At 45.0% G+C, this 144,179-nt stretch overlaps 1 long non-coding RNA gene and 1 pseudogene across 7 annotated transcripts; one reads left to right on the top strand and one right to left on the bottom strand.

Annotated features, from left to right (window-relative positions):
* Nucleotides 1–64,139: 64,139 nt before the first annotated feature.
* On the top strand, nt 64,140–74,738 carry LOC144372751 (ankyrin repeat domain-containing protein 33B-like; annotated as a pseudogene). Its single transcript, XR_013432645.1, has 2 exons — nt 64,140–65,216; nt 73,904–74,738. The product of XR_013432645.1 is annotated as an ankyrin repeat domain-containing protein 33B-like (transcript).
* On the bottom strand, nt 73,687–138,036 carry LOC144372752 (uncharacterized). Of its 6 annotated transcripts, none has more exons than XR_013432650.1 (5): nt 137,881–138,036; nt 124,872–124,968; nt 78,949–79,116; nt 78,416–78,514; nt 73,687–75,005 (listed from the first exon to the last, which is right to left on the bottom strand). It is a non-coding gene; the product is annotated as an uncharacterized LOC144372752 (long non-coding RNA). The 6 variants fall into 6 exon arrangements; XR_013432649.1 differs by lacking the exon at nt 73,687–75,005 and adding an exon at nt 75,491–76,379; XR_013432647.1 differs by lacking the exons at nt 73,687–75,005; nt 78,416–78,514; nt 78,949–79,116 and adding exons at nt 101,496–102,583; nt 104,935–105,053; nt 105,883–106,006.
* Between the last annotated feature and the right edge of the window lie 6,143 nt (nt 138,037–144,179).

Here is a 144,179-nt window from a genome sequence, read left to right as displayed (position 1 = left end):
GAATACTTCTTTCTCAAGAACCAAGGCCATTTGCGTAGGGTCAGAGCCTGGCCGGCTCCTCTGGGCCATGATCACACTGACAAATCTGACTGTCCCACTCCTTTCTGTATCAGTCAACAGAGCCCCGTTACCTTCTGTCTGACAAGTTACATCAGCATCAATTGGGCCTGGCTTTACAGAATCAGTCACAGACTCCAGCCAGCAAGAGTAAGTACCCAAGCTAAAAAGAGCAGGCTCGATGAAGGGACCTGGGTCTTGTGTCACCTGCCAGACCCAAGACCCGTGGGTGCCACATCCTCCCTGGGCTTCTCTGTCCTCATCTTGTGGGGTGGGTCACTGAGAATCTCCTGAATAGCTGTTGGGGGGATCAACCTCCTCAACCACTGGGGAGCTCTGCCAATCACTGGCACACAGTAGGCACTCACCTCTTTCAATTCCCCCCTACCCCGACACCAGGACTAGGACAAGCAAGAGGCACTTGTTTCAGGTGGAAAACTGGAAGTGTTCCCAACATGTCAGAAACCAAGATAAATTTTAATGCGGCAACTCTGATAAAAAAAAAAAGAATCAAAACTGATGTCAAAAAAAGAAAATCCGTGATGATCAAAAGATCCAGATTTTAAATAAAGACAGCATCTGTCTTAGTGACATTCCTTTGCTTCAGGTTCCAATATGGCTTGGCCCTGTGCACAGCACCCATGACAAACTTAAAGAGGCTAGGGACTCTGTGGTTATAAACGCTTCTTCTTCTTTTTTATTTTTTTCTTTTTAGTTATACATGAAAATAGAATATTTTTTTAATAATTCAGAGAGGTTGGGGTGAGGGAAGCATGCAGCAGTACTGGGAGGCTGAGCAGAGGGAGGGACTCTCTCTGACCTCTCCTGCCCCTGCCTACTCCCCCACAGAGAGTGGCACCCGAGGAGCGGGGTGGTTGGAGGATAACATAGCATGGAGATTATTGCCGAGGTCGGGATGCATTAATACCAGGAGAGCTATAGGGAAGTCTTTGGAAAAGAAATCCCTGACTGGGGCTTTGCCCTACCTAAGACCTGCCTGTGGGAATCCCAGGCTCAAATAGCTGCCGTCCAACAGGGGGTCCCTGCAGGGTCACCCCTGCTCCATCTTCCCCTGTGAGGCTCAGCCCAGACTTCTGCCTCTGGCTTTGCAGGCAGCCTCTCTCTGCCCCTGCTTCCTGTGCTTACAGTCTGCCAGTCCCCTGCAGCCTGGATTCCAGATCCCGTGCCTGGTTCTCACTGCCCACCTGCCAACTCCTTTGAGGTCCTGAGTGTCTTTTCCCCACAATCGTGACTGCTCTGCCCTGCTCCCGTTGCTCCTAGAGAGTCCACACTGCCTACGTGGCATGCACGGCTTATCACAATCTGCCCACATCCCGTGATGGCCCGTGTCTCTCCCCAACCCTGCTGCGTTTCTCTGCCCCACACGCTGGTGACAGTCACAGGTCCCAAGACGCGGGGTCTCCTGTGCCTCTGTACCTTGGCTCAGCCTTCTTCCTCTGTGCTCTTCCTGTTTTCTTCCAAGCAAATTGCTAATCATCCCCGAATGATGACATCATTCAAATGTCACCTCTAATCAAAGGAGAGTCTGTGACTTAGACTCCCTCCCTTCTGTGAATCTATTATTTCTGAGTACAACTTGTGTGTCTGGGTTGGGAGCAGGAAAGCTTAACTTGAGGCTGAGTCTTTCTGTCTCAGTCCTAAATCCTAAATGCCAGGTTAAGTGTTGAATCGGTGATTCTGACATTGGGCATCCCCACATTTGTGCCTATAGTTATACCATCTCAGCTGTCAGACCTCTTTCCTTGGACATGCTTCTGCTACTCCCTTGGTGACCCAGATGGCAGTCCTTGGGACATACCATTTTTTTTCATTGGAACCTCTCAGAAGCATAGGTTCGCCTGTAGGTCAACCACACTTACGGATATGTAGACCACAGCCTGAGGTTCTAGAACATGTCTTGCTAAGTTGCTGAGGCTAGCCTCAATCTTCCAACCCATTATTCCAATCTTCCTCAATCTTCCAGGCCATTATTGAGTGACATGAGATTGCTTGAAAAGAAGCAATGTGATACCACAATGGTCAGTCTGATAACTAGGACAGCTATGCCTAATAGGCAGGTCATGTATACAGTGTGGATACACTGGACAAAGGGGATTGATTCATGTCCTGGGCAGGATGAAGTGAGTGGCATGAGATTTCTACACACTACTCAGAATAACACACAATTAAAAACTTAAGTCTTTTTTTATTTATGGAATTTTCTTTTTAGTATTTCCATGACATAGTTGACCATGTGTAACTGAAACTGTGGCAGATAAGGGAGGGAATGCTATTGTATCTTTCCAGGAAACAGAATCCAACCATGACACCTCTATCAATATCTCAACCTGGAATGGGGGGTCTCTTCTAATGAACTGCCTGAGCATTCTGTACTTCTGTACAGCATAAATTACACTGATGATAAGTATCCGATTTCTTGCCATATCTTCTCCTGCAAGGAGTCTGTCTCACTCATTCTGGCATCCCCTGCCTGCATTGTACAGAGTGCACAGTATTTGGACAATTTGTTCTGTTGTGGTGAACCAAATACGTGAGTGATAGGTTCATTTATTGGTTTTTTCATGGACTTAAAGTACATATAAGATAACCACTGTATGTTTATGACTATCAAAAGTCTTTAATTTTGTGATGTATGAAGTGCTGTGCTGGGCATTCAGGCTGAGATAGGAAGCCATTCCAACCCTCAAGTTTTGGGAAATGCACCAAATGCTTGTAGAATCAGTGGAAGAAGATATTTCTAGTCTAGAGATTCAGTAGAAGCTTCACCAAAATGAGACTTGGGTGGGACCTGGAAGAAATGAAAAGATGATTGGAAAGGAAGGAAAAGGGTGCTCTGAAAGGAACCATATTGTTAGAAGTATAGTGGAGAGGTTGCAGGTGATGTCTGGGGAGATGATGGGTTGGCTTTTTTAGTTGGTGGAAACTGTTGAAGAGCATTGGGAGGTGAGTTTAAAAGAGATTGACGGGGGAACAGTAAAGATTCTTGACTTGTTGTATAGACAATGAGAAAACAGGGAAGTACGTGAGAGATTGGGCAATGAGTGGTGTGCTATAATCTTGAGTTAAAAAGTTTAAACCAGGCCCTGAGGTGCATGCCTATAATCCCAAAGACTTGGGAGGCTCAGGCAATTGGGTTGGAAGATTGAGGCTAGCCTCACCCACTTAGCAAGACCCTGTTTCAAAATAAAATTCCAAAGAAAAATAAAAGGACTAGGGATATAGCTTGGAGGTAGAATGCTCTGGGTTCAAAGTTAACGTTTATCATGATGGATCAGGTTCATCCCTAATGGGATCTGTACTGGAGCAGTGTTGGGATAGGAAAGAAAAGAGCAAGGTGAAAGAAATTATGGAGAAAGAATTGTCAAGACTCAGCAGTGGATAAGGCAAAGGAAACAGCTCAAAGTCCTTGTGGGACTCTCACAGAGATAATAGGAACCCCTTGGGGAACAGTGGGTCAGCAATTCTGTTACCTTCACAATGTTTTATCTCTGTGACAAACAAGACGCTCTGCAAACATGCAACCGTTGGGTCTTTTCCATAGACAGTGTCTTTGCTCGTGTGGGAGGTTTTATTTTCTAGGAGCATCCCAATCTTTTCTCTTTGCCTCACCTATAAATCTGCATGTAGACACATCCTACACACACACACACACACACACACACACACACACACACACACAAACACACCCCTCCACCTATCCAAATCTGTTTCATGAAACTCAAATCTCCAGCTGAAATGTCACCTCCTCCATGAAGCTCTTCGGATCTCTCCGGTCAGAGCGTTCTTGTCTTGCTCAGAGAGCGCATGGCACTGTCTTTGACCTTCCTTTATGAGATTCATGACTTACAGCCATTCCTAAATGTGTTTCACCTCCAACTAGACTGCATGTGAAAGCTGTGTGTTCATTCTCTCTGTTTCCTAACAGTGCCCAGCATAACAGCTGACCCAAAGGTTTCCTCCAAATATATTTGTTGATGTAATTATTCTCCCAAGCCAATATGCATCAGGTGAAAAGAAATGATAGAAGAGATGAGGGAATTTTTTTTTGAGTGACCCCTATACATTGGCCTTGAACACAGCTCTGAAGATATAGAATGAAAAAGCACAGGTCGGTCCTCATGAAGCTCAAGGACATATGCAGTTGTCCTTCTATATCCATGGATTCCTCATCCACAGACTTCATCAACCAGCTGTGGATTGAAAATATTTAGGGAAAAAAAAACTGCATTATACTGAGCACAGACAGACTTCTTTCTTGTCATTATTCTCCAAACAACATACAATAGCAACGGTTTGCATGGCATTTTTAATGGCCTTAGGCATTGCAAACACTTTAGAAATATTTTAAAGCCTACAGGAGGATGTGTGAGGTCACATGCAAACACTATACCACGTTCTGTAAGGAACTTGAGCATCTGTGGGCTTTGGTATATCTTGGGGTCCTGGAACCAATTTCACAGGCACTTAGGGATAACAGTATAGGGGTACTGACAATGCAAGTGTGACAGATGAAGAACAACAGAGGGGCTGCTGACCCATCCTGGGGTCGGAAGACCCCCCGGCCAGAGAGCATTGTTGGGGAGGGGTGACCTTTATGTCCACTCTCCAAGCTCACAGGAGCCCTTGATTGCCATGAGAGGAAAGAAGCTTGCCCAATACATCGACCAAGCTTGGGGACCACGGCACTCCAGGGGAAGCAGCCTCCTGGATGGAGGCAGAGGTAGAAGAAATTCCAGACAGCATCCAAATTTATTGGGGCCTTGTTTAATTGCTTTAATTAGCCAGCCTGTAACCATTAAGGCAAGTGGCATGGAAGGCAATAACACGAGAGTGGTACCCAAGATTAGGCCCCCTTGATGGCAATGCTGCTTTCCTGGTGACTGGAACCTGTTCTGTGAGGCTGGACCAGGAGCCAGGAAAGAGGAATGTGCAGGGAGGGTGTGATCAAAGGTGGACCAGCGCTGATTAGCGCCCAGTGTCGCACCCTGTCAGCACCAATTCCTGGGGTGAATGAAGAGCCTACAAAATGAATGTGCGTCGGGAGAATCTCCAAAGTGGATTTTATTCTTGCCCGAATGTTACCCAGTATTTTAATTAACCTGGGCTTATTGTTCTAATTACTCGAGTTTGGTACCGTGCATCGCCGTTCGGGAGCAGCGACGATCAGTAAATACAATTACCGTGTAGAATATTCCCTGCAAAGCTTTGTCCTTAAAATTTTATTTAAAAAATAGTAATTAGTAGCATAAATCTTTAATTTCTGGTTCACCGGGGCCAGGAGACAGAGAGTAGGATGTTGCAAAAGCTTTCTTCAAACGCAAAGATGTGGTCTCACCCATCACCTGTCATCTAATACTTTAATGAGTCGTCTGCGCTTTGAGAAATACCCAGCGATAAAGCTAAAGATGGAAATGGATGCCATGATATGTTACTGAGTGAGAAAAAAATGAGGCAGAACAGAACGTAGGTGACAGTAACATTTTTAAAAAATAATTTTTAGAAAGCTACCATGAAAGTGTTTGTGTGCTCAAAACACGTGGGAGGGTGTGTACCAAACTGTTCACACTGATTAGCTGCCACTGGAGAGCAGGTCTAGGATCAGCAGAGTGGTGAAAAGGGATTCTTTGCTTCCATTTTAAATATTACAGTATGGAAGCTTGAATTTTAATACAGAAGTATTACATTTGCAAGTAAAGCTTTTAAAAAAATCTGAAAATGAATACTCTTTGAAACAACAAAGGTAATTGCAGCACCAAAGCTCTGCCTGGGGAGTCTTGCACGCAGGGCTGCAGAGCATCCATGGTCTCAGGGCACCTTTTATTATTCTTCCAGAGACATCTGGTGGAACCTGGACCTCTCTGCTTGCTTCCCTGGATTTTGCCCTGGGAAACTGCCCCTAGAACTTGCAACTCTTTCTTAACTTCTCCACTTTCCTTGGGATCCCTCCTGGGTCCCTACATTGACCCCAGACCAGCTCTTTCTTAATCTTTGGATTCTATCATGGTGCCCACCTTTACTCTTCCACCTTGAACCTCTTCTGATCTCGGTACCCAGCCTCTCTTCATGCCATCACACCTGCCCGCCTAAGGCTCCTCCCTCTGAGCTCCCAGACCCTGTTTAATGATACCTATATATTTTTGTAAGGTGACAAACAGAAACCATTGGACAAACATTTTAACTTTTTCAAAACTATAAAGTTACACTGAAGATGGAAGCTTAGATCATGGGTAAAACATTCAGAAGTTATGTGTGGGCAGTAGTTTTACTGTGATTATAAGGGATCTTGAGAGGTTCCCAATTATTTTTTGAAGTTGTTTTAATTAGTTATTCATAACAGTAGAATGCATTTTGACATATCATACCTAAATGGAGTATAACTTTTCATTCTTCTGGTTGTACATGATGTAGAATGACACTGGTCGTGTAAAAAAAAAACATAGAGTAATAATGTCCAATTTATTCCACTGTCTTTACCACCGCCATACACCCTACCCTCCCTTCATTCCCCCCTGTCTAACCCAAAGTACCCCTATTCCTCCCTACCCCAGCCACTATGAATTATCGTCCACATATCAGAGAGAACATTCTGACTTTGGTTATTTGGGATTGGGTTATTTCGCTTAGCATGATTCAATACCAACCATAAACTAAACCAATTACTTATTTCTAGGGTCTGCTAAATAAAAAATCAAACTTCCTAGTGCAGAAGAGAAATAAAATAGGTTCTTCTTGTTGATAAATAGCCTTCTCGATTGCGTGTCTTCCTAAGAAATTGTCAGCATGGTTTTTATTTGCTCAAATTTTTACCTTATACCCCATTATTAGAACCTAACCCCACCTAAGATGTAATTCCAGAGAATTCCATGGAATGAGATGCAACTATGATGGAAATAGATAAAAATTTCAAGCACAATCTCAGTCTCTACTCTTAGGTGATAGGTAGGTGGGATTGGGTTCAGAGGTTTCCACTTATTTATTCACTCATCATGCATCAATTGATTCTTTAATAAGATTCTATTTACCCACGATGGATGGGCAGGTTGGTTAGCGCTGGGGATGCCAAAGTGAAATAGGCCCTGTCCCTGCTTCTCTGCTCTCAAGGAACCACAGTGCAGCAGGAAATGTTACCATAGGAGCAGTTCGGGGTTCAGAGGGCAGAGGAGGTTAAAAGCGGAAGCATTTTCTAAGGTAAGGCGGCAGCACCAACTAGCACTAGGCACCAACTAGCACCAAATTAAGCATCAAAGCAAAGGCAGACATGACCGTGAGCCCACTCAGGCCTCAAAGATCCCATTGTCAAGCCAGAGAAAGACAGCCTATTGCAAGAGAATGTAAGGGTCTCCAGGCATCTCTAGGAAGAGGGACAACACCTCTGGGTAGCCAGGGATGCCCTAACAGAAAAGGTGCCATTTATATATTCTTGAAAAATGAATGAGCTCATGTGCCTAGCTGACATGGAAGGTGAGGGAAGGGAAGTTCTAGGCAGAGGGGAAAGACTGTGCAACGCTATTATGTATCCAGGGAGAGATAAATGATTTAAAGACTTGGAAGTACCTGTTGGACAGCAGTGGCTCAATATAGCAGAAGTTCCAGGGTGAGGAGCTCAGAATGCCCAGCCAAGGAATGCCACTTTAGTTTGAAGACAGTTGAGATCCACTGGGGACTGTTAAGTGGGGGATGGACACGTCCTTGTCTATATTCTAGAACTCCCTTTGGTGCCCTTGGAGGAGAAGAGAGAATGAAACTAAATGCAGGAAGGCTTGAAAATGAATCATCTCATTAGCTGAGACACTCCCAGGAAATTCCACATGAAATTACCTGCTCATCATGGAAGGAGGAAAGAAGTTGGTCCAACTTATTAATGTGCTACTTGGTACCAGTATCCAAGATGGATGGTTCTGCCTTTCCACTCACTCGTTGCTCAGGATGATACTGCAGGATGGGGTAGGGGAATTATTAGCTCCATCTTGCAGAGGAGAGAGGAAAGGGGCTCAGTGAAGGTGAGTCGACTCATAAGGTCACACAGTTTGCCCAACCAGAATTCAAGTGCAAGTCTAATTGGTGTCAAAGTCCTTGGTTTCCTTCATCATGGGCCAAAACACTAACGGGCAAGTGGAAGACATGTATGCAGTTGTGAACGGGTCATTAGATGTAATGTCATAAATTCCTTAGTGGTTTGTGATAAATTCCTTTGGAAATGGAATGCTCAGGAAACATTTCTTTTCCTTAAACAGTAGAATTATGTGCTCTCAGTTGAGCAGAATTATTTTGCATATTTCCCGCTCTTGGCTTGTTTACCAGGAAGCTCCAAATTCTGTCTTTAAACTCAGTAACCACCTTCATCCAAGTAATTACAATAAATATATGCTCTCCTAACCCTTTACAGATTTTTTAAGTCTCTCATTTTGTTGTATCCATATAGATAGAGGTATAGATAACTCAAAGCTTTTTGATATATAAATAGAGGATGTTTAAGAATAACAATACAAAATGTACTTTCTCCTTACCTAGTTCTTTTTTCCATCATTTTTTCTGAGCAAATCTCAGAATAATTACCACAGTGGGCAGGCACGAGGCTTCTCACTCCTGGGTGGGTTCTAATTGAGAGGCGCTCTTAGACAGCAACATTGTTCTACCTTGGTACATTTTCCACGTGTCCCAGGTATTCTTTCAATCATGCATTTGTACCTTTGAGGTACCTGATGCTTGGTTTTGATGTTATGTGCCTGATCACACTGAATTGCCCTACCATGCTAGGTACTTATGTTACCCATCCCATTGTACAGATGAGAAAACCAAAGCTCAGAGACCTTAAATGACTTGTCCAGAGTCACACAGGTGGTAAGGAGTGGAGATGAGATTTGAATTGAGATTCCTCTGGTCCCAAAGTTAGCTTGCTTTCCCTCGACTGCAGGAGCTCCAATTTTCTTACTTGTTTTGTGATGGGGTGGGTTTATGTCTCATGCAACCTCCTATCTCTCTACCCTGTCAACTCCCCAATTAAATTTTTAAAAGGGGGGAAAGAAAATGAAGAGATTGGTCCACGCTTTATTGGCAAGACTAAACATCTTTACTGGCTATTTTTTTCTGATGGAAAGCAAGTGCTTTCAAAGCATAAAATAGAATCTTTCTTTTCCATTTATCTTTGTTCTTAAGAACCACAGAGTGAAGAATGTGTCAGACCCCCTGACTTGTCTATGGTTGTAAAAAAAAAAATTCAACCTTTTCCACATAGCTCTTCTGCTTTTTTTTAATGAAGACTGGTAATGAAAACTCAATGTGCAAATCATAACATCAAATCCATGTTGCATAATAAACCCCTGCCTTTCCAGCTCTCTCCAGAACAGATTTCAGTGAGAATGTTTCAGAACTGAAGTGCTAGAAATGCTTCTGCACAGTGTTGGCAATCTCACTTCCTCCCTGTTCACCTGGGGGCAGAATGGTGTTTTTTTGTGCTGAAATCCACCTCTCAGAATGTCCACCTTCCTGAAAACACAATACTCAGCCTAGAAGAAATTGTGTCCCTAGGAAATCTCAGCAAATTTAGCTAATGGTATTCAGAGAGTCCCCTCCTCATGGGCTGGGATGAAAGGGAAGAAAAAAGAAGGAGAGAGACAGAGATTGACATTACTGTGTCCAGAACAGTGCTGAGAGCTCCCTAGGCCAGCTCTCTCTAATCGAATCCTCCTGGCAGCCTTTCCTCAGAGTTCCAATGAGAAAACTCAGGGTCTGACTGGTAAGAACCTGACAGCTCTCAAAGGGTGAAGCCACAGAGGCAACCCATCTCTCTATAGCTTCAGACCCTATGGCCACCCCCACATAACCCAGATAAAACAACATCTCGAGATCCACAAAGAACAGCACGCCATCTGTGAGAGAACTCTAGAAGGAAGGTGTCACCCATGACAACTATCCCCGTCTTCTCTTTGCCTGAACTACCCCCTGTTTAACTAGCCTAAGTGCACCATCAATCCCTCAGTGGAGACTTCTGGGCAGCAGCCCTGTCTGTCCCTACCCCTGTGGCTTCTCAGGATGGCCTTTTCTTGCTCTGCTTATTCTTAGTCCTAGATGCAGCCAGGAAACAATTGGAATACTTCAAACAGCATATATAATGGGCAAGCACAAGACAGAAGAGATGAGAACTGACAGTCAATCAGCTTCACAGAGAAGGGATTTCTTAACAAATGTCGCATAGCATCTCTCCCAGCACCAGATATCTGTGTGCCATAGTAACTCGAAGGGTTTTTATCTCTGCATTTGGTAAAGAAAATACAGAAATGGGTAGAAAATGACAAAGTCCACACTCTTGTAAATGAAAAAGATACACCTTCATTGGCATAATTGTTGACAATAAACCATACAATGGCTTAGGATACTGGTTGATAGAATAAGTGATAACTGCCAAGAATAGCTCTTAGCCACCATGGTTAAGGGACATTTTGAATGATATCAGGATGCTTCGTTGAGTATGAGGGCTGCTCCTAACCCACACTGCTCGTGTTGAGAGATTCACTTTCTACCCTAGGTCTTTGTCTACCAATGATAGAAATCCTGAGTTTTTGCCTCCACATATCCATTTTTCACTGAGTCTTTCTCAGTGATCACTATGGATCTATTTACTTCTCTCCAAAATCTTAAGTATGTGCTGCCCTTGCTATCTGCTGCTCTTCTATTCATAGGATGGCTGGGTGAGGTCTGCCATATTGGTTCCATAAGAGGGTTCCATGATGCTTCTCTACAATGCACTGGGAAAAGCACAATATACTCTACTTAGCAAAAAAAAGAAAAATCACTTCCTAAATTGAGGTCCATTATACAATAGAATTCTCATTAAGTAGAAGGTTGTACATTACAACACTTCTTGTGTCACACCAAGTGATGTCTCAATAACTATTGGGTTCTGCCATTTAAGAATGAGTAACAGGTGTTTATCACACACCCGGTACTAGTTTTTAATAACTTTTGCCACTTTTGTTTGATTCAATGTTCACAAAAGAAGTTTAAATCTCAGCACCATTAACTCCACATAAGGAGACAGAGTTGGGGACATTGCATGGCTCGTTCATGTGGAATAGGTTGTAGCGTTGATATTCAAATTAGGTCCTTGTGTGCTTGACAGTGATCCCAAAGGTGAGGGGAGCCCTACAGGATCTGAACAAGGAGGAGCCAAGTGATTCAATTTGGAAGCAGCATGGAGAATGGGCAAATAGGAATGGAGATGGAGACGATGGCAATATTCCAGATAACGATGGTCTTGACAGAATCAGTGCATGGAGACAAGGAGAGAAAGGAGAATGGATTTGGGAGATGCAGAGTTGGGAGCAACAATATCTGGGGGTAGGCAGAGGAAGAAGGCCAGATGACACCTGGATTTCTTTGGTGGGCAGATTAATGAATGATGGAACAGACTGGTAAGGTGATACACTTAAAGGAGGGTACTGGGGAGAAAAAGATGAGGGGGCCTGTGCTGCCATGCTGAGGTTCAGATTCCTGTCAAGCATTCAGTGGAGCATACGGAAAGAGTCACATAGGCAGGCCTACACTCAGAAGGGAGATTTGGCAGAAATTGTAGGTTTGGGAGTCATTACTTTACTCATGAAAGTTAAAACCAGGGAGACAGAAGATGCTCCAAAGAAAATATATAGAATAAGAAGTGAGATGAAGAGAGAGACTCAGAGATGTGGCTAATGATAGGAAAGCATGTTCTTTCTGGGTTCAAAAGAAAATCTTCAGCTTTCTTCCTGCACCCAGGGCTACCTGCCACCCTACACTCCTCAGGATGTTAATAGGGTTGAATTCTGCAAGCATGAGTGAGAAGAAATTCTGTCTCCATCTCCCAAATTCCTTGATGTTCTGCCCCTAGTAGGGCAAACAAGGACATGAGAAATTAGAAGTTTCCTGCCTGTGAGATAAATGTATGTTCAGGGGAGACTGAGCAGCCCTGCATTTCCCCATCCTATTACCACTGCCACACACACACACACACACACACACACACACACTTGCTAGGAGCATCCAGAATGTGTGTGTGGTAAGATATTGCCCCATGTGCCCTTAACAGAAAGAGCACTGTCTTGCTAGTCCTCTGCGGCACACACCTCTAATCCCAGTGGCTCTGGAGGCTGGGGCAGGAGGATGGTAAGTTTAAAGCCAGTCTCAGCAACATAGCAAGGCCCTAAGCAACTCAGGGAGACCCTGTCTCTAAATAAAATATAAAATAGGGCTGGGGATGTGGCTCAGTGGTTAAGCATCCCTGGGTTCAAACCCTGGTACTAAAAAAAAAAAAATCACTGTCTTTAAGTCAGACAGACCTGGGTTCAAATCCCAGGTTTAACCTGGAACATCCAGCAACTTAATTCAACTTTCTATATTTCCTCTAATTATGCAATGGGCTAATCATACCTGGAGACCTAGAAGCATGACTGGAAAGATCAGGAGAGATGCAAAGCAGCCTGTTACCTTGTATGTAAGAGTTATTTGACAAAGGGAGCTCTGCCTTCCTCCTCTTCCTCTCCCCAGACTGGGATGGAGCCAGAGATGTGCAGAGAGTCCAGTCTTTGTGACACTCCTCACAAATTGTTGGAGCCCAGAGGGAGTTCCGACAGGTCTGTGTTTTCCTAAGTCTGCCTCTCTAACTGGAGGCTGCAGAATCAGGCTCCGTGATTCCCTAAGAAAGCTCCAGCCCTTGAACCAGATTAGTGATGCTAGAACAAAAGTGCCCCACCTTCCTTTCTCATATCTAAAGGGGAAAGGGAATTTTTTTCTTCCCAGCCCCCAAGCAATCTCACGTACAACAAACATCACTGAAATCAGCAGGTGTATGTTCCCAGAGAAGATACTATCCCTGGACTCTATTTAAGTAATTTTTCTCTTCTAGAAAAACATGAAAAGAGAGAACAGCAGAGGATACAAGGTAAGGATCAAACCCACGCACAGCCAGTATCCAACTTCTTCAGAGGCATTTTTTACATAGGTTCTGAGCCTGAGAATCAAAGTCCAGGCTGTTCCCTCAGATAGGCACCACAGTACCTAACCCCCGTGCCTGCAATGTGGTCAGAATTTACCTGCCCCCAAAAAATAAAAAGGCTGGGGATGCAGCTCAGTGATAGAATGTCCCTAGGTTCATTCCCAGGTGTTTTTTGTTTTGTTTTTTTTTGTTTTTTAGAGAAGGAAGATCGAGGAACACAAAGCAGGAAGTCCTGGAGGTAGGATAAAGCAACCCCCCTGCACAGAACCTGGGCCTCAAACCTTGGGGAAGGTCAGCTTCCTCTCCAGGACAGGAGAAGAGGTAGACATTGTGGCTAAAAGTAACCCTGCCTGGTTTGAGTCAATTATCTCAATGGTAAAACATATACATTTAGAGATTTCTTAAATAATAATCTGGAGGCCAGTGAGTCACTCTCCTTAATTAGCTTTATGCTCTCTCCCAGGCAAGAAATCCCCCTTATTCAAGTTGAAACTTGTTTGCTTAAATGAGGCTCCTTGTCTTTTTGGCCTCCTTAGCATCTTAAGGGGTGTGTGCATCCATCTGGTTTGCCTGCCTGAGTTTCACCCCACCCCCTGATTCACCTTTCCTACCACCTCACTAAGCAGCTTCCCCATGGCTCTCACATATCCCCCCCTTCCTTTCCAGGCCCACAGTTGCCACCATGCTCAGGCCTTCATCAATTCAAGCTGAGGAAACTGTATTGTCTCCTGCCTCCTCTTTTTCTCACCTTCTCCAATCCATTCGGCTACCTATTGAGAACTAATGTTCTAAAAGCTTCCTCATCCTTATATTCCCCCAGCCAGACTTCCTACAGATGAAACAAAATAAAGAAACCCTCTCAATTTTCTAAATAATAAAGCGCGAGTACTTGTGCTCATGCATGCACAAACATATACACACGTGAACACTCATGTGCACACGCTCACACATTTGCATGCACATGCACAAACATGCATCAACCTGGCCTTGAACCACCTTCATACATGTCTATGTTCATTCGCCTTCATGTGCACAGGCCTGGACTGCCAAACACGCATGAATGGAGCTCTCCATAGATCACATGCAGCTGATATTTCTCGGGTGTTGTCATTTCCTCTGCTGGAAGGCCTTTTGCTCCTCTGTGGTACAGATTCTGTAGTTTATCAGGAGGGAGGAATGCTAAATAAGGAGTTCTGGAGCTGGATGAATGCCCCTGGACAAGATACTGAGTGTCTCTGGGCTTCAATTTCCTTGTCTATATGAGATGGGACAAGTTGATCTCTAAGATGACCCTACCTCTCATCTAAAATGAAATTCACCCAAGAGTCTCCCTCACCTGCCTATCCCAAGATGAATTCTCCTTCTTTGACATGATGGTCACACCCTGGTATAGAGATGGAGGGTAACTGGACTCAGTTTTCAAAATATCCCAAACTGTGTACTAGAAACAAAAGATGGAGAAATGACTCAGACACCTATATCAGAAGATCATAATACAAATTGGAATGCCTGCCTTGGTTAACCCTGTCTATCAAATAACAGGGGTAGTATTCTCTGTGGGCCTCACACTGTTACATCAGGGAACACGAGTCCACAAGCAGGGTTGTGTATTGGCAGCTCATCCCATGCATCTGCCTTGAGACCAAAAGCTTAAATGAAGGGGCAATGCATGGGTTCACAAGGTATTTGTAAAATGCACATATTTTTTTTATATATCACATACATTATATTGGACCCTCACAAGAGCCAAATGAGGAAAGCAAATATCAGCAAATAAGAAGGTCCACTAAATTCCAGGCACCGTTCAAGGTGTTTAGTATACACAAGTGGACATCTCCTTCGTGGATTTAGTATACTCAAGGGCTTCTCCTTTGTGGATCTGGAAGCCCAGCAGAGCAGAACCTGTTGTGCTGAGATAAGTGGGAAAATCTTCAACAAAAGAGGAGTTCACAACCATTGCACAGTTACAGGAGAAGTGCACTGGCAAAAGTTTGATAGTTAATAACGACCACCATTTATTATTCAACAAATATTTACTGAGTGCTTACCGTATGTCAAGCTCCATGCTTAATGTGCTACATATGTTGTTTTATTTAATCTTTATGCTAACCCTGCAAGGCAGGTATTATTATGTCCATTTTTCAAGTGAGGAAATTAAGACTCAGAGAGTTTCAATAACCTTCTCCAGTTCCTCCGGCTGGCTTGTGTTGGAGCCAAGTAAAGGAAATGATTAATCCTGTTTGTGGAAACAAAGGTGAGATTTCAAGAGGGGCACGTTGAGCGGGGTCTCAAAAAAAATGAATGGAAGTTCACTGAGCTAAAAAGAAAGAGGATCCCATCTGGGCCTCAAGTTCAAAGTCAAGAAGTTGAAAAACATGTGATGTGTATTTAAGCTGGGAAAACAAGAGGCTTCCATAGCTGGAGGAAGGGTTTGTGGGGTTGGAAGTTGCCCAAGAGGTCAGTGGGGAAGATGAGACAAGAGCTGGCAGGGCCTTCCTTATAAGATAGACTTTTGTAAACTTTTGTAGACTTTTGTAGAACCTTCTGGAATTTTTTCAAGTAAATGTATATATATATATATATATACACACACACACACACACACACACACACACACACACACACACAGCACATTGGGGCAAATGGCAAGGTGCAGATCTTTACAGTCCCTGCAGCTCCTGCTGTCCCAAGCCTACCTTGCCATCCCCAAAGCTGTGAGTATTGACATCTTTACTCCCTGTCTCCCTTTGTGTGACACAATGTGCAGACCATAGTGATATGTAGCAAGCAGTGAAGAGCCATCAAAGGGTCTCAAGCAAATCAATGGCATCAACATCCGTGGAATGCCAGAGGGAGATTGGGGCCAAGAGAGGGGAAATCTAAGGCAAGGAACCTGAACCCGTGCAAGACTGTAATAGCAGGGTAAGAGATAAGCTGTAGACCAAAGGACCCAGGAGGCAGCCATGAGAACTCATCTCAGGCCTGTGCCAGAGAGTGATTTAGGAGGTAGCATTGACCCGAATGGTGGCCGGTGAGGGCTTAGATGAGGCTAATTCCAAGGCTTCTAGATAAAAAAAGGAACTTAGAATTCATGAGCAAAATACCTCCTCCCATACGTAAAATTCCAGTTCCAAATGTAAAAGACTATTTTTGTCAATACTTCCCAAAGCAGTGCAGACATTTCACTCTATCAATCAACATGTGGGTATGCAAAAGGAAAAAAAAAACTCTGTAAGGGAAGTCTGCGTCCAGGAGGTCACAGATAAGCTGTTTACTGAGACCTTCTGATATCTGACAACCTCCATAAGTCAGAAGCCCGCTATCACTTGCTGCAACAAGACTTCCAAGTCCTACAGAATAAAACCCCCAAATGTCTCTGATACAGTTAGGAAAGGTAGAACTGATTTTTCAAATAGAATTCCATTTCTCTTTTATTGTTTCTTCCAGCAGGGGGAAAAATGTGGCAAAACTGGTCTTTCATTGTTTTGAGTTTAAGAAACAGAAAAGATATAGAAGCATTTAAATGTCACAAAACTCCCTATTTTACAGCGACTGTGTTCAAAGCATAACCCAACTGACAACGATGTGAGCATTCTGGATTTTTAAGCCATGAATTGAATAACTGCTTAGCCATCAAAAATAATGACTGTAGATAGAGGAAGGGGGCCGAGGGGGAGGGGGAGGGATGAGAAAGAGAGGAACCGTGGAATGAAAGTGATCAAATTATGCTACGTGCATGTATGACTGTACCACAATGAATTCCACTTACAAGTATAACTACAATGCACCAATTTTTAAAAATTAATAGAAAGAAGACAGAGTCGAGGCAGGGGGTTGAGGGAGGGAGGAGGAGGAGGAAGGTAGTACTGGGGACTGGAATGGAGCAAATTATGTTATATGCATTCATGAATATGTCGAAATGAACCCCACAATTATCTGAAAATAGACTACACTAATAAAAACATTAAAAAATATGACCATAGGGAAACTTAAATCCACCCTGATGGCTGAAACAATGGAACAATGAGACAGAGAAACCTTTGTTATTTAGACCTTCCCCCTTGGAAAAAATGTCACTTTTCGGGGGAGCCAAGGTTTCCAAGTGTTAAGGATTTATGTCTTCCTTTAAGCACGACTTTTTTTTTCTTTTTATTGGAACCCTCCAGTGAAAACTCCTTCTGAAATACATCCCATCCTCTTCTACCTCCATGTGTGGATTAGAGAGAATGAAGTATAATCTTAATGGCTCAAGGTCGTCCTCCTGAGTTCCAGCTATTGTTCTGGGCTAAAAGACTCAGAATTATTTGAAAGGTGTAGAGTTTGCCATAATGTTTAATGGCATCCATTTTTTTAGTCCTTTTATCTGTTTCTGTAGTGGTTTTTCCTCTCCTTTGTACTCAGGCTTTGGCGGTCCCTGCACACTATCAGTCCTCTTGATTCTTAAGCCTACTTTTTCCTTTTCGTAATTCATATTATTCCTAGTCTACTGAGTTACCGAAAAGCAAATAACCAAGCATGTTATCAGGGTTGTACATAAAGCAAGAGTAAGTAGGCTCCAGGAATAGACAAGGGTCTGCAACAATGTGGTAGCTTCAGTGTCATGTGATGCAAGGGTTGGGGGGAGGATTTGACATCAGGAAAACCTGAGTTTGACCTTAATAAATCACTTTCTATCTCTCCAGCTCAGACTCATCCTGGATGGAAACAGAAATAATAACAGCAGCTTCATTAGTGTTACTGTGGGGCTTGAGATAATTTGTGCAAAGTTCTTAGTACCAGTCCTGCCACAACGCTGTCCTCTGTGAATCAAAGCTATTATTAATTATTATGGATTTTGTGATGTACATCTCGACTGCTCTAGAGCTTCTTTTTGACATCTCCTTGCACCGCCTCGAAGTAGGAAAGAAGAATATTATGCAAATTAAGGCCACAGAGAAATTCAAACCAGAGTTCAAGATGGAAGGGTAGTTGTCGTCGGGGAAAAGGCTCAGGCCCTCCCTGTTGGTTGAGGTCCAGCCACGGTCAAGGGCACAAAATCAGGTCACCCAACCAAGATTCATTCACAAGTCACTAAGGTCTCCAGTCAGAGACTGGGAACAGAGGACAGAGACACAGTAAGCAGAAAGTTCAAGAAAACCAGGACCTCAGAACTCACTCTCACCCAAATACCTCTCCCTTGTTGGGAAGAGTTCTGAGTTGGTCTTGGTTGTGGGTCACTCTGTGGTTACAGGGACTCCCTGGGATTTGAGTAGATTGAGGCAGGTGGCAGTCCTGGTGCAGCCTGATAATAAAGGGACACCTAGAAGATAGAAGCCAGAAGGGAAATGCTGGAACACTCATGGGTCAGGTTGACCAGCTTGCTTCCTCTGGTTGGTGGGCAGTGCAGGACTAGGAAGATGGTCAGAGGTGCTGATGCCCCAAAGTTCCATGGTGTCCCTTTACAGAGACAGGGACCCCTTTCTGGCTCCAGTTCACCTTCCCAAGCTTGCCTGGGTTTTGTTTATTTGCATGAAATTCAGATAATTTTACTGTCTTTCTGACCATTGTTCATGTTTGAAGCAATGTTTCTCTGCAGCAGCAGTGGTCATGGGTTGTGTACTTTTTGGACTCAGATCTTTCTTACTCAGTACTTTTCTATCCAAAGCAAAACACTGGCATCCTCATCATTTCTTTTTAAGCTCTAGATGGACACAATACCTTTATTTTATTTATTTATTTTTATGTGGTGCTGAGGATTGAACCCAGAGCCTCACATGTGCTAGGCGAGCACTCCCTGGGATTTGAGTAGATTGAGGCAGGTGGCAGTCCTGGTGCAGCCTGATAATAAAGGGACACCTAGAAGATAGAAGCAAGAAGGGAAATGCTGGAACACTCATGGGTCAGGTTGACCAGCTTGCTTCCTCTGGTTGGTGGGCAGTACAGGACTAGGAAGATGGTCAGAGGTGCTGATGCCCCAAAGTTCCATGGTGTCCCTTTACAGAGACAGGGACCCCTTTCTGGCTCCAGTTCACCTTCCCAAGCTTGCCTGGGTTTTGTTTATTTGCATGAAATTCAGATAATTTTACTGTCTTTCTGACCATTGTTCATGTTTGAAGCAGTGTTTCTCTGCAGCAGCAGTGGTCATGGGTTGTGTACTTTTTGGACTCAGATCTTTCTTACTCAATACTTTTCTATCCAAAGCAAAACACTGGCATCCTCATCATTTCTTTTTAAGCTCTAGATGGACACAATACCTTTATTTTATTTATTTATTTTTATGTGGTGCTGAGGATTGAACCCAGAGCCTCACACGTGCTAGGCGAGCACTCTACCGCTGAGCCACAACCCCAGCCCCCCCTCATAGTGTTGTTTTGCAACAGTGGCACAGTGTTTTCATGACAGAGCACCACCATCTCATTTGTCTGACTCTCTCCCTGTGGTTGTGCACGTGAAATACAACAAAACGCCCCACTGTGAACACCCTGGGCAGTTTCTCTTTACTTTTGGGTTATTTCCACAGGGAATCTTGCAGGGTGTGTAGAATTGCCAGTTTGAAGGGCACGAGCTGCTTCGTGGCTCTTGTGACTCACCAAGTTTATGAACTTGCCTTCAAAACTCCAAGAAATTTCAGAAAACTGTTTTGAATCTAATGTTATGTGTTAGTGCTGTAGGCTGCGGAGAAATATTGAGTGGGGAAACTTAAGCACTGTCGGGCTAAGGAAATATTGATTAGAAAGGAGAGCAAGGCTGAGCCAGGGAGAGAGGGGAGGAGGAAGGGGAGGAGGGAGGAAGAGAGGAAAGGAGGGAGGGAGAGCAGGAAACAAAGGAAGCTGGCTTGGAACCCCTTGGTTTACAAAGATGAGTCCCTACCCAGGGGCCACATGGTGGCTCTTGGTCAGCAATGTCACTTTCATGTCAAGAGACAGAATATCTTATCTGGCCTTTTCTAGCTTACTGACATCAGCCTGGAACCTTGGGGGCCTCCCTGAACCCCTCCCAACATGGATTTATCTACACCAACAGCCTCACACCAACACTGGGAAGAGTGTAGCTCTTCATCCATCGCAGAACCCCAGAGCCCAAGATCTGGCCCCAGCAAATCTGCTTCCAGTTCCTCCAACTGCCCCTCCTCTAAGGATTTCTATGAAACTAAGAATTATCTTGCCACTCACTTCATCTTTTCTCTTTTCTTAAGTCCTGGGTTTGTGCTTTTCCAACACTCTGTGTGGCCCTGGCAAAGTGACTTCACCTCTCTGGGCCTTCTTTCCTTCCCCTGGAAAAGGAGGCTTAACTCTGTGCCTGACTCTGGTTAAGCACTCAGTAAATGGTTGAGTTACGTGATCACGCTGTCATGGTTTCAGCATCGAGTGACAGAGAAGAAAATAAATAAGACAAACTTCCTACAGCATCATCCATAAAATGGGGGATGGGGGCTGTCCACCACCTGAGGGGCTGCTGTGCAGAATCCTTCCATGATGCACAGAATAGGGGGTGCTCTGGTGAATACTCCGTTATTTTCCTGCCCTCCCCGTCTCATCTTTTCTTCTGTTTGGATAATCGCATGGTCCACACCAACTGAATCCCTCCATTTCTGCTCTTCCTGGGTGCACAGGGAGATCAACTAGGAGCAAAGATCCCTGGGGAAATGGCTTGGCCAGGTCTTCTCTGAGCGAGAAGAGGAAACGCACTCTGATGCCTGAGACAGGGGCAAGCTGTGGCGAGGAGGAAAGGTAGCTTGAGTAGAACTTTTGACAAATTGACTGGCCTTAAATCTCCGAGCCAAGGCAGAGGGCCTGTCGGCAAGACAGATTCGGGATCAGTGAGTTAGTGCTCCCCTAGGTGGAGGTGAGGGCCAGGGCAAGATTGTCATGATGGAAAAGAGCGAGGGGACAGTCAAGCCATGGGGAATAAAATGCCTAATTGTACCTGGGGTTTTATATTTCATTAAATTCTATTTTCACTGCCTGCCTTTTCATAATACGAGTGGGTGGTTACTGCTGGAGAGGGTTATTATGCTTAACTATTTTAACGAGAGCTTTCTTATGTGTATAGAGGAACAAATTGGGTAGAAAAGTGTGCGAGGCTCCATTTCTCTGCTAACTTTATGGCCACGGCCAAGGTAACAATCAAGTCTCAGGTATTTAAGTTCAAATGCAGAATAAAGTCCTGCTAGGCATGGGGTGCTGGGGGGAGGAGACCTAGTAATTGTCAGAGTGACCTGAACTTAGAAGCTAAAAGTCACAGGTTGAAAAGACGTCACTGGGAACTCAAAAGCCCATGTTAGGAGGAGGAGGAGCAGGACTTTGTAAATGTGGATGTTGTGGACAAAGAGAATCCGCCATACTCAACGTGGGGAATGTTCGGTGGCACTGGTGTGTCGCCTCTGTCCTGAATCAAAGGGAGACCACTGGGACAGAGATCAATGCTCAAAGAGTTTGGGTAAGAAAATGACAACAAATGGAAAAATCCAGTGGAAAACAGAGAAATTATATGGCAAAGTTTCTCAAACCAATCAAGGGAGGTCCCTTCATAGGGACCCTCTCATTAAGTTCATGGCTGGTAGAGCATTCATTAATTTTTATAAGAACTACCTGTAAATATTTCATTAGAATTTAATATTAGAATTTACTGTTCTCTTCCCTCACTAGACTGAAACCTACGGCAGGGACATCTGAGCAGATGCTTTATTCTCAGTGCCAAAGACAAGGCCCACATCCTTTGGGTGCTCGATAAATGTTCACTACAGACATTACCTTCAGCTAATTACAACCAAGTTATTTAGGACCTTGCACTGTACAGCCAAACTACTTGGGTTTTTATCCCAGCCACTGACTGGATAATTTTTATACAGTTTCCTCCTGTTTAAAAAAAGAAAAAAAAAGAACTATAATGGTGATACATACCTCAGAGGTTTCTGTGAGGATTAACTGAGTTAATTCTTATCCATTGAGCACAGTACCTGACACCTGGTCTGACAATGTCAGCTACCTAATATCCTTATCATCATCATTACTCTTAGATCAACTTCTCAGAAACCAGGTGACACCCACTAACCTCTGGGCCTCCGTTGCCTCTTCTCAGTCCAACTGCATGATCGTGAAGGTCATGTTGGGCCCTGGTGACTTCTGGTTCTCTCCATGGTATGTTTCAGCCACTCTGCATATTAATTTCAGAAACATCTAAATCCCAAGCTAGCTTTCTCCACCAATCCATGTTTGGACACCTTCCTTGACCAATAAGAGCTGTGTGCTCAGGGCACTTAGTTGTGTGTGTGTGTGTGTGTGTGTGTGTGTGTGTGTGTGTGTATGTGTGTGTGTGTGTAAATGCATTCATGTGTCTGTCATGATTAGCCAAAGGAAAACATGAGTAGAAAATTAGGTTCATGTAAATACATCATATTGTACAACTCAGAAGCAAACATATATCTTTGCATTACCTGCTGTTGGAGATTATCCACATGAGAGCTTTTATCCATTAGCGTATCTAGCACAGGGTTAAAGAAAAAATCTAATAATAAAATGGCAAGCTCTGTGTACCACCTTGTCAAAGAACCTACTGTCCTTTTTGGGTGGGAGAGCAGGATAATGTGAAATGAGAAGTTGAGGAGGATAACAGAAGTTGGAATGAGGTGCCAGAAGAAGGAAACCATAAAATCACAGGGAAAAAAAAAGATTGGAGAACAGAAACTGTAATTATTCTAGTCAATGGTAGTCACAGAATGCAACATTGTATGTAAAAAATGGGGGTCATGTGAAGATTATATATACATATGAATATTCATAAACGTTCTCTAAAAGATCACACAGGAAATGGATGACTTCATTCGCCTTCAGGAAGGAAAAAAAATGGGTGGCTGGGGATGTGTATGTGGACTTTTTACTGGAAATTACTTTGTGTTTTTGAACCAAGTGAATGCTTTACAAATTTCTAGATAATTTTAAAAAATAATAATTTCATAAGGTGCGCAGAGAATGAAGTAGGACCTGAGTGCTGGTCCTGCCTTGATCAGGATCAATCAGTGTGATGGATAGCAAACTTCTTTTCTCTCTGGCCCTGGACTTCCTAGCCTGAAATGGAGGAATTAAATTAAGTTTTATATTCAGCTTCTGCTTTGCAGGCTTCTCCTTCAACAGAGACCAGGTGTTTCAGCCAAGCTACTTCCAGCCCTATGTCCATAAGCCTGCCCACCGGTCTTTTCCAGACCTGGTCCTTTCACCCTGGAATCCCCCTTCTGCTGGCCATAGTTTGACCTCTGAAGCCTGCAACTTGCTGGTGAGAAAAGGGTGGTGTCTCCAAGCTTGAAATCAAGTAAAATAAGGATGACTGAAAGGGCAACTATATATGAATATATCCTATGAGTGTAAGAAAAAGCCCAGAAGAACCTCATGCAGGGGTGCACACCTGTAATCCCAGCCATTCAAGGGGCTAAGGCAGGAGAATCACGAGTTCAAAGCCAGTCTCAGCAACTTAGTGATACCTGCCTCAAAAATAAATGATAAAAAGGCTGGGGATGTGGCTCAGTGGTTAAACACCTCTGGGTTCACTCCCTGGTACCAAAAAGAAGAAGAAGAAGAAAAAAAAGCGCAGAAGAAGAGAGAACCAGAAGAAGCCAAGTGTGAAGAAAACCATGGAGGGGAGAAGAAAGGAAAGTTTAGCAGCAACTGTAGTGAGTGAGGAGTCCTCCCTGCTCTCCTTCCACCAGCATGAGAACCTCCATCGTGACTACTGGAGGTCCTGAGGCCCAATCCACCTCTAGGGAACCGAGGCCACCTGCAGAATGAGCCAAGAAGGTGTCAAGAGGGCTCCTAAGCTTCCAGCACAGGTGGGGAGAGGAGAAAGGGTAGGGAAAGAAGAGAAAGGGAAAAGAGAAAGGGAGGCAGAGTCCCAGAGAGCCATGGACAATATAGAAACAAAAATGAATGCGAGAGAAGAAAAAGACAGAGATTCAAGTTCACAAGTAGAGCCACAAAAGCCCCAGTGCCTCATATTATTAAAAAACTCTAATACTGAAAGTAGTGCTAACTGAGTGCTGGGGATGTGGCTCCATGGTTTAGTGCTTGCCTGGCATGCATGAGGATCAGGGTTCAATCCTCAGCAGCACCACACACACACACACACACACACACACACACACACACACAAAGGTAGGTGTCATCACTATTAGCAACATGATCCCAAAGGACAGTGCACACAACCTTCTAAGCAGGGAAGGTTAGAACCTGTCCTACTGACCCATCTTGCCACCCAAAGCCTCCACAAAATCCCAAAGGCAAGAATTAAGAGCCTATGAGCAGTAGAATAAAAGACCAGTAGACTAGAAGGGTCAGAGCAGAATGCTGGGTCCATAGACTCACACTCTGCCAGCATGAAGGACCACGGTCTAAGGATGTTGGCATGTGTGATCCCATCCCAAGAGTGGAACTTACAGGGGAAACAACTGTTAGGAACTGGTGACATTTAACCTGGAGAAGAAAAGACTGGCTTGCAGACCTTGCTGGGTAGACAGACTTTGGAAGCTCCATCAGCACAGAAGGACTTGGAGTCTACAAAGTATCTGAAGAGTTCCTGTAACAAAAGAGACACCAAGCTTATTTTGTGTGGCTCCCCAGAAATAAAGTAGGAGAAAGGGGAGAAATGCATAAGGAGAGAGGTTTCAACTGGGTGGAAGGAAGAAGCATTAAACAAGGCAAGATGCTGGTTGCTGCAAGGAGGTGTTGAAGGGCTTTCTGAAGCAGGCAGAGAGCAGGGTTAAGTGACCTCTCAATACTGTCCAGTTCTCACTGGGGATAAACAGGAACATTGAGGGCTTCAGTAAAACCTCATCAAGCCAACAAAGGTGCCAGTTCCTAAAATTGCATTATTAAAACAGAAAACCACATTAACTTGATCTGATCTTCTCCTCCCTGCAAACCCCCATTTTATGGGAGAAAAGAGCTAATCAGCTGTGGCAGCGGTCACAGCCCAGAATATGCCCTGTCTGCCTGGAATATCTTTCTGCCACTGCACACCCACATCACACAGAATACCTGGTGCCAGGTGCAGGGCAGCACATACTGTAGAAATAAACAAGCAAAGGAAATGTTTCTTAAAAGCTCATTGTTCAGAAATCACAATGCTAAATTCCAGTTTCTTGGAAGAGAGGTTACATAGGTCAGCTTCTGTGCTGCCTTGTGAATTCATTTTTTTCTGGCCAGGGACATGGGCCAGGATGTGAAAGCTAATTCACATGAGCTATTGTTTGAGTGCAGAGGGAGGGAGCCCCCAGCTGCCTGGATTCAAATCCTGCTCTCCTGCTGAGAAGCTATGTGGCTTCCAGGAGTTACTTTACCTCTCTGTGGCAAGAATTTCTCTTCTTTAGAGAAAACATTAGTATTTATCTATTACGATATTTTTGAGGAATAAGCAGTTTGAACATTTATGACATTTGGTTTTTTTTTAATATAAAATGCTTAGAACGAACCCTAGCACTTAGGAAGGCCTACATTTGTTATAATATTAGTAGTAGTAGTAGTAGTATTTCTTAAAGTACTGTTGGAAGAGGCATGATGGAAAGGGGAAATCTTGGGCTTTGAAATGATTTACAACTGGATTCATATCCTGCACCCTAAGTACTTTGTTCAACAATAGCTAGAAAAACGGTCAGAATCCTTCCTCTGCAGGGTTGGAATGAGAAATGAAATATGCACTCATTTCTATGCCTGGCATAGAGTACCTGTTCAAGAAACTTTCTATTTCCCTCTTCCCTTGGCCAGTGTTTCTTGTCAGTGCCCAAACACTGCTAGAAGACAAGGACCCACATGAGAATGAGATGTAGTCCCTATTCTCAAAGGGCTCCTGGTCCTTAAGAAAGACCTGGATGCACACGATGACAAAGTGCTGTGACAAGGACTCTCATGGAAGTACCAATACAAAGGGTTCCAGGATCATAGGGGAAAAGATCCAAACAAAGTTGATCTGGGAGACTCGAGGAAATCATTGCCTGGGAGGCAGCACTTGGGCTGAGGTTTGAGAAAGACCAGGATGCTGCGCTGGTCCAAGTATTGGTGGGAGAGGAGCTGGGACATTTCAGGCAGCACAGAGGATGGGCTGTGAAGAGAGCCACAGGCTTTGTTGGGATCACTAGCCACCCTGCATCTCTGGTTTCTGTGCCAAACCCCTTGGGATCTAAACAGTACATCCTCCCCACCCTGAACAAGCTGCTCATGTGGAGAATACACAGGAAAACCCCTGGCATAGAAGACACTCAAATCCAAAGTAGCATGCATACACCTCAAGGGGGACATTGCCAGGAAAGTTAAAGTGAACCCCAGATGGACAAGTCAGAAACGTGGTGTGTTTTAAATGCTTTTAATAAAATGGAGCTTCATGCCACTCCAGAGTCACCCCACCTTGGCCAGAGCATGGGTCACTGGCATACCTGGGCTGGAACTCTGAGTCCCAGCTAGGGGCCCTGGAGTATGAGCTTCCGTCAGAAGCCCTCACACTGTTGGCAGCCTCAGACCCTTCTTGCCACAGCCAGCACAGATGTCCTCAAGGATTCAAATCCAAAACTGCACTAGTAACTTCTTCCTCAGGAGAATGAGCAAGGCCCCCAGGTGTGTGTGATCATATGTAGTGTGTGTGTGTGTGTGTGTGTGTGTGTGTACAGTGCATGTGTGTTTGTATGAGTGTATGTGAATTGTGTGTACATGTGGGCTTGTGTATGCATGTGTTATATGTAATGCATGGTTGTATAAATGTAAATGTGTTTATATGTAGTGGCATAGATAGTGAAATATGCACATATGTTTGTGGGCATGTCATGCATTGTGTATTGTGTGTGCATTTTGTGTAGTATATGTAGCAGGCATATATGCATGTGTGTGGAGTGTGGTTTGTGTATACATGCACTGTGTGTACATGTCTATTCATGTATATGACTGTGGATGTATGTGAGTGAGAGATAAGGGGCTTTGAAGTCCTCTTCTGCAGAGTCAGGATTCAGAGTTGCCACCGGGAGGGAGGCTCTGAAGCCCACCTTAGTACTTCAGCCCTCCTGCTTGGAAAACTGCTGCTATTTGACAGATCTGGCTGAACTACTCCTAATTCGTCATCATAAAGTGAGTGAAAATCTTCTCTGTGTCCAAATATTTCATTCCTCAAGTCTCTTGCACCAAAGGACAAAACTTTGGCCCTTCTTCCACTAGAGTGCTCTCCCACTCAGAATCCCTCCTAGGTGTCTCACTTGTCAAATTGAATCTCTGGGAAATGTCTGGGAAACTCCCAGGGAGCAGTGGGGCTCAACAAGTTACCTGTCTCTAGAAGCCTCAGTGAGTCCTTAACAGGAAATGTAGGTAAGATCCTACCAGGCACTCTCCACAGCCAGCCAGCCACAGGAGTAAGATCCCAGCCCTGCCCTCAAGGTCCTGGCCCAGAGAATGAAAGCTATAGGGTTCTTTGGGACACTAGAAAGTGCCAGGAAACCTGGGTGCTGAATCCAGTGACCGTGGGCAGGTACTTGGCCTCCCTGATCTCACCTGTGAAATGAAGCCAGCATTAAACTACACACCTCATTCAGAGTCACAAACAAGTTAAAGTAGAATATTAAAAAGACCAAATTAAAGATCCAAAAAGTGTCCAGGGGTGAGTGGAATCCCCTAAGCCCCACCATCAGTGTGAGATGAGCTGGAGAGAGAGTGGCTGTGCAGCTAGGGCTGTGGTATCAGCCACTGGGATGAGATGGAGTCTCCCCCTGCCCTTGCTCCTGGGAGATTTGTGCCTTACTGACTAGGTTAGGACAAGAGGCGGAGCAAGGATGCCCAGGCAGAGTTCCTGGGAATTTCTCAAAGGGGCAGATTAACCCAGCAAGGTCAACCTGCCCAATAACTAATTACTCCCTGCACCGCAGCATACATACTCTTTTACATGTCTCTCAACACATGGGCATACACAGAACACACCAACTAGGCATTACATCCAGAAGTGAAACTCACACCCACCACATAGTGTATGCACACATACACAACACACACAGTACATGCATCCCATCGTAGACTATCCTACACACACACACACACACACTCTCTCTCTAGCAGCCACACTACATGGCCTGCAAACACGATTTTCACATTCAATGGTTTCACAGAAATAGGCATTTCACTCATACACAACGCACATCCTACGCACACACACTGCATGATACCACAGCCCTAGCTGCACAGCCACTCTCTCTCCAGCTCATCTCACACTTATTTGCACAAGGCTGCGCATAAACACGCGTTGACGCTACTCTATATCTCTTCTATAAGCCCTCACACTCAGGGCCCATCTGTGCAGTGCATCCCCCACGAGGCCAACTCCTGCAAGAGGGCATCCCACTCAGTGTGCAGCGGCCACAGTGGCCAGGAATTAAAATGCAGTGAGGAGGAGCCTGGCGCCTCAGCATCGCGTCTCCAGGAGTGCACCGCGCTCGCCACCGCTGCACCCCTCCCGCGTGAGCCGCGGGGCCAGCGAGCGGAGAAGCAGGTGCTTGGAGCCCAGCCGCACAAGCGTAGCGCGGCCGCTGCTCAAGTTCGCCCAGGGCCCAAGCAGGGCCGGGCAACCGGGAGAGGAGCTCAGCCACCGCCACCGCGAGCTTGGAGTCTCGAGAGGAGGAGAAGGGCTCACGGACCAAGGAGTCCGGGTCACTCCAGGGAGGTGTTGCCGGGGCTCCGCAGTTCCTGGCTCCCGGCGCCGCTGGGGCAGGGAAGAGAAGAGACAGGGAACAGCGACGCTGGGCTTTTCTGGAGACACGAGGCACCTCTGAGAGTGGCGCCAAGGGGAGAAGCAACACTTTCCCCTGGCCGGCAGCCTTGAAGGGACTCAGCAGCAAGCAGCTTCCCGCAGAAGCCTCTTCCTTGAGAAGAAGCCCCCAGCCCCAGGCAAGGGCGGGCACATCGCAGAGCTTGGGCGCAGGACTTGGGGAAGCCTTCGCGGGTTCCGACCGAACGCAGCCCGGCAGCAGTAAGAAGGAAGGGTCCTGGAGAAAAGGGAGTGAGGAAACAGCGGCTGGACGACCACTCACCCCAGTACACACCCACCCCACCCGCCCAGCCAGAGAGCTGCGGTGCGCCTCTGGGGGCGCTGGTTCCTTGGCGCCTTCTCTCGCAAGTCCCAGCACCGCTGGGCTATGGGCCAGGCTAGTGGGGTCCTTGGGGATGTCCAAATCAGGCATGGTTGCCCAGTGGCCCCTCTCCCAGGACCAGCGTAAAAGCTGGGGTTAAGTGGGGCAGGGGGGACACAGCGAAGGGTCCCCCGAGGTCCAGAACGAGTGGAGGCAGAAGCAGCGCCCAGGGACAGGAGAGGCGGCTCCCAGTGGGGCCCCTCCAGAGGTAGTGCCCGGTGTCTGACATCCTTCAGGAAGACAAGGGGCCAGGAAAGCCTGGGAGGCGCTCGGGAGAGGCCAGTGCCAGGGGCGGCGGGCCGAGGCGGCGCTCAGTCCCCGGCGGGCGCCCGCGGAGGCGGCGGCGGCGGCGGCGCGGGACGGGCATGCCGCGCCACCGGAGCTCCTTTCGGGCGCACGCTTTCCTGGCGCGGGCTGCGCGCGGCTGCTCCTGCTTCTACTGCTGCTGCGGACTCCCATGGCGGCTCCGCCCTGCCGGGCCGCCGCTGCCGCCAGCCGCGGGCTAAATGAATGAGCCCGAGCGGCGGAGCCGGGCTGCCCACGGCCGCGCTCCCAGCCCGGGACGCTTCCGCATGGCCCGCGAGCAGCTGGCGACCGCGGCGGTGGCGGCTGCCGGGCAGCCCAGGGGTGGTAGGGGCAGCGAGCGGGCGCTGCAGGGGCCAGGGGTCGCCCGCAGGGGGCGGCTGTCTCTGAGCCGCGCTAAACTGCACAGGCTGCGGCACATGTGCGCCAGGCGCACAGCTGCAGGGGGCTTTTTCCAGCGGCGGGCGCTCTGGGTGCTGGCCTTTTGTACCTCCCTCGGCTTGCTGCTGTCCTGGTCCTCGAAGAGCCTTCTCTACTGGCTCAGCTTTCCGTCACACATGCGGGTGCACCCCGAGTGGAGTCGCCAGCTGCCCTTCCCCCTAGTACTTAACATTCATTAACAGTTATTTATTTCAAATGAATAACATTTTTATTAATTCACTTCATAACTGAATTATATCCAGCCTTTTAAGTCAAGGACCAGTAACTCTTAATAGTGATATAAGTACTTTGTAATATTTTTATTGGTGCATTATGATTATACATGAAAGCAGAATTCTCTGTTACATATTTGTACGTGTAATTCAATAAGTTTAAGCATGATTATTTCTCCTTTTTACAGTAAGTCCAACAATGAAATTACTAATATAAATAAATAGTTTAAGTCACATGTGTAGACAATGGCTGGATATGTGCTGAAAGCTAGAGTTTCAATTTTGTTGGTTTTTTTAAACAAATAAATATTTTAAATAAAGCCCATTTCAAATTGTCTCATAGCAAAAGAATAAAATCTTATTAAGTATTAGTGTTATTATAGTGAAATGAAAGTGTTGTTACACTTAATACTGTTTTGCTAAATATTAGAGGTTAACCCTAATGTAATGTAAATTAAAATAAAAGCTTCCATCTAAAGTGTGATATTGAGAGTGCAGTGTATCAGTTCTGGCCTAGCAATGGCTATGTCTCAGCCACAGAAAATCTCTGGTCATCCCTGAATGTAAATGTGTGGTGTGAGACTGTGCAGTCAGGAACTGAGTGACCCAACATGAGAAGCAGATGCAAAGGGACTCTTGCCCACCCACAAGCCTATACCCATGTTTAGTCTCTGACTGGATGAGCAGATCTTGACTAGCAGAGTTACTGCTAATGAGTCTTTCTCCAAATGTAACCAGTCAGTAAGCACCCAAAGCACCTTGCACTTCACTAGAATACTTCATAATCAGTTGAAACTACAGCATCCTGGCCTGCGGGAGCCATCCTGTCCTGCTACCCAGAACCAGATGGGTGTGCATGGTGCTGTGTTCTTCAGAGCCTGCCTTCATAGCCTGCCATGTGTTGAAGGGGATAGAGGAATGTACAAACCCAAGAAGAACAGTGTTGGGATGGACTTATGTTAAATAAGTGTATCTTTCTGATTTTTTAAGCAAAATTCTCAATTTTCAGCTTATTTTCTAATTTTTTATTCCATGGTAATACAAAAAAATTTGAAAGTGTTTAACATTAAAACTCCTAATTGCTAACTAGCACTGAGGAAATGGGAGCTATCAGTTAAAATAATAATAAAGACAAAACATTTTTCTTGAGCATACATATATGACAGGGTATTAAAAAGGCAGCACCATCTGCTAACTCCAAGGGAGTTAGCTTGTTCACACCACTGTGGCCTTTCTTCATTCAGGGTAGTGTGTGTGTGTGTGTGCAGCCACCCTCCATGGTGTTGTCTGATGCTAGTCTCCTATCCTGGTAACTGCTGGCCTTTCCTAAAGGTTGTGAGGGAAATGATCTCCTGTTCAGCCTCCTCTCTAAGGATGGTCTTGTGGATCCTGAGCAGGGCTGGCCATCCTTTCCAAAGCACAGATGATTTGCAAGTAACAATTCAGGTGAAACTGAAACAATGGAGTCTAATGAGGCTATTGCTGAACAGTACCAGGGCTGAATTTATATGAGGTATGTAGTCCACTCTTGCAGTACTCTAAAAAACCATTTACTGTGCTGTTGGCGGCCAAAGGGCCTGGACAAAACCCTTCTCACATAGAGGAAAGAATGGTGGCCACGTGTATTACTTCTCCCATGTGCAGAGATAAGGCATTGGTGCTGAGAATGAAACCTTTGCAGCTTCAATTGGACATGCTTTCTTTTTAGGAATATTATTCCATTTTTAGCCATTCTTTTGTCATTTCTACAAAATTGCATGTAACTGTATAAGTATTTTTAAAAGAGAGTTTTGTAAATATTTAATATACTGCTAATTTGATTTTCAATTATAAAGGTCAAGTATTCTGTCTTTGGGGTCTTTATGTTTTATAGTACTTTGCTAAAAATGAAAAAAAAATGTACCTTTACAGAATGTTTTAATGTGGATTTAATTTAGTGAAAATAAAAGTTTTTTAAATGTCAAAAAATTGCAATTTAAAAAAATTCAAAAAGAATATTTTCCATGGCAACTGCCATATATGATTTGGTTAGTGACTGTTGGAATTCTTGTCTTACTAATCTCTTCCTCAAACTTGCCCTTATCTTTCTGGCCACATTGCACTCCATTTTGCTCCTTAAACATTGCATGTGTTTTTTTTGTTGTTGTTGTTGGTTTTGTTTGTTTTTCTCTCAGGAAGCTGCAAACACAGTGCAGTTTGTAGATATCTCAGTTCCAGAGCCCATCGAGGAAGTGAACCCAGACTGTACTTGCCAGAGCCCCTGAGGAGGAGACCCCAGCCTACACCCACCAGATCCCATGGCAGACACACCCCAGGCCTGCCTCCATCTGATTATGTGCCCCAGCCCTGCACCCTCCTGAAACCACCAAGGAGGCGCCCCAGGCCTGTGCCCAGCTGAGCCTACTGAGGAGGCTTCCCCAGGCCTGCCTCCAACCAAGCCCACCAAGGAGGCGCCCCCAGGCCTGCACCCTCCTAAAGCCACCAAGGAGGCACCCCAGGTCTGTGACCTCCTGAAGCCACCAAGGAGTTGCCCCAGTCCTGCCTCTGCCCAAGCCCACCAAGGAGGCACCCAAAGCCTGCTTCTACCTGAGCCCACTGTGGAGGTGCTCCAGGTCTGTGCCCTCCTGAAGGCACCAAGGATGTGCCCCAGGACTGCACCCTCCTGAAGTCATCAAGGAGTTGCCCCAGGCCTGCACCCCCCCCCTGAAGCCACCGATGAGGTGCCCCAGGCCTGTGTCCTGCTGAAGCCACCGAGGAGGTGCCCCAGGCCTGTGTCCTGCTGAAGCTGCCAAGGAGGTACCCCAGGCCTGTGCCCTCCTGAAGCCACCGATGAGGTGCCCCTGGTCTGTGCCCTGATAAAGCCACTGAGGAGGTACCCCAGGTCTGTGTCCTGCTGAAGCTGCCAAGGAGATGCCCCAGGCCTGAGCCCAATGAGTCAGCGCCCCAGGCCTGTGACCTCATGAAGCCACCAAGGAGATGCCCCAGTCCTGTGCCCTCCTGAAGCCACGGAGGAAGTGCCCCATACCTGCGCCCACCTAAAAGATAACCCCAGCCTGTGCCCGCCCAAGCCCACCGAGGAGGTGCACCAGGCTTGCCCCCACCCTAGCCTACTGAGAAGCCACTCTAGGCCTGTGCCCACCCAAACCCACCAAGGAGGCACCCCAGGCCTTTGCCTACCCCAGCCTGCCTGGCCTGGGCTCATGGAAAGGCTCAGGTGCCTGTGGCAGTGCGCTTCTCCGGGCCCACCTACCTTGCTCTAGTGCTGGGAACAGGTGCAGCTGGAGCACCCAGCATTCCTGGCAACTGGGACTAAACTTTGCAGCCCACTGCCTCTTGCTGTGCTTTTGACTGATGTCTTAGGTGCCACAGGGTTTCAGGTGCCACATGGGGACCATGGAGATGGGGTCTGGATAGTTTTCCCGCTGCCACTCCAGACAGCCAGTTCAGGGGGCTGAAAAGTTGTTAAGGACAAATGCTCAGCCACTGCCCTAACCACTCACAGCCACCCACACCCTATGTTGAAAAGAATGAGCATCAAACCACTCGCCTGCTTAGGCATGGGCCTCTGCAGCTCGCCACTCACTGCCAAATGGCTGAGAGAGGGGGAATCTGCACTCAGACCGCCCCCTCTGCTGACCAATTTTCAAACTCACCGGGCTGCCTTCCTGCAATTTTGAGCCAGTTCCTGCAGCTTCCACGCCATTATGCCCTCTTTGGAGGACACTGCCTTGGATGCTATTTTGGCATGCCCTCCAGTGGCGGGCTGCTGGGCCCAATGTTTTCGATCTCTGGTACCAAAAAATCTACTATAGAAATGAGATAATATGCACACCACTCGGTTTGAAGGGGAGAGGAAGAGGCAGCCTATCAATCGGCTGATCGCAAACACTAGAGCATCTGCAAAGTCCAATTTCAAGTCTACAAGAAATAAAATGTGTGTGTGTTTTAAAACATAGTCTTCATTATTATTTAGGAATGTCAGGGCCAACAGCTTAGAGGAAGCTGCCACTGAAGAGGTAGCTTGTTATGTTCTGTTTCTAGTTAAAGGGTGCACCATGACGTGAGTGCCACACAGGGGCTAGGAGCACTGGCATCAGTCAAAAGCACAGAAGAAAAAAAACACAGAAGAGAGAAGAAATGTGGGCAAGAGCTCTTGGTGTGGTTTCTATGATTAGGAAGAAGTAGGGTGGGGTAGTGAGGTTTAGGATTGTCTGGCTTAATTAATTCAGTGGGACTTGAGGCAAAGGGCTGTTCCTTATTATCTGCTATCTGTTCCTGAGGGCATTAGCACAGGTGGATGATGACCCAGGGAGTGAGATCTCTGTAAAGCAGACTGTTGGGGCATGAGCTGGCTCATGTTTCAAAAGCCTACTCAGGCCCACATTGCCATCTCTAGGAATTAGCAAAGTTTGGAAGTGGAAGAAAGTCCCCAGGGTTTCAGGAAGACCCCAAATGTCAAAGCATCAACTGCAGGTGTTTCCAATTTAGCCCTTTCAATCCATGTTTGTTATGTAATAAAGAGTCATAGTTTTATGGAGGTAGGAATGTTTATGTGAAATTGTTTTTAAACTATACCTCTTCCCTATTCATTTAAAAAACAGAAACAAAGGTCAATGTTTTTTTCTTTTCATCCATGCTCTTTGATGGGAGGGTTCTTCTCTGTCAGATATATTATGAGGGCTTATCTGATGCAGAATCAGAAGGCAAGCTGGGCATATAGAAAGACCAGTGGTTCTTAAGTCTGCAGGGCACTTGAAAGAACTTCTAAATGAATCTGGGAAAGTTGTAAAGAAAAAGGAGTAGTTTTTACTAAAAAATACGTTTTTGAATATGTTCTAGTGATGATGTTCAAGATATAATTATGAAAATCTCTGATTGTTGTGAAATTATGGGGGTGGGAACCTGGAATATTTTCTTTCAAATATGATATTACTCTGAAACTCAGTCATGCCTACCATAGATTCCATTTGTTACATGATTACTAAATGTCTTTGGATAAATATTTTATTTCCTATAGATATTTTTTTTCTAGAACATAGAGCCTTTAATTTTATATGCATGTAAGTGAACTTTAAAATTTAAAAGAAAAGTAATTCACATATAAAACTATAATTCTAACAAAATTATAATTCTGCAGAATTTTTTTTGTAATAGCACATTTAAAAAAATTCCATTAACAAAAGTGTGTATTCTCCACTTACATGTTAACTTTACATTCATTTAAAAAATACATAGTATTTCATTAAATATATTTATTATCACTAAACAATAATAATTTAATTATTATATACTTAAAGCTTGCTTTCAATATTTAGACAATAAAATGCTGGGCATCTGTGGTGTATATATAGTCGCTTAATTTTCAGTCTTTAAGGTTGTTTTACTTGCAGAGCTAAGATAGAATGGAGAATAAGTATGGGTAGCAGGGTCAGGGGGTGATATTTCTATCACTGCTAGCTAATCATGTGTGAAAATGAATTTAGAGAATTGCATGTCTCCATGAACTACATCATGTACTCATTAGAGAAAAAAATGACCTTGACATTGATGAGATTGACTTATCTATAAATTTGACAAGCATTCAAGATGGTTGAATGAAGTGATATTTCCTGTGTGGTGGCTGCTCTCATAACTGCATTAATCAAGGTTTAAACAGTAACTTCTATAGCTCATTTGAATGATTAGGTATGTGTGATGTGAAGATGAAAATATCATAGCAGATATGGAATTAAGTAGGCAGCTTTTCAGGAATCAAGTCACAAGTAACAACAAAATATGTAGAGAGGGGTATTTTATAATGTAAAAGACTTTTAAAACTGTTTAATTGTACTTGCTAGTAAATCTCTTCATTACTAGTGCCACCCCATGTTAAAATATAACAATAAATTCTTTGGAGAGCTTTAAAAATTCCAAACTTATGGTCAAATTTTATCTACTCTCTTCTTCCCACCCTTTATCTCTCTTAGCCCATTTATCAATTACTTAAAAAATCACATCTCTCTCTCTCTCTCTCTCTCTCTCTCTATATATATATATATATATATATATATATATATATATATAATTTTCTATATATATACATATATGTGATTTATATATAATTATATAATTTTCATGTAATTATATGTGTGTGTATATATATATAATTTTCTATATATATACATATATGTGATTTATATATAATTATATAATTTTCATGTAATTATATGTGTGTATATATATATAATTTTCTATATATATACATATATGTGATTTATATATAATTATATAATTTTCATGTAATTATATGTATATATATATATATATATAAAACAAATTACACACACATGTTCATCTTCATGATTATCACTATCTCAATTCTATCATCTGTTGTATTTGTATGAATTTTATGTTCCCGTAAAGATTAATGGGCTGAAATTTTGGCCCCTAGTATGGCAATATTAAATATCTTTAAGAAGTGGGACCATGGAAGGTAACTAAATCATAGGGAATGAATCCTCATGAATGGATTAATGCTATTTCTGGAAGTGGGACAAATCTCATAGAATTGAATTAGTTCCCATGAGAGCTGATAGTTATATAGAAAGAAAGCCTAGGTCCTACCACCTTCCACTGGTTATCTTGCCATGTGATTTCTCTGTTCCACACCATTGTGATGACATCCACAATGGGGCCATTACCAGAATAGAATAGATGCTGACAATATGATCCTCTACCTCCAGAGCTGAGATATATAATCCTCTTTTTCTATGAAGTATCTACTATTGGGTATGTTGTTATAGCAACACAAAAATAGACTAAGTCAGTTACTCATCTTCATTTGTACTACTCACAAGTTTCTTGAAAGAAGTTTGCATTCTGATAATTGTGTAGCTGGGAACTTACTACTTCACTTTACAGTTAATTTGTTAGCGCTTTCTAATTGAGATTTTGACCCACACATACCATCTGAGACTGTTTTGTTATATTCCACAAAGACTTACTTTTTTGGTAAATCCAATAAAAAATATTATTTTTATTTTACTTCTATTACATCTAAAATTATTTAAGTTACTGCCTCTCTAAGCCATTGTGACAGTGTCTTTTCCTTATTCTTCATCTGTTCATTTTATTTTACTTCATAGTTACTTCATTTTTACTTTTTACTATACCCATATGCTCAGGGTTCTTAAATCTTTTTTGGTTTTCTACTATATCAACATGCTGGTAATTCTCAAATATCCATTTGATGACCAAACCTCCCTTTCTTCCAATGTTATACCCGTGTAGTCAATGCCTATTAAATTTCTTCAGCTGGATTTTTTTCTCATTTAAAAATTATTAACTGATACATAGCTCGGCTGAATTCCATAAGTGTCATTAAAATAAAATGCATAGATTTCTCATCCTAAAGTTCTACCTGAAATTTGTAACTCTGAACAGCAGTGAGGAGTACTTCCAGTTCCTTAGTAAACCCGCCAGAAATAAAATAATCCTTCATTCTTTCCTCCCTAGTTTTCCTCTCCATACTCTATTTATCTTCTGGGTAGCTTTCAAATTCAAATTCATTAGTTGAAATTCTAATTCTTTATTATGTGGATTGTTAAAATAGCCTTTGATCTGTCTCTACTCTCTATTCCATTGGGCTGTTCTTAGTACTGTATCAGGACTAAGGTGCATGTATTTAAATCCCAGCATACTTTCTAATGGATTAGAGTTTACAATTAATGTACCATAGCTTTCCAAATAACACTGAATTTATTACTACAGAATAATTGACTTTTGTGACTCCATTATTTTTTTTCTCTTTGCACGCATCTCTACATCCCTGTATCAAAATACTACTTAAACCCAAAACTCATGTCTCTGGGAATCTTCATTCTGCCCTTCTCTGGAAATCACTTCCCTTTCTTTCACCATGTATACATTTCTTCTGAACTTTGGGATTATAGTTAGTTACTTCTTTCTCAAGAAGTCTTTCTCTGACTCTGCAGCCTTTGTGTATGTATTTGTTCTCTATCCCTGTGACCCAAATCACTATGAACTTGATGACTTAATAAAGAAAAAATCTTTTAAAAAAATCATTCTCACAAGTCTGAAGTTAACACCCAAGAACCCCTTGGAACTTTTCTCACTACTGTAAAATTCACTTCTTTGGGGTTGCATATTTTTGGTTCCCATGCTCTTGCTGGCTGTCAACTGGAGACCTGTTTCATGGATTGAAGTCCTCCTCCTTTCCTTCTTGCTTGGCTTCTTCAATCCTCAGAGTGCCCTCAGTGATCAGTTCCTATGCTTCAAGTATCTCTTATTTATGTCCCAGCCAGAGAAGGGACTCTGCTTTGAAGGGCTTATGTGACTGGTTAGGCCTTCTAGATCACTTTCCTACTTAAGGGTGATCTGTACCATAAAACATAAGATAAGCTTCAGAATGATATCTTCATATATTGACAGACTCTGGAGATGGGCAGGACAATACTGAGGGCCTCTTTAGACAGGCTGTGTACAACAATCTAGTAAGATTTTTCTCCTTACATGTTCTTGAAAGCTTCTTATTGGGGAAATAATATGCCGCAAACCCAATTTTATGAGGAAAACTATACCTTAGAAAAGTAATGTAAATCAATGTTGAGGTGTACTAGCTAGGGAAATGCTGACAGAGATTATAAGAAAGTTGTTAAAACACTGAAAAAATGTGGTTATTAATATCTTCTTAGTATACATATCATCATCATAAATAAGGCACTTAAATTAACATAATTGCTTTATATAATATATTAATAATAATATCCTGATGGATATCTGCGGGAAACCCTTACCATGTACAAACCATTTTACCACATCATATAATCTATTTTGAAATTAAAACAGAAAAAGAAAAAAGGGGGAGGATGTAAATATGCTAAAGTGAGGAAATATGCTAAGTTGAAAAAATTATAAATATATTTAAAATATAGATGTAACATACTGAGATTAAAGTTTATTTTTAGATAAAGGATATTTATAAATGATTAATCAAACAGTTAATTACAGTTTCAAGTCTTCTAGAAAATAATTCTATTTTATGTTGTTGATACTGCCTGTTCCCAGTGACAAGTTCTGCTCCCTCACATGCTGAAGTAGAACATTAGAAAATTCACACTAAGGCAAGCATATAAAGCAGGTTTTATTTAACAAGGGATAGCATAGGCTTCTCTGAGGAGGGAGAAGGGGGCCATAGATGGTATTTCTAGAAGTGAGGCCATTCTGCCTTTTTTTATTGGACTTAGGCTTCCTTTGTTCTCCTGCTCTCTTCCCCTTATCTCTCTCTTTCCTGCTTATGTGACTAGGCCCAGGAGCTGCTCACTGTGATGGCCAAAATGTGAGCAGTAGATGGGATGGAGGGGCCAAGTTGGAGCCATCAGGGCCGGAAGGCAATTAACAAGTCTCTATAGGAAGGGATAATCTCTGGGACAGGTTATTTTAGCAACAGGTTGGAACAGGTGCAGGGTTATTCTTGATATGGGTGGAGAAAGAAAGGCTCTCAAGGCATTAACATTTCAATCCCACCATTCTCTTGATCTAACCCTTGCCTATCTTCCTCTTTGATTCTTGCTTCATTGTTTATTTAAAATTTTATTTTCAGAACAAAATACTACCATTATATAATTCTGGTGTTATGTATTATACACATATATATTCTTTGAAGGTTTTTTTACAAAATTTTAAAATATTGGTGAATAGAAATACATTCTTAAAAAAAAGTCACTTTGATAAAGACAGGTCATGGATTTAAACACATCAGCTGCATGCTATAAATTCTCCCTAACACCAAAATATTTCTCAGAGAAAGGACCTCCTTAATGCATGCTAATATATTCAAAATACTTTTTTTACTCTCAAGTGGCATGATTAATCAGAAGAAAAAATAAGTACAATGGCTAAACATGGCATTTATTTTCATCAGTGATTTCTTTTGAATCCATGCTAAGAGGAAGTATTTCATTTCTCTGTAGTTAAAAAAAGTATAAAGATTAACCATATGTTCACTCTCCTTTTTCAAGGCATTTTTCTTTTACTGATCAACAATTTTGATTTTTGTTCTAAAATCTCACTTTTCAACTTATATCATTATGATAAACCATTGAACAGTATAATTCCTACCTGAAAAGGTAATATCAACAGAATTTGTAAGGAGAGTAGTCCACAAGGTCACATCAACTTCTTTCTTGCCCAATGGCACTCTCTCTATCTGCTCCTTCATTACATTCCATATAACATGTTTTATTAATGAACATCACTTAGCAAGCTGAAAGAAAAAATTCCCCTTTCTATTTTCTCTTAAATACACTGGATAGATTTAAATACAATTATTTAAAACATATTTTATTATTGACATCATAAACTCTGAAGATGAGAGATCCACAAGGCAGATGGTTCTTTATAATTAGACTTACTCTTAGAAAGCAGGATTGGCCTACTATTACATCTGTACTGATGGCAGAATGTTGATTATAAATTATTTATTTCACGTGTTTTTTTTTCCTCTTTTATTTTTTTCTCTCCTCGCCCCCACTAGCCACCCTCTTCTTGGATCATTGCTTTTTCACTTAGATTGGATCAGGACCATTTATAAAAATCACCTGTAAACTCACATAAAGCTGTGAAACATCCAAAGCAAGATTCTTTTGCTTGCTTGTGAGAACATAAGACTTTTGTTCAAGCTTTCCCTTGATTTGATTTGTATCTATAAGGCATATGTTTTTAGTCCTTTTCAGCATTTCCAAGTCTTCTATTTCTTGCAGAAAACACATTGTTGGATTTTATTTTCCTTTGTGAAATTTATGGATCCTTGTATTTTATTTGGTTACTTTAATCCATCTTCATTTGTTTTAATTTCTAACTAGGTTTTTATTCTGCCATATTATTTAATGTTCTTTTTATTTCTTGTACTTCCTGTGCTCTTTTAATTAACTTCTATAATATTTTCTTCTGGTGTTTAAAGTTTTATACAATAATTTTATTTCTGTTTCTCTTTAGAGACACAAACAATACTTGTTTCCCTAATATATCAGTGGCTGTATCTTCCCTCTTAGAAAAGAAGAGCATTAGTAAACCTCATGTCTTTACCATCTCTATGATGCCCAGAATATTACTTACTTCTGGTGACATGAGTAATCTTTCTCTTTTCTTACATTTATATATTCATGAATCATAGTTTATTATATTTATTTAAAATTATTCCACTACCTTTATTGGTTCTTTGGGTTTGGAGAAGAACCAAAGGCCAGAACATAGTGTTTATCTCTGTAAGAAAGCTGAAGAATCTTGTGTGTGGGACAGGGCATGGACATGGACTTTTTGACAGAAAGTCCCATGCAGTGCATCATAAGACAGCTATCATTTGATTTTGAAATAGCCCAGCAGAAAATAACTATGGTCAAGATGGCACCCCAAGTTCTTTTTTATGTTGGAATGTAGATAGAAGACAGTTTTGCCAGGTTGCAATCTACAAACACTGGGAGTTAGATTAGAGAAGTAAAGGACTGAATGCCCAAAGCATGTCAGCCTCCACCTACTTTAACTTTACCCAGAAGAACTCTTGCCCAAGAATATCCCCACAGCAATGATGTGAGGGCAAAAGGATAGGCAATAACAGTCCAAATGCAAAGAGGTGGGAAATGGGTTGGGGAGAGCTAAAGAATAATTGGAACTGATCTTCCTGTGTTGCCTCTAGCTCTTCTCTGCCCTAAGCTGGCCACTCACTCCTTCAACAGAGTAGTTTAAAATATACTTGTTAGTGTTTTTGTTGTTGTTTTAGATCTTGCAGTCCATTTTTCTAATCCTGTGGATTCTTGGCATCATTTTTTGAGGCAGTAACCTATACAAGTTGGACATCTTGTTGAACACCTGCTATCTTGGGGGAATATATACAGATGTGTGTGCATGTTGAACTTGTATCTATATTCAGTATATATTAATTATATAAGGGATTTCTCTCTCTCTCTCTCTCTCTCTCTCTCTCTCTATATATATATATATATATATATATATATATATATATTTGTAAAGGTTGATACCTTTACTATACTTCATGTTCTTCATTTAAATCATTTGTTTTTTTTCATTTTCTGTATTCAGTGATAGTATATATGGTTTTTATAGCTAGATAATATTGTACAGTTTAAAATCTGCTTATTTTACAATGAAAAACGTTTCCATGTACAATGAAAATATATGTTCTGAAAGATGACCTTATAAATTCCTTTGAAAGGACACTTCATATAGTGTGAAAATACCAAACAAAAAATTTTTAAATGCAATTTTTAAATAAGTCACAAATTTCAAACCTGCAGTCAATAGGCAGCATTTGGAAAGAGTTTTGAAGTCTCATCAAAATTTTTGTTCTTTTATGTACAAAATTGAATACTGGTAATTGTTACTTAGTTTATAGCATAAGTGACCTCCAAACATCATTTTAGTTTACCAAAGCATTTTTTATTTTTATGGTGCTTGAGCTTGAACCCAGAGCCTGTGCATGCTTAGGCACATGCTCTACCACTGAGTCACCCAAAACCCCATATTGATTTGGCTAAAACAAATACAGCAATTAATGGAAAAGTATATGTTTGATGAAGTACATACACAAAAGCATTAACCTGAGCACATTATCTTGTGTTGGTACTGCCAAAAAAGCAAATACTGGAGAAAAATTAATACTTACTCAAATTCCAGTTTAAATTTTGTTAATTCTCCTCATCCCCAAAACAATTTGTCTCAAGAAACACTGACTGTACTACTTATTGTTTCCTCTCTTCTTGTCCCCTTTTACTATCCCTGCTTCCCTTTTCCTTCTTATTCCTCACCCTGCTTCTTACTTTTTTTCTTTTATTTTCTGCCACCACTGTTTCCTCCCTTTTCTTCATATTTTCTCTCCTTTTTCCTTATCTTTTTCCTTGGTCATCAAGTAGCAGTGGTAATGGTTGCCAAGTTGCACGTACTAATAATGGTTGTATTCATCATTCAGTAAATACTTTCTATGTGCTGGAAATTGAGCTCAGCTTTTAACCAGAAGAGTAATTTTAGTTGGTAGTTCTTGGGATTCAATGGGAAGTTCAGTTCAGTTTGCATGCAGTTTGATTAAAATTATGCTCTGACATCTTTGAAATTTGATTGAATTAAAAGACTAATGAACTTATATTAAAGAAGATAGACTTTAAAAGAACTCTAGAGTTGTATTTATATACTCCAAGTAAAGTGTATAGCCCCACTATATACACTTTTTCCCTGGGTTAATTTAAAAATGGAAAAAATATAATTCTTGAGAAACAAGAATTGTCAATATTTGAAAATAAAATAACAAATTAAATTTAATTGTCCATAAGTTTACTTTATAAAAACATTACTTTTTTTAAAAAAAAAGTACTCTTCTCTTTGCTTTAAAACACCAAACTAAAACATATGGTACTTCATAATAAACTTAATGGAGATGGTATTGTATGCAATAATAATATTTAGGGTTGCTAAAATGTTTCTTTCAGAGAAATGTGTTATAATAGAAAGAAAATATAGAACAGCTTCTTGATAGGCAGGTGCTTCCTTCACTGATGTATTTTTGTGATTGACTTTTGAGGGTAAAATTCATTATCAAGAAATTCTGTCTTGAAATTATTTTACAATAAATTGGTTGCATTAGATAAATGCAAACTAGGTGTTTTTTCTCTAAGAAGTTTACCATGTTTGCTTTCCTCAGCTCATTTAGAAAGAATGAAAATATGGAAAGAAAATTTACATTGTAACTGCAGGCATCAAACCAATTTGACTTTGTAGATGCAAAAAGTGAAATGTATAAAATCATTTTCCTTTTAAATCACAAGAATAATGATCCTAAACAAGATGAAGAAGATTGTAGAGTAGATTTTTGTTTAAACTTGGTTGAAGTATAATAAAACACAAACTTACCTGTGAGAACTTATCAGATTCATTAGGCAGAAAGTAATATTTTGGGGATGGGGTGGTTTATAGTGTCCTGGAAATTGGTACACAATAAACATAGCCAGTCTACAGATCATGAAGAACTAAATAAATGATGGTAATGCATTTTAAATTACCTTGAATTTGTAAAGAAGCAGCAAAGCACAATCTCATTCTAGTTTGGAAAGATTAGTTTTGCTGCAATATGGAGCAATTATTAAGTGAAACAAAATAAGAGGAGGGACTACTTTTAAAATGTTATTGCACTGATTCTGAAAAAAAAAAACCATTTATTAGGTCCTGGAGTAAAACACTAGCAACTAAAATAGAAGAGATAGATTTGGAAATTATTTAGTAGTAGAATTTCTTGAACTTGAGATAGATGATTGTCGGAGGTTAAATGTCAAGGATGACACATAGGGGCTTTATAGAAAATTATTTTGATAACTATGTCATTGGGACAGAGAATCTAAAATAAGAAAAAAACTACTAGAAGATGACAAGTTTTGTTTAGAATACTGAGATTGTGATGCATGATGGATATCTAAGTAGGCATGGCTGCTCAGCAATTTGACATATAATATAAACATTATTAAAAGAAGTGAAATAGGTTTTAGTAATGAAATAAATGTAAAGAGTCAGCATGATATTATCACTCATGATTTTTCCTTGGTGAGTATTAGCTTTCTATTTTATTATAGTTGGAGCTCAAATGAAGTATGTTAATTGCAATGGAGAATGTTAAAATGAACTTCAAATGAAGAATGTTAATTACAGTTTTTAATGGGGCATCAATGGCGTCTAAAGGTAGTGAATCAAAAAAAATGAAATTATCTTTTAAATCATTTCAATTTCAACAGAAATTAGCTTCTGCTTTTAAGCCTCTGACATCACTAGGATTTATATATATTCTCAAAATGAATATTACAATTGTGAAGGCAAATACCAAAGGGAAAGTTACAGTAAATACATTTACGAAAAGTCACTCCCCTTGTCATCTCCAATAGTCACTCATACTTGGTATGTAAATACAATATAAACTTGAAATAACATATTCACTAATATAGCCAATATTTTTCAAAAGAAATCAAATGATGGGAGCAAGGTGATAAACAGATACATATATTTATTTCTAGAAGCATTTTTGCTTAAACTGTTTTTTAATATGATTCAGTAATAGGTAGACTGAGTATGAAAGGTATATGCAAATAATATTTGATTCATTCTACTCCCTCAATTTGTCCTAAGGAGGATTTCAAAATAAGAAATGGAGATATGTATGAAAATGTTCAATATGATTCAAAAGTTAGCCTGATATCCTCAAAATTTAAATAACGTTATATCAGAAAACTGCATTGAAAATTCACATGCAAGGGAATGGAAAATTAAATTAAAAAGAATGTCTACTAAATCTCGAATCTTAAGATTTTCTTTTTATTCAGAAATTATTTATTAATTGAATTGCATTTTCTTTTTGAGACCAATTTCACTACATGCTTTTTTTTAAGAGAGAGACAGAGAGAGAGAGAGAGAGAGAGAGAGAGAGAGAATTTTTTAATATTTATTTTTTAGTTATCGGTGGACACAACATCTTTGTTTGCATGTGGTGCTGAGGATCGAACCCGGGCTGCACGCATGCCAGGCGAGTGTGCTACATGCTTTATTACTTAAATAATATGTACATACCAAAATTATCACATTTTATCAATTTTATAGGTAATCAATTTATAGAAAGAAAATACAAAACTTATTGTAATTGTATAGCAATGTAGCCCTATCATATAAAGTAAATGTTCATAAATAAAAATTGGCATTTGTGTATAAAGCTTTCATGATCAAGGATCACTAGGTACCACCTAAATAAGACATGTTAAGAACCAGATATTAATTAGTCACCTAAAACATTGGTGTCTATTAAAATATTTTAAAACAATATTATTAAAAATTGTGTAGCTAAGGAAAATTGAAGGAGCAGGAGAAAGAAAAATGGAGCCCAATTGAACTGTGTAAATTATCATTTTTAATGGAGCATCAATGATTTCTAATGGTAATGAATCAAATAACAGATGAAATTATCTCTTAAATTTTAGTATTCAAAAAAAATAAATTTAAGAATGTGTACATCTGTGAGACTAGGGAACAAGAGAAAATAAATTTTCATTTTTAATTTATATATTTTATATGCTTATATGGAGTTATTTAAAAACATTGCATCTATAATCAACACGTTTCTTCTATAACATATTGTTCAGTTTTTAAAAAGTTACTATAATTATTATTTGAAATTGAAATGTGTTTTAAAATAATAGGATAAACCCTAGCACAAAATAATGTATGCCATGTATTGCACATGCAGCCGTGAACTCCCTGATCTTCAGACTGTCTCTCTGGAGGCTCAGCAGAGCTCTGATGCTTCCCTGCTGCTCTCTGTGTGGTTTCTGAGCCTCACAGCCCTGTGAATTCACAACTGCCGCCTGGGGATAGTGACCAGAATGGCAGCCCATTTTCAGGCTGTGACCTTCTTCCTTGTCAGGGGGCTGTGAGGCCTGGTTGTGTTGGAAATTCGATGCCTCTGAATGGATATTCAACAAATGGAGTCAGTGCTGTTACTTGATCTCAGTGGCAGAGGGTCTGATTGAAACTAGTGTCTTATGGCTGAAAGAGAAAGTCCCTGGTCTGTTTTCCAGTGTTTTGCTGAGAAAGTTTGAATTTTTGTAGAGTCAGATTTATCTGTCTTATTCTTTGTGGTCTCTGGCTGTGTTATCATGCTTCAGTTGCTTTTTCTAAGCCAAGTTTATACAAGTTGTCATCTATATTTTCTTCCAGTGTTGTGTGTATTCAATGATTCATTTTGGCAGTTTTCCAGTGTGGTTGTTCCATTTTACACCCCCACCCCCTGGGAACACGCATCCCACACCCTTGCCAGCATTTAGTATTGTCAGTCTTTAATTTTAGCCACTCTGGTGGGTGTGGGTGGTATCTCATTAATGGTTTAATTTGCATCTCCCTGATGACTAATGATATCAGCACCTTCACATTTGAAAAAGGTTGTGATTTACATTTTTTACATTAAATAGTTAAGCGAGAAGATCCTAATGAACACCTGCAGAACAGCCCTGGGAGCTCAGGACGTCTGTTCTGACAGTTGCGTCACATTGACAGATGTCAGTTTCACATACATCTTCAATCACAAATGAGTTGGCAACTCGGTTAAGAAATAAAAAGCGAGGGGAGGAATGTATTTAAAGAATTTTTGGAAAATAGCGGAAAATGGCCAGGCTCTCTCCTCCCATCTTGTCCCCCACTGAGAGCTAGCTTTCTAGAGGGAAGATTCTGGTCCTGACACACGCTGATAGCACCGTGATGTTCCTCCTCCAGCTCTGAGCACATTCCAGCCCCTTGGCCCTCCTGCCTCGCACTGACCTGGGATGCCCATCCACTAAGCTCTGGCTATTCACAGCCATCTATGCACTTGCAACACAGCCCTTCCTCCCTGGTCCCACAGGGAGACTCTTGGCTTGGCTGAGGAGGCTCAGTCTGCACCCATGCCAACTCCTCCTCTGCCTGGAGCAGTTTTTGTAGCTGCCTTGTCATTGTTTACTTTCTTCTCTCCCTCCCAGGCAGCATCCCTGGGTGGCCTGTCCTGTCAGCATTCATCTTCATGTTCTCAGCCCAGCCAGCCCCCAGCAGGCTGCACCGCTGCTTGTTGGGTGGGGACAGATGCCCATAGGTTGTTGGGCACAGGTTCTGAAGGATCTGGGCCTTCCTCTCTTGGAGCCTGCTTTCTATGGTTTATTTAGTCACACCCTTTTCAAGTGTGTGTGACCACACCTGTGCATTCCTAAATCTAAGACACAAAATACAGGCCCCCGGACCTTGCATCCTGACCTCCCTGTGGCCACTGCACCCCAGCCTGTGACATGGGGCTGCCATTTGTCCCCATGGGAACAGGGAGCCCCAGAGTTGGAGGTGGCCAGGTGGCTGGCAAGACCAGCTAGGAGGTGTTTGAGGCGTGGCCTGAGGCACCTAGACCAGGACTAGGTGAGGATTTGTTTGGATCCTGTATGAGAGAGCCCAGGCATGACAGAAAGTGGACGCTTCTCCCTGTCCAAAGAAGCAGTGGTCAGGGTAAGAATTAATGAGGTGCATTGAGCTGTATCTGGCATCCCGAGGGAGTGACCGAGAAGTGTGTGCCTGATGCCCAGGTGCAGCGTTGGCGTGTCACCGTACACCTGAGAGCACCCCCAGAGCACCAGCCTGGGACCTTGCCCTGCAGGCCCTATAGCTCCCAGGCCATGTTAAAAGACCTGGATTCAGGAGGCCTAGGCTGGGGCGGGAATCCTGCCTGTCTCTGAGCTCCCTTGTGACCCTGATGCTGCTTTTCCCAGAGCCTCACTTTGAGGAACTGGGGCTGAACCTAAATTTACCAGAAAAGAGCAACTTGGTTGTTGGTGACTGGCTGGGTGGTTCATTCTCGTCCACTCCATGTGAGGCAGACCAGCATTTGTACATCATGGAATTTATACTTGTGAAAACATTGCCTTTAAGAAAGGATTTGGGCTTTCTTTATCATTATGGAGAATGTACTGATACCTGAGTGCCTGAAGTGTATTGGTGGGTTGGCGAGCTGCTTGGCACCTGCTCCAACCATCTGAGAAGGCTTAATTCTATGAATTGAACATTTGTGGCCAATTTAGATTTTGGAGGATACTTTAATGTTGTGATTTTACTGGAAATTCATGAAACTGATGGTAAACTCTAGGTCCAGAAGGGTTCCATTCATTGTTCATTGATTTCTGGTTATAGACTTATACAGTCGCTCCCAACTCTTTCTTCTTTGGGCTCTTGGGGGTTGGCCCCTGGGCTTTGCATGTGCTGGGCAAGTGCTCTACCTCAGAGCTACAACCCCAGGCCTTTTTATTTAACTTTGAGACAGGATCTCCCTGAGTCGCCCAGGCTGGCCTTGAACTCTCCACCCTCCTGCCTCAGCCTCATGCAGCTGGGATCACAGGCATGGCCACTGCCTTCCCCAGCTCCACCCCAGGGGTTCTTTGATGGGAATAGCCTTTCTTTCCTTCACTGTTTCCTTACAACTTATGAAGTCTCTTTTGTAATTAAACAAGTAGAAGATGGGAAGTTTTGTCAGAATTTGTACTTTCATAAAAATTCTGCATTTTCTGATTATTAAATAGAAGCAACTATTCATTGTAGGAAAGAATGGGACTTTTTACTAGAGAAAAACATAAAGAAAAAGAAGTCACTAATAAGCTCATCATTCAGAATCGTCAGTACTGAAATTTGGGTGCATTTCCTGGTATATTTTCATGCGTGTTAATGGATGATTTTACAGAATTGTTTATAACAGTGTTCACTTTATATTACTATTTCATACTGTCCTCATGATTAAACTTCTTTATAGTTTTCATTTTTAATTTATTTAATATTTTTGGTGACAGGGTACTGGGGAATGAACTCAGGGGCACTCGACCAAATCCTCAGCCTGATTTTATATTTTTTTTAGAGACAGGGTCTCACTTAGTTGCTTAGAGCCTCACTTTTTCTGAGCCTGGCTTTGAACTCGTGATTCTCCTGTCTCAGCCTCCCGAGCTGCTGGGATCACAGGTGCATGCCACCATACCTGGAATACTCCACACTTTTAGTAATACTTGATAATGGGAGATTATATACCATAGGAAAATTTCCACTCATTTCAAAAGGAAAGGACATTGTTTTTGAAAAAATGACATTGCCCTATGCCTTCTAAGAATCTAGTGAATCCTGGCTGAAGCCCAGAGGGTAAATTTTCTTAGCTGCTTTGTGGCAAATTCTACTGTACATAGCATACATCTAGTAGATTATGGTTAATAAAATACTAGTACGTTATGTTTAATTATATTTCCACATAAACATATTCAACCCCAAGCAGAGATCCATTCCCAATGCAGACCTAAACTTGTCTGTTAGTGTGTCCAGGATGTAGAAGTTTGGGAATTGATCTTGTCAATAGTTTGTCCTATGTACTTGTGATATTTATTACATTGCTGCTGTATTATATTATCCCCAAGCATAATGACTTAAATGAACACTTGGTTTATTTTCTCTCACTGTCTGTGGCTCAGGAACTTGGGATCAATCTGGGTGGTTCCGACGGAGAGAATTACAAGATGGTTTTCTGAAGGCCTGGTCAAGGCCGTGGTGTCCCCTTCTAAAGCGACTCACTCCATGGCTGACGAGTTGGTGGCTGGCGGCCTCAGTTCCTCTCCTTGGAGAATCTCTCCACAGGTCTGCTTGAGCATCCACAGGGCATAATGGCTGGCTTCCACCAGAGCCTGCAATCCAAGAGGCCAAGGTCAAAGCTACAGACTGCTGAAGACCTGGCTTTTGGAGTGCCTATCATTACTTCCATCATATTTTGTGGGCTATACAAGGCCATCCTGAATCTACCAAGGAGTGACTACCAAGAGTGTGAGACCAGGAGGCAAAGATCACTGGGCCCTCTTGGAGCTGGCTGCCCCATCTGTCACTATGAATATTAGAAGTATTACTATATTAGCATGGAATTGCAATGACATATATATATATATTGGTTTTCAAACATGATTCTTGACTTTTAACTCCCTTTCCAAGGTGAGCCTAGAAACTAATCTTCCCTCACCTTTACTTGGCCATAAAGAATTCTCTGACCTACCTTGTCTGTTAAGACTCTCCTTATTCCAGAGAAGTCGTACCCAATATCTCGAAGGAAGGAATGCTACTGAGAGAGGCCATGGAGAATCTGAGTAGGCAGGCCCTAAAGAGTGTCCCCACCCAGCCTGTTAGCCTAGCACCTGTGCCATGAGTCTACATAAAAACTCACAGGGACAGAGTTCTTGTAGGGAGCTGAACACGTGAGGTTCTTGGAGGCAGATGCACCCCTAGAGGACATGGAAACCCCCTGTCCTTTCTCCCACACATTGCCCTATGCATCTCTCCAATTGGATCTTTCATAATGTCCTTCATGATACACCAATAAATGTGTTTTCCTGAGTCCTGTGAGCTGCTCAAGCAAATTCTGCTTTGTGGAAAATTCTACTATACCTAGCATACATCTAGTAGATTATGGTTAATAAAATACTAGTACATTATGTTTAATTATATTTCCACATAAACATATTCAACCCCAAGCAGAGATCCATTCCCAATACAGATCTAAACTTGTCTATTAGTGTGTCCAGGATGTAGAAGATTAAACCCAAAGAAAGGTAGTGGGAGCCCTGATTGACAGCTGGCAGGTCAAAAGTGCATGTTATAAACCACCTGGGGCTTGTGACTGGCACTTGAAGTGGAGGACAGTCCTGGGGACTGAGGCCTGGCCTGTGGAATCTCATGCCATCTACACTGGCTCAGAGGATACCCAGTCAGGTTCACCACTGCTGCAGAGTGTGCTTGGGTTCAGGGGTCTCCCGTGTTGATTGTGGGGGAGCAGAGAGAAAAACAGATACCTTGTCATCTTGACTCATGGAGGAATAAGGAAGAAAAGTGTGCTCATGCCAGATGGATGTGGTTTCCTTCCCTGGCAGGGCCAAGAAGTCTCCTAGATGTTGCTCTTCTAGTTCTGTTTCCTTGTAGTTCTGCATTGAGTTGTGTGCATCCACACAGGGAAAGTTCCCAAGCCTGATTTCAAGGTCACTCTGTGAGTCAATGGTCTGAAGAACATGGATTGCCCTCGACTGTCACTGCGTTCAGGTTCCCCATTGGTGAAAAGTGTGGTTTCCTATCTCCACCTGCTGCACTGTGTGGAAACCACTGCTGCTGGGAATCTGGGACATTAGAAGAGACTCTGAGATGTGAATAGATTGTGTGTGTGTGTGTGTGTGTGTGTGTGTGTGTGTGTGTGTGTGTGTGCTGGACTCTCAGGCAGTTAGGTTCATAAAGTGACTTACAAACTTAGGCAGCTTTTTAAAAGTTTGTTTTTAATCTTTGTAGTGCTAGGAATTAAACTCGGGGCTTGATGTGTGGTAGGCAAGTGTCTGCCATGGAGTCACAGCTCAGCTGAAATTACCAACAATCTGAAATCATAAACCCAAGTAAGATGTTTGCAATGATAGTAAAATCTTCATTTTATACAAAATTTAATCTAAAGGGGAAATTGGTTTGAATTACTGACAACCTTGAGCTCATCAAATCCTACTTCTAGGATGACAGAGTGAACCCTCCCTTGGAAAGAATTCTCTTGATATATTTTACTCGGAAAGAATTCTCCTGATGTATTTTACACATTTATTTGTCCTTTTATTAGTGTTTGCCTCATTTATTTCTTCAAAACAATTTATTTGGCATCTTTTTACTTGAGGCAGAAAAGCATCAATAAAAATATAAATATCATCGGGAGCACTCCTGTCATGTAACTTTATTTGGATAATTAAAAAAGCATGAACCTTGAAAGGATATTGAAACAGATTCAGATTATAAAACCTACAAGGCTTGTCTCTCACAGAATGGCCAGTTAGGTTTCATTTTTTTTCCTTTCAGAAAAATAAAAGAACTTCAGTCTTGCCAGAGCCATGCACACATGTTGGAAAGGAAAGAAGGAATGATATCATATCCCTGTTCTGAACTGTGGTTATTTTTATTTTTTCATCTAATACTGTCCTGGGAACATCTTTCCAATCAGCAGCTGCATTGTGGTTTCATTCCTAGCTCAGTGACATGGGGTGCCATGTGTGTACCTAATTAGCTGGCCATTTCTCTCTACATTTTGGTACCCAGGATTGAACTCAGGGGCACTTAACCACTGACCCACATCCTAGTACTTTTTTGTATTTTATTTTGGGACAGGCTCTTACTGAGTCGCTTAGGGCTTCCCTAACCTGCAGAGGCTGGCTTTGAACTTGCAACCCTCCTGCTTCGGTCTCTGGAGTTGCTGTGATTATCGGCATGTGCCATCATGCCCAGCTAGCTAGCCATCTCTGTGTTTTCAGGCTTTGGCAGTTACAGATATTTCTGCAGATCTCTTGACATATTTCTGATGTCCCCACAGTGCATTCCTGAGGGTGGAGTTCCTGGGTTCAGCGCCTTGGGTTTCTTTGGGTCTGCATGTTGCTCTCAGATCTCTTACTCATCCTCAGTTCTGGGCCCAGAGCTGTGCTTGCCACACTGAGAGGCAACCGTCTGCCCTGCAGTTTCCTCAAGTCATTTCCTTTCTTGAGTGCGGAAGGAAGATAAAGACCTGAAGCTCACCTCACCCGGTGCTAGCCCTTGGTTCAGAGTGAGCTGAGCCTCGTGGAGGTAGGAGGTCCTGGAGCACTTCATCGGCTTGAGCATTCATTCAGCAGATGCTTATGGACATCTTGTAGATGTCAGGAAACCAAGATAGAAAGGTAGGATTGTGACCCACTCGAGCCCAGCGTCCCTGGCAGACTGGCATGTTCAGGGGCTTGAACATGGATGGTCTGCAGGAGGGTCAGGCATGTAGATCCACTAGGCCTTGCAAGCAGTGGGCAGAGGAAGGGCTCTCGAGGCAGAGGCTTGAAGGGAAGGAGCCAGAAGTGTCTCTGGGGACACATAACCATGGCACCTCATCTGGCCACACTGGGTTCAGCCAGCTCAGGTTCTAAATGTACGCCCTGGAATGGTAAATCCCCAGGTGGATGGACTCACCTTGTAAAATGTCTTTAGAATATATGGTATACTATGGGTGTCAAATTTTTGTTTCTCAAAAAGTCCAAACTCCCATCCTCACCAGTGCATAACTGTAAGTGCATCTTCTTCCTGATCAAGTAGCAAATACAGAATGAGAAAATAAACCACAGTCCCAGGGTGGAGGGGCAGTGGCATTGCAGACAGTTTTTGATGCGACACAGTGGTAGGCGCACACTACTGTCACACACACACACACATACACACACACTAAGGACAGACTGTGTTCACTGGGATGACAAGCAACTCCAGATTTCAGTGGCTTAGCATGACCAAAGCTTGCTTCCTGCTCACCCATGCACGGATGCCAGCTGTGGAGCTGGGGAGTGGGGCCTGTCCTCCCTCCCTGTATGGAGGCCCAGGCTGAGAGTTCTTCTTTCTCAGCATCTGGATGGTTCAGGCAGAAAACAGGGAATGTGGCAGTTCATACGCCCTCCTGCAGTGGAAGCAACATGTGCCATTTGGCTGACATTTCTTTACCTAAAGCAAGTCTGAGTCAAGTCAGAATCTCACAAAAGGTTGGGAAGTGGAGGTCTATCATGTGGCCCTAAAACCTAGGTACAGTGGGAACAGCTCCAGTGATCAGTGCAACTGAAGTGTCCTTGGGCTTTTGTTTTTAAAAATTTTTTGTCTCTTTTTACCATCTCCTTTGTGGGCCATTGCTTACCCAGGGCAAGTTTGTCCCCACTCTGTAGTAGTGTGTAGGACAAGTGGAAGAGAACATTGCTGGGGGCATTTGGAGGCACAGGGGGATCCAGCCCAGGGGGCTCCACCACTGAGCTACATTCCCAGCCCTTTTAATTTTTTATTCTGAGAAACAGTCTTGCTAAGTTGCCTAGACTGGCCTCAAAATTGTGATTCTCCTGCCTCAGCCTCCTGAGTCTCTGGGATTATAGGTGTGCTTCTGTGCCTGGCTGTTAGGGCATTTTTAAGGAATGCTAACTAAGGGGTGTTGGGACAGTGAGACACACAAGGCCATGAGCTGGCAACATTTCTGGAGAAATGAGCTCATCTTATTCATAGTTAAACCAATGAGTCGATGACTTTCAGCAGCAGGGCCCTTTCTCCCTCTCCAGGCACTGGCTACAGCCCATGGCTGCTCCTGGCAGCTCAAGCATCTGGTCTTAGCGCATCCCTTTGGGTTCTGGTGTGGTTTTATTTATTTATTTATCTATTTATTTATTTATCTATTTATTTAGGTACCAGGGATTGAACCCAGGCAGGGGCACTTAATCACTAAGCCACATCCCCAGGCCCTTTTTAGTTTTTATTTTGAGATAGGATCTCATAGTTGCTTAGGGCTTCACTAAGTTGCTGAGGCTGGCCTTGATGGTCTGGTGTTTTGACAGGCTGCTCTTTCCTCCTGGCAGAAAGAATAACTGATTGTTTAAAGTGAAGCTTTCTGATTGTCTCAGTCTGTTTTGTGCTGCTGTAACAAAATACTGCAGACTAGGTAGTTTATAGACAACGTAGGTTTGTTTGGCTGATGGTTCTGAATATGGGGAGTCCCAGATTCAGGGGCCTAGTTGGTAAGGGCCCTCTTTCTGCATCATCCCAGATGACCCACATGGCTCTGGGGTAGCCAGTGCTGCTTGTTTACGGCCCCTTCCCTTCACGGGCGGTTCCTTTTCTGTTGTTCAGAGGTTTGTTTGCTGATGAGAACGCCATTGGCCTAGACACAGTCTTGCCTGCTTTTTGTGGTTAATTAAAGTGATGTAAGTTCTTCATGGTTCTGCTTTATTTTAAAGAATTCAAACTGTGCAGAAACAGCAGATAGGAGTGAAGGTAGTTCTTGAGTGTTCCTTCCTGCCCTGCGTTAGTGGGAGGTCTCTAGAGTACTGTGTGTGTGTGTGTGTGTGTGTGTGTTTACATATATGTGGTGAAAATTGTTGTAAGGACTTCTCGGCTGATAGGACTAGGCGGGGAGGTGTGGCAGTCTGAACTGAAGGCAGAGTGCTGGTCACCCTCTTACTGCCCAGTGTGTGGGCATCATTTTTTCTCTTAAGGCCTTCAACTTATTAGATGAGGCCTACCACATTATGATGGTCTGTTTTACTCAAAGTCTACTGTTTTGTGTTTTTTTTTTTCATACTTACGATTGAACTCAGGGGTGCTCTACCACTGAGCTACATCCCCCAAACCTTTTTATTTTGAGACGGGGTCTTGCTAAGATGCAGAAACTGGCCTGGAACTTGCCATCCTCCTGCTTTAGCCTCCCAAGTCCCCAGCATTACAGGCATGTACCACTATACTCAGCTCAAAGCCGACTGGACTGTTTTAAGTCTTATCTAAAAACATACCTTCACAGAAACATCTAGAGTAATATCAATCCAAACACCAGGGTCGTGTGGCCCAGCTGGCACCACACCACACTCCCTCCCTGTGTTGTTTTGGTGGGGCCCTTTCGGGTGTTTTCTGTGCAGTGTGTGTGTGTGTGTGTGTGTGTGTGTGTGTGTGTGTGTGTGTGGCTCTGAGTGTTCTGACCCTCTGAGCCTGCTGTCACCCCCTTCATTGCTATTGCTGTAGATGCCGTGAACAGATCCCTAGTGTCATGTCCTCCCTTATTCCTGCAGGGAATGGGCCTTGGCCCATCCCTTGGTTTTGGTGCTGGGATTGAACTCAGGACCTCACACATGCACAAATTGAGGCCCTCTTTTTTCAGGTCATGGTCATTTCTGACCAGGGATGTCACTGGCATCCAGGCTGCCATAAGTAGAGACCTGTGGTGTGTTTGGGTGAGTCTTTCCTGAGGGGGCAGGAGGGGTGTGGAGGAGCAGGTGACCCTGAGCAGGAGCCTGGAGAGTACCCTCTACCCACCAGTGGAAGCGTCCCTGCCCCTGAGTCCTTACTCCTGGTCCTTCATAGGTCATGTGGGGTGGCAGGGCACCTGCTGTTGGGCCTTCTGAGGGTGGGTCTGTGGTGTGTGCTAACAGCTGGCCGGGGGTCTGTTCCCTTCACTCCTGAGCTCTACCCTGAGGAGCTCTCCCGAGAAGGTAGGGAGCGCTGTGCAGGACCCCTTAGCTCTAGGGGATCCCTGGCAGGGTTCACTCACTCCTAGGACAGAAAAATGAAAAATTGGCAACTAGGCGCCCAGAGAGGGGACCTGTTGTCACTGGGATCCCAGCACTGGTGGAGTGCAATGCCGTGTGTCTACTAGATAATTTGACACTGGTGCTCTTGTTGATGTGAGAAGATGACTGCTGAGAAATCCCTGCCTGAAATATGCTACAGAGGGTCCTGTGTCCATGTGCATGTGGGGGCATGAGGACAGGTGTCTGTCTTATTTATGTCAGGAAATTGTGGCATAGTGGAGAAGTCCTACCATGCAGAGAAGCTCAGAATGAGGTCTGGGTGCCATCTGGAGTCCCAAGTGTCCCTCCCATTGTGTAACAGGAGCCCTCAGGACAGGCCCATTGCAGAGAGGAGTTGGCAGCCCCAAGCCCCGGTTAGCAGAGAAACTGCAAGTTCTAGGAGCTTGTTAGTGGATCAGCTGCTCACTCCATATTCTTTTCTCTTTAAAATCAAACTATTAAAAAGCTTTTCACACTATGAATGGATCACTCCAAAGAGTGCATCAGCTAGAGAATGCTCTATTGAACAGCTTTCACTGAGTTGATGATGTTGTGAGGATGTCGATGTTAAAACCTATCCTTGGTGTCCTCTAGAACTTAAAACAACATCCATGATCTTCTGTCCTTGGGAGGGAAGCTGGGAAGCTTATTGAGATATCAAGCAGGAGGTGTCAGTGAAAAATGGTGTTTTTATTAAGAATCTGGTGGTAGTAGCACTAGTCCACTGTGGGGTTGCTCTGAACTTGACCTTGATGTCCTAAAGCAGTGGCAGGTGTACTGGAAGTGCTGGCCGTGGCTTGAGTATTAGCTCTGGGTTGGATTTTAGCTCTGGGTTGGATTTTATTGTCTCTCTGCATCTGCATGTCTGAGGAGGTGGACCTGAGTCTTAGCCTGCTATAAGGTGTCTCAGTTAGCTTTGGCTGCTATAACAAACACGGTAGACTGCGAGGCTTGTGAATCACAGGAACCTCATTCTCACAGTTCTGGAGGCTGGAAGTTCCAGGTCAGGTGACAGCAGGGTTGATTTCTGTTGAAGATGGCCACCTTCTCTCTGTTTCCCCACATGATGGCAGAAGGGGCTAGAGAGATCTTCAAGGTGCCTTTCATGAGGCTCCACCCTCGTGACCTCAAACCCTGGGGACTCTACCTCCAAATATCATCATGTTGTGGGTAGGGATTCCAACAGGCAGTGCCCTCTGAGACCAATGGCTGCCTCCTTTGGACTTGTGTTTCTTGTCCTTTGGTCATTCCCGAATACACTTTCCTCACGTGTGTGGGGGGACGTGCATATGTATGAGTGGATGTGTGTATACTGGGGATGCCAGGCCTGGATATTTAGACTCTGCAATTTCAAAGGACAGCACAGGGTCCCCACCCCTTCCTCCTATCACTGACTCAATGAACTGATAGTGTAAAACCTACTTCTGGAATTCCTCCAACCCCACAGGGAATGTCACAGAGTTCCAGGGGGTCAAAGCCCTTTCCCTGGGAGTCACAGGTGGAAAAAAATCTGCTAATGCCAGCACAGACTTCAATGTGACTCATATTCATGGGCAGTTTTAATGATATGCTGCTGATAAGGCAAGTGCATTCATGAATTGGGAATCTTTCCATGGCAACCATACAAAACCCAATTCATATTAACTTATCATATCTCTCTCTCTCTCTCTCTCTCTCTCTTTCTCTCTCTCTCTCTCTCTCTCTCTCTCTCTCTCTCTCTCTCTCTCTCTTAAAAAAGAACAACAAAAAGATGGGTGCAAAGTTTCATCACCCCACATAATCTGAAAGTCCAGAACCACCATATCAGGTGAGACTTGATCCAGCTGCTCCTCCCATGGCTGCAGGGCTGGGTTCTCTGTCTTTCCACTCTGTCTTCTTTGACTGGAGCCTTGCCCTCCAGCTTCACCACCTTCTCCTGGGCAGCAGCAGAGCACAGTGTCTGCCAGAGCCCTGTATCCCCTTGCCCCCTCCTTCAGCCGGAGCCATGGAAGCTCTCCCCTCCCCATAGCTCTTGCTCAACCCCTGTATCTGTCATTGGCCTTGTTAGGTGACATGCCTCTCCTAACCCAGTCTCTGTGCTCAGGGATGGAGAGGTGACGGCTGGGATCCCTGGAAGGGGGAAGGCTCACTCCAATGAAAACTGTGGGGCTGACTCAGAGTGACTCATTCCCAAAGACAATTGTGCCATGTTAACCCGAGGTGAGGATGAATGTTGGAGGCCACAAACACACACCCAACTGTGGTGCTTTTGAGATTTATCCTGTAATGAAAAGTGACACTAGCCAGTTTAGAGAAGAGGTGGTCCCTGTGCACAGAGGATCAAGGTTGGTAAAAGTGGGTTGAGTGCTTTTTTTCCCAGGCCAGTTCATAGGGCCGAGAAACCTAGCTCCAAACAGCAGAACTTTCTTGTCCCATCATCTGCCAATCAGAAGTCTGAAGCCCAAGGGTCATGGGAGGCTATATCCACCGAGGCCTGCAGAGGAGAGTTCGTCTTGCCTCTGCCAGCCCTCTGTGTCCTCTGCAGTCTCTGCCATGTAGTCACATGGCCATGAGGTCACATGGCTTCTCCCTGTGTCTCCCCCCTCTCCTATAGGACTGTAGTCACGTTGGATTGGGGTCTACTCTACTGAGGTGTGATCTTGTCTTAACTGCTCCCATCTACAGTGATCCTGTCTCCAGATAAGTTCATGCTCAAGGGCATGGGGGTCAGGACTTACCATCTTAATCTGCAGGGTCACGGTTCATTTCATAGAAAAGCCTTTCTGGGGAGCTCAGGGAGGACTTGGTGGCTTGGTGTTTATTTTGGCTGATGGGCAAGGCTGGCTGCAGGCCCTTGGCCTGACTGTTTTATGGTGGATTTGCTTTGTCTCACCTCATAAGTGTTCTGTGCACCCCACAGAGAGGGCTTTGGCTTAGGGCCCAGTCGGCACTGGAGACAGTGAGCCAGGGAACTGCTTCATGGATGGATTTATCTCCACCTCCACGACCTGCTGCTTCCTGTCCGTCATGGCCAGGGGACACCAACCAGTGAGTGCAAGGATGCGGGGACCAAGACTCAGCCTTGCATTCTGGCTTCCTATGTCCCTCGCCAAGGGAGCCCAGGCTAGTTCAGTGGCTGCAGGCAGAAGAGGCCATCCTGTGAACCAGGTGACAGGTCTCTTCTCATGGTCATTGTGTCAGTCGTGCAGGTGGGATGCTGTGCCTGGCAGTTGCCAGGGTCTTCTCATTGCTGTTGCTGCTGAAGATGTGCACAATGGTGCACCTGTCATATGCTGTCCCCTCACCAGTGCATAATGGCAGGCCTGTCGTCTGCTGACCCCTCACCCATGCACAAAGGTGGGCCTGTCATCTGCTGTCCCCATGCACAATGGTGAGCCTGTAATATACTGTCCCCTTACCCAGGTATGATGGCGAACTTGACATACACTCTCCCCTTACTCATGCATAATGGCAGGCCTGTTGTCTGCTGTCCCCTCACCCATGCACAATGGCAGACTGTCCTCTGCTCTCCTCCTCACTCACCAACCTGCTGTAGAGTTATGTTTCCTTGTCTTGCTGGAGGCCAGTGGTCTCAGGCTGTTGGGGTGAACCTTGTTGTCCAGCTGATCAGCAGAGGTCCTAGAGGAGCTCAAGTGCTATCGCACTTTTAGGAATAGAGGACACTGGGAAAATCAGGCCACCTCTACATAAAGTTGCTGATGGTGTCCACGTCAGCGATGACTCTCTGTTGAGGGTCTCAGATATTAATATTGCATATGCCTAATGGTTTGGCAAGTATTTACTTAATAGCTCTCCAGAATCAACTTTCAGCTTGCTTCTCTATCCTATTTGCACTTCTTCCCCAGGGCCACACGTGTCCACCTCTCCCCAGGTCTCCTCCTGGCTGTCAATGAGGCCATCTTTCCCAGCACCTGCTCTGCGTGTCTCCTCCATCTCATTTGATGGTAGCTGCATCTGCCCAGTTGCTTATTGGGGTCATGCTGGGCTCTTCTCTTTCTTTCACAAACCATGTTCACTCTAATAGCAAAAAAAAAAAAAAAAAAACTTCACAAGGTGTCTGGAATCCAGATGTGTGTCTCTCTCCTCTGCCCCTCTGCTGGGTGATGGCCCTGCCACCTTCCTGGTCTCCTGGAGCCTGCTTCTGGCCCCGCAGCCAGATCTGAAGCACAGTGGACAGCCCACTCCCCTAAGCTCTGAGGGGTCCTCCTGCTTCACCCTGCTCCATCCATGCTGCCTGCCAGCTTGTCCCAGGGAAGAGGAAGTCCTGAGGATGTTCCGTATTTCCTCTGCTGGGCTGTTTCCCCTTGATGTCCCCCAGGCTCATTCCCTCAGCTCCTACATGTCTTGGGTCCCAACAGCCCCTACTCCCAAGTCAACCTGCCCCACATCCTGCCCTGTACTCACATCCCACCTGCCCCATATTACAGTCTAAATCACCTGAGTGCTTACCCATCTCTGAGGCCTGCAGTTCACTCTCCGAAGGCTGGAGCTGACTCTTCTCTGATCTCTCCACACGCCATGCCTCCCTCACGTCTGATCAGTAAACCTTTGAGTATGAACCAGCAGGTAATTTGCTTCACAGTGTCACTGAGAGCTGGGGACTGTGGGACCTTGTTGCACTTATCCAGCCCCTGGAGGTCAGTGGTGGGTTGAAGATGCTGAGGCTGTGCCCCTCTGACCCTCTTCCCCTCTTCATTTCTAGACCAGCCTTATTGTCGCCTGCTACCATAGCTTTGTGGACACTGTGGTGGCCTTAGCAGAGTGCCTCCACGTTGATGTCAACTGGCAGGACAAGGAGGGGAACACGGCTCTAATCCCAGCTGTGCAGGCAGGTAAGAGCTGGCCTTGCCTTCCTCCTGATGCATTGCTCTGGCAGCGTGGCCTGTCATGTCGGAAGGATGGAAATCCATCTGTGCTAACAGGTGCAAGGAGGGTGCTGACAGGTGTGCAGGCAACTCCTCTCTGTGTTGGGGACCATGAGGAGATGACCCATCCTGAGGAATGCAGTGTGGGGCAGGCCAGTTCCCAATGGAGCTGGCTTCTTTGGATATGCAGTTGCACCAGAAACGCAATCTCCCCGCCCCCTCACCCAGAATGTCACAGCCCAGCCAGCTCTCCGAGAAGTCATGGCTGGGTGCTGTGAACCCACTAGAGGAAGAGACTGGAAGAGACACGACCATGTTTTGGTGACAGCTAAACATGATAGTACATACACTTGGAAGGTGACCTTGCTCTTTACCTATAGTTTTAAAGGAAAACACTAGGAATTGCTTTCTGAGGGCTGTTAGACTATTAGCATCACAAGGTGAAACTGAATTATTGAGATGGCTCTGGAAGTGTGTGTTGGTACAGGTCCTCAGGCCTGTTTACTGTCATCTCAGGAGGCCAGCATTTACATTACCATGGCCATGTGCATCCTGGCCTCCTCCTTAGATTGTGTTTAGACATTTTTTGAGGTCAATGAGAAACCTGCATTTTCCCTCTCATGGTAACACTTCAGTCTTAACTGAGGTCTTGACCAAGTCTGTAACTAATTTTTTCAAAGAAATTGGCTTCCAATGAATAATCAGACCTTTGTACCCTCAGGCTCCACATCAATCATGGGTAGAAAATATTTTACAAAATTTGTACTGAACACATTCATATTTTTTTCATGTTATTATTCCCTAAACAATTCAGTGTAACAATGATTTAAATGATTTTAATGTAGTATTTATGTTGAAGTAGGTGTTATCAGTAATCTAGAGATTTAAAGTGTGCAGGCAGATGTATAAGTTATATGCAAATACTATGCCATTTTCTATAAGGCATGTAGGCCTCGAAGTCCCTGAGGAGGGACAACTGTGTATCTGTCTCATCAGTCAAGACCTCAAATGCAGGTAATTCAGCTGCCTCAGAATGAACCAGAAAGAGAAGGGTTTGTTTATTAAGAAACTTAAGGTGGTTCACGAACAGGGCCCAGGGCCAAGAAGCCAGAGGAAATGCTCCAAACCACACTGCCCCTTGACCTTGGTAAGGGAGTGTCTGCTGTTGTCCCCAAAGACAGACCTCCTGTCCCTTCTTGTTACCTTGGCTTCTGTGTCAGTGCTTGCCTGGGTGGATCTGATTGGGGGCCCTAGGAAAACTGGAAACATAATACAATTGTTCTATTTGGCAGAGTGGGCGGTGGTCTGTGCACCCTTATTGTCCTTCAGGACACAGGACAGAGGGCTCCCGAAACTCAGAAAGGACCGGGGTTTGTGCTAACACCTGTTTCCCTAAGTGTGGTCTCCATTGAGGACTCCAGGTACTGCAAGCCGAGGTCACAACTTTGAGAACAGCAAGCATGTCAGAGGCCATGGTGAGGTGCTTGGTGATCAGAACCTCTGGTGGGCCAGGCACCGTGCCAGGGACCAGGACTCACAGCAAGGGGAGGCTTTGTCCTTAAGTCATTTTCTAGCTAACAGGACAGAAATAGACGTGGAACCCAGCACTGTCTGTTGGAGTTCTGATGAAGGGGTGCCCTGGGTTTCATGGAATAAGATCACTCCATCTCGCCTGGATGTTCAGGGCAGGGATTGCTGAAGAGGTGGTTTGAGTCCAGTGTTCTAGAAGTCAGAGGCAGATCCTTTGATACAATGGTTTGCAAAGCCCTGGGGCTGAGCTGGAGCTGAGAGAATCTCAAAAATAGATGGCCTGAGGGACAGAGCAGGTGGTGTGGTGGTAGGATGAAGTTACCTGGGAGAGATGAGAGGCCCCTGAAGAATGCAGGTACCTGATCACTAAGGGTCTGATGCAAGGGGATGCATTCCAGTGGCATGGGGCCTAGTGTATGCTGATGGAGCCCCAGAGGTTCCAGAGTGTGTGGCTGGAGCACTGTTGTCAGAGGATGTGAGGTGGGCAGTGGATAAGGGTGAGTGGGGGGGCATTGTGGTCAGGCATCTGCCCAGGGTCAGTGCTGGCTGCAGAGGGGAAAGAGAACAGGGAGTGGGAGACACACAGGCTTTGTTCTGGCCATGGGGCCTTTGAAATGCTGTGAGACATGAAGTGAGCAGACCTGGCTGGCAGTGGAGAGGACAGCAGTGCCCTTGCTGTCCCTTCTGGCAACAGCTGGGTTTACTGGGATGGGGGACCTTGAGGGCTAAGGATGGGGTAGGATCCTGAGCAGTGTAAGAATGTGAGGGAACAATGCTCCTTTTCTGAATAATTTGTGGGAGTGTTCACTGGGACTGTTTAAAACTGTTTTTATTTTGTATTCACATATAAGTAAAATTTATCTGAAAAAATAGCACACCCCTCCCTCCCTTCCTTCCTTCCTCATTTCCTTCATTTCCTTTAGTCTCACAGAGAAAGAGGTGGAGCCCAGCCTGCTCTCTGCACCTCTGTTATGGTTTGGGTGGGTGGGGTCCCCCCAAAGCTCACATGTGGAACAGTGCAAGAAGGTTCAGAGGAGAAATGACGGGGTTGTGAGAAACTTAACCAGTCAGTGATTAATCCCCTGAAGGAATTAACCAAGTGGCAGCTGCAGTGGTGGGTGTAGCCAGAGAAGGTGGGAGTGGGTGGAGGGGTGGGCCTAAAGGCATGGCTTGGGGCGGTATCTGGCCAGTGGTCTCTCTGCCTTCTGATCACCATGTGAGCTGCTTCCCTCTGCCATCCTCTCCCACCATGATACCCTGCTGAGCACTGAGCCCTGAGTAATGGAGCTGGCCTTCTATGGACTAATACCTCTGAAACTGTGAGCCTTCAACTAAACTTTCCTTCTCTAAATTGTTCTGGTCAGATCTTTCAGTCCCAGCAGTGAAAAAGCTAAAACAGTGCCCTACTTGGAGGAGCTCCCACCCCTCCCTTGACACTGGGAGAGGAATCCAAAACCCCCACTGTGTGCGCCTCAGTCCTTTTTGTGTTAGTTTGAGTTAAACTCAGTATTTTTCCTTTAGGAAACTCCCCCGCCCCCATCTCTGGCTCCGGGTCTGCCTTGTTTTGTTTGTGCCCCCCTTGGGTGTCTCACCTGTGATGACACTACTGTCCCTGCCCAGCCTCCTCTGCAGCACAGTGGGACCCTGCACCACTCAGGTGAGTGGCTGAAAGGCCCTGGGTGAACCTGAGACATTCATGTGGCCAGGACAGTGGCCTCTGCCTTCTCCTCCTTCCTCCAGAAGGTCTGGGGATCAAAGAGGAAGACCTGCAGAGCAGGAAGCTTCCCAGGGCCTGGCTTCCTCCTGTGCCACCTCCCGACACACCCTGGTCCCTCTGGAGGCCTCTTGAGAGTGAGACCCACAAGAGTACCGTTCCCTTTCAGAGCACGCCACCATCACCAACTACCTGTGGAACTATTTCCCTGGTCTTGACCTTGAAAGGAGGAATGTGTTTGGCTTCACCGCCCTGATGAAAGCAGCTATGCAAGGCCAGACAGTGCATCAGAGCACTGATGCTTGAAGGTACGTGCCTCTTGTCCCTCACACCTGTGGAACATGGAAATAACTGACTCCTTTAAAGAACGTCCCTCAAAGAGATGAATCATCCCCATGGAAACAGCCTGGCAGATGCCTCGAAGAAAGGGGTCTTTGTTGAGGTGATGACAGTTTTTAGGGTTGCAGAGGGGGTCACAGCCAGCCACTTGCAGGTCAATGCTGAACTCTGAGAAGTGACACCTTCCCTTGCCCTTGGCTTCCTCCACACACCCACATCTGCTCCCAACCCTCTGCACATCTGCTCTTCAGAAATGTGCATTATGGTCTTGTCCCTGGGCCGATGTCTGTTGAAGTGGGCACAGGAAGGGGTGGTCTGAGCCAGGCTGCCTCCTGCTTGCTGGCAGTTAGAGCTGCAGGATGATGTGTTGTGTGGCAGTTTCCAGAGTCAGTGGAAAGTTCCAGGCTTCAGCTTGGGATCAACAGGGCAGCCCACTTTGTCCCTTAGGTCCTTATAAGCCTGGATAAGACACTCACCAGTCCCCATCTGTAAAATGGGGGTAATGACCTCTTTCTGTCCCTTCTGCCTGAGGATGAAATAGTTTATAAACTCTCAAGAGCTATGCAGTTTTAATGAGTTACTAAACCAAATTCCTTTTGATGAACCTCTAATTCTTTTCTTGACTTGAAACTGGGGTCAGGGATAGTCTTTAGTGCCACCTCACCAGGTTATTTTGAGAATTAAGGGAGAAGATGGGTCTAAGTACATGTAATGCACTCAATATCCAATAGCTGTTGCTCATATTCATTTGCTGCCTTAATTTATCTTTATTTTTGGCTGTGGCACTGGGGTCAGCCAATTCTGCTTAGTGCTACGAGTTCCTGAAGAGCTGACATTTTTTCTCTCTTAGTCCATTTTTGCTGCTATAGCAAAATACCAGATGGGATGATTTATAAACAATATGTTTATTGCTCACAGTTCAGAGGCAGGGAAGCCAAGATCAAGGCAACAGCAGACTGATGTCCAGTGGGGGCCTGTTCCGTCTTGTCATGTCCTCCCTGTTGGAAGGGCTGGGGGCACCCTCTGGCCTCTTACATGAGGGCACCAATCCCATTCCTGAGGCCCATGCTGTGACCAAGCACCTCCTAAAGCCCCCACCTCTTTATACCATCCCCTTGGGTATGGCGTGCCACACATATGAAGTCTGGGGGGGGCAACATTCAGATGGTGGTTCTCCTGGGAATGCCATCAGAGCTCTTCCAGATCCTGTCTCCTCCATTAATGCTCCTTCTCTGTCACAGGATCCCCAGCTGGCTCCCCGTTTAGTTGTCATGGGTTCCCAGTTGCCTCTGGCTTGTGACAGTTTGTCTTCACATATTGTTTATGAGCCTGTATTGTATGAGCATTGCATGAGCCTGTTTTTCTTTCATCCATCTGGGATTTGGGTATTTACAACTTAATTTTTTTCTTCCTGCTTTAAACTCCATGTCTTACAGGATGCTATAGGACAAATGAACTCAAAGAACAAGGATGGAGGTTTTGAAGATTGCAAATCTACTTAGAAATATAAAAAGATCATAACTAAAATTAATCCCATTGGTTGTGCTTTTGATTCAGTGGCAGCTTTAGTTTTGAAAAGCAATAGCTCAGTTTCAGCAGAGTTCAGGCCCTGGCTGTCCTGTATCAGTGAGAAGTGGTCCCTCCTAATTAAATTGTGATTGTAGGATGTTCTTGTGAGTGGCAGAAGTTTCATCTGCTTTCATTACTTTTGGGTTGAGTTTTAATTGAGTGCAGATTTTTAGTAATTTACTTTTTCAACTGACAGTGTATGGGTATCAATCACATCAAATACATTTTTCCCAACAAGTTAATTTGAATTACCAACTTTTTTTCCCTTTTGGTGGGGGGTCAATTGCCTTCTAATTGCCCTGGAAAATATGAGGGGCTCAGTCTCACTATCATTGTCATTTTGTCTTCTTTGGGTCTCTTAGAAGTTTCCAGCATTTGCTGCAGTAGTTATAGGATTACAGAAATGCCCTCCACATCTCTTGGGGAGATGGTGCTGGGCTCGATGGGCTGGGTGTTAAGGTCACCTCTACCCCCCAGTTGTGGTTACAGATTAGACATCGGGTCTGTAGATGCTCTTCCCTGTCACCTTTGGGAGTTCTCCCCCAGTGAAATTTGAAGCCCTTGTGGGCACAGGCCCTCACCTGTCCATGCCTCGGGCTTCCCTGTGCACTGTGCTGAGGGTAAGTGACCCAGAAAGCCAGGCCCAGGCTTCAACCCAGCTCCATACCTGCAGCAGTCTCTTGCCTTTCTGGACCATGGTTTCCTCTTCTCTGGGATGGAAGCCATGATGGCGCTGAGGGAGGTAGCTCTCTCCTGCCAGGGCCACCCTAGATGCCTGCCATCAGGGCATGTTGCTTAGGATTGTATTGTTACCATTATTAGGGAGTTTATGTATTCTGTAGTTATTCATTAAGTGAATAAAAGAACAAGGCATATTTTTCTCTTTGAAAAATATCCTGTGATGAGATCTTTAATTTACTAGGGTAGTAAGCATGTAACTCAGGGGTTTCTTAACCTTGGCTTGATTTGAGATTTGGGGCCAGATAAGTTCATGTTGTGGAGGTGGGGGGAGGTTCTGACAACTGTAGGTTGTTCAGTGATGTCCCTCGTCTCTACCCTCTATATGGCTGAAGTATCCCCAGTCTTGACAGCCATAAATGTCCCAGGCACTGCCAAACATCCTCTGTGGGGTGAGGGGGTGAGGACAGGGACTACTGATACAGCTAATAAGTGAGAAAGGATGAAAAAAGAGAAGATCTTTTTGTTCTTAGATATGTTTCTCCCTCCCAGCTGGTTCTATGTTGTCTAAAATAAAGATGAGACCTTTTCCATGGAGCATTCAAGCTGCCCCCTTAGGCTTTAGTTTGGAGTGGTCATTTGCTATTGTCACTACTAAGTTAGATTACAATTATCAACTATTTTTATGTCTCTTATTTCCATTTAAACATATCCATATCAGGAGAACTTAACACATTGAAAGTTCCCAACAGCCTGAGCATTTCTTTTAGATTGACAGACCCTTCAACATGGAGTAAGTCTATGTATAGCTTAGGAAGGTTACCCAGGAGTTAACTGCAAAACTGTCATCCTGTGATAATTTGAAAAGTAAAGTGTGCAACCATTACTACATAAAAAAACATGCCTTTCTAAGTTCTTCAGATAAGGTGATCTTTGTTTCCTGAATGTTTTTCTGCTCCTTAGTTTCTGAGTTGCAGTTTATTTTCAATAGCAAACATTTCAGCTTATACATGATGAATGATCAAATTGGATGAAACCCTCAACTGTTTAGATTTTCTCACCATCTTTAATGTACAGGTACAGATCAGCTTGGGTCTGCATTGTTCAGTAGAACAAAAGATTGTTAGAAGTGTCAGAAATTTTAATTTTAATAAAAAAATATAACCAGATTCTGGAAACCTGATTCAGTGGGTCTTTGGGTTTGGCTTCTCAATACAGTTGTCTGTGTTGATGACAATCCCAAGGGAGGCAGCAGGACCTTGTTGGTTCAGTGGAATATTAATATCCCAGAGTGACAAGTCTAATTAAATTGTTTGGCTCTGAGAAGCCACATGGAGGACAAGATTTTTTTATGGAGATTGCCGGTTCCAGGTTGCTTTTGAGAGCCCCTGTTTATACTGAAGTGCGGTATAAAATAAGGCTGCTGCCTTGGGAGGAGAAACATGCAAAGGCCCGCATCTTGCATAATTCCAGAGAGCCAGAAAAGACACTGTGCTCTTGCTCCATGGTCCTGCTCATCTCTGGCAAGCCCTGACTAGACTTCTGGTAAACCAGGGACTTATATTAAGACATTGCTTTCTGTTTATGAGGAAAACGGGAAATTTTTGTGAACTGAGAATTTGTCACACTGGAGTTGTTTCACGTTATTAGAGAAAAATTAACTCAGGAAATTCATACCACACCCCTTCATCCCCAAAACAAACCCTGAGACAAGGACTTGAGGACAAATAGATTTTTTCAAAGGTTGCTTTTGGGAAGCAGCCTGGCAGGGTGCAGGTGGGGGGAGTGAGTTGGGAAGAGACAATGCTAATTCAGTGACCTCGGGCTCCTGAGCAGTTGCTGGTGGGTTACTGGGACTCAGCCCTGCTGGGCCCTCTGAGAGATGAGCAGAATCCATCTGGGAGATACCCCAAGGGACAAAGACACTGGGGGATTTATCTTCCAATTCTGGCCCCTCATGGGGGCAGGGTACACTTTTCCCACTTGCTGTGCCACGGAGGTAGCTCCTCAGTCCCACTGGGCTGGACAGCAGGCTCTCCCCCATGACCTTGCAATCCTGACTTGCTGAGCTGATTACACAACCAGTGCCCCAGAAGCAGGCTACAGGTGGCCCAGCAGGAAGCTGGCAAGGGCTGGCCCACCCTTGTGGTGTGTCACCTCCTGTTGCAGGAGGGCAGCCTGGGCTGGGTTGCCTAGGAAGGATGCCATCAGGATGGGGGCTGGTGGAGAAGAAAAAAGAAAGTGACTACTGCGCCTGCCTCCTACTGTCCTCGGGGGCCTGGCCTGACTCCCAGGGAAAGTGAACTAAGAGGGCTGGAACATCATTTTTCCCCTTTGGCACTAGTTTGGGATGTTTTCCACTGCAGTAGCAGAAGTCCAGGCTTGAGAGTGGATTAGACAAGTGTCTTTTCCTTGTATCTCACTAGGAGTCTTAAGGTTGGTGGTCAATGTCCAAAGCTGGCCTTGATTTAGAGAAGACAACATGGACCTGAGTTTCTTCTCCTATTCATCAATTCCCTTGGCTTCCTGCTTTGTCACCTCTTGATTCCAAGACAGTCACCAGACCTCTGTTAGGAGGCAATGGCAACAGCAGCATATACACTTGTCCCTGTTCTCAGGAGGTGAATACCCCATAGGGCTCAGGCCAGCACAAGGTTGCTTGGACACAGGCAGCTGGACAAAGGGGAAACAGACTTCAGTCATTAAGTTAAACCAATGGTTCAGAGTCAGGGATTATATTGTTTCCCAGGTGACATTTGGCAACAGCTGGGTACATTTCTGGTTGTGACAGCTGGTGGGGTGCTACTAATATCTCGAGTAGTCACCAGAGGTGCTGTTAAAAGTCCTTCAGTGCACAGGATAGCCCTCACCACAAGCATGGCCAAAAATGCCAATAACGCTGAGGTTGGGCAGTCTTAGGCTAGATCATTATGATCCATTGCCTAGAACTGAGTATGTTGCTTTCAATACAATAGAGGATGATTTTGTGCAGACAACTCTTAGCTGTCAGCAAGGTGGAAAGTGGACCCATTGGCAAGAGCACACCCTTGGTCCACAGGTTTAAGCACTGTTGGGTAGGAGGCAAGGATGCTGGTGGTGTCCTGGGAGAAGATGAACACAGTGGCATTTTGGAAGTTCTCTATATTCTTTTAAAGGTATTCAAGTAAAATGTTAATCATCAGTACATTTGATCCTCCCATGTCCTGGGTTCTGTTTCATGAATTCAGGCAACTACAGATATAAAATATCTCTAAAAAATGCATTTGTATGGAACCGGTACAGACCTGTTACCTTGTCACTGGTCACTAGACAATACAGCCTAGCAACTGTTTACACAGCATTTACCTTGCCTTAGGTTTTATAAGTAATCTAGAAATGGTTTGGTGTCTATGGAAGTGCATAGGTTATATGCAAAGATCATGCCATTTTCTACAAGGGACTTGAGCATCCTTGGAATTTGGTGTCCATGGGGGTCTTGGAAGCAATCCCCTGTGGACACTGAAGGGTAACTTTGCTTGTCATTTATAATTTACTTGCTATGTCCTGGCCATCAATGTCACCCTTAGAAGTGGTTTCTTAGGAATTGAATCCCTAATTGAGCACCCCTCAGATCCTAGAACTGCATGGCAGTCACAATGACTCTTGTTCTTTGGGGTGTTTGTATTTTCTGAGCACTTTGAAAAGGTGGGGACAACAGGAAGAAGAATGCTGCGTTGTGGACAGCTGTTCCTTTCATTTTCCATTAGCATTTGAAAAATGTCTCTTTCCCACAGTGTTCATTAAGATTTTAATTTTGCAATTTGTTCCTTTTTTAAGTGACAAGCAATTAATTAAGGTTTAATGTGTCATCTATTTTCTGCAATGACATTTTTACTGCCCCCTTTTCATTTTAGTCAGTTTATAAATTGTACTTCCTGATTTCTGGTTCCAAATAATTACCACTCTTGTAAGATGGCTATTCTTTAATGTGTCCCAGAATTAAGACCATTAGCAGGTGAGCTCAGGTGAGCCAGGTGTGCCTGGCTATGAGGCCACTATGGGCTGGCAGGGCAGGGAAGTGGCAGCCCGCCGCCGCCCCTCTCAGCTCAGCACGTATTGATCAGCTACTGCATGTCAACACCTGGGTCTGTCGGGAATATAAATGAAGCTGCCTCTGCCAGGCTTGTCTCCAGGGAGCTCACAGACTAGATAATTGCCCTAGTTTTTCACATTGCTTTCCAGTAGAGATATGACTAATGGGACTTGAAATCCTGAATGATTTCTAACTGTATGTGGGGCTGAGTTTGGACCAAGATTAACAGCAACTTAGTAATAATTTCTACATTGCCAAGTTTAAATTTATGCATATTTCACCAGGATGATTTGGAGTTTAATGTTGGAATGTTTGACTGTGGGGGGGTAGTGGGTAGAATGGAGAGACATTCAGAAAGACGTTGGGGATACATCATTAAAGATTCTCTAGACAATCAGAACTGATAGGGTGCATAGATTAAGAGATTTATTTTAAGGAATTGGCTTATGCAGTTGTGGGGGTTGGTAAGTCTAAAATTTGTAGGCTAGGCCCACTGGTAGGAGTTAATACTGAAGTCTAGAGGCAGAACTTTTCCTTTTATTCCATGTTTTTTTGTTGGTGCATTATAATTTTTTGTTTTATTGATTCTACATAGTTATATATGACAGCAGAATATATTTCAATTCACTGTACACAATGGAGCATAACTTTTCAATTCTCTGGTTGTACATGATGTATAGTTATACCATTCGTGTCATTATACATGTATCTAGGGTAATGATGTCTGTCTCATTCCACCATCTTTCCTGCCCCACGTCCCCTTCCTTGCCCCACCCTCCTATTTGCCCAATCAAAAGTTTCTCCATTCTTCCCATGATCCCACCCCCACTAATCTGAGAAAAAATTCTGCCTTTGGTTTTATGGGACTGGTTTACTTTATGTAGCATGATATTCTCCAGCTCTATCTATTTACATGCAAATGCCATAATTTTATTCTTTTTAATGCTGATAAATAGTCCATTGTGCATACATACCAGTCTCTTTATCCACCCATCTACTGATGGGCATCTAGGTGGGTTCCACAGATAAGCTATTGTGAATTGAGCTGCTATAAACATTGATGTGGCTGCATCACTGTAGTATGGTATATTATAATTATATATAAAACAATGGGATTTGCTGTTGCATATTCATATATAAATGCAACAAGAACTTTTTCTTCTCTAGGAAATTTGAGTCTTTGGTCTTAAGGTAGTCAATGATTGGATGAGGCCTAGCCACTTCTTTGGGGTTGATCTCCTTGACTTAAAGTTAACTGATTAGAAGGTGTTAGCCAAAGTTACAAGATCCCTTCAGGCCACACCTAGATTAGTGTTTGATTAAAGCACTGGATGTTCTAGTGTAGCCAAGCTGACACAGAATACTGACCATCACATCTGCCCGGCTGGGTGGTTGTTAGCACACAGAGCTGAGTGCAGGGGACCCAAGGTGCTCCCTGGAGCTCTCTACTCCATGGAGCTTGCCAGCTTTGCAGCCCAGGAAGGCCCCCAGCCACTGTGACCATCATTCATTCTGTAATGAACCTTTGTTATAGGCATGCCTCCCATCTGCCAGGATTAGATGTGTTGCAGAAGAAAAATGCATAAGATATGGACTCTGTTTTGGAATAGCCCACTGTCTGGTCTGTAGAAATATGGGCTGCAGTCCCCCAGCCAGTTAACTACCCAGTGGAAGAGGTGAAGGACCACCATTTTCCACAAAAGAGGATCCACAGCAGCCTTCCAAGTGACAGGACAGAAGATATGGTACCGAGTGCCTTGCAAGTGACTGTTACCATTAGCATTTAGAGCACTCCAGCTGTATCATGAAGTGATCTCAAGACATTTTTGTTGTCTAGTCATGTCTCCATTGGCAGAGAGCTATGCAATCTTCTTTCTTTCTTTTGGGTACCAAGGATTGATCTCAGAGGCACTCAACCACTGAGCCATATCCCCAGCCCTATTGTGTATTTTATTTAGAGACAGGGGCTCACTGACTTGCTTAGTGCCTTGCTATTGATGGGGCTGGCTTTGAACTTTCAATCAATCCTCCTGCCTCAACATCCTGAGCTGCTGAGATTACAGGAGTGAGGCACTGTGCTCCAGTGGAATCTTATTTCTTAAATAAAAAAAAAATTATGATTTAGATTCAGACAAATTTTTTATTTAGAAAAGACAAAAACATCAAATGTTGCATGAGAAACCTTTTCTTGTTGCAGTGGTAAATGCAGTAGGTGACTGTTACATGCAGGTGGCAGTGGTCCAGGATAGAGCTTGTTATTAGGTTTTGGAAAATTAACCTTTCTTCCATTCTTTGAGTTGCTGCTGAAGCCATCAATTTGTGCTTCTTGTTTTTCAGGGGCAGATATACACTCCCAGAACAGCCACCGCAGGATGTCACTCCAGGAGTGGGTTGCTTACACAGGCAGGGTGGAGGCCATCCAACTCATGCAGAGGCTGCTGGAGCGACCCTGCCCTGAACAGCTTGGCGAGAAGTACAAGCCAGAGCTGCCGCTGACCCTGGAGGCGGTTCTGAAGCCTGCAGCCTCCAAACACTGCTTGCAGAGGCTCGCTGAATTCGTGCGGTCTCTACTGACCTCGCGCTCACGCGGGGGCCTGGGGGATGGGGGCGTCCTTGACCATACCGTCAGGATGATCACAAGCCTTTATAGTCCTGCTGGGGCCATCGTCTGCCAAACTGTGTGACCCTTCCTATGTTGGAAAACGGCGGCTGGCAGTGCAGGAAATCCTGGCAACTAAGGCGGACCAGGACACCCTTGCCCAAGAGAGGGATGAGGCAGAAGGTGCTGAACAGCAATTTCAGACTTCTGAGGTGGTGGGGGGCTCCGGAGAGGAGGCTCAATCCCCCGTCTCCTTACCTGCCAGGAGCCCAGGGGTCAGCCTCTGGCCGGTGGAAGGCCAGCCTCCTGCCCCTGCAGCTCCTGCGCTGGAGCAGTGTGCGGCCGGGTGTGGTGGTCTCCAGGGTCGGCATCAGCAAGGCGCCTGCGCCCACCTTCCAGCCAGAGAGCATAGGCCGAAAGGGCAGCACCAAGGACAGCACCCACCTGCAGAGCCCCAAGTGGCAGTACAAGGAGGCCAAGGAAGAAAAGAAGAAGGCAGAAGAGGTCGAGAGGACGCGCCAGGAGGAAGCGCAGAAGGAAAAGCGGGAGCTACACTGGAGGAAAAGGACATGAAGAGGTCGATGGGCAGAGGGCCTGTGTTGGGCTAGGGCTAGGGCTGCGGGGGTCGAAGAGCCCCAGCGGGGAGGAGGGCAGGGCGGGGGCGGGGGCGTGACCCAGGAGAAGGTGGAGAGGCGCAGGGGAGGCTGCCCCCCCCACCACAGCTGGGCGCTCAGAGGTGCGCACCAGGCTCCTGCAGTGTGGTCATACCGCACTTGGCTGCCTCTTCTGAAAGCCGCCTTCTGGGATCCCAGGATGTGGTCCAGTGTTCCCAAGAGGGAGCTGGGAACAGCAAGTATTGATTTGCCTAACCCTCCTTCCCCTAGCAACCAATACACCTAGTGGGCAATACACTTAATGTCTCACTTTAGAGAACCTCAATTAAGAATTTTTAAAAACCAATTTATCAAAGGGTGGGGTTTTTGCATAATTTTGTACTTTTAATCATTATTTACCAATCTGCAGCATTTTACAGGTGATGGGGCTCTTTGTATTTAAGGCAGTTTTAATATATGAGTCTGAAGACTCCTGGTTTAAAATACTGTATCTAGAAATAAATATTTCTGAGAGCTGTATGAATTCACACAATACATGGGATTCTCCTTTTTGCCATTGGTTTTGACTTTTGCCTTTCCATCTCATTGTGGGTACGCTAGGTGTAGATTTTCCTATTTGATTAATTGATGCTGAATATTTGTTTTTATTTGATGGAGGCATTGACTTTTACAGCAAAATTATCAAATGAAATACTTCACATTTCAGTGTATTATTTTAAAACTCTCTTGTTCATACAGTAATAATAATGAAAATCATTGTCAAATTATTAGGAAACAATGCATTAACTGCATTTCTTGCTAGACTCATTTTAAACAGGGGCTTTGGATAAACTGCATAGGAAATCCTTTATTGGATATAAGAGAAAAATTGTCTTTTAATAAGTGGGGTGACCTCAACAAATGATTACTGGAAATACAAAATTAAGTCTTACGTGCTCTTAGATAAGTCAAATCTGTATATCCTTAAAATGTAAAAATGCATGAAAGATAGGATTCCAGAGGGATGGAACTGCTGAAGGGGGCAGGAAGGTGATTTTTAGGAGCAGGAGGTTAGAACTGAGTTTTAACAAGCTTGTTTTGGGCAAATTTCTAGGAGTATTTGACATTTTCAGGGCAGCCCCCTCATCCAGGCTCCAGTGGAGTTTACTTTTATTTCTCCTTTGATGATTGTCCCTGAACTTTACTTCATCCTTATGCCAACTGTATAAGATGTCCAGGATGTGGGGACTTTGGCAGGATGCAGATGTGATTTGCCTGGGCCCTGAGCTCTCAGGGGAGTTTTCTGTTTATGCTCTTATCTCCAAAGACTGAGAAATTCTTACTGGATCTTAGAGTATCTGTTACACATGCACTTTATTTAAATATTTATTTGAAATACTGGGAACCATGGGTTCAAATACTATCATAGACTGTTTGGAAGCTCTTTACTATAACCCTGGATACGTGCTGACATGCACTTATCTGTCTCATGATGCAGGCAGTGGGTAGCTCTGGGTTGCTTTGCGGCTTCCCATCAGCAACTTGTTGAGCAATCAGGGATCTCACACTAGCCCTTCCCCACTTATCAGATCATAAGGCTGTGCCCAGGCTGTTGGAGAGGCTGGTGAGATAAAAATACTGTATTTCAGAATCAGATTTTAGCATGTTTCTTCTTAATCCCAGAAAGACATCAAGATGAATGCCACAGAATCCTGAACCCACCTTTAGAACTATGCATATTAGTTGGTTGTGGATCACCCCTGTGGCTTAGAAGTTGGGTTTGACCACATCTTCTTGACCTCAGTTATCTTTGCAGGTTGTCTTTTCTGAGTCCCTGGCATTGTGGCATCTCCATGCCATGTCTATGGAATCCACAGCTTCACCTAGCTTGTCACAAGCTCCTCCCTCATCAGCTGAGTGCCCAGCCAGGCAGTGCCAAATGGCCTCTAATATGTAGCTTTCAATACTGGGTGCCCTGAGGACCACCAGGCAGTTTGTCAACATTTCCTGCCTTTACCCCTACTGTAGAGGCTGGCACTGTGTTGTTCTGGGGAGAAGAACCCCAGTGTTTGAGTTCCCCGGAGAGTAAACTGCAGCTTGTGTTGAGAACTGCAGCTTCTCCTCTCACTTGGGGGTTGCTCTTCCTGAACAGCCATCCTGAGCTCCCACAAAAGGCTCTAACTTTGTAAGAATGTCAAATTGTCATTGGAACAGCCAGTGTTAGGCAGTGTCTGTTCTGGCTGATTTGGCATCTGCCTGCCACTGCATTGCCAAGTAATCCTGCTTGCTAACCACCGTGGGACCTATGCACTGGGAATGGTATAGAGCCCCGTACCCTATCAAGCCATGTCTCTGCTGCTACCTGATCAGAAGTGCAGATTCCTGGTCTCACCCGGCCCCCTACCTCACATAATCCATTGTCAGTGTCCAGTGATGGGTGGACTGTCAACAGCATGACAGGTTATTTCTTCAGTTTCTGTTCTGGGGCCCCCTCTCCTGTTTGTTCCAGCCTTGACCAGCTGCACAGGATGTACCTGACCAGCATGGGGCTTGGCCAGCAATACTGCTGGTGTCCACAAGACAGCTCTAGAGATACATGCATTTAGAAAGTCTACTAGGCCAGCAAACTCGGGTCAGCCCAGCAGTTTCTTTGGCAGACTTGAAAGTGAACCCGCCACATTCCCTGTTCCATGGGAGTGGCCATGACCTGGTGGGCTTCATGAAGTAAGAAAGACAGATGTGTGGGAGAGCTGACTGGCAGGAGGGGAGCTGAGTTGTACCCCCAGACAGAAAAATTTTTCTGTGAAGCCCAAAGGACTCAAGTGCAGGAAGTGTCCGTGCAGAGCCTGGTGCAAACTCTCACCAGTCCCTCTCTCCAGAATCAAATCACTGTCCTGCTTGGGGAGGCCCTTCTCTGGGATGTCCTCAGGTGGGATCCAGGTGGCTTCTGGACCAGGTGCCGAGCACTTGTCATTGTGGCTGTGTGGAAGCATGTTTGTCAGCAGTGTTTTCCTTCAAGGACAATGTCTCTCCCCTCTTTTCTCTCTCTAAGGAGGAGGCTTTTGCTCTTGTTTTGTTGGCCTCTTTGGAGTGGGCTACACCACAACCAGTGGACACTGTGCCAAGTCTTGGGCAGGCAGTGCAGGAGGTCAGGAAGAGAAGTCTGGATGCTTCTCAGCAGGTGGCCTTTAGAGTCTCTCAATTTGGGGATCTGTGTGAGCAGAAGGACAGATATCCTCAAGTGGGACCCTCCTGCCCAGGCTTGATAGTGTCACTGCGAGAAGGGTGGGGGAGGCATGTGGGGGCAGCAGCTGGGCTTGTGATTAGCTCCACCGAGAGAGTGAGTAAGCTGGGTCACCTTGAGGAGGCTTGTGGGGCTCAGTGAGCCAGTCCCTTCTTAGGCAACATTGTTAGGGTGACCTTTTCTGGGTATGGGATTCGCAGAGAAGATATGATCATCTGGCCCCTGAGGCAGAGAGAAACCACCCCTGGTCTCCCTGAAAGTCCAGCTGGTGTCATTTTTGTGTGTTTTTACTGCTTTGAACAGTGACACCTCCGTCACTGAGCCTCTGCCCTCCATTTATCCTGTGGATGGGCAAGGACCCAACCACAGTGTCCCCTCTAGCTTCTACATTCCTTCTCTGAAATCCTCTTTACCTTCTCTTTAGTTCCCCCTTCTTTTTCTTTCTGGGCCTGTTTTCTTCTCGCAGTTTGGTTAAACTCCTTGCTCATCTTTGGCACCAGCTGTCCTGAGGTCTAAAAAAAATCAGAACAGGGGTCCCTGAGAAGCATTATGGTGGCCCTGCTGCATTGTCAGGTCAGGACCTCTGAGTCCCCAAGGATGAGTGAGCAGCAGGCCCTGCCGCTCCTGTGCTGGGGTCCCACCTCAGCATCCAACCCCTCCCACTTTTAGGAAGGGTGGCCTGATCTGTTCTCCTGACATGGGACAGCACAGAGGGTGCAGGCTTGGGGCCTCTGCTTGCACCCTGGATGTTTATTAACTGTAAATAGTGATTTTCAAGTTGACAGGTATCTTCTCAGGGATTTATATATAAATATAGTTAGGAGAACATTGAAGTATATTTTAATACATTTTAGAGCTTGAGTAAATTGTGATTAAACTGGACAGAAAAAATATTTAGAAAACTTTGTTAATTCTGCTGATTTTAAGTGAGGTTTCTGAAACTTACCCTTCGGCAGAGATTTCCTTGGTTACTGGAGATTGGGGGACCCTGGCAGAGGAATTGGCTGTGGGGTGGCTGTGAAGTCGCTTCTGTGTGAGAAGAGGTGGCTACTTGACAACACAGATGGGCTCTTCATGGCTTCTACCTCTAGAGCTGGCTACGCCAAGTCTGATGCTGCAGGTACAGAGTGATGCTGATGCGGTTTTTCCCATTTGCTGTGTGCTTAAGCATCCCACATGTGGCCTGGCACCAGCCTACCAAGAAGGAGCAAGGAGAGTCGGGGATGCTCCTCTCTGCTTGCTGTAGAGAACTGCCCACGTCACATCATGGACATCCTGGGAATCACGGACATCATGGTGCAGCCTCTCTGGCTACCCTAGCAGATTCCCAGCAGCTAGATACCTCAGAATTGCAAGGCCATCACCCCCTCCGCTTTGGGCACTCCTGAGATGACAGCTCATTTCTTCGCGGCTGCCTGAAGTTGGGGTTGGGAAGGAGCCCCTCTTGTGCCTTCAGAGGGAGGACAGATGTCCTGCCAGCACCTTGACTTTCAACATCCAGACTCCAGAATGGGCAGAGGATGCGATTCTGTTGTTTGGAGCCACTCAGTTTGTGACTCTATTATGGCAGCAGCAGGGAACCAATGCAGGGGACAATCGTATTTCTTAGTGACAGGGAAACCCCTGGGGTCAGTCCCGTCCATGTCTGATGTGTATGTGGTGCTTCCATCAACCACTGAGGATTGATGGAGAATATCGACTGTCCCATGACACAAAATGAGTAAGACCCTCAGCCCTGTCCCCAGGAGACAGAACACACACACATACAAACAGCAGCTTCCAGAGGCAGCAGAATGTGATGGAGAGGAATGTAGGGAGTTGCATTGTGTGCATAACGGCCACACCCAACCTTGGTCCATCCTGACCTTGCAGCTTCCAGGGAGAAAATTCCAGGGGTCCCTCCCAGATCAAACTTGGATTTGGTCCTACACCTCTGGGTTGTCTGCCTCCTGGTCTCCTCTGGGACACCTTCTCATGCAGGCAGATGTTTGGCATATAACAAAGAACCAACTACCGACTACCACCCCTAGGTGGTAATTCTCTTTAAAATCTGTTCCCAATGGGCCTGGTCAGCACAGGGCCAGCCTAGCTGCTGGGCCCAAGTAATACATTTCAACCAACTATATTAAGCTTTTCCATTTTTTGCCAATCTCAGTAGATGATTATGCTCCAGTTGCCAGGTGTTCAACAGTTCAGATCTGTGACTGGGAAATGATTTTTTGAAAATATTCATCATGTATGTACATTTGTATTTCTACTGAAACCACCTGGCAACCCCAGGAAAATGTAAAAGGGAATCTCTAAGATGTGAGAGAAACAAGTGGGAGCTTTATTAGAATCTCTATTATTCTTGCAGTCAGCGATTGATAAACTCATTCAGAAAAGCAATTGCTTTCAGGGATCTAGAGTCCACAGTCGCACGTGCAATCTAGCTTGAAGTTTATGGAATGTGCCTCTAGAAAAACTGGCATGCCTCTGGGAGCAGGAGGTCCTTTCAACAAGACAGGGGCAGGCTGCTCCTGTGGCGTGTTCCATGGCAGTACTGCCAGCCTAGTCTGGGTCTCCAGATACACCCTCTGTTCATACCTACGTTTCAGCTATTAAGAAATATGAAACGTGAGCCTTGAGGGTTATGCCCTGGCATCCCAGGAAACAAATGCTGCCCAACAATTTGGTGCTGGGCTTCTCCATCAGGGAAGAGGACAAGCTGATCCTGACCAGCTTGCCTTGGTTTTTTGCCACCTGGAACACAAGCCTGGAGAAGGTACCAGAAAGGCTGGTCATATGAACGATGCCCACAGTGCCACCTGGACCTCCAGCAGACTCCACTGCTAGTGGGTGGGACGGTCAGGCACATCCTCTCCTGAGCAGCACTCCAGAAACTTCTAATGTCTGCTTTTTTGGAAAAGCAGAGCACACCATAGCCTCAAGCCAAGGACTAATCTAGGGCATCTCGGGGCAGGAGACACATGTAAGAAACTGCACAATCTGATGTGCCCAAGTGAGGGTGGGTGCGGGCAGATGTGTGTCTGGGTAGGAGAGATTCTGGTCACAGGGAGACAGACCATGCTTGGGGGGACGTGGTGATCCATGGGGAGGCAAAGGACAGGCCTAGACCCCATCTCTCATGCTTTTAACTCTTGTGTGAAGCACCCCAGAGCTAGCTGTGTCTTCCTCCACCCTGGGCAGTGGTCACCTCCAGAAGGCCAGAGCAGCCCTAGAGGTGACTGCTGAACCTTGAGGTCTGTCTCCTTCTTCCCAGAGCCTGGACTGAGACGATGCTGATCTCACTCAGCAAGTGCTCCTGGGATCCCCCTGCCCACGTCCTCAGCACAATGGCCTCTGGAAAGAAAGAGCCTTTTCATAGCTGACCTCTGTCCTTTGCATCCTGTGATGCTTGGGTACCTGGTACTGAGACCCCCTGTTGCCCAGGGTATGGATTCAGTGTAAAGTGACCGCTCAAAGACCCTCCCTGAGACCTGCCAGCCCAGCCCTATGTCATACCCTCCCATGGCCACACAGACTGTTATGCTTTTACTAAAAAACATGAAATGGTTGTGCTTTTCCTTAACTTTATTGAATCTTGCCACACTGTGCCCTCTTGTTCTCAGGACCACAGGCAGGACTTCAGAACATTGTGGAGACAGAATTAGGCTAAAGGGTGAAGGACTTCATTTTACTTGGGTCTCAGCATATTCTGCTAATGGCACTTCTGGGGGAGGGTGCAAGGATCTTTCAATGACATCCCGCCAAGACTCCTAGGGCACATTTGGGGTTTGAATGTTTCTAATTGTAAATATGGAAATTTAAGACAAAGGAAGGGATGCTTGGCTTTGTCTTAGATTTCCCAGATTGAGCAGCTCTTGGAGAAGGTGCTGGGTCTCCATAGGGGACATCACACGGAAGTGAAGCCAGGTCTACCGGGGTGTTGGGGTGCGGGTGCTCCTTCACTTGTGAGGCTGCTGGATGTGCTGGGTCCTGGGGGAAGGGTGCTTGTCTATGGAGGCGTGAGGCTTCTGGTGAGCCACCTGTGCAGCCACTGGGGGGAAGTCCTTGTTACTCTGTCAGGAGACACAAATGAGCCACTGCGAAAGAGTGGGCTATGTGCCAGGGCCCACACCCAGTGTCCACTGGTTTTCTGTAGGGAAAGCAGGGACTGAGAGGCAATGGGGCAGTGACATCTCAGCAGCTAGGAGCCCCTCTCCTGTGGCTGGGGGTTGAGGCTCTCAGGGGGCCTCAGAACCAGGGGAGGGTGGGGGGAGGGCTCCACAGGGACTGTGTTTACTGGCTCTGCCCCATGCCACAAGACAGATGCACAGCAGGACTTGCTCTGCCCTGAGCTGGGTGCTGGCAGCTTCCCCTGCTAGATCTTTGTGATCATATCCACTTTAGGGGTGAAAGGAACAAAACCTGAGCCTCAGATTTGCCATCATGACTGTGGGCCTGGCCTGGGTGCTGGTGGGGGAAGGAAAGGCACAGGAGAGGGGGCCTGGCTGTTTTCCAGTGACTCAGTTCCCCTAGAGCCCTGAAGGCCAAGAACCTGAATTCACATCCTTAAGCTCCGCTGGACTCCAAAGCAGCAATGACTGAAGTCAATTCCAACACACTGTATTCATGCCCCACTTACTACCCTCTCAACATGTGATTAATAGATAAATTACCAGGAAGACAGGGCCCTTTTTGAGTGTTCTAGGACTTTGGGACTTCCTTCCCCAACAACATGGCATTTCTGCCCCACCTCTGAGAGGTTCAAGCCACACCTCTGGCCTTAAGGGCCAGGTGGGAATTTAAGGCTGACAGGGGTGCTCTTGTGTTTCTGCAGGCCAAGGGTCTCTGGTGACATGAATTAGGCTTCCTGTACTCTGCCCAGAGGCCCTTCCCAGGTCTACCTTCTTCAGTGGGACAGCCCTGCCAAATTTGAGGAAGTCTACCATGGCCTCTGGGACATCCCCTCCCAGGCTCAGGGGTGACTTCAAATCCCTTCACTCCTACGGGCCCCTCCCTAACGCATTCCAGTATGGTTTCCGGCTTTGCCCAGAACCTCCTCATTGCCCCACAGGGCACCGACTATTGACACTGCTCTCCCTGGGCAAATGATTATGAAAGGACCCACGGCTGATAATTGTCACACAGCATGGCTACTGCTAGGCAGCTGTGCTGGGGCAACCTACCCAGTTCCCTCTTCCCCTAAGTCAGTGGTGTGAGGTCCTCCTTCACCCTTGGGTGTGCTGCACTGCCCTTGGAAAAATGCAAAGCCCTCACCACCCCAAACAGGATTCTGCATAGCAAGGAGGGTTCACTGCCCTTCCAATTGGTCAGCCTGTCCTTCCCAAGCTTGCTGATAAGGACTGGGGTCAGGGTGCTACCGTGTGAGAGGATTTGGGGAGGGGGAGACACATACCATGCATGCATGCACATTAGTAAGCCTGGAAACCCAGGTGCAGTGCAGGTCCTAGGGAAGGCCGAGATGGCGGCATGGGCAGAACCATTTTCAGGTTAGTAGTTTTGACATGGGTTTATTTTCTGCAAATGCTTTTTCCTATTCACATGGACACCTTCTAAAAGAGCCAGTGGAGGTGTTTCTATAGAAGATACAACAGACATTGTTACACCCTTTTCTTTCATTTTTTTTGTGTGTGTGTGTGTGGCGGGAGCCTAGAGCATGCAAGGCATGCCCTTTACCACTGAGCTACATCCCCAGTCCAACATGGAGCATTAATGCTTAGTTCTATAGTCTTTTCTCAAGGATAGGGAGGTCTTAGGTGATATTAGCTACTACTTATTGATCATTTAATATGGGCCAGGCTTAGAGTGAAGTGCATTATTTAGAATTATTGCATCTAAGCTTTTCAATCGAGTGGTGTGAGGTCCTCTTTCACTCTGGGGTGTGTTGCTCCACCCTTGGAAAAATGCAAAGCCCTCCACCACCTCAAACAGGATTTTGCATAGCAGGGAGTGTTCACCTCTTCATTTTCCAGATAAGGATGATAAATCAGAGATGGTCAATAATTTTCCTGAAAGCTATACAATAGCTAAGTGCTGGGAGCAGACTTGGGACAAAGGCCATCCAGGGTACATGAGTGTGGCCAGGAGCCCCACCCCCTCATTTTAAGGGACCTCAAATTATAGGTCTGTCTTCTGTCTATGAATTAGAGTTCAGATATTCATCTAAATGCAATATAAGAATCTCTTGTTCAACCAGCTAGTACATTAAGTCTATCTAAACTTTCATTTTCTAATGTGAAATGAAGTTTTTTCATAAAAACTATCATTTATGTCTGTAGCATTTAATTGGAATGCAGAATACTTCTGCTCACCTGAGTCTCCTCAGAAGGTGTGATTTCTATTTGAAGGAGGAAACAGAGGGTCAGAGGGCATTGTAAATGTGTTCAAGGTCCCAGGGGCAGAGATTGGAGGACCTCAGGCCACACTCTACCTACCTCATAGGTCTCCGTTCCCAGGCTTCAGGAATACAGTGCATTTCTAACTGACCAGTCAAAATGCAGTGGTCAGGTTCACGGGGAAGGACAGGAGGAAAGGTGGCAAACCCACACCTTTCAGATGGGCTCTGCTGTCAGACATCTATGTTCAAATCTGAGTCTGCCAGGGACCAGCTGTGGGCGGGTGCTTGGCTTTACTGAGGCCAGGTTTCCTCCTCTGTGGAATGGGCTAGCAGCAGAACGTACCACACCAGGTGACTGTATGCTTATTAGTACACACACACACACACACACACATACACACACACACACACACACTGCTTAGTATACAGAAAGCACTCCATCAATGTTAGCCGTGGATAGTGACAATGACAATGTCAATGACAACACATCCCCACCTGTCCCATGCAAACTGCCGTGCACTTCCACTCATTCATGACAGGTCCAGCTTTGCTTCACTGTGGATTCTACGGCCAGGTGTGGTTACTGCTTCTCTGGAACAGAAGGGTTTTCAAAGTAAGCAAAAAAAGGGCCTCACAATCGCTGGACTGGACTTGAGGAAAATATCTCCAGGCCCTTCTTCTTTTTGGCTGGAGCTTTCGACATGGTTTAGGCAGCAATTTAGCTTCCTAGCCCACTGAAGACAAGAAGAAACAAATGCAAGTGGCACGGTGGCCGAGCACCCTGAGAGCTGATGGGGGGCCCTGGGGAAGAGGGCTGGAGGAGAGGGTGAGAGGCCATCAGGAATGGGCCACCAGCTCCTCCTCCACTCCCACTTCTGATGCAGCCCATGAAACAGGGACAGAAGGAACACCACCATTGTTGACAGTGGTCAGTGGTGCATAGTGCCATCGGGAGTGGGAAGGGGCCCATCATGTGCCAATTCCCTCTCTTCCTGGTACAAAAGTAGTCAGTATGCAGAAAGGATATTCCCCTAAAATCTCCCTGCAAGTCCAAGTTGCCCAGTGAGCCAGGGGCAGGGTATGAAGCTATGTGCAGAATTTTGATTTCACTTTCTAAAGCAAAGCCACTCAGTTTCATGGAAAGGTGCTTATATGAGGCCAAACCCACAGCAAAGCCCTAGTTCACCAGCAGCATGCTTGGGAGGAGCGTCAGGCTGCTCCAAGATGGAGAATCCCATGAGGGTATCTGTGCTATGTCAACAGAGGGGGGAGAGGCTGCTGTCATACCAGATCCAGTCCTACTAATGGACACTCCCAGTGTGTTCCCACCTGCTGGTGGGTCAGGCGGGTGAGCACCTGCTAGAAAGAATGTGATCATCTCTGTGGGGTCTTCAAAATCACTCCCATGCTGCAATTGACAGCACTGTGTCCTCCTCTGCACCAGGCAGAAGAGATGGAGACAATTAAAGTCCACCAAGGACTCCAAGTGCCTCTCCACAGTACAGGTGCTGAGCGCCTAGGGCAAGGGGCAGGCACCTGCTGTGAGAGTCCATGCAGACCCAGACATGGCCACTGAGCTCTGCATGAGTGCACGTGAGTGTGCATATCTGTGTAAGAACAGAGAGCTTATTTTCAGGAAGAAGGACATGTTTTAATTAGTATTCACCAGTGCTAAGTGAATGAGATGGGGGGGGGTAGGGGGGCTCCTGTGGCACCCAGTTGGGTGAGTGGGTGTGGTAGAGCCTGCTCTTGTGGCCATTTTCTGGAAAGCCTTCCTTCTACTCATCCTCCTAATGGAAGTGTGGGCTATTAAGGCAACCCAGAAACAAATTCTGAAACTCTTCTTTGACTTTGCTCTGAACATGTGGCTTTGTGTTTTCATGAAATTTATGGAAAAGTCTATTCCCATCTGAGGGGCTTTCACAAAGACTTTCTAGTAAACAGCCAGAAAACAAATGCTTTCCTGCTATTTTTAGTTCTTAAAATATCGTCCTGACCTGGTCTTACCTTACTGGGCTTTTTAATTTTCTGGACACCAAAATAACAATGAGTGTGGCTGGTGAGCAGAGGGAAAGCTTAGCTCCACTTACGTCCTCTGCCCTGTCATTCTTCACAGCCTGACAGTCAAGGGCTTCATTCCTGTGGCCTGACTTTAGGTGCTGAGATCATCACCCCCACAAGATGTCACCGTTGGTCCTCTCAGGGACCTCAGGCTAGATGTTACCCCCAAGATGACAGAAACCTGGTGTCCCCTGCTGGCAAGCATGTCCTTTCTCTCTAAGGAGTCCCTTAATTGTCAAGTGAGTCTGACTGAAGGTAAAAAGCAAAAACAAAACCTCAGCATAAATGCTTTAAGTACAATTCTAAGCCCAGGAGAAAAGACTCTGGAACCCAATTCCTTCCAGATTTGGTATGTGGAATTTATAGTTTTGTTCAAAAGAGCCCTAGCAGAAGATCTTGACTGGGGTGGAACTTGTGAGCTCCTGTTCAGTCTGGTTCAATGACATCGGATTTCCAATGAGAAGATGGTGCTTCATGACACCAAAATCCCAGTCTTCAAATCCTCCAGTGAAGGGCCCATGACTCAGCAAACCAGCTCTGCTTTCTTAGTGATCCACTCCCTCCTGCAGAGGGGGTAGAGGCTGCCTCCCTCATCAGGGCTGCAAATACACAAAGTCTAACCCTGCTGGTTCCCTGAGTGTCTCCAGATGAGCAGGGCCAGTTTCCACTGGGAGAACAGTTCTTGCCTGGGTTCTAAAACACTCCTACCAAGTGCTTGGCTAGCTGTTGATGGATACCTCGAAACCACACCAGCCCACTTCTGCAGCTAGAGAAGGCTTGAACCCCCCACCTCCTGAGTATGGAGTGTTCACAGCTTGCATGTACCGACATGCAATAAAATAAAATAAAATAAATAAAAAGGGCTGGTGAGGCAATTAAGTGGTATAGAGCCTCTTGGTTCAATTTCTTCCCCAGGGTGAGGAGGAGGTTGCTAGCTGTTTTAACAGGTGCTGGGATCTTCACTGTACCCATGGATATAGTTCCAGAGCTGCTTTCTCTTTTGATAACCAGAGAATTTGACTTGGGCTTTTCCCACTCCTTCTTGCCTCTGCTGTCACCTAGTCCCTCCTTCCCTGGATGCAAAGAAGACAAATGATCACAGTATGTGTTCTGGTTACTTATCTTGCATCTCACAGATTTAATACACAGTGATGGTCCAGGGCCACTGTGGGCCTCTACCTCCATCCCTACACGGAGAAGAGGACATCGTGACAGGTGAGGGTGTAAGGGCTTGTGCCCAGCAGTTCTGCTGCTGCCCCTGCAGAGCGCAGAGCATCTGAAGCACAGAGGAAAGCCCCATGCAGTGGTGTGTTTGAGAGCCTGGACTTTGGAGACAGAGAGCCCTGGGTCCACACAAGAAGCTCGTCTGTGCTCAGTGTCCATCTGTAAAATGGAAACAACACCCATTTCATAGAATATTTGGGAGTTTTAATGAAATAATATTTTTACTTTGCTTAGAATGCACCTCTATTGACAATCTCATATTTAGTGGCAATAACTGAATTAACTGACTGTATAAAGTCAGTCTAAAGCTGGGCATGATGGTACATGCCTGTAATCCTAGCTACTCAGGGGCTGAGGCAGAGGGATTCCAAGTTTTCTAAGGCCAGCCCTGAAAGTTTATCAAGATCCTCTCTCTCAAAAAAAATAAATAAATAAATAAAATAAATCAAAAGGGCTGGTGAGGGAATTCAGTGGTTTAGAGTCTCTTAGTTCAATGTCTAATATTGGACAAAAAAGTCTTGAAGTTGCTAATTTTTCTTCTAAATTATAATTTGAGAATGATTTTTTTCTCCTTTCTTTTATTTTCTTCCTTTGTACTTCCTTTTCTCCCTCCCTGTCTTCCTGGGGTGGCTAAAGAATTTTGGGGTTTCTTAGAGCATCTCTGAGGAATGCTAGGTTCCTCACATTGAGTTTTCTCTCTTTTGTTCTAAGCACCATGGGTACCACAGGGTGGGACTGGAGGTGTTACAGTCACAAAAGATCCTCCAGTGCCACAGAATGTGGATTCCTCTGTCTCCACCCCCATCCTGTGTATCCCTAACAATATATCCCCACTAGCACATTGCAACAGCCTCAGTAAATGTGCCAGAGAGGATCATTTTTAGGGAGCTGTTAGGGAGGCTAAGATCAAAGGCAAGTCACCTGTTTAAAAATGAAGCCATTTTGTGCATGTGTTTTACAAAGTGGCAGCACAGAAGGAAGATGGTAGATGCTAGGGGTGGGGTGGGGAGCCCCCTGCTACTCTGCTCCACTGCTAAGCTGCTGGAAGACCCCTGCCAGTGGCCGCCAGTCCCCAGCCTGCAGGTATCTGGGATGCTGGGGAAGGCTCCCAGGCCTGGCTGGAAAGTGCTTGCTCATCACACAGCGAGGAACAAGTTGTGTGGTTGTTGGACAGTCTGTATGACCATGTTACATGTATTAAAACTTTACAAGTTACTAGATTTCAGTAAGTATCACACTTAAAGTGATTGCATCTTTTATTCTGAACACATTGATGTTTTAGGCTCCTTCCTTTGAATTTCAATTATGAGGAGGTGCTGGTGAATAAGTCCTGCTTATTAGACAGCTGGTGAAAATCAGAGCATTAATCATTCCATTTGAAATTGGAGCTTCAGGTTCAAGGGTCATGTTTTACAATGGTTTTGGGGAGGAGGGTATCCCTGGTTCAGAATGCAAAGTGTGTGGTTGGTACAAGACAGCTATTATGGCTTAAAAAGGAGAAGGATTAGGTAAGTAGTAAAATTTCACAAGAAAACTGCTAATAAAATTCCTATTAGAAAGGACATGATAATCAAATATAGACACTGAGAATCTTATTCTCTGCATCTCATCCCATCCCCAGAAACAGGTGGCTGGCTTTAAATGCGACTGCTGTCACTAGGTTTTTGCACAGAACTCAGAAATAAAAGAAGAGAAAAGTGATTTCCCTGCTCTCGTGTATCTTCAGCTGCTCTCCTGGTGGCAGGAGTGTGCATCTAGCAAGGGTGAAGCTCAGCCAGGGAGGGTGAAGCTCAACTGGGCCAAAGCCCAAAACACTGAGAAATGGAGAGAACTTTCTGGCTTTCCTGTTGCTGGATCCATGGGAACTGTACCTGTAACCCCCCTTCCATGTGCCTGTGGTAGGGGCTTTGTGACCTGGGAGAGCAGCTCTGCCCATATGGCAGATGAGCTGCTGACAGCAGTGGTCTCAGGATGTGCAAATCCAACAGCTGTCTAATTGGAAAGACCAGTTCTGGGGACCACCTCAGACCACACTCAGTGCTCAAGCCTTTTCTGGAATTAGCAGAAGGGGAGCAGAGTCAAATATGAAGGAAATAAAACCCCACCAATTCTGCTTCCTTTCAACAGCAGCTGGTGGGGAGGACTTCTGTTTCATCCAGGAACCCACTTGCCCTGGATGTTCAGAGCATGCAGTGATGGTGGAGCATGGAGCACAGCAGCATGGACTGCAGGCAGGCTAGCACCAGGCCACTTCAGCTGTGGGGTCTGAGAGCACTTGGAGCACTGAATTAAGTCTTTACCCACTGATGCTCTGATGCTGAGTCAGCACGGGTCAGTTAGTACCTCCGTCCTCTGCACTAACAAACATTTGGTGATCACACACCATACAGGGTTCTGGGCTCAGGGCTGGGGTGAGGACATGGATTGGTCCCAAAAGGCCCTTTGAGAGGCCAGTGGGACAACTGTGAGGTTTGCCAGAAGCTGGCATGAGAAACAGGTCATCAGGATTTTCTGGGAACAGGGTTGTCCCTGTGTCAGTGTGGACAGCATCTGTCACAACCAAGAGGAAACTGTCCTTATGGGTGGGAAGGACTTCCACATGTCCGAGCCTCTGTTGAGACTTAATTCCCTCCAGTTCCCTGGGACATCCAGGGAACCACAGCATCTCTTTAAACTTCTCAAATAAGGGTTTCGGGGGAGGAGTGAAGGAGCAGGTCATGGGCAGAGCAGGCGTCAAGCTATGCACGACTTGCAGGCTGTGGCCCAGGGCCTCAACCTTCCTGCTTCCCCACGCTCCCTGAGGGGCTGCCCTGGGGCCTCTCCATGCTTCCCAGAGGACAGCCGGATCCCATCTTACCCATGGGACAGTCAACCTGCATTGTTATCTACAAAGTGAGGAGGCAGTCCCACAGGGGGACATGAGACCAAGGCTAGGAGACAAAAGATGAATGTTCTAACCCAGAGCCAGACTGGAACTCCTGGAACTTTAGTTTCCTTCCTGAAACAAAGAGCCAAGCATCATCTCTGGAGCTTGTAGGAAGGAGTTTGGGGAAGGTCAAATGAGTTCCCAAACATTATGTTTGTAGCACATGCAGTGTGACTCAGGAAGAGACCTGTTAGTAAGTGACATGTCAGTGGAAGCAGTTGTAGAGGTGGAATTCTGAGAGTGTGGGGACAGCAGGACAGGATGAAGGCTACAAACATCAGAGGAGATAGGCACTGTCCTTAGGTGTTGAGGATACTCTCAGTTTGCACTCAGGTTCTGGGACCACAGAGTGAAACTTCCCATCTCTCTGCAGGCAAGATGGGATGAACAGTGCCCTGCAGGACACTCAAGGATCTGAGATGCACCCTGACACAGCACAGAGAGGGGACCTGGAGGTTGGATATGACTTGCTTCCAGGGAACAACAAGGCTAAGTATACACTCACAGTTAAGAAGTTGGAGGAGAACTTATAGATCTCACTTTGAGATCGTGTGCATGTTGAGACCCCAAAACTGGAAACTCTCCTGGTCATCAGCATGGGCCAGAAGACCCACTGTCCCACACCCAGCCTGGCTATTGTGAGCGGGGGGGGGGGAGTGTAAGAATAGTACGGCTGCTTTTCAGAGACGTTTGTGAACAACCACTGGCCATCACCAGCCAAGGCCACAAAGATGACTGACCTAGAATGTAAACTAAGTTTGGGGCCAACAGAGGAGCTGGAAGGAGGCAGGGGTTATGTTGGGGAAGGTCATTTTCAGTGGCATGCCCTGCCTGGCGCTGTGGAGCCCAGGACACAACAATCAGCATGAGAAAAACCTGTGCCCGTCATCACCTATGCTGTGCCTGCCCATCAGATACCGCCACCAAGCAGCCCCCGGGCCTGCCACAGAGCTAAGTGCTGCAGGCTCAGTAGCTGCCAACATAGATGGGCCTGCCCCCCTGGAGCCTAACTAGAGCAGGGTGTTGGGATCCACAGTGGTGTGGATTCAGGGCAGCCCTGACCTGCTCTGCCTACTCACCCGAGGCCCCCATGTCTCTGGATCATATGCTACTTTTCAGGTAATGTCACTTGCCGTAACAAAATAACCGGGGGGGGGGTCACTGTCTTGCATTCTGCCATCCAGGACCAGAACACACTGCCTGCCATCTACCAGTCCTTGTGTAGACAACAGGAGAAAACGCAGAGACTAGCACTGTCCCAGAAAACCTGCTGTGTGGCCCGAACTCTGGAGTAGTAGGCTGTGCCTGTGCTGCCCTGTTCTGAGCATCCAGGGAAGGATCCAGGGAGAGGCAACCCCAGGAAGAAAATCAGGGAGTCTGGCTGGGGCACCTGGGTGCACGGCCAACACCTGAAGCATCTGTTTTTGATGAAGACTTCTTTTTCCAAGAAAATAAAGCGCATTGTGTCTTAATTGAGCTATCTGGGCAAAGCCCCCAGAGAAGCTGTTTATATCTCTGCTGCTTGTTCTTCAGGGAAGGTGAGGATGGAAAACAAGGCTAGCTTGAATACTGTGTAAAGGCAGTAATTTTTGTCATGCATGAAGAGCACAAGTCAAACCAGAAGTTCTTTTCAAGTTCAAGATTCAATTTGTTGCTTTTCCTGAGCATCAGCTTCAAAAGGTACCAATTTGAATATAAAGTAAACACCAGCATCTTTATGGTTCAATAACAGGGCTTAACGACAGTCCTAAAATGGTTATCAGGGACACAAGTACAAACATTTTCTGCCATTGCAATGGCAGATGGCATTTGTATTTGTCTTCCACCCTTTTCTTAAAAAAAAAAAAAACCACCACCAACAACAAAAAAAACAAAACAGGAACAAATGACCTGCTGTTTCTTCTCTGACCATTAGAGGAAGACACTTCACTCAAGGAGACAGATATAGGGGGCTGGGGATATGGCTCAAGCGGTAGCGTGCTCGCCTAGCATGCGTGCGGCCCGGGTTCAATCCTCAGCACCACATACCAACAAAGATGTTGTGTCCGCTGAAAACTAAGAAAAAAGTAAATAAAAACGTTAAAATTCTCTCTCTCTCTCTCTGTCCCTCTCTCTCACTCTCTCTTTAAAAAAAAAAAAAAAAGGAGACAGATATAGGCCTCAAGTGTTCTGCAGGTTGGTGATAGGATCCCAATTCCCAGAGTAGCTGGGTTCAGGTATCTGTCCTCTGTCCTGGTATAATTACTGATAGTGCCTTCTTTCTCTCTCAAAGGTATTCCAGACTACATATGCTGTTGCAGTCACTTCAGGTTCAGACAATTCCACAATGATCCTCAACTTTACCAGGGCTCTCAAGAGTTTCACTTCTGGTGGGAGAAATGTTGGCATTCCCTCTGTCTGGCACAATCTTAATGTTTGAGGCAGCTGGGGCACCAGCTCCAAAGGCTGGCTCACTTCTTAACTTTCCACAGTCTCCCCTGACCCTCCTAGGGCAGACCTTTCCCAGCTGTGTGGCTGCAGGAACTTCCTACTCCTGCTTGCCTGTCTCCGCTTCAAGGTCAAGGACAGGGTGGAGTTTGCTGTATGCCTAGCATCCTACCTGACAGATGCCCAACAAATACTGTTAGCACCATGAGCATGGCTGGACAGTGAGCCTTAGCTTGGTATAAATTTGCAACAGCGGCCAGCGGGTGAATTTATCAGGTTGGCTAACCTGAGCCATTTGTAGCTCCCTTCTTAGAAATGAAACTCCTTGTGCACAGTGAGCCTGAAAGTGCTGCAAGAGAGTCATCAGATGTATGTGGGTTTATTTCTGATGACTAACAATCTGGTAGAGCTGGATCCACTGGTGATGGGGCACTGCCTTGGATTTCCCAAGCAAAAGGGCTCTTCCTGCAGCTTTTGCTGCACCTTAAAAATTTCTAACAGTTTTTCTCCCTCTTAAGAAGGAGCCCAGGCTAAGATGTACTTCTTCACACCGTCTCAAGTTACATTTAGAATTATGATGGAACCAAGTTCAAACTTAACCAATGAGGTCGCTTAGCTGGGGGCAGGTAGGGAAAGAGGGTGTCCACCTTATCAAAGACCCTTTCCAAGAGACTGAATGAGTACATTTAATGGGGGAAAAACTCCAACCGCTTTCCATGTGGCAACTCCAGGCAGTGGTAACAGCACAACATTCCTCGGCAGGACTCTCGCCATATTTCCCAAACATCTGGAATGGTCTAGAAGATACAGGGGCAGACTTAAAGGCAGCTCGTCTTGTAAAGAGCTCAATGTGTTCTCAGTGTGTGACGTCACTCATGACAAACAACCTAAGTCAATGCAAAAGGGACCACAGCCCCCCCGGGCATTCTCAAAAGACTAAGACCTCCTGCCACAATTCTCACCCCTAGCCAGGGCCACCTCGGCTTCTTCAGCCTGAAGGATGCACACCTTAGTTTTAAAAGTTCTCCTTATCAGGGCCAGCCAGTTCATCACGTGTAACTACTAGGAAACAGGCTATTTCCCTTGACTTCCTTTTCTCCATGAGCACAGCTAACAGGAGCGAGGCACTCAGAGCCTGTGGGAATGACTCTGGAACTGAAGGCCACTTATGAAGGATGCTCCCCAAGTAGAGGGCGCCCTTGGTGGACACAGTAGGGTTTTCCCAGGTCTCTAAGCTGCTGTAATTCACGGAATACAGGTGGCTATTAATTCTCAGTCTGAGACCTGAGACTGGCTGTCTTCCACAGAGCTGTGGCAGCCCAGGGGAGGGCAGGGGCCCCTCTGATTCCTGTGAGTAGGTCTATTTACTGTACACTGGGTGACTTCAACTCAGGGACAAATGTGCAGGAATCTATTTTGAATTCTGGAAGCATCATTTCAAGGGAGTAGCCCAGTGAACTTAGCTCCAAAAAGACTCTTTCCTTTATCAATTAAAAGAAATAGACAAAAGGACCCACAAGGGATAAATAAATTATTAAAATATTAAGACGTTGCTATAAATATGCAATGGTGATTCAATAATTCATAATGGACTAGTACAATGAGATTGTTAGGTTTCATAAAACATCGCTGCTTTGGTGTAGCCAGCTTCCTGGGGCATGGGCCAATAGCTTCTCTACTCAGCAGCCCTGGTGCAGGAATGCCAGGGAGCCTGTGGCGGGGGGCAGAGTAAGACCTTGCTGTGTGATGTTTCCTGTAGTGTAGCATGCACTCTACGAGCTTCTGCTTGATCCTGTTTTCTGTTTTGAAAGTGGTGATCTCTACTCACTTCATGGACTGCCAGTGGGTGGCAACCTAGTTTGAAGGAACAGGTTAAAGGAGCTTCCATTTCCTATGTAACCACAAGCAGTGAGTGATGACACTGTGGCTCTGCAGGTCAGTTCCTATGCTGCAGGTCTGTCACAGAAATGGGGTTTGGGACAACAGTCAACAGTGACCACCATCACAGGTACTTAGAACCTGTGACCAGACACATTGGGAGTACAGGGGATCACATGTGCTTCTCATAGGGGAATCATTTCTCCAACAGACTCAAGCCTTATTTAGCTGAATTTCACCAATGTGAAATTTGTGCTCATTGGTTAAGGGCCATAGAAAACACAAACAAGATGGAAGGATATTAAAATCCCCCAAGAAAACAAGGTTGGGAAAACCCAACAATATTTTGTAGTGAAAGCTTACACACAAATAATTGATGTGCTTATTACAAATAATTCTATTTGTACATTGAATCATGCATCCTGTAAGAGAAATTTACTGGGCCCCTCTGCTAGACAAGTCTGAGCCATGGTGTGATTTGAAAGTAACACCACATTTCCTTATAAATATTTTATAATTTGGATTTTTAGAAAGCAGATCAAACTACCATTCACTATAATTAATACAAGATGGCAAGTTTCTACAGCATAAGGGAATACTTCATAAACGTTTCTATGTTTGCTATTCAGAATAAGCACAAGCATCCTATAAATAGCCCTAGAAATTGACTGCCATGGAAGACAAACAGGAGCCCCAATCCCAGCACCCAGTGGGCAAGGTGCACAAGACCCCAACCCAGCACACGAGGGAAGCAGGAAAGAGGTAAATAAGCCCCACTGGAGAGGTTTGATGAGGGTCCTTTTGCCAAGGTGGGCTCATAAACATTCCTCTGGGCTGCTTCATGGTCAGGCAGGTTTGGCAGGTGTGGGTTAAACAGGGTGTGCGGCCTTCTCTCAAGCAGGCACACCCCTTGGCTGGGTTCTAAGCTAGGATTGGCTGTGAATTCCCCAGAGGCGGCCCTTGGAGAATCTGTGTCTGTGACCCCTGGCCAGAACTCTTCATCAGAGTGCTTGACATAAATGTCTAAGAAAGATGTCACACAACAAAGAACATGCCCATACTCCACAAAGCGGTGACAGGGCTGTTAAAGAAGCTGAGAGTCACCTGTGTATACCATGTCCCAGGCGATGCCCCAAAGAGAACATTAAGGTCTGCTGCCCCAAATTCATCAGCGTTTCTCTCTTATTCATTAGGGCAGTAGGTCAAAGCAGAACCCCAGGACTTAGGTGTCAGCACTAATTCACCCAGGAAACAGAAATGCATATTCTGAAGCCACACGCAGACACCTCCTTTGGAATCTTGGGGGCCAATGACCTGCTTTGAGCCAGCCCCTGGTGATGCTGGTGTGGCCCAAGGTCGAGAATCTGTCTCTCCTTAGAGGGTCCAGTGCCCACAGGAAGGGGCAGTCCTGGGCAGCCTCTACCACTTCCACCTTTAGAAACAAATAAGAAAAAAGCCAGTACCCAGGGCCGGGCAGTGAGAAAAACAAGGAAGTGCTTTTCAGATGCCCTCCCTCCCAGCCATTTCTAGAGAAATCCAGTCCTAAGGCCCTGGGTGGAGCTGAGCAAATGTGTTTCAGAGCCTGCGGCTGGCCAGGTGCCATTTACAGAGAGGCCTTGGCCGGCCTCGATCATGGAAAATCCTATGGGAGGACGTGACAAGGCTCAGAGCATTGCAGACTCTCCGCGTAGAGTTTATTTGGCAAACGCCACCCAGCAGCCATGGGAGACATAAGCAGGTCCCTGATCTCGCCCTACACTTAGCCCACTGCACCATGGTCCTCCTGGGAATCGGGTCCACAGTCACAGCACCAGACAACACTGAAGGGACTGTGGGAGATACTTAGGGGGATCAGGGTGGCCGATGGCTCTGTGTGCAGTCAGGCTGCCTTTGTCACTGGGTCTGGACACCTAGTTGGATAGTAGGGAGCACAGGAAAGCTCAGAGGGGAAGGGAGAGAGGGACCAACCTAGAGGATGGTCCAGTGGCCAGGCAGCAAATAGAGAGTGAGGCCAGAGAGGCATCTCCAGGGAGGACAAATGCACGCAGCCTTCTGAGAACGATGGTGGCAGTGGGTGGACTTACTCTGCAGCCTGAGCCTGGCATGGCTGGATATAGGCAGCTGATGGCTTCCACAGGAGCCTAGGTCCTGCCCTGGGGAAAATGCCCAGGTTGAATGGCCAGTGTCCCAGCTCCAGCCCCTCCCAGGGTGACACACACGACCCCTGAGGACAGGTGCCCTGCTGCAGAGCACAGCCCTTGTACACCCATCTCAGGGCTTCCCTTGACCTATGCCAAAGCTGGCGAGGACTCTGTGGTGGGAACTCTGTGGCAGGGAGGTAGGTTAAAACACACCTGTCAGCACACCCAGGCTTAAAGGCTACTCAGCGCTTCAGGGAAGCCAGGAAGGGGGTGTCACCCTGGTGGGCGCTCAGGCCCAGTGCTGTGTGATGAGGAGCTGTGGTCAGGAGGAGTTGGGGTCAGGAGGTGGGAAGGGGAAGGCTTGCACATTTTACCTGTTGTGAAATGGCCCTGTGCCAGGGCTGGAGACACATGATGGCTGAGGCCCACTGAGGCTCCAGTGGCTCCCACCCCACAGGGGCACCAGAGTGCACACAGGCCGAAGAGGAACTGAGATGAGCAACCAGCTCAGGAATGGGGATTCCCACTAAAGGAACTGCAGAGCACCTGCTGTGAGGCTTACTTGAGTCACCAGACTGTTACTTTGGCTACAAACATCTAGACTTTTTATCACAGGCACAAGAATCTCCTACACACGGGGCTGCAGGCACTCACACACAGTGGGGTGTGTGTGTGTGTGTGTGTGTGTGTGTGTGTGTGTGTTTGTGCATGCGCATGAACGTGTGGGTTCATGTTGAGGGGACAGTGGGGCAAATGAGAAGTGGGTATGGAGGAGAGGCAAATGGAATTTGGTTTGGGATGATCCAAGCAAGATGTCTTGGGCATGCATGTTGGGGTATATCCAGCAATGTGCTGCCACAGGGCAGTAATAGGTGTGAGATGCACAGGGCCTCTCTACAGATGCACTGCCTGGAAAGCTGAAGTTGAAAGGAGATCCCTCTGAGCATGTGTGAAAGGACAGGGGACAGAGAAGAAATGTCATATGGCAACAGAGGGTGTTGGTTAAACATGAGTGAATGTGGGACTCAACCCCTTGAATATTCAAAATCTTTAAACATGAAAGAAATACTACCATGGGTACATGCTTCCAGGCTTGAGGACAGGGCAGAGGACAGGGTTACACTCCTCTGCACGTTGGAAGGTGCAGTGAGGTCTGGGCAGAACCAGGAATCAGCTTGGCCATCATACCTACAGCTGCTCTGGGAGGTGGACAGTTTCCCATAGGGGTTGGTATGGAGCCTTTAACTTCGTCATCCACAGAAGCCTAAGGAAGGGTATCAGGGACCCCTCATCATCTGGGGAAAATCCCACCAGTCTGCATGTGTGTTTTCCCTTCCTATTTGCAATGGAAAACATTAATTTAGACTGGCAGAGAGCAGATTTGCCAAGAGCCTATTAAATGAAGACGCAGGTTCTTTCCTCAGAGGAGGTACACATGGGGCTCAGAACCATCAGAGCTCCACGGAAATCCAGACCTTAGGAAAATTGTCTGAAGTCACAGAAAATAAGAGGAGACCTGATAGGAGTTTAGACATGCATGCTTTATTATAAAATGTACCCAAGACATGAGGACAGATCAACTCCAACACATCCAAAAGTAGAACCCAGGGAACCCAGGAACCAGGCAGGGGAACCAACTAATGACCAGTCGACCATCCCTACATCTCTGCTTCCCCCAACATCTCATTGGTACTTGGCATTCCCTCTCACTAAGAGATAGTAGCCCAGTTCCTACTTTAGAAGAGAGGGAAAGGAGGACCACACCTAAGACACTGCAGAAGCTGAAGAACTGTCATCAGATGTCCAAAGGAAGTGTGCTGCTGTACCCCACCCTGTGGCAACCTCTTGTGGTAACAGAAATGCTGGATGAAGTCCAAGGCTCAGGATGGCAGTGGGAGTAACTCTCCGGCCTGTCCACTACTGACACTCACCCATGTCCAGGGCCACTCGAATGCCTGGCCACACCTGCTCCAATCCACCCACAGGGACATAGAGCGGAGGCTGGATCAGTCCTGGTTCCCAACTCAGTGCATGTTGGCCTGGAGAGACCCCCACATGCTGGCTTCAACAGGCAGCTCCTGAGGACCTAGCAAATGGCCTTCTAAAATAGCTGTTGCGTGACTTCTAGGTAAATAGCACCCCTCCAAAGCAGCAGAAGGATGCGACGAGTAAACGCAATGGTGAGAGACAGTGGGTTAAGGAAGGCCTCAGGAAAAACAGTAAGTTCGGGCAGGTTGCTCTCAGTGGGTGGAAGCCGGCAGCCTCCTTCACCCTCCGCCTCATGGCGGGAATGCATGGTGGAGTTTCAGCATCAGCTATTTATCACCTTCTGCATATGTCGGCTTGTAACATGTAACAATTAATTTGATGATTCCAAACTGGGCCTGACAGGACACCTTGATGGTTCCCCAGGCCTAGATTTATCAGAGAAACACACCTTTGCTGATTTCTCCCGCAGAAAATGTTGGCATCAACCCAGGACAGCTTTCCCTCATCGCTAGTCCTCTCACCTGGGGACCGACTCCTATAGACCTGCTCCCTGTTCCTAATCACATGGCCAGTGTCAGGACACACGGGCTGTCATGGGCGTCTACTGACCACTTAACAGTTTAGAGGCAAAAAGGACATGAGGGGAACAAACAGAAATTGAGTGCTGTCAATGGAGAATCAGAGGGAAACAGCCTCAAATTGTGGTTTGCAAGGAGCAAACAAACCTTCTCTGAGATCTAGATACCCATAGGCAGCAAGAAAAAAATAATATTATCCAGCCCTTCTCCCCAAACTAACTCTAGATTGTTGACAGCTGCATGGTGACTGGCCATTGTCTGCCATACCTCACCTGGACCCAGATGCCATAGGAATGTCACCCTAATGAAAACCACTGGGGTTGGTCCTCGGCTTCTTCCCCACGAATCCTTTAAGACCATCCTGGGGAGGATGACACAGCAGCCACCATCAGCAATGCCCTCCCTAAACCCGCCACCCAGTGACTGATGGCACATGCCAATTTTTTTCCTGAAATTACTACTCCCCAGCATGCTTTAGGGAGTGCAGTTAGGAAGGAGCACACAGAAATGGGTATCAATCACAGAACTCACTGAACCAGGCACTTAGTGCTCCATGTACCAAGAAATCCTCTTTACTTGTCTTTATGCTTCTGGCCATTGCGGCTGCAAATTCCCAGCCATTAGAAGGGACAGCCATCTTTCAGAGCCATGTTCCCTGGTGAAATGAAATGTCAAAACCAAGGACATTCAGACAGACACACCTTGCTTATTTGCTCTCTCTCTCTTCCCTCTTGCCATCATGTTCTCCTCCAAGAGAGTAAGTTATTAAAGATAAAAAGCCAAATATTTAGTTACTCTAAAACAGAATTTGTGACAGACTTATGCTGACAGAGGGAGACAGATATGGTATTAATAGTCCACCACATTAAAAAAATAGGAGAATGATAATAATCAGAGAAACTAATTCAACTCTCTCTCTCTCTACATATTTCTTTTTCTATCCTATAAATATAGTTTGATTCATGCAAGGTCCTGGCCGGTGGTGGGACTGCCCACCTCAGGTCTTTTATCAGGAGTTTTATGGGGGTCTTGCACTTCATTCTCCCCATGCCTCATAAGAAAAATGCAGCCTATGGAACTTTGCAAATAATGCCGGCTCTCTGGTCAGTAAGTAGAGACCAGGATTGTGTTTACTGTGAGTGAGCATCTGGGGAAGGCATGGCAGAGAGGTGGAGAAACAAGCAGTAAGAGGACCAGGCAAAAGATCAAACAAAAGAAGTCCTGAGCAGTTTTAGTAAAAAAAAAAAGACAGCAGGCTCTAGTCACTAATTAACACATAGCACTCTCCAAGGAGAGGCTCTAGCCCAGGCTGCAGGCCAGAAAGCAAGAGAATAAAAATGTGAAATCCAGACCTCTCTCATTAAACACCTTCTGTCTGCCTTGGCTATACATTTCATTATGGCCCTTATCTCCGCCCTCAGCAGATCCCACAAACAGCCCCGAGTTGGCAGAGCTCCCCAGGCTTCTGAGAACAGGTCGGTCCATCTCACTGTGCATCACAGGGCTGTTTGTCATTCCCTACATTTGCTAGGTGTCTATTTGAATGGTTATGGAAGCAAAGGTCAAAACACAAATGACACGTTGTTTGGCTGCGGAAGAGAAAGAAAACATACAGCACAAAAATGAACTGTGAGGCTGGTTCAGTGCTTCCTGTGCTGCCCTACAATTGTTTCTCAAACATCTCTGGTAAAAACCTTAAATTAAAAACATTTAAAGCACAGCACCTCTAATCCTGCATGACTGAAATAATTTTTGAACACCTACCCAGGACCTACCCTTCCACCAAAGCCGCACAGGACCAGCCAATCTCAGTGAGGATTAGCCAGGCTCTGGGGGTTTCTTGCAGGCTAATTTCTCTTTTCTTATCTCCTTTAATGTCAGGTGAGGTTCACCCACATTAACAGAAAACACACAAGAATGAGGCTGTTATTGATTCATGCTGTGCTTTTAATTCTTTTCATAACTTTCAGATTCTCATTTTTATCATAAAAGCCCTAAAAGAGGAGCAGACACATGTATAAATTGGCTACAGCCATGAAAACAGGAGCCACAGCCCAGTGATTTACTTGAGCACCCCATCCCCAACTGCCTCCAGGCTTGTCCCAGGACCCTGGGGAGCCCAGGGATCCTCCCCTAAGCTCAGGATGCTCCCAGACAAAAAGTGTGAAATGCTCATTTCAGGAGGACAAGAGCAGGCTTTTAGGGAATGGATGCACCTAATTTGCTTAATTCAGGGTCATAACCAAAGTCTCTAATTAAAAAAAAAGAAGTTATAAAGACCAACAGAGGAAAGGGCAGGGCTGTCTGGGTTGCTTCAAGGTCATGCTCCTGGCAAACACTTTCCTTTTCTGGTTCCATTCCCTCAGGGATGTGGGCAAGCTCAGGGACTCCAAGGAGGCAAGGCCCTTCTGCTCCCTGGGACCTGGGTTTTCAGTGCCTTTCACCCAGGAAGTGGGCACAGCCCAGCTCTGTAGGGCTGGTTTCCTCCCTCTTCCAGGAGAAGAAGGGTCTCACAGAGCTTGTAGGACCTGTCTTTCTCCTGTCCCAAGGGGGTTCCCTCCACCCAGCACCTGGCTCTGCCTTGCCAAAGCTGGTCTGGTTCCTTTCTATCCACCCCCACATTTGGACCCCTGCAAAAGGAAACACAATCTTCCAATTCCTTAGCAGCTCTTGTTGGGGCCCAGAGATGCCACCCATTTCATTTAAGGGTAGGGTCCCGCCCCCCACTAATAGCCATCATGAATTCAATTGCAGGGACTCATCAGGTTGTATTGACTCCAACTTCCTTTTTGTACTTTTCCCTCCGGATTTCCTTTCTTGCAAGCCTCCTTGGGGAACCCCACTTTCTGGCCTTGAAATCGAGGTGGGGGTGTCGCTGTGCCCACAGGCAGCACCAGGCATTCCCCTAGGATGGTCTTTTGCTGGCTCTGGGACTCCTGGTGTGGCAGGCGCTGGGGAGGTGGCAGTTCCACAGAAGCGATGCCCCTGCACAGCATCCTACACTGTCCTGGTACCTTGTAAAACCACAAGCCCAAGTTGATGATCAGAGATGGAAAATAACAGAAACTCCTGCATCTTAACTGAGCTTGGGTGGAAGCCGGTGCCTAGTAGTGTACTCTGCTAGCCAAAAGACCTCTGAATTTAAAATAGCAGGTAGAATTGCAGGTGTTCTTAACAACCACACCCCCTATTGCTTTAGAAAAGGACCACCAGCTGCTAGAAAAGAAATGGTGGGCAGGGGAGTAGCCAGAGCCTCTGCAATCTACACATTCAGACTTAAATATTATTTCTGACAGTTCACTGGATGACAATGGACATATCCTCAGCTTTCCACATCAGATCTCCTTGACCATCTAGTGAAGTTGTGTCCACACCCCTGTAGGATGTGAAGACAAAGGAAGGCTAAGGATGAAAGCATTTGCCATTATTTGACTTCTAGACTTTCATAATGATGCTGAATTGCTTGTTTAACACTCAGGACAATATTCTAACCTTCTAATTCCCCAAGGTGACACAAAGATGAGACCTAAACATAAATTCAACAGGCTGAATGTCACACATTTCCAAAATACAAAAAGTCCCATGGGGGAAAAAAATCCAGTTCTGCTCTATGAGCAGCTCTCACACTGTCTCCCAGTTCCCCTCCAGAGCACCTATAAACATGGGGGTCGATCAGAAGAGTAATTTCTCAGCCACAACTAACAGGTAACTTATTCACAAAACGTTTTTTCCTTTTACAGAGTGTGCATTACATAGACTGTGGCACAGGCCTTAAAGCTTTGCTGCTAGTGTGGGTGGGGGAGGCCAGACAGCACCACCTTGGCCAGGCTGGAGAGAAGTAGCCCCAAGCCCTGCCCAGACCTACTAGTGCAGAGCCTGAGTTTTGACCTGGCTCCCAAGTGATTTGCAATGAAAAGCTCTGCTCACTCCTCAGTCACACAGGTCATGCAGAGGTCAAGGTGCTGGCCAGGAACTCAGGAGACCAGGATTCTGATTGTTCAGCCTCTGAACTTGCCACAGTGTGTGTGTGTGTGTGTGTGTGTGTGTGTGTGTGTGTGTGTGTGAGAGAGAGAGAGAGAGAGAGAGAGAGACAGACAGACAGACAGACAGACAGACAGACATGGGGTGTGGGAAGTCAGAGAAAAAGAACATTTATAACTCACAGCAAAAACAAACCAAACCCCCGGATACGAGTGGTGGACTGGAATTTGTTCCTGGAGAACTGGTTCCCACAGTGACAGTGACACGGGGTCACCTGTGCATGCAGGGCACCCCCACAGGAGAGGGATCTGAAATTAGGGAATCCTCATCTTACCTAGGGATCTGCTGACCTCCCTCCATCTTGTCTGGAGAGACAGGGACTAGATGGGGCTGAAAGTATGCAGTTGTCCTGGGAGGTGGCGGTGGGAGGGTTACTGCTCTGGGTCACCTCTGGGGAGGGAAGGCTCTCTGAGCTTCCCTGGTCTGAAATTTCCCTTACATGAACACTATTAACCCGGCTGCATCTCTCTTTGCTCAGAGAATCCAGAGTGCAGGAACAAGAGATGTCTGTGGAGAACTGATGCCTGGTGTGTCTGTGTCCAGATGACAGGTGCCTGGAACACAGCAGGGGACAACACTGCTCTGCCCCAGAAGCTAGTAGCAGAGGGTGCCACAATCTAGTGGCCCTGCTGGGAGAGGGGAAGTCCCAGGTGTCCTTGGGAACACCTGGCCACCAAAGCCTGCCTTTCCCACCCTCAGCCCAGGGAGGTGGGGGAGATGCTGTTTGGGAAGGGTCCCCAGAGCTGCTGACTCCCAGCTGAGCTCAGTGTTCAGAATGGCAGGACAGACGTGTGTGTGTGAGAGGTACATGGGAGGGGGCTGCAACCTCGTTCTTGATGCCCAAGGACCTGGTTTATTCTGAGGTTCTGGTCTTGGGGGACTGGGGAGAAGGAGAAATAAACACCAATTACCTGATCCTTGTGTGGTTAACTCAGAAATGAGAACCCAACAAGGGTCTGAGAAGCCATGAGAAGAGAGAAGGGAGAGGGAGAAATGGCAGGGCTTATAGACTGAGAGCAGATCTGACTATGATTAGTAAGAACAAGATACAACATCAAGGAGGTAATCTCTTTTTCTAGATGCCAGGGAGAGTGAAGTTTTATTTATTTTTTGTTTATTCACTAATAGTATTTATTTACAAATATTTACTCTTGTGAATTGTCTGTGTTCTTTTTAATCTGTTGGGAGTTTGATTTATTTATTATTCATTTGTATAAACTTCCCATTCATTTGGACAGTCTGTATTGGGTTTTAATTATCATGCTTACTTTTAAGAAGATAAGTATGGAGCTACTTAAAACCCTGGGGGAAGAATTAGACTTACCCAGGTACAGGCAAGAAAGATACAGTAGGGGCCCTGGTGGCCCACAACCACGGTCTTCTGCCCTACTCTTCAGAGCTTCAGGGAAAGGAGATACAGATAGATGTACAGAGCCGCAGATCCTGGGGTTAAGGAGGTAAAGCAGTGATACAGATTTATGATCTTACCAATTCTGAGTGTTCTTTAGAAACTTGGCCTGCCAGTAAATCTAGGTGTGGAGAGTCATCAAACTCCTACGTTCTAATTCATGGCAAACTAGGAACACCTATCTTGTCCCAAAATGCAACTGTTTGACTGTGGCCCACACAGCACTTGGGCCAGGGGCCCCTATCAGACACTGAAGCCTTAGGGAGAAATATGTCCCCATAATACACTTATGAGAGAGGGGGAGGGGGAGGGAGAGAGAGGGAGAGGGAGGAAGGGAGAGAGAGGGGGAGACAGAGAGGAGGGAAGGAGGGAGAGAGGGAGAAAGGGAGGGAGGGAGGGGGAGGGAGAAAAGGAGGGAGGGAGGGAAAGAGGAAGGGAGGGGGAAGAAGAAAAATAGAGAAAGAGAGGGAAGGAGAGAGAAAGGGAGGGAGGAGAAAGACAGGGAGAAAGGGAGAGAGAGAAGGAGAAAGAGAGGAGGGAGGGAGGGAGAGAGAGGGAGGGGGAGAGAGAAAAAGGGAGGGAGGGGGAGAGAGAGAAAAAGAGATGAGAGAGAGATGAGAGGGGAAGGGAAGGAGGCAGCCCCGTACTCTCTCCAGCATCAGCACAAAAGATTCTGCCTTTTTCAAAAAGTCCATGGATGTGCTGTCTCCTGACTAGCACAGACTGCCTGTGTAGCAACCTACCAAAATTCTACATGTGCATCTAGGTTCAGAGAGAATCACTTTTCCCATATAAGTTAAATCGCTTATTAGTTAGTGATTAATGTTAACTGTCTGAGTTTTTCTCTCAACACACAAAACTTACTTAATATCCCAGGTGTTATGGTTGGATATGGTTGGCGTGTGTCTCCATGGGGTCACGTGTTGAACTCTAGTTGCCACCTTGAGGTTTTAGAGGGTCGAGACTTCATCACACCATGGTGCTGCCTCTGGGCGATTAGGGATAGATAAGGTCAGTGGGGTGGGGGCCCCATGACTAAATCCTGGTGGCTTTATAAAGAGAGGGGCAGAGACCAGAAGAGGCACACAGACGTGTACACTCCTTGTTCTTGCCATGTGATACCATGCACAGCCTTGGAATTCTGCTCGCTGGAAGGATATCACTAGATATGCTCCCTTGGCCTTGGATCTTTGGAACCACGAGACAAAATAAAACATTTTTTCTTGATAAATTTATCCAACCCCTGGTAATTAGTGAAAGTAATGCAAAACGGCTTAATTGAGCAGGATTTCAACAATGTTTTTCCCACAAAGAATATAGATTTCAAAACTGTCAAAACAATTCCCTCATGTCTGCTTTCTGCTGAATCCCTGTGTAGCTGCAAGTTAATCTTCCCTACAGAGGTCATGCTGTTGCTAATCCATAGGTGGGAATGCTATGAGTTAGTGCTTGTAAGTGAAATAAACTTTATCCTGGACCATCATCTTTCAAAATAGGCCCCTGCCTCAGAATGTGTGATTTCTGCTGCATCGTCTTGGCATTTCTTCCTCTCCCTTCTCTCCCCTTCCTTTCCTTTCTTGCTGTCCTGACCCTCAATGAGTGAGCAGCCATTACTTTTCTCAGTTAGTCAGGCTGCCTGAAGTTGCCTGAATGCCTTCATCATCGCTCTGGGAGGAACTGCTACAAAGGAACACCTAGCAGATGTCACTCACAATCTTCTTATTCTCAGTGTGAATAAATTCCAAGTTATCTAGTTAGTGGTGGGAGTCCAGGTTTTTTGACAAATTCTTGGCACACTGAAGATGGTGCTCTTTCTCTGGTGCTCTGTGGTTTTCCACTTGGGGATCTATTTTATAGAATACCAGGGAGGGAGCAGCCAACCAAACTCAGATCAGAGCACCAAACAACTCTGATGTGACTGTGTGTTATTGGCAAAATCCTTAGCCTCCGGCCAACCTGCCATTGATCTTGAAGCCACACCCATAAGATTGCATTCTGGCTTTCTGTTAGCAGAAAACTCATCTTTGTGGTGTCCAAGTCAACAGTGGAGTGGAAGCGCGCTGTCATCCTGGCATGCCTCAGGAGGATGGCTCAGAGAGCTCCCGCCAGCTCCTGGGTCCACAGACACTACCTGCCTGGCCATGTCTGGGACATCTGCTCAGCATCTGTCTTCATTTCTCTCTTCCCACATGCGTTCTGCACAGGCCTTGGCTATCATGGTGGTTAAGAGCACTCATCAGGCTGTTTTCCCATGAAGTTTTCTTAGAAGTTGAAGCACCCAGTGCCCTCTGCCTGCTCTGGTTTCTTTGCAGCACTGATAACTTTATTTGCCATGCCACAAATTTGATCATCTGTATGCATATCACCCCCACTGGACTTTAAGGTCTGGGAAAAGAGGGATGGGTTTTGTTTTGTCCACAAACATGTCCCCATTGTGTAGAAGAGTGCCTAGTGGATAGCAGGTGTGTATAGGAGCCAGGGGACAAGCGAATGGTCAAGGACTGCAGAGTGGGCCACGTGGATGTGTGCACCCTTCGAAATAGGTAACGACTGCTGCTGAGAAGTTAGTGACTTGACCTCTCTCTCCCATGTCTGTCAACTGTACAGTGGGGGACAGAGGATTCTAGGAACACACCCAGGCATCTCTATTCTGTGCTGATGGTACATGCAGGGACTGAACTTTAAAATGATTTGGCTTTCCTCAGAAGCCCCGGTTTTCCACTCTGTGCCTGGGCACTGCTGTGTCGGCCTCTGGGTTCAAGTGTGTGCATTCTGGGGACAGGTCTGCTTTCTTGGGGGCTCTACTGGGGATACTGGGAAGGGAATCTTTCTGCAGTTTTTGCTGGAAGCCAGTTGTTCTCAGAGCCTGGACTGGGATGCTGACCTCCTGCTGCCAGCCACACAGGGTAGGATCCTGAGCCTTGGTCTGGAACCCTGTTCCCACGTTCTTTTTCTAGGCTCTGATGCACGACTCAGCTGCTCTCCATGGACATCACTCCTTGTCTGCTTATCTTGAGCACCTGCTCGTCCCACAGGTGCACGTGAGGTTCCTGGCCTCTGTCTGATGCCTGGCCTATGGGACTGGTCTTTGGGTCTAACTTCCCCCTATGCTCTCCATTGCACACCATGGGCCTAAGCCTGTCAGCCTCGTTGGACTTAGGGAGTCACCTGACCCAATCGTGGCCGATGGCTTTGCCAGGGAGTTTCCAGCAAATCTTGTCTTGCTCCTAAACAGAGATGTAAGAGATGCCTGTTTTGTCTTTTGGATCACACTTGTCTGGGTGTGAGCCTGGACTGGCTGTGGCAAGCCCCTGTAGCTGGGAAGTAACTCTAGGAGGAGCCCCAGTGACTCCACCTCTGCTGCAGCCAATGCCATGCTGGCCCTTCTTCACAGAACCCGGCATGCCTGCACTACCTGAGCATCCGGCCTTGCTGCACGAGGATGCCTTGCTTCCCACCTCCCCCAGGAGCGCCCTGGTGTCTTGAGGACTGTGGCTATGGCCTCCAGAAAGCCATGTCCCCCAGAAGTGAGCTTCCACTTTCCCAGCTAAAAAACTTGGGCTAGACCAAAGACTCTTTATATATAAAGCCTTTTGTGTTTGGAAGAAATATTCATAGGACATGGAATTAACCATTTTAACCATCTTAAATTTTGCATTTACTATTAGATAGTGACTGCTCATCACTATCTGATCCTGGGCACATTCTCTGCTCTCAGAAGGAGCCATACACAGGCACTACCCAGCCACTGGCAACTACTGATCTGCTTTCTGTTTTTATAGATATGCTTCTTCTAGACATTTAACATAAGTGGAATCAATTAACCTGTGAGCAGTTGGGACTACCTTCTTTTACCTGTTTTTCAAGGTCCATCTGAGGCTGTGACAGCAGTCAGCACTTCATTCCTTTTTATGGCTGAATAATATTCCACTGCATGGATAGACTGTTTGTTTACCCATTCATCAGTTGATGGATGTGTGGCTTGTTTCCATTTTCTGGCTATTATCAATAGTAAGATGATAAACATTCAAGAACACATTTGTTTTGAACACTTATTTTCAATTCTCTTGGGTAAAACCTAGAGGTAGAATTGTTGGTCATATGTGAATGCTCTTTAGCTCTTTTAGGAGCCATTTACAACAGCAGCCAGTGCTTCTTTGTTGTCTTCTAAAATTATTTTTTAAATAATTTAAAATTATTTTTAAAGTGATAAAAATATATAATAAAACTTATCATCTTAAACACTTTTAAAGTGTACACTTCCATAGTGCCAGGTCTATTGACATGGTTATAAAACTGAGCACCAAAACTTCTCTGTCTTGTGTATCTGGAACTCTGGATATATGAAATGCTAACTCCCCACCCCTTGCCCAGCCCTCGGTAGCTACTGCCCTATTTCCCAATCTATGATGTGGCCACTTTATATGTTTCATAGGGGGAATTATACAGTATTTGCCCCTTGGTGACTGGCTTCTCTCAATCAGCTCCACATCCTAGTGCCTCATCCATCCCGCAGCCTGTGGCAGGATTTCCTTTGTTTATCCCCATCTGTCAATGGACATCTGACTGCTCCCTCTCTTGGCTTTGCACACAATGCATCTGTGGATGTAGGAGACATTGCATTAGGATACCTACTCAGAAGTGGGTGGGGATTTGCTTTTAGCATGAAAGAACTCTGTGGGTCCTTACTGTTATGGTTTAGATGTGGTGTCCCCCAAAAGCATATGTGTGAGACAATGCAAGGTTTAGAGGAGAAACGATTGGATTATAAGAACCTTAATCCAATCAGTGGATTAATCTCCTGATAGGGACTGTCTGAGTGGTAGCTAAAGGCAGGTGTGGCTGGAGGAGGCAGGTCCCTAGAGGTATGGTTTACTTTTTATCTGTTGAATGGAGTGTCTCTGCTTACTGATCATTATCTGAGCTGCTTTACTCTGCCCCATTCTACTGCCATGATGTCCTGCCTCATCTTGAGCCCCGAGGAATGGAATCTGCCGTCTATGGACTGAGACCTCTGAAACTGTGAACCCCCAAAGAAACTTTTCCTCTTCCAAAATTGTGCTGGTTGGGTCTTTTAGCTGCAGCCATGAAAAAAGCTGATAAGACACTTACCTGGCACATGTTTTGCTTTTGGTGTCTGAATCCTTCTGGATCTTCAGCAAAGTCTTGGATTTTGCCCCTTGGGGGTCCCATTTGAGAGCGCTAGGTCTGAGGATCCCTCAGGTGGGTCCAGCTTTGAATGTGACGAGTCTACGAGCAGTCTCTGGGTATAGCTCCACCTACAGCCCTATTACCTCCTTCAGTCCACATCATTTCTATATTCATGACTGCAGCCCAGTCTGATGTACACAACCAAAAATCAAGTAAACACACTGCCTAGAGAGAGCAGAGAGCCTGCAAAACGTGGCTACAAAGACTAAGAATTTTCTTCTCCAACACTGACACTGCCCCAGTCACCCACTTTCACCAGCTGGGAAGTAAGAAGTAATTATGCTATTAAGTTACATAACTGTCAAAGAATCAAAGTCTAAGCTAATTGTCACTGACGTGCCAAGCATTTTCAGAGTGCTGTGTGTTCCTACACAGTTGAAGTCAATGGGGTTTGCTTAGATGCTTAAGTTTCAAGCAAAGTAATTTTGATGTAATAAGCTCATTAGAGGGCTCTTTTTTCTATGTAGTTATTATGTATTTAATCTCATAAAATCCAGTTACTAGACCGCTTATTTGAATCTGGCTCACACATTTATATAGAACATTCCTGATAGCCACCATACAACAGAAGCACGGAACATCATTTGTTGGGCGAGGCCGACTCCAGCATAGATGTGCAGAGCAGGGTCTGGGAGGGAAGGCCCCGGGCTGCAACTCCTATCTGTCTCTTCCCATCTGACAAGAAGGGCTCTCCTGGTGTGAGGAGGTTCAGAAGCTAGTAAATCACACCTGGTTTCCACCCCTCTCACGCAACCAGATGTTGTACAAACACTGCCACAAAGCCTCTCACCAGCACCAAGGTGGGAAAGAAGCCAGCCTGGTGGGCTTTCCTTCCTCCATACACGAGGAGTCCAGCCCAGATCCTGGGACATATGGGTACCCATATGCTCCATGGCTGCAGAGCACTGGAACCTGCCAGACCTGGGCCTTCCTCTGTTGCCCATCCATCAAGAGGAGGAATCAGAGACGGAGATCCTGACAGCACAGAAGCCATGACTTCTAGCACATGGTGACATGTTAGAGGAGAAATAAGTGTCTGCATCCCACACATCCTGATCTGCATTCACAGGTGATGCTGGGCGAAGCTTCTTAAAACACACATATCGCACTCCTGTTGACTGTGTTAAAACACATGTGCCTGCAGGTTTTGGAATGAAATGTTTAATTTCTACCATATACAACAATGAAACTGTATTGGGATCACCAGGAGACAAGCAATGGCTAACGCAATTCCTTCTGCTTAAGAAGGCTATGATTTAGATGGGAAATTGAGATTAACATGAAAATCTGTTCTTTTCACATTTTTTTAATCCAAAGAAACAAAACAAATTGTGCTTTGTCACTGTTTACTACATGCACTGTAAAAATTGTCCACAGAAAAACTGTCCCTCAGCTGGCCCCATGGTCCTAAGGGCTCCTGAGGAAGATCTGGGGTCGCCACCCTCAGGCTCTGTGTCCAAACACTTACTCTCAGTGTTTTGAAACTCACACAGGACCGTGTCTGAGGGATAGAGTGACTGAATTCTCTGATTCTATCTTCAATGTATCCCAAGTACGAGAATTATGCCCAAATGTTACATTATGAATAAATTTAAACTAACTTTTACAAAATGGACAAGTAGATTAAGAAAATTCCTGAAAGCCAGGTGTGGTAGCACAGGCTGGTGATCCCAGCAGCTTCAGAGGCTGAGGCAGGAGGATTGCAAGTTCCACGCCAGCCTCAGCAACTTAGTGAGGACCTAAGCCACTTAGTGAACCCTGTCTCTAAATAAAATATACAAAAGAACTGGGGATGTTGCTCAGTGGTTAAACACCATTGGGTTCATTCCGTGGTACCAAAAAAAAAAAAAAAAAAGAAAGAAAGAAAAGGAAAAAAAAGAAAGGAAAATTCTTACAAAAAGACACTCTGGATGCTGGATGCTGGATGCTGAAGTTGATCTGTATACAGCATAGCGAACAGTACGAGAGGAATGAGCTCACACCTCCTCTCATCAACAGCAGCACAGATACCAGGGATCTAATCAGACCTGACAAGAAGCACTCTTCCCCACAAAACCTGGAATTACCAGAAGGTCTTTAGAAATTCAGATTCCCATCCTGAATCATTAATGAGAAACTTCACCTCAAGGGTATTTGGACTTTGTGATCTTAGCTAATGAGAGTATAAAGTCACAGTGCTTAGCAACACATTTAAAATACTGCTTATTTCTCCTGTAACATGTCACCATCCATTTTTGTATACATATTACAACCTACAAATGTTTAATTTACATATGCATGTATGTTGGAGATGAACGCGGAGCACATTCCTTTTAACTTGACAGGCAGGCTAATGGATCAGTAGAGTGCCCACCTGATATGGAAGGCAGGCTGCCACATTGCTCAACGGGAAGTGCTGGCCCAGGAGGAAAAAGTCAAGTATACCTCAGTTAATAAATTATTGTGCAGCCATTAATTACCCTTGGGATGTCAAAGGACTGGGGTAGTGGGGCACTGCCAACCAATGCCTACAGCAGGATTGTGCCCTAAAGGAAAAAAAAAGTATGTCAGAAGTCCTAAGCCCTAGAACCTCAAAATGTGACCGTATATGGAAATAAGGTTGTTGCAGATGTAATTAAGAGGAGAGGATTCTGAAGTAGGGTATATGCAATAGGCCAGCTCTCCTTCTGAAAAGGGGCATTTGAAACAGACATGTACACAGAGAGAAATGGAAGATTAGAGTTCTGTGGCCACATTCAAGGAACTCAGGTGGCTAAGAGAGGGCCCTGGAGCAGACCCTCCCCAGCACCTCCAGGAGGAGCACAATCCTGCTGCTACCTTTAAACATCAGGCCTCCAGAACTGTGAATCAACAAATTTCAGTTAAACCACCCAGTTTGTGGCATGTTACTAGGGTAGCCCCAGGAAGCCCACTGCAGCCTGCTGGCAATGAGAGGGAGTCAGCCTGAGCCTCTGCAGGGCAATGGAGAGATGTGGCTCCTAGGGCAGACTGTGGGGATAAGGCAGACGTCACCAAACCTCCCTCCATGGCCGCTGGTGATGCCACCTCAGAGGTACGTAGTGTGCAGTTGATGCTCCAAGCAGACCTGGGCTCTGGTGAGGGATGCAGGGCCTGAGCTGGCTCTGCCCACCTTTCACTGCCCAGGTTACCATAGGCAAAGATGACCTGCACTTCTCCCTGGCTGGTATGAAAACTGCTCACTTCAGCAATGCCCCCTTTGCCTACAGAGTTAGAGCATTAATTCTGAGGCTCATGTGGACAGTCCCAATGGAAGAGCCACCAAATAGCCACTACTCTTCCCATTTTTTTTTAACAGGGCAGACCGGATATTTATTACCATTTTGTGCTGCCATAAAATTTACTTTTCAAGTGCTTTGGATCTGAGCATCTCACTGTGCCTTCTGAGACCTTCATTACTGAGGCATGTAAGTCCACAAGCAGGGGACAGCCAATTAGCTACCTCATAAGGACATGGTATGTCACACAAAACACTGAATACATGGAAAGGCTGCCTTTGGCAGAATAGGGCTCTGTGGCACCTATATACCACACCTGGGCTGGCTGTTGCTGTCTTGTTGTAGGGGATCCAAAGCAACCCTGGACTTGGTGCTGGCTGGCTCTCAGTATCCTTGCTCAACTGGCATATCTGCAGATACCACAGGAGAAGGATGTACTCTTTAAACAGGCAGCCGACAACCAGCCTGTATACAAAATATGACATTGGGACTTGTGGGGGTTATGGACATTGGTTCTCCACAAGGAGCCATTAAAGTTACACCTGTAGACCACAGCATTCCCAGGCAGGTAGGCCATGAGATCCCAGCTGGCTTATAGCTGTGCCACTTTTAAGCTTCAGAGATCTTAATATTTTATTTCTTAACTATTAATTTTTCTCGAGAGAACCTTTAAAAACTGCCATGGATCACAACATGGCATAGGTTTTGGGTTCACTTGTATCTTTCAAAAAAAAATGTGTTGAAGTCCTAAACCTCCAGGCCATCAAAATATGACCTTACTTGGAAATAGGGACTTCTCAGATATAATCAGTTAAAGTGAAGTCATCAGAGTGGGCCCTGATCCAATAAGAAGGGGAAATTTGGACACAGAGACAGACACACAGAGGGAAAATGTTGAGAAAGACAGAGGAAGAGCACCGGGTACAGGCAGAGGATCCTAGGGATGCATCTGCAGGCCAAGCAATGCTGGACAGCCAGTAAGTCCCCAGAAACAGGGTGATGAGGGCCACAACCAAGTTAAGATGGCGCCTGGCAGTATGCCAAAAGGAGTGGTTTGTGAAGTAATGCCAGCAAGCCATTAAGATGATTAGGATTCCTTAATGACTGACTGCTGTGTCAAGATGATGTCAATTAAGTTAAGCTGTGTGTAATTAGTTAGGTATATGTACCTCTGCAGTCTGGCAGAGAGGCGGCTCTTCCTACCCTGGGTGCGCGTTACTTTGAGTTCTCAGTTCCTGCTGAGTTCACTGGCAATAAAGTAGTTCCTGCTTCAACATTCAAGTTGCTTGTCACCTCTTGGTTATTTTGCCTAGCCGTACTTGGGCAGCCTAGCCCGACTACAGCACCAGGGAGAGGCCGGGAATGGGTCCCCCCAAGCCTTCAGATGAACTCACCCTGTTGATACCTCCATTTCAGACTTCCAGACCCAAGAATATTGAAATACTATCCAGTTTAAGGTACTTTGTTAAGGCAGCCCCAGAAATCTAAAAAGCATACCCTGACGGTAATAATTGTTTCAGGCAAAATCATCAGTAAATGCTAATGTAGCAGGTCAAAGTTTGATGAGAATTAGAATATTTAGATAGCCTCAGAGTTATTTCCCCACAAGACAGTTACTGATAACCAAGGGAAAAACAGAAAGTGTACAGAGGAGAATTTTGGCAGAGACCACCTTACTCAGGATGATGAAGTGGACACTGCCAGGAGAGGGACATGAAGATATCATGTGCCTTCTGATTTGATTCATCCTATAGGTGTGGTATCCCTGCCCATCACGACCTGGACGCCATCATGGAGAAACATCAGAGAAGTTAAGTTGAGGGACATTCTACAAAATAAATGACTTACACTCTTCAAACACACTGAGGTAATGGAAGGTTAAAAAAAGGCTGGAGGACCACTCTAGATTGGAAAAGACTTAAAAGATATAACTACATGAAGTTTTTATCCTGGATAGAAATCTGACCTGGAGATATTAATCAAATCTTAAAAAGTCTGCAGATTAGATAATTATGTTTTCATGCTAATTTCCTGATTTTAATGCTCATGGGATACTTAAGTTTTAAGTAAGGCAGTTGAAGCATTCAAAAGTAAAAGACTTTATATCTGGAATTCACTTTGAAATGATTCAGGAGAGAGTTCATGTAGACAGATAAAGATTTGGATGTATACAATAGTAAGAAACAGAAGCAAACAAGGTAAAAATCTTATCATGCAGAAAGTGTGGTGAGGAGTATATGAGGGTTTTTTTGGTACTTTTTTTTGCAACTTTTCTGTAGGTCTAAAATTATTTCAAAATACAGTTTAAAAAAATAATGATTATCTGGGCTGGGGATGTGGCTCAAGTGGCAGCACGCTCGCCTGGCATGCATGCGGTCCAGGTTTGATCCTCAGCACCACATACAAACAAAGATGTTGTGTCTGCCGAGAATAAAAAATAAATAAATAAATATTTTAAAATTCCCCCTCTCTCTAAAATAATAATCATCATCATCATCATCATCATAATCATAATAATTATTATTCTTTGTTGAATACCTGAAATGGTTTGAAGCATTAATATATATTTCAAATATAATTCCTGCCAGCACTCCAAACCTCACCCAGAGTACCATGGAGAGGCCTGGCAAGGTAGGAGAGGCAGGGGAGCAGAGAACCTTCCACTGCATGTCAGCATCACACAAGGGGCCTGCTGATGTCTGAGACCAGGACAGGAAAATAGAGACAAATCTCAGCACTGAAAATCTAGACCATAAGTAGTGAGAAGTTTATGATCCCACCTTCAAATCTTAACTTGAAATTTGTGGCAACTTGAATCCAACTAGAGGAATGACACAGAAATGACACAGCCCTGGCGCGAGCGCGTGCACACACACACACACACACACACACACACACACACACAGACACATGAATGAGCTTAATCCAAAAGGCATACTATTTTCTGGACTAGAGTAAAAAATCATTTATATCAGTCTCCAGTGTTCTTACTTCTGCCACTGCCATTCTTTCACATACGAGTTATTACTTCAACTAAAAGTTATTGGACACATGAAAAGATGATGTGATCCACTGTAAATAAATAAACAGTAAGATTATTTCTGTAGAAAACAGACCTGAAAACAGATCCAGAAAACATGACCCAGATGTTGGATTTATCAGGTATAAATCTAAAAATAACTATGATAAGTTTGAAAAGGTAGAAAATTTCAGCAGAGAAATGGAAATGATATAATTTTTAAAATTAAATTTTTAAATTTTAATTTTAAGAATTTTTTAAAAATTTAGTATACAACCAGAGATATGAAAAATTGTGTTCTATATGTGTAATAAGAATTGTAATGCATTCTGATGTCATGTATAAATAAAAAAAGAATAATGGAAAAGAAAAAAATAAGTTAACTCTGAATTTTTAACTCTGAATTTTTTTAAAGAATTTTTTTAAAAATTTAAATGTTAGAAATGAAAAACAGGATATGAGAAATGAAGAATCTTCTTGAGGGACTTAGAATGAGACTGGGTACAACAGCGGAGGGAATTGGTAGTCATGAATACAGGCTAATGGAAATTAATCAGAAATACAAAGATGAAATAGAGTTGGGGCACAGGAAAAGGACACAGCATCTGAGACCTGAGAGCACACCATTGGTTTAATGAAGCAACTGGAGTCTTAGAAAAGGAGAAGTAAGCAGAAGCAATTTTTAAAAAGTTAATGGCTAACAATTTTTCTAAATGGATAATATTAAATCATAAACCCAAGAAGCTCAAAGAACTTTAAATAAGACAAATACAAAGAAAATCATGATTCTTGTATCACAAACTATTGAAAAACAAAAACAAAGAGAAAATATTGAAAGGTACCAAAGGTAAACAGAATTATTACACATAGGAACAATGATAAGAAAAACCACTGATTTCTCCTTGTATACAATGGGGGCCAGAAGACAATGGAAAGTCACATTTAAAGTATTAGAAGAAAAAACATAATTAGGAATTCAACAGTGAAACTATCTTTTCAAAGTTAAAGCAAAATAAATTTATTTTCAGAGAGAGACAAGCAGAAAGAATTCATCCCTAGTAGATAAGTACCTTCTTACACTGTATTGGTACATTTTCTGTTACTATAATGCAATCTAAGGCAGAATAACTTTAACGGAAAGAGGTTTCATTTTGGCTCATTGTTCTATCCAAGGTCCTGCGTCTGCATCCAATAAAGACGTTCCTGCTGGTAGAGTTCCAAGGTGGTGCAGGGCATCAAATGGCAAGAACAGAATGTAGATGTATGGGGGTGTCTTCTGGTTTCCCTCCCCCTTCTTAAAAACCCACTAGAATCAATCATGGAGGATCCACCCTCATGATCTTATCTACCCCTAATTGCCTCCTAGAAGCCTCACCTCTAAACACCATAGTCATATGAACTTTTCACCCTCCTAAGACCTCAAACTGGAAATTATATCTCAACATGTGAACCCTTGGGAGACACACTCCAGTCACAGCAAAATCAGAGTGCCTACACTATGAGATGTTTTTGTGGAAATATATAGCGGACCTTTACAAATACTTCACAACTTTCTTTAAATCTCTTTAAAAGACAATTGATCTTTAAAACAAAAAAAATAATAACTGGTTGTAGCCACTAGTGTGACAGAGCTGACTGGAAGCATCTCTTCAGAAGTTCATGTTTAGTAACGTCATGTTGCTCACTTAGAACTGGCCATGGTGGGAGGTTTTACACCATAAAGATAGTAACTGCCACAGATCAGGGATTTTGTGCTGCTGTAGAGTGAGTAGTGAAGTAGTTATCTGCACATTATTCCTTGGAGTATAGGTAGAAGTAAAGAATCTGACAACAGCACAAAGTGGGGAAGAGGAAATTAAAAGTATACTGTTGTAAGGTTCTTAATTGTTTATGAAGTACAATATTTTTTGGAGATAAAATAAATTAAAATAGGGGCTGGCAAACTTTTCTAAAAGGGCCACATAGTAAGTGAGTGGTCCATCTTCTCTGCTCACAGATCCCTGTTGCTATGCACTTGCCTACTTGCAAACCCTGGAAGTGCTGACAGGGTCACTCACAGATGTTCACACAAGCAGCAGAACTCAGTCTCAATATGCATTCCCCAGCTGGGGTCGTGCAGGTAACCCTTGCCTTCTTCATCCTGTAAACACATGTCCTCTTCATGGTTTCTACTATAAAGTCACTCTCTCTGTGTTGTCTTGTAACTAATAAATATATTGAGGAAAATACTTTGAGACTATGCAAATATTCTTGTCATTCCCAAATTTACACCCACAAATCCTAATTTCCACTGGTGAATTTTGCTTATAAAATAACTATACTGGGCTGGAGTTGTGGGTCAGTGGTAGAGCACTTGCTTAGCATGTGTGAGGCACTGGGTTCGATCCTTGGCACCATATAAAAATAAATAAATAAATAAAAATACTGTGTCCATCAACAACTACAAAAATATTTTTAAAAATTACTGTAATATTTGCCTACTAGTGATATTCTACTTCCCTCCTTTTTTATTAATTGGAATTATTCAGTAAAGAAGAGATGTATTATCCCTTCCTTTTTTGTTCATGTCAGCATGGACTTGTGGATATTAATTTTGCTGTGGCGCCTGTATATTTTGTGGCAGACTGTTTCAACTTTGGCATTAAGAGACCCTGTGAATGGGCCTCTGTGTGTTCTGCCATGCCTAGGCCTTTCTGAAGCACTTCCTTATGTTCTGGCATTACAAATGCTCTGGGCTAATCTAGTCCTTTCCTTTCTGTGGTCCTGGAATCCACAACTTCTCTAAGGGACCTGTTCCCATGACTGGGAATACTGTGTAGAAACCAAGATGTCAGCCCTAGGTGTTTATGGCTGCATGGGTGTTGGTTTTTATGTCCCCTCAGTGAATAGAGGCAGGGCATAGAAGCAGGAAATAATCATATGTATACTAACCCCTCATCTTCATTTATTTTGGTGCCTATGTATGTATATAAATGCATCTTCCATCCACCCACCCATCTAAAACCATCAGTTCTGACAGTTACCTCCACCCTCCATCAATCAGCACAAAGTCCATTTCAGTCCTCCCTCTATTTGTGATCCCTTGTTCTGGAAGTGAGAAACTTTATCTACAACATTTTTACCAACTTGTTCAATTCTAATATATACTTAGAGCTACTCCAACCCCCTGTGGGAAAACTGTTTACTAACTGTAGTACAACATTGGGGTGTGATGCTTTTTATCTTCAGCCTTACAGTATCCAACCAAACTGTTGTTTTACAAAGTTACTTAGGTTACCTCCTACTCCCTTCCATATTGTCATATTAATATTGAAGTACAGTCAGTCTCATATGTTACTGTTTGTATGCAGGTTGGATCCCCGACTCCTGCATTTGGTTGATGTCAATGGTTTGCTTATTTCTTGGATGTGTGGAACAATACCATGGTTCTAGCTCAGAGGAACACAAAAATCCAAGATCAGTGAGGAGCCGCTTGCTCCCTCCCGATCCTGACTGCTCATTCCATCCAGTCATTCTTATTACTCTTTATCCTCCCAATCCTGGTGGCAAAAAAAATGCATTCATTTGCTGCACATGGTGGCCCACACCTGTAATCCCAGCGACTGGGGAGGCTAAAGCAGGAGGATCACGAGTTTAAAGACAACCCAAGCAACTTAGAGAGGCCCTAAGCAACTTAGTGAGAAAAAAATAAAAAAGGGCTGGGGATGTGGCTCAGTGGTAAAGTGGCCCTGGATTCAGTCTCTGACCCCAAACCCAAAACAACAACAAAGTAAACAGCGCATTCATTTTTGGTTCACTCTTTCTGACAATCATTGCTTCTTAATGTCTTGTATTAAGCCTGGTTCATGGTAGGTCCTCCATGATACTCAACATTAATCATTTCCTTCAATGAATCCTGACTCTTGGAGCCCATCCCAAGATGGGCTCCTGTTCACAGTGAAGCTGGGCGCATCATTTTATTATTCCCCAAAAATGGATCTGAGGACAACCTCTGCTTTTCTCAATTGGGTCACTTATTAGATGGAAACTAGGAGCCACTCAGGAGAGCACAAATAACCTTGTACTCTCCTTGGATGTGAAGATTCATAGATGGCTAGAACACAGCCTGATGGGAATTCTTAGGCAACATTTTCACATTCCAGCCATTTTCTTTTCTTTTTTTTTTTTAAATACTATCTCAAAACAACTTAGCCACATGAAATTATTTTTAAATTTCTGGAAAATTACAAGATTAAAGGGAGCAAGAATTGTACAAATATTTGCAAAACAAAAGTAATTACTAGTAAAGGTCTTGGGATTTCTATTTGTCACAAAATAACCTTTTTAATGCTCCAAGTTTTCATTTTCTCTATAATCATTGTATGATTTCTCAATGAGTGGGGAAGAAAACCACCAGAAATCAGTTGGTAAATTAAGAACAGTTGTAAATATTTGGGAAAGAAAACAAAGAGTTTTCTAAGGTCACACAGCAAGTAAGTGGCAGAGTGCTGGCAGCTGAATGTAGATCTATGTTGAAAGAGGAAATTGGCACCCAACACAATGCACTTATCATCATATCTGAAGAACTTTGCATCAAAACACAAAACTTTAGAATTGGGATATGACTGAGTCATAGGCCATATGACATTTCCAAAAGGATCATTTCATGTTTTACAAATTCTGCAAATAAAAAGATCTTCCCATATGTAAAATAAAACCAACCCCCTGAAACCTTGTTGTAAACTGACAATTAGGCCATCTCTGGAATGGGAGGCTAAAGATGGGTAGGATTATGGGTTTGAGAAGCACAGACAATATCATAGGCAACCTCAGAATGATGACGTTGAGAAAGGATCCAGACTGCAGGCTATGTTGATCAGGGGCTTCTGTAACAACTTGAGATTTGGGCTTCTGTTATAGTTTAGTTCTGGAGCCCAAAGGCTCATGTGTTGAAAGTTGGGTCCCCAGTGCAGCAGTGTTCAGAGCAGGGCCTTTGGGAAGTGAATAATCACCTATGTGTTCGTAATTTAATGGCATTTTGGGGGGGGGTGGTTGATGGGATGGGGCCCTCTTGTCCTGGCCCCTTCCTCACAATGCCCACCACCCCCACCTGCTTCCTGGCTGTCATGAGATGAGCATCATCCTTCTGCAGTGCTCTTTTGCCATGGTGTTCTGCCTCACCTTAGGCCCAGAGCAACAGAACCAGCTGCCCATATATTGAAAACTCAGAAACTATGAGCCAAATAAGTCTTTCCTCTTTTGAGTTGTTTCTCTCAGGTATTTTTTCACAGTGGAAAGTTGACTAACAAAGCTTCTAAGTCAAGACTGACTCAGGGATCAATCCTGGCCAGGCCACTGACTGGCTACCTATCATGGGGTTGGATAACTACCCTAATCCTTCCTACTTCATCTCTGTGAGGGACATATTAACACCAAGGTGAAAGTGGAATTAAAGCTGATGTGAAATGGGAATCAGCAGGCACAGCTTCATGGCTAAGAGTGAAGAATCTGGACCCAGCTGCCAGCACTCTGCCACTTACTTGCTGTGTGACCTTAGAAAACTCATTTAACTCTCTGAGCCACCAAAAAGAGATTAGAATCTGAAATAAAGATAATAATCACAAATCATCTTTTAAATAGTGAAAATAACAGAGCAGTTATGAGAATTCAATGAAGTAAGGGAGACAGAGCCCTTAGAACTGGCAGATTCCCTCCTCTCCATAAGAGCTAGCAATGATTACCAATTATTCAACTACCAACTGGAAAATGGGGTGGGCCTGGTGGTAGAAGTAAATAGTTATGCAGGGTCCACAGCCTGATGCAGGGTTTTAGGAGCTATGTTGACTACACAGGTCAGAAGCTGAAGAGCACAGCTCCCTGCACTCCCTGTGTTCTGTGTCACGTGGTTTAACCCATGCTGGACAGGAGTCAGCCAGGGTGAAGAGGACAAGAGTGACACACTGCAGCTCAGCTGCAGAGACTGACAAGCAAAGCCCCCGACTGTGTCTGCAGACACCACACAGCAGCTAAGTCAAGACAGACCCAGGAGGCGGTCCTGGCCAGGACACTGATGGGCCACCTGTCACTGGGTTGGATAACCAGCAGTCAGCTGTGGCCTGTACTCTGTAGTCAGCTTGCTTTAAAACCTCAGGTCTACACAGAGAGAGAGAGGGAGTGATCTTTCTGGTGAAGAAGATAGATCTGAAGTGCTGGGAAGAGCCACCTTTTCCGTTTCCACTGTTCATCCTCTGGTATGGTTATTTGAACTGCTCATCTTCCATGTATGCTGTATTTGATTTCAGGGAAATATCAGTAGAAAAAAAACTGACAAACCATTCTGCCCTTTTTTCTAAGCATGCATCTCTGGCTTCTTGGCACTTGACTGGGCAGGGCACGAGCCATGTGTCCTTGCCCCAGGGACACTAAGAAAGGCACCTTCCCTACTCATGCAGGACCTCACTCCAATGGCACCTTCTCTCTCTTAACCTCTTCCTGCATCTTGAGGAAGGACGGCAGCAGCAGGTGTCCCGGAGGAGGACACCACTGCAGGCCAGATCCTCTTGCCCTCTATTCTGGAAAGTTCTGAAATTGTGAGTTTCCCTATGTCCCCTATGGAGGCAAAACTTCACCTGCACTATTTACAGGTCCCTACAGGTGAGCATTCAGCCCACCTGGCTGGAGGGCAGTGAGCAGCTTGTGACAGGTGCCTGTGCCCTGGTAGCTTGATGGTGTGTGCAATACTGCATCACTCTCTAAAACCCTAACCTTTATGGAGCCTGAGACATCCTGGGCCCCAGAGTGTGGACCTGGAGGAGTTACTGCTGTTGTTGCAACCCATATGCAGCTCTGGAAAACAGTCAGTGAAAAATAATTGTGGAATTTTCTTTAAACTACTTTCTTCTTTTAAAACCAGAATTCGGGTATATGCTTAGCATGTGCAGGGCTCAGAGTTCAACCCCAGCATCAAACAAATGGACAAAACGAGTTAAAAAAATAAAACAAGGACTTAGGCTGAACTTTCTTTGACGTTGCTCACTCAATTCAAAATGGGAAATGATTACACAGAAACTTCATGCAGATGTCTTCCCCTCAAGTAGCACTTGACTGGGTCTGTACTCTGTGGTCAGCTTGTTTCAAAACCTTAGGTCTACACAGAGAGAGAGCAATCTTTTGTGTGAACGAGAGGCTAGAATCTGAAGCACCCATACAAGGCTTATGGAAAATGCCCAGCGGGGGATACCTGCCACCAGACACATAGTACCAAGTATACCTGCCTTCCTGTTGGTGTATACTCCCAGGAGTCCCCTTTTGGAAACCTGGCCTTCTCTGAACCCCACTAGACTGCATTTAAATGACTGCTCTATTAACTGGGAAGGAGCGTGATGTGGATCCCATTTCCTTGTGTGTAAATCGGGGAGAATACTTCCTGCCTCTCAGCACTACAGGAGTGAAATGAAGTCAGATCGTGTGCCCGACCACAGGAGCAAGAGCTCACTGCTGTCCACGCCCTCCTTCCCCCCCACCCTTTGTTTCCTCCTCTGCTGTCTGGAGACAAGTTATAAGCAGAAAACTGAATGTTCACATTCTTCCTCATGGACACTTAGAGAGGTGCATATGTCTGTGGTGCCTGCTTGTACACAGCAAGGTCAAGCACAGCAAAGGACAAGGCCCTTGAGCCAAGCTTGAATTCAGAACCTCCAAGGAAAAGAGGTGCCCAACAGAAAGGTATGCAGAGAGGTTCCAAGACCCAAAGGGAGCAGAGATGTCACATAAGGTTTTCCCATAAACATTTCTATAACCAGAAATTCTCCATCCCAGCTGCACAGATGGCCAAGATTCAACTAATGTAGTATCTCAGGGTTCCCAGGGGTTTCAGAACTGTAGTTCCAGTGGAGAACCGCAGTCCACAGATTGTTAGTGCACACTTCTATGGAATAGTAAATAGAAAGCTAGAGTGTAAAGGACCCGCAGTCCCAAGAATTAACCTATTTCCTCCACTTGGGCCAGGAGGGAAATGATGATGGCTTTGTGCCCCACTGGAGACCCAGAAGCCACAGTAAGCTTCTCCAGGGTCTCCTGCTCCTGCTGGCACAGCCCCTAGGCTTGCAGGAAGGGAGGGGGTCTGACTTACCCAGGGCACAGAGAGGCTGCCTGTGCCTGCCAACATCAGTGCAATCCCTGCACCTGCCTGGGCTCATGAGTTGCCGACAGAGAAAATGGTGCACTTTACATGCCCTGTCTCCTGCCCAAGTGGCACAGAATTCTACCTCATTGACAGGAAAGGCAAGAATACACAGCACAGGTCCAGCTGTCCAGGACTTATCAGAACAGAGGAGGGACAAACATTAATGTTTAACAGAACAATCATTATTTGCAAAGTTTGTTAAAAGTCATCAGACGTCTCCCACCTGGGGCTTTCCCATTCCTGGTCATCCTTGTCTCTTTCTTCCTTGGTGTCTCCAGCATGTGGGTGTTTCTGCACCATCAGCATTCCACCAGCTTTCACTGAAATGAAAACAAAAGGCAAGTATGATTAGTCCAGATGGGGAACTGGCTTGGAGGTTTGCCCAGTGGCCACAAGTCAGTTTGGAGACCCTGGCAGTGATAATCATTAACTGGGGGTAGGGAGCAGTGTGGTTTGGAGGAGATTCAATGTGTTACCTGTGCAATGCTATCTCTTACTCCAGATGTTAGAAACTTTCCAAGACTCTGGGGTCCATTTTTGGTCACCTCTCACATATTTTGTAAGAAGAGTCACATAACCAAAGTGTGAAGCATGCGGAGCAGTGGCTGCTTAGTTCTGCACATCTTATTGATACAGGGACTCCCTAAACCCTGCCCTTCCCTGTAAGCATTATTTTCTCAAATACCAGTGATGCTTTTTATAGGTGACATAGCTACAGGTGACACAGAACAGCTACTATGTTAGTCACAGAGCCTAGTCAGGAGTGGCAAAGATTTCCAGAGCAGCCCTTCCCAGGCTGTGCTGTGAAACCCTCCTATTGGTAGATGATCATTCTGTTTTTAGGAAAACAGCCTCATTGCAGTTGGGTATGGTGGCACACACATGTAATCCAGCGGCTCAGGAAGCTGAGGCAGGAGGATTGTGAGTTCAAGCTAGCCTCAGGAACTTGGAAAGGCCCTAAGCAACTTAGTGAGACCCTGTCTCTAAATAAAACATAAAAAATGGATGGAGATGTGGCTCTGTGGTTTAAGTGCCCTTGGGTTCACATTCTTCACATTGGGTTCAATCTCCCCCACCAAAAGCTTCATCAAGATCTAATTTATGTACAATTCATTCATGTAAATTATATAATACAGTGGTTTGAGTGAATTGAAAGTTATGCAATCATCACTACAATAAGTTTCTGTCACTCAAGCAGAAAATCCCACACCCATGAACAGTTGTTCCCTTTTCACTTGTCCCCTAGCTCCCAGCAACCAGTTACAACAGTTACTTGGGCTGGTCTCTTCTGGACACCTGGAATAGAAATGGAATCATAAAACACATGGGCTTGGGTGGCTGGCTCCTTTCAGAGAGCACGTGTTCAGGTTTTCCTGTGCTGCAGTGTGAGGGCTCCATCCTTCTCTAGGACAAAACACTTCATGGCACAGACTCACCTCTTTCCATTCCTCTATTCATCACATGGTGGATATATGGGTTGTTTCCACTTTTCAGCTGTTATGGATAATAAGCTTTGAACACATTTTGTGACTTTTTCTGTGTACATATTTTCATTTTCTTAGGTTTGCATCTAGGAATAAATGGCTGGGTCACATATTGACTCTGCATTACACTTGTGAGAAACCAGGATTGCTTTTCAATTGTGCGCCATTTTCCATTCTCACCGGTGTGAGGATTTCTGCACATATGTCCACACTTGTTATTGTCTATTTAATTATAGCTATCCTAGTGGGTGTGATGTGCTATTTCATAGTAATTTGATTCACATTTGCCAAACACTAACATGTTAATACTATATTACAAGGAGAAGAGAGTGGGACATGGGACCTAGGATCTAATGGGTATAGGAAATACTAGGCTGAACAAAAGCAAATGGGCTTCTTTTAGAGAGATTTTGGGGCCCTTTAGCATACTAATGTGCAACATGAAGCTTTATGAGGGGCATAGAGCATGCAGTCTCCCCCAGATGTTTTTCTTTGTGTGTGTGTGTGTGTGTGTGTGTGTGTGTGTGTGTGTGTGCGTATAGACACACTGGGGATTGAACCCAGGGGAGCTTTACCATTAAGCAACATCCCCATCCCTTTTTCAAATTTTGAGACAGGATCTCACTAAATTGTCCAGGCTGGCCTCAAACTTGTGATCCCTCTGCTTCAGCCTACCAGGTTGCTAGGATTACTGGTATGCCTGGCCCCAGATGCATTTGACTCAGTTTTTGTTTTGATCTATTTTTGGTTTTGCAGTAATGCTGTTATCATCTTTTAGCACCATAGTGTCCCATGGAATAGAATTTGGAAATACTATCCATATATCCAAAAAACTGACCTCACAGGGTTATATGGAGCTGAGGGTCTCTGAAGAAGCTGCATCCATATAGAAGATCTTGCAGACTGATGACTGGGTGAGCAAGAGGACTGTGATTGAGGAGAGATGGAAGATTTCAGATCGGGATCCCAAGCATCTTGGTATTTCTTAGGCTCTTTAGTAGCCACTTAATTTCAACTCCTGTATCTGCCATTATAACTTCAGATAAAACTCTCAGAATAAACCACTATGCTTTGCAGACCTATAAGAATCCACCAAGCTAAGCATGTTTAAGGTAATGGCTAAAACTACAGGAAATATTTTCTCCCTCTGCTTATAGCCAGCCTACCTGATGATCTACCAAATGTTTGCTAAATGTATTGATTAGGACTTCCTTTGTTTTGTGGCTGTAAAAAGTTGCATGGTGGAGTATGTCATGCAATGCCACTTCCCAGACCACAGTCACTCCTCTTTGGCTTAGAATAAACTATTTTCTTGTTTCCTTTGAAGCACAGTTGTTATTTTACATGGACAGTAGTTGCTTCATCTGCATAAAGGGGAGAAAACTCTAAGATGAAGACATTCAAAGGAGGGAACAGCAGTTTACACCACGGGCCTCATTTACCAACTCTCAAGGAGGGGAGTGCTTGATGGAAAGAAGGGCTGTTTTTTTGTTGTTGTTGTGGTTGTTTTTTGCATTTACCCCAGGTTCTTGATGCAGGCCTTAGGGAGTCCCACCCTTGCCCTACTCAGGGCAGCTACTGGGTCTTCGGCCACGAAGCAGCCACATCCCACAGTACCATCCATTTGTCACTCCAGCTCCTCCGGAGTCCCAAATCTGGGTGGACCTTGCTGGTTCACAAAAGTCCAGGGCAAGTTGATGATGCTGATGAACAGGAAGAGACTTTGAAGTCACCTCAGGCTCACATGCTCCAAGTTGATTAGTCTTAAATTTCTCAGACTTCAGGAAGACGATGACGCTTGCTTCTCAGGGACAATGGCACCCTAGCTGCTGTCCCTCAGATGAAGGCAAAACAGGCATCAAGTAAAATAAAGGGTTGTGTTTAAACAGTTTAAACAGTGCCCATGCTGGTCTGGGATTGGAACCACAATCTCCCTGTGCCCCACCACTTCTTTCATGGAGTGGGGGCATTCTACTTTGGAAAGAAAGAAATAGGATCCTGTTTAGTGATCCGCTTTTTATTCTAGGAATTCATTTCTAATCATTTTGTATCTGACTGTGAGAGCTTATGCCTTGTGGTCTCCAACTCATCAAGTCTTTACTTGATAGGCTCTGCTTCTTTTCTCATGTTTCCCATTATAATAAACTTAACCATTTGGGCACACTTGTGTGTGCACTTAGAGTTGTATATGCAGCCTGGGGCCCTAGGAGTTACTCCTCCTGTTGGTTTTTTGTCTGCTCCTTCTTTCTCTCGTGCAGGCGACTATGGATCACATACTTGACTTCACCAGGAAGTGAAGATCTGTCAGGAAGATCTTATGGGGCCCGTGGTGTAGACAGCAATTCTTTCAAGAAATGCTGCTTTGTTTCTACTAGATCAAGAGGAAGGTGCCTGAAAGTCATTACCAAGGATTTCTTAGACTGGAACAGCCAGACCAGACAGTGTAATCTGAACCCCACTCATAGAAGCCGGCCTCATTTACCAATTCTCAAGGAGATTTGTGCCTCCATTCAGAGCCCATGCTGACATCCAAGGCTACAAGGACCCTTCCTTGCCATTCCACTGTGTTGCTGGGGAGGGTCCCCTCTGCCATGTCTCCCCCAGGGATTGGCTTCTGAGCATGAAGCATTATGCTGGAGTCTGGGGTCTGTGAGCCAACTATCCTGGCGTCTGAATTTCAGTTCCTTGTTTTTGGTTTCTAAGGATTTTCCTCACTTTAAATTCATATTTAAAAAAAATATAGTTGAGTACAGGAAGCTGAGGAAAGAGGATCACAAGTTCAAAGCCAGCCTCAGCAACTTAGTGAGATGCTAAGCAACTCAGTGAGACCCTATCTCAAAATAAAATACAATAAAAGGGATGGGAATGTGGCTCAGGGGTTAAGTTCCCCTGAGTTCAATATCTGAGAGAGAGAGAGAGAGAGAGAGAGAGAGAGAGAGAGAGAGAGAGAGAGAAATCTACTATTAGTGGACAGCTTTTAAATTTAAGATTTCCCAGCCTGTATAGTACTCTATTAGAAATGGAGTTTGAAAATAAAATTCTGCAGTACAGTAAATGTCTTTCCACTCTCTTGAAATGTGGAATTTGAGAATTATGTTTTTGACCAAAAGAAGAGCCTAGAACCATCCCATGAATTTTCTTTCTTTTTAAAATTGTTTTCATAGTTGTACACAGACAGCAAGCCTTTTATTTTATTTACTTATTTTTATGTGGTGCTGAGGATTAAACTCAGTGCCTCACACAAGGTAGGCAAGTGCTTTTCCACTGAGCTATAGCCCCAGCCCCCATGAAATGTTTTTCACAATACATTTTTCTTTTCTCACCCCTTGATCCCATGCCCTTCAGAAATTGATTAGAGATTTTTTTTTATTCCACCAAAATGAATATGTTGAAGTCTTAACACCTTAAATAGAGTGTCTTTAAAGAGATAATTAAGTTAAAACTAGGTCAGTTCCTGAACCAATAACACTGATGTCCTTATAAGAAGCGGGTACAATGGTGCAAGCCTATAATCCCAGTGACTTAGGAGGCTGAGGCAGGAGGATTTTGAGTTCAGAGCCAGCCTCAGCAACTTAATGAGGCCATAAGCAACTCAGCAAGACTTTGTCTCTAAATAAAAACATAAAAAGGGCTGGGGATGTGGCTCAGTGATTAAGCACTCCTAATCCCCAATACCCCTCTCCCAAAAAGGAAGAGATGCAGGGAATGCATCTGCACAGAAAAAAAGGCAGAGAGAAGAGCCAACTGCCAGCCAAAGAGAGGCCTCAGGAGAAAAAACACCTACCCACACCTTGATCCTAGACTTGCAACCTCCAGAACTGTGAGAAAAAAGGTCTTGGTATTCTGTTATGGCATCCCTAGCAAACTCATTCAGGTGCCCATTTAAAAATAATCTCTGAATCATTTCTACTTGGCAGACATAAAACCTTTGAACTGTAACTCAAAGATGTATTCCATAAACAAACTAAAAGTAAAAAAGGCTGTGAAACCAACTACAAAGAAAATTGATACTGAGCACCAAGGTGACATTTGAAACAATCAAGTCTCTGGAAGCACTGTGGAAAGGCCTGTCCATTCTTCCATTGAAATAAGGGCACAGTGTCAGGGCCAGTCACCCAGCATTAGCACTTGAATTTAATTCTGTTTCTAAAACCAATTAACTTCATTAATCTCTCTCAGTATGTTTGGTGATTAATGCAGCAATAAGAAGTGACAATAATAATAATCCAAAACTGAGACAGACTAATTTTACGGTGCAATACTGCCCCAAGATATGACAACACAGATTTATTGTGATTGTTGTATCCATGTCTCAAGAACTTTCCATTGGTAAAACTATAATGGCAGAATTATTTTCTCAGAAATCTTTGTAGAATTATTTGTCAATCTAGATATTTTTGTGAGACATTAGGAAAAAAACTTGAATTTTTGTAGTGGTGGTTTTTATTTAAACAAGAGCTTCTAATTTAAGGAAGAACTACATACCTCTCAGCATAAGTGCTATGCAGAGGAGAAGCGCGTGATCCTGGGGCCAGACCCTCGGGCTCACTTCCACCCCTGCCTGCGTGTTTGTGTGCATGTATGTGCACATGTGTGCACAGGCATCTGCATGTGTGTGAATTTTCCTAGCAAGCTGTCAAAGCTCTCTTTGCCTCAAGATCCCCCTCTGAAGAGAGTGTCAGTATTCCTCCTCCCACAGACAGCTGAGGACTATGTGAACTGGCACCCTAGAAATACCTCCAGTAGGCCTGGAACACAGAGGTGTGTAGCTGTTAGCTAGTCTCACCACGCGGGGTCTCAGTCAGCTTTTCACTCCTGTGACCAAAGCACCTGACAAGAACAAGTTTAGAGGAGGAAAAGTTTATTTGAGGCTCACAGTTTTAGAGATCTCAGTCCCTAGGGCCCAGGGTAAGGCAGCACACTATGGCAGATGGGTGTTATGGAAGAGAGCAGGTCAGGACATGACCAGCAAGGAGAGGACGGGGGCCGTGGGGTGGAGAGAGAGAGAGAATGAACACGTGCACTCACTCCTCATGGACAAAATATAGCCCCCAAAGGCACAACCTCCAGCCACTCACCTCCTCCAGCCATACCCTACCTGCCTGCAGTCAACACCTAGTTAATCTCTATTAGGAGGTTGATCCCTTGTCATTTCACCTCTAAACTTTCTTGCATTACCTCACAAGAGCTTTTGTGGGAAAACTCCCAACTAAACCATGACAGGCAGGTTTTAAAAATTAGAATTGCATGCTTAGAGACCTCTACAGTACTCAAATCCTTGGTGCTTGAATGTCTCCTCCCTGTGGTGACAGCATCAACCTATGACCTCCGGGTCATTGAGGAATGAAGGAGAGGCCTGCAAAATGCTTGGTCACTGTGCTGCTGCTGATCATGTAGTCAGCTGACCATCACCAGGTAGTTACCACTACCTCACCACCTAAGCAGTGAAGCTTCCAGACAATCCTGGACAATCCTCCCACTTTCTGCTTTCTTTGCTGTCAATGTTCGGGCACTGCCCTGGGCCCTCATGTGCATGGTCCCACTTCATCAGTTCCCTATGGGGCAGGGCCTGAAGCAGCAGCCACCATGCATAGGCAGCCAGCAGCAAAGAAGGATGAGACCCAGGATCTGCTCCCCAATCAGATCTTCCAATGCTGGGGATCCTTCCAAGATGCAGAGCATGGAGGCTCTTCAGTGATGTAGGCTGGGGCCTACAGGTAGGTCCAGAGTACTCTATCCCCTCCAGGAGGAAACTGTGTGAGGAAGTCACTGGCAGTTAGCTATTGGCAATGCTCAATAGCTAGCTAGAAAAATCTATAGCAGGAAAATGGAGCAGGGAAAGAGAAGGGTGTTTCCAGGGTCACTCAGTACCTGAGGAGACCTGTGAGCCCCAGTGTGGTGCCCAGCATGGAAGAGGAAGGGCTGTGGATGCACACAAATGTCTCCAAAGCACTGACTGTAGAGACTGGAGCATGACTTAGAAGTGTTGCTGCCTTTGTTCTTGCCTGAGAAGGGCTATTGAAACATTATTCAAAGGGACGCTAATCCACTACAAGAAATGAAGATTCTGAGGATCATTCTGGTAGGAAGAACAAAAGAAAACAAAATAGAAACAAGCAGAGTGTGTAGGTTAGGATTAAACTTGATGGCTAGGGCATTGTGGTGGCAGATAAGTACATGGAATCGGACCTCTCCTCTGGTATGTGAGATTGGAGGGTGAGCCTCCTGAGAGGCACGGGGCAAGGGATGCCATCTATTTTAGTCAAGAGAAATGGCTCTACTAGGAGAGAACCACTTGGCAAGAAAAAGAACCCCCTTTAATGGAAGCTCATCACCCCCAGGGCGGGAACCCTATAAAGACAAAGTGGAAAGGATAAGAGGCCAGAGGCAGAAAGAAGCTGTGGGGCACTGGGTTCTGACATCTGGACTGAGAGCACACCAGCTGTGGGGTACCCCAGACTGTAGAAATGGACAGGGGCTTTCTAGTACGTACATACACACAGGTGTAAGTGTTAAAACTTGAGCCCCCAATATGCTGCTGAACTTGCACCCCAGATGGAAGAAAGGGAAAGTGCTTCTGAGCAAGGAGAATCCACTGTGAAGGTGCTAAGGCATTCAGGCCACAGAGGGCCACTCCTTTCACTTTCCAGAGACTGTTGTGGCCCACAGGCCCTGAGGGCTTTGTCTCAGCTAGAAGGGCTGGGTGTATCTTCCATAGCTTTATACTCCATTCAGGACACAGCTTTGACCTCAATGACGAACTGGGTGGGGAACTAGAAGGGGTCGCTGGTGGGCAGATAACCATGTCCCCTTCAAGCTGAGAAGTGTGAGGGTCAGCAGTGTAGGGAATCTAGAATTTAGGAAAAGAAATTAGTTCTAAAACTGCCAGGGGAATGTAGGATCCATTGCCTGGAGGTACTGGAGAAGCCCAGCAATGAGGATTGTTGGCTGAGGCAGGGACTGTCAGATGTTTTCCTATCCAACTCCCAGTGTCCCTTGCAATTGGTTTGGGGCCATTTAACTGGGTCCTAGACAAAGGAATGGGAAAAGTGACTGGTGGGCAGCATAGTGCTGTTCATCTCAGGACCTTAGATGTGCTATGTGGCAAAGAGGGATCAAGGCTGGGAGTAAGAGGCTGATTAGCTGATCTGATCATGAGAAGATTGCCTGCATTATCCACATGGCCCATGTGATCACAAGGGTATTCAAACATGTAAGAGGTAGAGAAAGAGTCAGGGTTGTTGGATGTGAAGGAAGAAGGATGTAAGCAGCCAATGTGGCCTCTGCAGATGGAGAAGAGGCCACAAGGTGAGTGGCTGCCTCTGGACTCTGCGAATGGCAGGAGAACCGTTCTCCCCCGAAGCCTCCAGAAGGACCAGCCCAGCTGACACCTTGACTCGTATTGGACTTCTCACCTCCAGAATCATAAGTTAATAAAGAAGTGAATTATTTTGCAGTTACTAAAACAAACACAGTGGCCTGTTTCCCACTTGACTTTAAATAAATACACTCATGTGTAATGATTTTAAGTTTACAGTGGTTTTAAACAATAACAAGGTTATTGTGTTTTGCTATAGTAGTCATAAAAACTAACCCAGTGAAGCATGCTGCTTGTGGGCCCCAAGCATGCTGACCCACACTTATCCCCCTCTGTAGTGGCTTTGCCTTGAAACAGCAGTGTCCTGCAGCAGGAGTGGTCTGGGCCTCTGTACTGTTTCTTGTAGAGGGTCGCCCAGGAAACAAATAAACCTTAATTTGTTCAGCTCACTTACTGTACTTTTTACAAAAGTGAATATCCTTTATATAAATACAAAGACTTCTGAGGTTAAGAAGGGGAAACTATACATAAAACCAAGTCAGAACACACAGAGCACTGGCTGAAATGAAAAGCACACACATAGAAGATGTTAGAAGGGGAAAATAACCAAAGGTGGCTAGGGAACAACAGCAAAATCTAGAAAGGCTATGGTCCAGCCTGACCAGAAGCTTAACTGAAGGATATTTTCCCCTTGGCATGCTGGAACCAAAAGCACACCTCTGACCTGCATCTAGCTGAGAACATGAGGATGCTGTTGGGCAGTCTGTGACTATATGCTTAATACAATAAAAAACAATGTAGCTTCACATTTGTCTCAGTAGAATGGCCTGGATAACTTGAAAACCCTCCTACAGGAAGATAATTCAGGGAGAAATGTTACCTACAACATTATAAATTCTCCCTTAACTCATGACTTACCAACTGGTTCATATTCATATATTCACTTGACTTAGTTCTATGCAGCGGGGGGTGCCTCCTACTTTTTGAAGAAAACTATATAACATTAGTAACATTCAATGCTATCATATCAGACTTATGAGACCTCACTGACACATGGTTTTGGCTCCTCTGAAAAATTGGGGCAGGAGAATTTGGCCAGCAATATGTATGTATTCACATCACTGCCAAAACCCACAGAGACTGGCAGAGATGAGTAACAGTATGGCTTGTAATCATGGAAGCTATTGCTGTGGAAGGCTATTGCTGCTGTTGGGAGAAATAGCAAGGAATCTCACAACTTTTAACTTTGCTAATCCAGTTTTGCAAAACTTCTCATAAAATAAGCATTCTTCACCCCATTTCTCTGCAAATATTTTGTAGTGGAGAACAGTGGTGGGGTCTCCAGTCACTAAATGGATTTCTTCTGCAAAGAGTTGGCAGAATGTAGTGTAGGTCATCCATCACTCTCAAGTGACGATACTTTGTATCTGAACAGAACCTTCCTTTCACACTAACCAGAAGCCTTTACAAACTGCCCCAATAAGATCACACCTTCAGAGGCAGCAACTGGCAAGTGACAGGGTCCCCTGTCTGGCCGTAAGCAGCAAAGGCCCTTCAGCCTGGTCCCCTAGTCACATACTCCAAACAGTTTAGACAGTTTTTTAAATGGCACTGTCCTCAGAGTCCCAATGATAAGGTGACTACTAATTTAATGACAGTGCCAAGTGCTTAGAACTATGCTGGCACAGTATTACACCCAGGAAATTACAGTCACCATTTCCTGCATTCCGCAACCTAAATGAGGGAAGGGGACCACATGCACCATTAGCACACAATGGAGAGGTCTCACACAGGGAAGTTGGAGGCTTACCATGCTTTGGGGAATAGAAGGTGAAAAAGGGCCTAAAGTAACTCCCAGGAAAAAGCTGTTTGTGGAGTATCTCATGCCAGGCACATTGAGATCCCTGGGATTTAAAGATATCAATAAGACCCAGCCCTGGAAGCCAGGAGAAGAGAGGCAGACAGGGGGAGGTAAGTGCAATAAAGAAAATAGGACTACTGTGGGGAGAGGGAAGAGGGGACCTGATCCAGAGAGCAATAAAGAGAAAACACAAAAAGAACAGCAAGACAGTCACTGTAAGAAAATTTTATTATTTCTGATTAAGGATTTAAGCACAAGTTTGTTATCCAATTTAAGCACTTAATAAAAGTGTTCCCAAAGTTTTCAAGGCAATTATTTTAATTATGAATTATGCTCTTGGCTATCTTTGATGATTATTATAGTGGCTGGCAGAATAGCTTACTCTTTGGCAACACCAGACTGAAGAACATTGAGAGCTTCCTGGGAAAAGAGGCTTGCACACAGGTCCTCTGTAAATTGGGGAAAGCATGCCTCCCAAGAGCACTGCAGAGCCAATATTGCAATTTCCAACTACTGTACATTCCAAGTCTACCTAGGCCTCTGGGCTCAGAGCCCAGGGCCTTTCCTTCAACTCTGGCCAAGTCTTATTGGCCTTGAAAATTTGTGTGACAGTGACAGCTACCCAAAGCACTCCTGCTAGACTTGGGTGCCACAGTTCAGAGGTGTGCCCTGAAATCCCTGGAGTTTACTGTGGTTAACTGACCTGGGGGCTTTGATCCTGAGGAGGGCAGCTGAGAGCTTGGAAGAGTCACAGCAGCAAAGGCTATGTGCTGGGACTTACCCAGAGAAAGATCTTCATGCCATCCTGGGATTTCACAGATGAGGAAATCTGAGTCCCAGAGAAATGGAGTGGCCTGTCTCCAAATTTGGAACCCAAGTTCACTGATATACAGGTGCAAATAAATTGCCTCTTCTCTTGTTAGGCATAAATAAATCATTAATTTTTTAATTCAAAAGCCTTGTAGTTTACAATTCAAGCAAAATTAGAATTCTGCATGAAAATTTCTCCCAGATTTAACATGTACACTTGATAATTATGATCTTAAAAATCTCCATATGGATATGTCTATATATGCAATTTAATTACTGATACTTTGATTTGGTATCATTCCAGCAAATATATTTGAATGAATTCACTACCCTGGGAGAGTGGGCAGTCTCAGGAAGACTGCTGCTGCAAGGTTCTGGGGTGTCAACCCTACCATGAGGGTAAATAAAGGTGTTCCTCCCAACACAAAAGCACAGAGCTACAGGCAGCTGGGCAGGGACACCTTGCTGTAGGAATTAAAGATCAGAGCTATCCTTAAAGGAAATCCCTTCGAAGGTGGTTTTGCTTGTGTTTTGTATTTTGTTTCTCTGTGCTACTGCTAGCACTCAGGGCACCAGGTACTCTGTCTCTTAGCAACACCTTAGCTCTTTGTTTTCGTTGTTATGAGCAAAAGCTCCCAAAGCCATTTCCATTACAGTGGGACACTTTTCTAACAGGTCCTGATAAGTCCTCTTGGAACAGTCAGCCATTTTTTTTCACTCTAGCGCAAGTTGTTGCTGTTGAGAGGCTGTCACTAGTGAAGTATATTCCTCCTCTGCAGTGTAACATATTTAAAGAATTGTCCCTATTCCCTGTAATGAGGCAGAGAATTTGTGTCCTACAGTGGGAGACAGATTACGAATTCTTCACTATAGATGGCATAGATGTGTCACAAAAAAAAGCTTCAGTCCTCTGAGGATTTGTCAGCATAAGATTGAGTTCTAGTACTGACATTTGCAATTAAGACCCTAAAAGAACCCCAAACCTCAATGTGACCTGTCTTCTGTCACCTAAATACTTTGATCTGCTCACCAGGTGTCTTTCCATATGGATCCACTGTCCCTTGAAAGGGCAGCAGAAATGGAAATCGACCAGTCTGGAAAACATCACAGCAAACAGAACTGTGAGCAGAGAGAGAGAAGGCCCCAGTGAACCCAAAGGCTGCTTAAATTCCTATATTCTAAGAAAGATGGCTCTTTCCTGGGTTTAGCTTGTTTGGCTCAGAAGATTAGCGTTTTCTTTCTTTTTTTAAAAGCACATTTGAAAAAAAAAAGCTGAACTTGAAAGAAAGTAGGGTAAGAGAAGTCATACTGAGTGAATAAGGATGAAAATGATTTCCACCCCTTTGGTTCTTTTATCAGTACCCAATGCTGTCGGGCTACAATTAATCATCCCGATATTAAAAACACAGACTCCTGTTACTCTTTAAAAAAGAAAAAAGAAAGAAAGAAACCCTGTACATTCTTAGTAAACCATAACAGCTCAAACTTTGTCTTTTGTAAAGTTGTGCAACTAGGCTTAGGCCGTTGTCATTAGCAAGCAACGGTCACAGGTAGACTACGTGTCGCACTCGTCACGACAGCGGGTCTTGGCGGGCGCCAACCACAGCGGGTGGTGCAGCGGTGGAATCCCGCACAGGCCTGCGGACCGTGCCCGGGCGCCCGCACTCCCCTGCGCTCCGCGTTTGGGCATCAGGGCTCGCAGTTCCTCCGGGGCCTCCTGCGCCGGGCGCCCCGAGAGTAAGCGGAAACCAGTCAGTACCTGCAGGCGTGTGTCCAGCTTTAGTCTGTAGTTTCCCTTCGGGAGGAGAAGACATGGTGCCACCAGAGTTCCCTGGGGCTGGTCGGCCGCGGAGGCGCGGCTGGAGGAACTGAAGGGAGCGCGTGTGTGAGAGCGAGAGTATGCGCAGGGGGCGAGCCAGCCCACAGGGCACGCCTCCCTCCCACACGGCGGGGGCGTGGCCGATGAGCGTCAATGTGGCACGCTCCGCCCTCCTGCACCGGGCGCGCCGACGTCACTGCGGACGCCCTGCCCCGCCGGCCTCTTGCGCGGGCTTACAGAGCATGCGCAGCGGGCCATGCCCATGCCACGTTGGGGATAGTGGGGAGAAGCGAACGGGAAGGAGGGCGTGGCGTTAGGTTTTAGGGGAAATAGGGGTCTTGGCTGGCTGAGGACCTGGAGAGTAGCTGGTGACTAAAAAGGGCCCAGCTTGAGAACACTCCCTCCTCCACGAAACCGCTCCGGCCGCCAGTGTCCCCATGTGGACCGCCACGCAGTGGGGAGCTGAGATCTCTCTCGTCCTGAAGTCCTCAGCTAGACCCCTCATGGGACCGGGGGTCGGATTTTGTTAAGAGACGACGCAAAGGATGAGCCTGCTCCCCAGGAGAGAAAGGCAGCGCCTGAAAAGGCTAGTTCCCAAGCGGCTGGGTGGGTGCGGCCTTGGAGCCTTGGTCTCCCTGCTGCGCAGCCTCGCGGGTCTCCCCAGCGCCCTGCAGCTCCAGGGACTCCAGGCCCGCCATGTCCGTGGCTGGATTAGCAATCAGACATGCCCAAGACGTTGGAAGGAAACACCATCACCTCTCTTGGCTGTATGTTTGTCTGTGATGACAGAAGTGTTCAAAGTGGTCAGGCACCTGGCACCTTCTTACCAGCAGTCAACCTGGTTTTCAGTCAGCTCCCCTGTGGCTTCCCCCAATTGCGAGAAAATCCCTTAGACAAGGTCACACATGACCTCCATGCTGCCAAATCCAGTGGTCACTCTTCCATTGATTCTACATGACCTCTTAGTAGTACTTTGAAGAAGCCATCAATCCTCCTGTTCAGCTTCAGGGATGCCATGTTAGTGCCTCGTCTTGCAGTTTTGGGGCCACCCTGGATGTACAGTCTAGATTTCTAAATATTTGAGTGTCCCAAGCCTCAACATTGCTTCCTGCCCCCCCCCCGCGCCCCTTTCCCTAGGCTTAGATGGTGTCTTTGCCTGGGTTCTGCTGCTACAACAATATCTGAGAAGGGGTTAAAAAGCAGAGATTTCTTTGGCTACTGGTTCTGGAGGCTGAGAAGTTCAAAGGCACAATGATGGCATATTGGTGAAGCCTTGGTGCAGCAACACCTCAGAGTGAAAAGTAAAAGGGTGAGGAAGAGGGCTGAACTCTCCTAATGAATTCACTGTAAGGGTGACCCCGTAAAAGCAAACTTGATTCATGGGGGCATAACTCTCATGACTTAATCACTTCCTATTAAGCCCCCATCTCCTGAATTGTTGCATTCAGGATTAAGTTCAACACTTGAACCTTGGAGAAATGTGTCAAACCATAGAACATCTTGGATGCCTTCTATCACAGGCAAGCCCACAAGTATGACTTTTATCCACATGCTTACAGATCCCAGCCCTGCAAACCTATTTCTGTGTCCTTGAAGTCTTGACTGATGCATTCCATTGGCTCTAAAACTCCATCAAAGAAGATGCCTCCTTCAGGGCTTCCCAGTTCTTTGTGTCAGGCTACACACACTGATGCTGGCCATATGCTGATCTTGCACTCACCCTCCATGGTTCATTATCACTAATGGCTGTGGGCCACCTTATGGTTGTGATACATTGTCATTGTCTTGCATTCACACCAGAAGTTGCAAACCAGTAAGAACAGCTTAGAAGGAAATCCTGGAATAACAGTGAAGCACTTTTCTCTCTGTAGTACTGGGGATCAAATCCAAGGCCTCGCACATACTAGACAGGCATTCTACCAACCCAGCCCCAAAGTGCTCTTTTCACTAACACCTTTGAAGGAACAGAGAGAATCTGAAGACAGTGCTTTGGATTTTGAACTGAGAAGCTTTAAGAATACCTAACCAATTAATTTTATGAATATTTTCCTTTTTCTGTATATGACTAAAAATTCAAGGCTTAACAATTGTAAAAATAATTATATCTCAGAAATACAAAATAAAACTTTAGTTTGAAAGAAAACATTATATTAAAGATTAATTGGCAATGTTTTCCTCTTTTTGGCACATAAAGTAGCAGGCATAAGCTGTGGCATCTCAGACTCAATAACAAACAGGATTGTTAGGGAATGCTGGGGTAAAAGGAGGAGATTTCTGAGGAAAGAGCAGAGTGACCCAAGGGTCTGGAGACCACAGACACCAATGGGATGGCCTGAGGTCTAAGAGGACTAGACTGATGTGGCCCTCTAGTGTAACAGCATGTACAGTGCCACATGTTCAGAGCAGAGTTCCTGGTCACCTACTTACCCACCAATAGCTTCCTCTCTGGAGCAGGGGCTAAGCTACTCCAGCAGTGTGCCAACTGGGCAGCATTCCTGCTGAATAAGACACTGTCATTTAAGGAGGAATTGAACTTAGGTTTAAAAACACAGATTTTCAACCTCCCTTGCAGGGGGTGGTGAGGTGTCGCTTTTCTGACCACTGAAATGTACTTGGACTCTGTGGAGGGAAAGCAGAGGACAGTGTCCTGGTTTGAATCTGGAATGCCTCCCAGGATTTAAGAGATGAGGCTTTTGAGAAGTGACCTCATCAAAGCCATTGAAGCCAAGTGGACCATAGGGAGGTGGGACCTTGCTGGAGGAAGAAGGTCACTGGGGCCTTTCCTGGAGTGATCTTTCTTCCATCCTGACCCATCCCCTCTCTTCACTGTGACCATGAGCTGAGCAGTTTTCCTCCCCCACACCCTTCTGCCATGGTGTTCTGCCTCACTTCCTGCCCAAGGCCATGGAGACTTTGGGCCACTGACCACTGACTGAGAGCTCTGAAGCCATGAACCAAAATAAATCTTTCGCATCAGGTATTTTGATAACATAACAAATGAATTATCACCTTGAGGCAGCCAAAGACTTGAAAACCACACGTGGAGGATGGCAGGGCACAAGGCCAAAGCACATGGGACTTGAAAACAAGTCCCTGTTATATGGAGTCCTTGTGCTTGGAGGCTGTGTGGATGGCCAGATCCAAGCTAGAATATCTTCCCATGTGTCAAAGAGTCAGTTGCACTGATTATTTGTTTTTTCCACAAAGTAAGTGTTCACATTTCTAGATTTTTTTTTCAGTCAAGGTGGTTTTTATTTTGTCTTCTATAAAAACATTTTTATGAGTTAAGTCTATTGATGGATACTTGTACTTTTCCCTTAGTATATCATATGTCTTTTTACTTATGCTTTTTTTCCATAATTTTTTAATTAATAAATTAATTAATAAAAGTAATCAATCTTATTGCTTCTAGACACTAAACCATATTTACTAAGGTTTTCTTCATTCTCAGGTTAACGATGAGTTTGTCCAGTTTTTTTTTTTAGGACCTAATTGTTTTCTTTTCCATTTAAATATTCAACAATAGAAACTTATCCTAGCATATAGCATTAGTAGATTCCACTTTGTTTCCCACAGGATTGTACAGCTATGCAAAGTTGTACAGCTTTGCTCTACTGACTTAAGATGTGTTCTTTCTTGTATACTAAATTTTCATAGTCAATTGAGTCTGTCTCTGGATTTTCTCTTCTGCATCCTGTCTATCTGAAGCTTCTTAAAGGATAGACACATCACAGTGTGTTCTGACATCCCAGAGGTCTGACGCCTCCCTCTCCCCCACAGCACTTCTTTCTTAGGGTGTTAGTTATACTTGCTTGTTTGTTATTACAAATGAACTCTTTCATCAGTCTATCTGCCCCCAAACAAAAACCTGGGAATTTAAAAAAATTAGACTGCATTAAATTTATTTATTAACTTGACAAATCCAATAACTTGTGTTTCCAATAACTTTTTTTAACGCAGAGTCCCTTCAAAGAACACAGGTTGGCTTGGCACCCGTGTTCTAGTCTGCTTTTGTACTTTCCATGAGTGTTTTGTGGTTTTATGGAGGATTAATAATTAATAAATGAAGTGTTTTATGGTTTTATCCACATAAGGTTTGGACGCTTTTTTGTAAGATCCACACCTAAGTTTTTCTTCCTTTCCTTTCCCCCTAAAGGCATATACAGGGGTTTGTTTATGAAAGTAGGTACATATTCCAAGGGTCATAGGGGGCTCACAAGAGAGACACTGTAGGGTAAAGCAAGGAATGCATGTTCAAGGGAGAATGCCAGCCAGGTTTTTATGATGTGCACTTATTTTTCTCTGATAATTTTAAACTTGCTTCGTCACTAAATTCTCTTAGTGCCATAGTATCTTTCCCTTTGATTCTTTTGAATTTTCCACATATGTAATCAAAAAGTGAAAAAAAAGTGTTTTATATTACCAACTCGAAGAAATGTTTGAAATCTGAATCTCTGAGACAGTGTGCTTCTTGGGGCTGGGATTGTGGCTCAGTGGTAGAGCGCTCACCTAGCATGGGCAGGACCCATATTCGATCCTCAGCACCACATAAAAATAAAAGCATTGTGCTGTATCCATCTACACCTAAACAATAAATATTAAAAAAAAGAAAGAAAGAAGTGCCTCTTAGGAACCCTGTGAATGCAGTCAATGCAATTGCCAAAACTTGTGGGAAGTATATAAGGAAAAATATTGGCATGGAAAGCAAATAGAGCTTTTTAAGATTTGTTGTTTTATTGGTTTATTACTGTCACATAATAGCAGCATTCATGGCCATATTTGTACATGCACCTGACATGATTCCATTAGTCACCTTCCCTCAGCCTCTTTCCTCCCACCTGCCAATGTTCCTGCTCTACTCTATGGATCTCCCTTCTATTATTGTCATCATTATTTTAATTAGTGCATTATAATATTTACAAGAGTGGGATTTGTTGTGGTATAACAGATGATGACAGCTTTTTTAAGTGTTCGTCTTGCAACTCATAAGGCTAGAAAAGCATTACCAAACCATGTCACTGTTTTCTTGGTCTCTCTGACAGCCCTTTCTTCCTGTCTCCTTTACTGTGTTTTCTTAGGAGAGTCACTGCAGCATGCAGGGTCTGCTTTCCTCATGAATTCTCTACCTTTCCGCTGTTTAGGGCTCATTTTAGCTCCTCTTTACTCTTCTGCTTATGTCTCCTGTTTCTGCTTCTTTTATTTTTGCCATATTTTTTGGTTATGTTTCCATTGGAAAGAACATTGGAGTACAATCAGGACTAAACAAAAAACATCCACTGCAGGACAGGTATTAAAAATATGTGCAAATATTTCCAGACATGTCTTTTTATTTTATTTCTGGGGGGAGGGAGTGTTTTGTTTTGGTGCAAAGGACCTAGCACATAGCACAGCTCTTCCTGAACATCATAGGTAATAAGTATAATTGTGAAGATCTCCATCCCATGGGCAGCTCCTCAGGGCCAGGTACACTGCCAGACACCAGGCTAGAAACTCATCCACTCCAGGTACTGCTCACTCTGCTGTGCATACAAGGAAACCTCAGCCCTCACTGAACTTACCTTCCAGGAGGAGGATAGAAAATTATGAAATGAATCCACAGACTGAAGAGAATCTTCTGCAGCTCTGCCTTTTCTAGAAAGTTTGGGAGGTGTGAGACCTGGGGCTGGGAGAACGTAGAACAAGGATACAGAGGTTGAAGGTGAGCTGGATAGGGGTGTGGCAAGTGGCAGGTTCTCATGCACTGGAGTCCTGGGGAAGGGGCTCCCAAGGACGAGTGTCTGGGAATATTCACAAGAGAAGTTCCTCAGCCTGGCCCGAAACCATCTTCTCTGTCTACTGGGAAACTTCTCCCCACAGAAGTTAACTTCCTCACACTCCCAGATCATGCTTTCCGCTGGCTTATCAGAAAGCCAGACCATTTTGTTAAGAAGGTGATGGGGCAGGGCTGATGCTTTGAACAAGGGGAAAAAAGGAGGCAGTGGTGACCAATGGGGAGGACAGTTTGTAAGAGGGTGAATCTCGTTACATGAACTCAGAGAGGTAAAGGGGTGTGGTGGAGGGCTTCTAAGTTCCCAGAAAGACACTGGCTTTGACTTGGTAGGTGATGAGGAACCACTGGGGGAGGACCTGGAGCAGAGCACTGACCCATCTGACCTGTGTTTTCACAGGACACAAAAGCCCTGCACAGGCAGTGATTCATCCTTTAGGACATGAAAAACTTCCTGGTAGTCACACAGAGA

Source organism: Ictidomys tridecemlineatus, unplaced genomic scaffold (assembly GCF_052094955.1).
Source record: "Ictidomys tridecemlineatus isolate mIctTri1 unplaced genomic scaffold, mIctTri1.hap1 Scaffold_157, whole genome shotgun sequence".
Classification (NCBI taxonomy): Eukaryota; Metazoa; Chordata; class Mammalia; order Rodentia; family Sciuridae; genus Ictidomys; species Ictidomys tridecemlineatus.
The sequence above is the reverse complement of the archived record's forward strand: the minus strand, read 5'-3'. Positions and strand labels throughout refer to the sequence as shown.